Source organism: Miscanthus floridulus, chromosome 11, assembly GCF_019320115.1.
Source record: "Miscanthus floridulus cultivar M001 chromosome 11, ASM1932011v1, whole genome shotgun sequence".
NCBI lineage: Eukaryota > Viridiplantae > Streptophyta > Magnoliopsida > Poales > Poaceae > Miscanthus > Miscanthus floridulus.
This window is the reverse complement of record NC_089590.1, coordinates 67,464,337-67,606,542: the sequence shown is the minus strand read 5'-3', so window position 1 is coordinate 67,606,542 and position 142,206 is coordinate 67,464,337. Positions and strand designations below refer to the sequence as shown.

Genomic DNA, 142,206 nt, shown 5'->3' with positions numbered 1-142,206 from the left:
TATTGTTTATTAACCACTCTTTTTGTGAATTATCCTTCTTGAAGCATTATGGTAGTATTGTTAGGCTGTGCCATAGTTTTTTCTTCATTAAAAGTTTGCATGCCCCTTACAGACTTGCATGCTACAGCTCTAAATTGTTAGTGTATCTGTCAAGGACCTGCCTTCATGCAACAGAATTTCTGTCGTGGTCAAAGGTTCTTTATGTTTGTAACTTTGTATGTACACCATACATGACTGAATTGTATACCTAATTTGAGGCAGTGCATGTTAAAATCTCTAGTGTCTAATCCACAATCATTTGTACCTTTTTGGCTATGTTGTGTCCATTTCTTTTTTTTATCTATAATATATATGCACAATTATGCCCACAAAATGTTTTTGGACATAGATAGATCCATTCTCTTTGTACATTTTTATGTAGCCTTAACTGTTGGTTTTATTTTTCAGAAGAGTTTCTTTCAGTTTATGTTGGGAATCTTTCGCCATCTACTTCGGTCTTTGATCTTGAGAAAGTGTTCCAGGCTTTTGGAAGAATCAAACCCGATGGAGTTGCTATCCGAAGCCGCAAGGTTTTGCCTTTTATTAAATGCTTTGATGTTTACTTTTCTTCATTATTGCCTTCCTAATTCATCTACTGATATGCAGGAGGCTGGAGTCTTCTTTGGCTTTGTTGAGTTCGAAGACATGTCTGGCATTCAGAATGCTTTAAGTGTAAGTTTCCCTTAGCATGTAGTCGTCTGTAATCTGCAATGTTTCATAATCAATACATCTAGGTCACAGTCAGAAAACCTACTTAAAAGGAATTTAATGAATGTGGAATCGCTTAGTAATGAACTATTTGGCATAGTAGTTTTTGCCTACTCTAAGCATAATGGACGGCACACCAACCATATTCTGCCAAAGTAGAAACATACACCACTGCAGGTCTTTAATAATTTTAAAATATAAAAAGAGATATAGATTGATATTTCAATGAAATTTCTACTGCTATAGTGAGTCCCATGTGTTCACAAAATCTACCAGGTGACGTTTGAGTGACCACTGCATTGCATGTTTTTTATATACAAATGTAATTCATGCATTTCCACCCATAAGACACAGTTAGATATTCACAGGAGAGAAAAAAACAATACCGTGTACATCATGCCACAGTTTACCATAATGCTGTCTTATCTGGTCAATTTTTTGTACATCAGGCATCTCCAATAGAGTTAAATGACCGTTTTGTACATGTTGAAGAGAGGAGGGCTAACTGCGGATTCCCTCGTGGAAGTAAGTATCCACTCAGGACCATCTCCATATGATTATGCAGACTTTCTTCAACCATCCTTGTCCCAGTAGTTGGCATAGAACGTTCTGTATTGATAGTCTAAGACAGGCATCGGGTTACTTTAACTGAATTTGGGCTTGCTATTAGACTGGTTATCAACTAGAGGAGGTATGCTTGACTTATATCCAATGTGATAATCATTTCCCTACATTAGCTGCAACCAAAAGAAGAAAAAAAAAAGAGTTCACTAATTGTCTCTGGTTCCTGTGTTTATTCTTTTATTAGGGTTGGTAATAATAATTGTAATTCCTTGCTCTGCAGGAAGAGGCCGCGGAAGAACTGATTTCTCAAGGGACCAAGCTGGTGGGAGATACGACGGGGAGTATGCTACTCGATCGAAGGGAACTGGGCACCAGAAAAAATCTGGACGCCAGTATGACAGTTACTACTAGTTTCGTACCTGCTCTGCTGGTAAATGGCCGTGTACCATGGGCGTTCTCTACCTGGTACTGTTCTGGCCATAGTTTTGCTGAAAGTCACAATGATGTCGAGACTAGTATTTCTGCTTTGCTGACATTGGGCGGCGTCTTTTTTGGGGATGGGCTTCTGTTACCATTTTGTTGCGTCACAGTAGTTTTTGGTCCTCAGCTACCGTGATGCTACCATTGGAGTGAAGTTTTGGAACGTCAAACTTCTTAAGTAATTCTTAGGTTGTTCCGATGTTAATAGTTGGTCTTCTTATATTGGAACAGTCTGCATACTTCGTACTATTCACTTGGTGCGTATTTTCATACCGATGTTAATAGTTGGTCATCGTACTATACTTGTTACTGCTGGTGATGCGGGGAGTGTTGTTGCAATGTTGACCAACCAGATAAAAGCTTACAGTAATGGGGACTTGGCTTACAGAAAAGTTCAGGGTTACTCTTGCTAATCCCATGGTGTCGGTGAAGGTTGTCTAACAGAATAACAGATTGGTGGCAAAGAAGAGGTGATTTCTAGACTTTCGGTATGGTCATGCGGTCTATTTTGCCAAATCCCTCACCACGATGAAAGTGGTATAGATAATCCTCCGCTCTGATCTGCTCTGAATCCAAATTTTAAGGATATGAAGAAGTGTTTTTAATATCCGTGTGGATGCGGATAATCCGAATCCGATTGTATGCGGATGCGGTGTAGGATATGGGATTAGCAAAATGCAGTGGATATGGATTAACCTGATAATTAAACGTGAATTATTCGACGTTTATAATAGGATAATATGAATATTTGAAGGAGACCAAGCGACAAGAATATAAGTCGGCCTAGCTTATTATTATATTGTAGTCCATAAGCAAAGCTCGTCAACTATATATACTAATTTAAGTATTTTTTCACACTACATGGAATGGTAATCATGTGATGGAAGGTGAAGTTTTGCTTAATTAAGAATATTTATTTCTTTTACATGCTTGTTTTATACTATTAAATCCAAACTGAGAACTTGTTAATTTTGTGAGCTCCTAAATCGAAGTGGTGGATTGATGGTGATTATTTCGAGTTGTATTGCCGCTTTATGACTCTGGCTAATGAATTAATTGTTTCTCATCATAAAAAAAAACATGTAAGCACATATTATCTGACTTAAAAAAAAAGTCCGCTTCCGCTTCGACACCGGTCCGAATCCGTACCATTTTCGATATCCCAAAAAATCCGTATTCGCATCCGAATCCATATAATCAGCATGTTCGCTTGTTGGTTTCAGCCAGAGCTTATCAGCCAGCCAACAGTATTTTCCTCTCACAACAAACCAGCACCAGCCGGGCTTATCAGCCCAGAAACCAACCAGCGAACATACCGAATATCCGCTCCGCTCCGAATCTGATAAAAAAAGTGGATTAGAATATGAGAGCCATTATCCGCTCCGCTCCCATCCGATCCGTTTTCATCGCTACCACCGGCATATGATCCCATTAGGCCATTAGTAGCTGCTACCTCCCAACACTATCTGCGCCGGTACCTGCAGGCTACCGAGTTCATATCGTTCACTTCGCAATGCGGCTTCATTCGTGATGCCAGTTTACCTGTCATTCAAATGGACGTGCTATCGGCGCCGGTACCTGCAGGCTACTGAGTTCATTATCGTTCAAGCTTCAACCATGATGCTATATGCGCCGGCACCTGCAGGCTACCGAGTTCACTATCGTTCAAGCTTCATCCATGATGCCAGTTTACCTGGCATTCAACTGGACGTCTTGCAGAGACGCAGAAATGAGAGGCCCTGTGGATGTGATTCTCTGACCACCAGCCAAGCGGTCATCCTCCGTTGCCTAAACTCCAAACTCCAAAGGCAGCACAATATGAGAGGCCAAGACGTTGTCTTTGGACAGAAGTGTTTCTATTGTCAAAAAATAGAATGTCAACCAAATGGTACAACTGAAAGCCGCTTTTTCAGAGCTACGTTCGCGTTGTATAATTTTCACAGCACTGTGGACCCTACTTTTGATTTTTGGCTTTTAGCTTTCAGCTTTTCCAAATAGATGGAAAGAGAGACTCTACAACTGTTTCAAAGGAGATAAAAAGAGAGGGTAATTTTTATAGTTTTTAAACCGAATAGCTTATAACTTATTTAGGAATATAGCTTGTAAAAGCTTTTCCACGTCTCATTGCTCGCAAGAAGCTAAACTAAACAAACTAAACAGAGCTTGTATACAACTTTACATGGCTAGCCTGTCGCCTTCAAATGCTCCAAATGCTGTCTTTATTCATTTTGCCGACTCGTTCAAACGTTATGCATGTGACACCACATCGCTAGCATGCCTGCACTTTCCGAGTGGAAGGATCAGACGGCCGCAGACGCCAGCTCCATCGCTTGCCCTGTTCCCGCGGCGCGCTCCGGTGCCGCCGCTCCACCCGTGCCTTTGTCTCCGCAGTCGTCGTCATCGTCCTGCTCCCACAAGAAGCTCGCGTACGCAGCGAGGACATGGCTGCAAGAGTGACAAACCAACGTTAGTTACCCCTCGAGTTCAGGAACAGGAAAATCGAAATGTTCATGTATGTCCACTAGAGTCCAAACTGAGAGGCTTACCTGTTCTGTGGGGCAGCCTGCACCGACTTTTGGAAGTAGCCGAGGCATCTCTCCGGGTCGTGGTGCACCTCCCAGACCAGCTTGGCGTACTGCGACATGATCTCGCCGTCGCTGGGATCCGCGAGCATGGCGCGCGAGTAGTACTCCTCGGCCCTTCTGGTGTCGCCCTTCACCTGCAGGCAGCACCAGCAGCAGCAAAGGGTTCGTTCAATCAAGTTAAACATCTCACTGCAGAGTACAGACACAAATGACATCTTTCTTGGCAAAAATGAATATACCTCGTGGAGAAACTGCGCGTAGTTGCGCAGGAACAGCGCGTTGCCAGGCTGCTCGTCGACCATCGTCTTGTACTGCGCGTCCAGAGCGGCCACCGCCTCGTCCTGCTCCTCCACGCGCTCCATGTTGGCTCGTCCGCAGCCGGTCTTGTAGTCGGCGCCGGCGGTGAAGAACCCGGAGGCGATGCGGTCGATCCCGAGGCCCCTCGCCAGGAACAGCGGCACCTCCGGGTGCTCCGGCTGCACCACCGTCGGCTGCTGCTGACCCCCTTCCTCCTCCTGCTCCTGCTGAGCCGCCGGTCCCTGGGACGACGACGGCGACGACGACGCCAGCGGTGCTGCTACGACCTCGCCCTTGCCGAAGGTGTTGTAGATGGAGAAGGAGAGCTCCGTGTGCAGCTGCCCGCCGCGGTGGGTGCTGCTGCCGGCGTCGTTGGGGGTGGACGACGGGTGGAGGGAGGGGAGGTGGCCGTCGGAGAAGGCGCGCCGGAGGTGCAGGGAGGAGCGGCGGGACGACGGGGAAGAGGAGGAGAAGAAGGGATGGTGCAGGAATGGCGTGGTCGAGCTCCTCAGCAGCATCCTCCGATCGAGAGCCGTCTCGGCTTCTCTGTTCTCAGTTCTCACATGAGAGAGAAAGGAAAAGGCGGGGGACGGGGGAGAGGCTTCTTTCTCGAGATCTGACCTCTCGTGTCTTGATTTATATATCATCGTGACATGGAACCCGCAGCAGGCCACTTGGCTGTATGGATCGACTGGTCGGCACTCGGCAGGCTATTCGTTCTTTGACGAGCTAACGCGCTCTCGCCTGGGTGCATTGCACGTGACTCGTTGTCAATTTTGCAAGAAAAAGAAAAGTAGCTCGAGATCGTTGACCCACGATGATAAGGATAACAACCTCTTCTCTTCGAATGCAAGACGCCTGTGATTCATGCAACCACGCCCGCTGGCCGCGGCTTAAGGGTAATGGGCTAGCTACTGTTAAAACTTATGGAATCATTATGAGCATAGATCTAGCGGGGTACTTGCTGTTGAATAGAATCATGAACCTTAGAACATCTGCTTAGTACACTAACGGTAGGTAGAACGAGAGAAAGAGAGGGGCAGAAGTTGGACGTGTCAAACCTGACGTCGCAGTGGAGGAAGATCCGCTCACGTTTGCCATGGATTCGGTGTCTGCGCTAGGACAGCGACGGTCGGTGAAGACTGCGTCGGTGATGCGCGGTGGCGACCGACGGTGAAGGCAGTGGAGTCCGGTGATGCAGTCCGGTGGTGGCGCGGCTAGTGGCTTTCCGTCACTGGCTACGTCCCTCTAGATCGGATTAGGGTTTAGATGTCGGTGGGGAACTATAGCTCAGGCAAACCTCGTGACTTGAGCCACCGGCCCCCACCTCTATTTATTGCGTAGTGTGATAGGGGCCCTCCAGCCATACTGGGTTGGGCGCCCCCGATCAGGGTACTGATCAAAGGCCCAACTGGGTCGTTGGGTCCAGTTTAGGATTAGAGATCAACCTAACAATCTTCCCCTTGATCTCCTACCATCTTTCAATTTCATATCATTTACTTTTGTTCATTCCATTATAGATTAGCGCATAGAGCATGTTTCATCGTCACGGTCAATTGCCAATAGATTTAACAGCTACAACACACCACTCTGTTATGAAATAGATATTTATCTTTGGGCCTTTTTTTGTCCAGGAATTATAGGCTTTTCCTTAAACCCATGCCGGCTATATGTTCTCTGAACACGTTGGGTGGTAAGCCTTTTGTAAGCGGATCCGCGAGCATCTTTTCGGTACTTATATGCTCAAGACTTATGACATGATCCCGGACTTTATCTTTCACAATATAATACTTTATGTCAATGTGTTTGGCAGCACCACTTGACTTATTATTGTGAGCATATTGTACTGCCGGATTATTATCGCAGTATAACCTAAGTGGTCTATAGATGTCGTCAACCACCTCCAAACCAGATATGAACTTCTTTAGCCAGTTCACCTGCCCTGCTGCCTCATAACACGCTACAAACTCGGCATGCATTGTGGATGATGTAGTGACAGTTTGCTTTGAGCTTTTCCATAAAATAGCTCCCCTGCGAGAGTGAATACATATCCAGACGTGTATTTTCTATCATCTCCCGCATAATCAGAATCTAAATATCTCGCTATATGAAGTGAATCAGATCTTTTATACGTAATCATGAGGTATTTCGTTCCTTACAAATAACGCAAGAGTTTCTTTACTAATTTTTAGTGTTCTGTTCTAGGATTGCTCTGGAATCTATCAAGTAATCCGGTAACAAATACCAAGTCAGGGCGCGTACATACTTGAGCATATTGCAAGCTTCCGACAGCTGAAGCATATGGAACCGCTTTCATTTGATCTCATATTGGTTCCTGGGGCATTGAAAATCCACATATCTGTCGCCCTTGACTATAGGAGCAGGTGAGGGACTACATTTATGCATAATGAATTTCTTTAAGATTCTTTCTATGTATGCCTTTTGTGACAGTCCTAATATCCCTTTACTTCTATCTCGGTAAATCTCGATCCCTAGAAAGAACGAGACTTCACCAAAATCTTTCATATCAAATTTTGAGGACAAATTTTTTTTGTCTCCAGTAGTAGACTGACATCACTACCAAGTAAGATGTCGTCCACATACAGGACAAGGAAGATAAACTTCCCATTCTTAAACTTTGTATAGACACAATTGTCCTCAACATTCTCTTTAATCCCAAAATTTTTTATTGTCTGATCAAACTTCAAGTACCACTGTCTTGAAGCTTGTTTTAATCCATAAATGGATTTTTTAGGCGACATCACATTCGTTCTTTTCCTTCCATGATAAAACCTTTCGGTTGTGCTATGTAAACATTTTCCTCCAAGTCTCCGTTGAGAAATGTCGTCTTTACATCCATCTGATGTAATTCTAAATCGTAATGTGCCACTAATGCCATTATGGTTCTAAAGGAATCCTTTTATGAGACTGGAGAAAATGTCTCATTGTAATCAATCACTTCTCTTTACGTAAAGCCTTTTACCACAAGTCATGCTTTATATCTCTCTATATTCCCTTGAGAGTCAAATTTTGTTTTATAGACTCATTTACAGCCTACTGTTTTGGCTCCTTTAGAAATTATTTCTAAGTCCCAAACTTTATTGGCATTCATAGATTTCATTTCATCTTCCATGGCCTCAAGCCACTTTGATGAATGATCACTTCTTATGACTTCTTCAAATAAGGTGGGATCATTGAAGGGTCGAGATGGCGACTAGAGGGGGATGAATAGTCTTTTCTAAAATTAATCGTGTCGGCTAACCGATATAAATGCGGAATTAAAACAATTGGTCTAGCTAAGACTACACCCCTCTATATATGTTCACTAGCACCTTACAAAGATACTAATTATGCAACTAAGGTGCCGGACTAGCTAGAGCCCTCCTAAATAATTCTAGGAGCAAGGTCACACAAACCTATGCCACTAGTACTTTAAGCAATAAGGGAGCTCCTACATATGCTAGTAAGCAAAAGCATAAAGCTAACTAAGCTCATTAGCAAAGCTCAATAACAAGGCAACCAATGCCTAATTAGAGAGCGCAAATACTTAGCTACACAAACTAAGCAATATGACTAACAAGGTTACTAAAACTAAATTAGCCACGCAAGGGAGCTACTTCTATGCTAACAAGCAAGAAGGTAATTAGCAAGCTACATAAGCTATCTAATTACGAGAGCAACTACACAAGCTTAATATGTATAAAAGTAATTGCAAGCTTGTGTAATGGGGATGCAAACCAACGGGAAGAATAAGGTTGACACGATGATTTTTCTCCCGAGGTTTATGTGTTTGCCAACACGCTAGTCCCCGTTGTGTCGACCGCTCACTTGGTGGTTCGACGGCTAATTAGCATCACCCGCTAAGCCTGCACGTCGGGCGCCGCAAGAACCTACCCCTTGAGTGAGGATAGCTCAATGACACGCTTTACTAGAGTTGCTCTTCGTGGCTCCCACGGGGCGAGCACAATGCCCCTCACAAGCACTTCTCCAGAGCGCCGCACAAGCTTCTTGCGAGCTTCGACGGAGACCACCACCAAGCCATCTAGGAGGTGGCAACCTCCAAGAGTAACAAGCACCACTGGCTTGCAACTCAATCACCTAGTGCCACTCGATGCAATCTCATGATGTAATCGCACTAGAATCGCTCACTCACACAATCGAATGATCACTATCAAGTATGTGTGAGATCGAGGGCTCCCAAGCACTCTCAAGCATGGACACAAAGTCCTCCAAGGTGCTCAGCATCAGCCATGGCCAAAGGCCACTTCTATTTATAGCCCCAAGGGCTAAACTAGCTGTTACCCCTTCACTGGGCAAAAATCGGGCCGACCAGACGCTCCGGTCGTGTTGACCAGACGCTGGACCTCAACGTTCGGTCGCCCGAAGATGACCACGTGTCCCGATTCCAACGGTCACTTGACCGGACCGGACACAGCAGCTTCAACTGATCGGACGCTGGACCTCAGCGTCCGGTCATTTCCAGTAAGCTCCCCGAGGCGTATTTCTTCGACCGGACGCGTCCGGTCCACCTTGATCGGACACAGAACAGCGTCCGGTGCAATAACCTCGGTACTGTGCAGACCCGTCAGTTTGACCGGACGCACCCTGCCAGTGTCCGGTGCTTCCAGACCCAGCGTCCGGTCAGTTGATCGACGCCAGCGTCTTCGCGATCAACTCGTTTTCACTTCTAACTTCTTCACCCTTACTCCAATGTGCCAACCATAAGAATTTTCATCCGGCGCAATAGAAAATAGGCATTCCATTTTCCCAAAAGCGCCGAATCTCAACCCTACAAACACCACCTCCTTTGAAGATATGCCAACACCACCAAGTGTACACCACCATGTGTATGTGTGTTAGCTTTTCATAATTATTTCCCAAAGGATGTTAGCCACTCAACTTGCCACGCCACTCGATCCTAGCGATGATGCAAAGTTAGATCACTCGAGTGGCACTAGATGACCGATATGCAAACAAGTTTGCCCCTCTTGATAGTACGGCCATCTATCCTAAACCTAGTCATAAACTTCTCTACACACCTATGACTGGTGAAATAAAATGCCCTAGGTTATACCTTTGCCTTGCGTATTCCATTCCATCTCCTTCAATGTCGATGCAACACATGCACCAACACGATCAACAATGATATGATCCACTTCATATCATCACGTGATCATATTGGTTCATCGATCTTGACTTCACTTGCTCTTCACCGTTGCCATCGTCCATCGGCACCAAGTCTTGCTCAAGCTTCACCGCCACGCGGTCCATCACTCCAAAACCTTTGACTTGCCCTTCACGCTTGCAACCGGTCCATCAAGCCAAGTCTTGTCTTGATCTTCTCCACCTTGATCACATGACTCAATGTCATGTCTCATGTGCAATGAACTCCTCCATCATCACATGTGTGAGCTTTGCAACATCTCCAAGCCATTTTCACCTTCATGGCATATGTTGCTCACACATATGTACCTATGGACTAATCACCTGTGTATCTCACATAAACACAATTAATTCACCTAAGTTGTCACTCAATTACCAAAACCAAATAAGGACCTTTCAATCATCCTCTATTTGAAATTCCTCAGTATTGTATACTTTATAGTCAGCAGGAATAGCTGATCTTCTAACTCTTTGAGACCTTCGAGGGGCCTCCATATTTGGCACATCTTCTGTTTGAGGCTGTTGTTGCTCTCCCTCATATGTGGCAATAGGTTCTACAGGATCCTAAAGAACAGGTTCCTTATTGTCATTCATTGTTGCCACAGGCGAAATAACAACATGTGTTGGCACCACAGTATCTTGCATTGTTGGTGTAGCGACAGCAGGTAGTGAGAAAAATGGCTCATGAATTATTAGAGTGGGCGCATACACCCGCTTCTCTTCAAGGTTAATTTCTCGAGCTACCATGCTCCCCCTCATCATTTCATCCTCTAGAAAGACAACGCGTCTCGTTTCCATAAACTTTGTATGTCTGTCTGGACAGTAGAAACGAAAACCTTTTGACTTTTCTGGGTAGCCAATGAAATGGTAACTTACTGTTTGGGGATCTAACTTCTCAATATTTGAGTTAAATACTTTAGCCTCAGCTGGACTCCCCCACACACGTAAGTGGTTTAGTGAGGGTACTCTTCCTGTCCACAACTCATATGGTGTTTTGGGCATCGACTTACTTGGTACTCTATTTAGAATATGAATGGCGGTTTTTAACGCCTCCATCCACATGCTCAACGGTAAGGTGGAGTAACTTATCATACTGCGCACCATATCCATCAGGGTACGATTGCGTCTTTCAGCTACTCCATTCTGCTGAGGTTCGTCCGGTGTAGAATACTGGACTACTACGCCATTCTCCTGTAAGAACCTTGCAAAAGGTCTAAGAACTTAGCCATATGGGGTATGCCGACCGTAGTACTCCCCCCACGGTCGAACCTGACTATCTTAATCTTTAAATTGTGTTGGTTTTCAACTTTTGCCTTAAATATCTTAAATTTATCCTATGCTTCTGTTCTTTCTTTAATTGGATAAATATAGCCATAATGGGAGTAATCATCTGTGAATGTTATGAACGAATCATAACCATCCACACTCTTTACAGGAAACGGACCACAGATATCTATGTGAATAATCTGTAAAATTTCTACGCTTCGTTTGGCATCTTTCTTAATTTTCTTTACATATTTTCCTTTTATGCATTCTCTGCATTGTTCTAAATCTGAGAGCTCTAATGAAGGAATAATATCATTCTTAACTAGTCTTTCTATTCCCCCCTCAAAATATGGCCTAAACGACAGTGCCATAATTTCGACAACGCATCATGAGCTCTCTTTCGTTTTCTGTTTACATCCGCAGACGAGGATATATTCTCATTATCGCATGCAACGTTCTCATCATCGCATACAATATTCACATCATCGCGTAGTGATAACAAATAAAGCTCATTTTGTAAGATAGCAAGACCAACACATGCATTATTAAATGTTATCTTACATTTGCTATTTCTAAAATGGCAATCATATCCATCATTGTCCAAGCATGAAACACTAATCAAGTTTCTCTGTAGGGAGGGAACATAAAGTACATCTCTCAGTAAAAGTGTGAAACCATCAACAAGCTCTAGAGAAAGATCGCCAATGGCTTCAATATCTGCTCGGACTCCATTTGCAACTTTAACGTGTTTTTCGCTTCTTTGCGTAGTCCTCGTCGAACGGAATCCCTGTAAAGAATTAGCAATGTGAACAGTTGCACCTGAGTCAATCCACCAAGTAGATTTCGAATACTATACATATAAGGATTCATTTATGAACGTAATAATGTTCTCACCTTTCTTTGTCATGATTATCTTTAAGTAATTGGGACAATCTTTTTTATAATGTCTCGTCTTCTTGCAATAGAGACATTGGTCTTTCTCTACTGTGAACTTATTCTGCTGAGGCTGATGCAGCATGTGACCATTTCCCTTTGACTTTGAAGAGGAGTTAGCATTATTATTCTTTTTCTTATTGTCTTTAAGATAATTGATAGTGCCACCATTGGCAGCTTTCATTCTCTCCTCCTCTTGCACACATATAGCCATGAGCCTCTCCATGTCTCACTTCTCGGGCTATATGTTGTAGTTGACAACAAAAGTGTCAAACTCTTTTGATAAGGAAGCAAAAGTCAGATGGATAAGGAACTCTTCCTTGAGAGCCAGATCCATTGATTTTAGCTTGATGCCAAATTGCTCATCCTTAGTATGTGCTCTCTTATGCCATCATTACCAGAGTACCTCTCTGTCACCAGCTGCTTTATCAGCTGGGTAGCATATGTCTTTGAAGAGCCAGTGAACTGACTCTTTATTCTATCAAGGTACTCGGTGACTGTGTCATACTCTGGGATTGAGACCATAATTGCAGGCTCAATTGTGTTCTTTATCACAGCCAAATATTTCTTGTTGGTAGTGACCCACTTCCTATGCTCAAGGCCATAGGACATCTTTTGGGATGTAAAATCTCTCTCTCTGGTTGCCCAAGCGGCATCAGTCTCGTTTGTCTCCCTCACCGGTGCCACAGGCTCTGTGGGATATGGTGAGGTGACTACCCAATCCACCCCAGCCAAGATGAAGTCTAGGTCAATCTTTTTCTTCCACTCCATGTAGTTATCACCTTTGAGAGTGAAGATCTCTTTGATATAACCCATTAAGTTGTATTCGCCTGAAAACACAATTCATATTGAGTGAGAACATAAATAATAACAATAACAATTGCATGCCTTAGTTCCTACGTTGGTCAAAATTAAAACATACAATTGTCCTCTACACTAATTCTACATCACCGTTGGGCAGAAATAGAATTAATGCATGACAAAACCTCATCATAATATTGTCATTAATCAATGTTGGTCAGAATAATAACAATATTATAATAAGCTAACAACATATCCATTTTTCAAAATTAAATTATCCCGCTGATTCGAATTTAATAATGAAAATAACAACTTTAAATACGCAGCGAAAAAATAATCTCAATTTTGTGAATTTTACCCACAGGATAAAAAATACTTTTTCTATTTTCTTTTGAGCCAATTTCCATTTTTCAATTTTCCTGGAAAAAGAAAAATACGAAATCGGGCTCTTGCTCTTCCTTTCTCGGCCCAAACCGGCCAAAACCGGCTCGGCCCACTGCTTTGCGCGGCGCTCGGCCGCACCCAGGCCACAACGTGGGCCTAGGCCGGCAAAGTGTCGCGGCCGCACGTGCCCGCCTGGGCCACGAGACGGCCCGATCGATCTCGGTCGCTCGTCTGCATAGGACGGCTGCGTGCCCGCATCGGTCGAACAAAATGGCACCGCGTCGCCCTAACCCAAAAACCCTAGCCATTCTTTCTTTCTCCTTCCCTTTCTCACTCACTCAGCCGCGCGAACCCGAGCGATGAGCAAACGACGACGAGAGCGAGCAGAGAGCCCCGGCGCCGGCGCCGGCCCCCTCGCCGGCGTGCGCGCTCCCCAGCGGGTGAGCGCGCCACCGTCGAGCGGCCTGGCCGCGGTGCCCCTTTGGCCAGAGCCCAGCGAGCAGCGCCCCCCGGCTCGGCCTTCTTCTCCCCGCGTGCCGGCGAGGTAGCAGCACTACGCAGCGGCGAGGTAGGCCTCCCCTTCCCTAACATCCCCCTCTGATTTTCTTCATCTATTTTGGATTTTCTTCTCGGATTTCATCCGATTGGGGATTAGGGTTAGGGTTAAATCAAGTTAGGGTTAGGGTTTTCTGTTCTGTTCTTCTTCTTCCCGAATTGATTGCGGGTTTAGGGTTCGGTTTCGAGTAGACTTGAAACCGAGCCCACCTACTCTTCTTTCTTTTACCCAGTTAGGGTTAGAGTTAGGAAAACCCTCTTTCTTCTCAGATCTGAACTGGATCTGATCGGTTCTCTGCTTTCTTGTCTATTTCCCCGTTCTAGATCTAAAAATCCTAAAAACCATGGCTCTGGTACCATTGTTAAAACTTATAGAATCACTAGGAACATAGATCTAGCCGGGTACTTGCTGTTGAATAGAATCATGAACCCCAGAATATTTACTTAGTACAGTAACGGTAGGTAGAACGAGAGAAAGGGAGGGGTAGAAGTTGGACGTGTCAAACCTGACGCCGCAGTGGAGGAAGATCCGCTCGCGTCCGCCATGGATTCAGTGCCTGCGCTAGGGCAGCGACGGTCGGTGAAGACTACGTCGGTGATGCGCGGTGGCGACTGGCGGTAAAGGCAGTGGAGTCCGGTGACGCAGTCCGGTGGTGGCGCGGCTAGTGGCTTCCCGTCACTGGTTGCGTCCCTCTAGATCGGATTAGGGTTTAGGTGTCGGTGGAAAAATGTAGCTCAGGCAAACTTCATGACTTAAGCCGCCGGCCCTCTACCTCTTTTTATTGCGCAGTGTGACAGGGGTCTTCCAGCCATAGTGGGCTGGACACCCCCGATCAAGACGTGGATCAAAAGCCCAACTAAACCATTGAACCCAGTTTAGGATTATACATCAACCTAACAGCTACGACTAGAGGCCGGCCTCTATCATTTGTCAACGGTTAACCGCATTTGGCCTGTAAGTCTGTAACGTACGCGGTCTTTATCGACAACCGCGAGCACCTCGTGGGCTGCCATGCTAGCTCTAGATGCACGTCGGCGTCCGGGTTTAATGTACCTCACGTGCGCGCCGCTGACCCTGCTGCGGCGGCCACGACTTCTGGCGAGCCAAAAATTAAAATTAAACTGCCATGCCGTGTGACACCGAGTTCTCTAACCGCTCGTACGGTTGCCGGAATCACGTTATCACAGTAGTTGGAGTCTTTTGTGAATTGTGAACCACCTTTCCTTTTCCTACCGTCGCCGGGCAGCGACGACTCTAAAGACCCGAGACCGGGACCGGCGGCAGCAAAGCTCCAACCCGCCACCGTGTAGGTCTGTAGGCTGTAGCAGCGACGAGCGGGGCGGGCCTGCATGATGTTTCGGCCATTTCCTTAGTGCAGGTAGCTGTTCTCACGGGTCCGTTGGCTTTGTGCCCGCGCCGCCCCGAGCGTCGCCCGCGCCATCTTGGTCGTCGCTCCCACCGCCAGTCGCTTCCCAGTTCTCGCGCGCATCTCATGTGCAACCTCCGATCTATTTTTGAAATATCCGGATGCAACCTGCAAAGAAGACAGATTAAACACTTGAAATATACGTCTGAAACACATGCAAAAACACCTAAAACACTTGAAAATCATTGCAAACATTCAGATAAAACACTTGCAACAGACTTATGAAACATCTGAAACCACTTGAAAAATACGCTTACAACATGCATGTATATGCAACATCCGGATCTACTTGTGCAACATCCAGATGAAAATACTTGCAGCATACGTCCAATACATATAAAACATTTGGAACACACACTTGAAACATACATGTATAGCCATTGCAACAAGTGCAACATCCCGATCTACTTTTGCAACACCGATACGAAACACTTGCAACATATCTCTAAAACATCTAAAGCACCTGAAACATATGTTTGCAACATGTGTTTTTCGCCCTTCTTCTTCGGTGCTACGCAGAGCAGAGCGGGGAACGGTTGGGTCCGGCCAGCTGGCGGCAGAGGATGGTGGAGCGTCCTGGGTCCGGCCAGCGATAGCCTTGTCTCTTGGCTGCCTATCTTGGGCACGGCGGATGATGGGGCACGACATGGCGCGGTGGGGGACAGAGGAGCCGCAGGGGATGGGGGCGCTGTGAGGGGTGGCAACAGCGTTGCGCCAGAGTGTGGCGTGGCACGGGATGGAGGCGCCGCAAGGGATGGCGGCGGCAGCGCGACAGAGTCGGGCGGGCGGACACAACCGTGTAGCCGCGATGGTCGAAGTTAGTGGAGAATTTCTATTGTAGCGTGCTCAATAGAGAGTAGAGAGATCAATAGAGCATAGAGGGGAGCAGACCGGTTGCATCTTAGGCCAGACTGCTGCACAGGTCCAGGAAACGCGATGTCTGGACGAACGGACACCCAGTCGTGAGCATTATCGTTATTTTGTAGCTCTTGTATCAAACAGACCCTTAATCTGTGACAAGTCATAGCTTTTCAAGCAGTCCTCACTGCGGACTACTACAGCGCAGCTACGACCAACGGGGGCATCTGCAAGACAGCAAGAGACATGCCCCGCAGACATCTAAGAGGAGAAAACAAGGTGATTTCTCGATCAAAACATACCATTCAAATAATCAAATTCCACACAAAACACATGCATATCAATGAACCATCGTAAAACCGTTCTTGATGTACGGCAGACATGGGAACGGCAGGTCCAGCGCACGCTCCACCGTGTCAGATTTCGACAGAAGCTTGCCAAGGACGAAATCCCTGTGGCTCAGCCCCAGGCGTGCGCCGCTCGCTATCCCCTTGTCGCGGCAGGCAACGAGACTGATGTTGCAGAGCCACGGGACGGCGGCCGTGAAGGCCAGCCCGAAGTGCTTCTTGTAAGCCCTGCAGACCTGGGAGACGTGCCTGCCCATGGGAAGCATGCTCTGGAAATCGGCGTTGCCTTCTGCCTCGGAGGCTGGCAGCTCCGAATCAGAGTGCAAGTTCACGACCACGGTGCCGTGGATGGGATGCACTTTCTTCTCTAGGTTCTTCATAAATGCCCCGTCGACGTCCCAAAGCTTGCGAGGAAATACGTCGTCTCCGTCGTAGGCGTCGATGAAGACAATGTCATATTCGTTGCTGTCGTTGGCAATGAAATCCTCAGCGTCTGCTATGTGCAGGAAAATGCGGTCATGTATGCCTCCCCATAGTAGATCATCGGCGTCGGCAGGCAGCATGGACTCGTCGGACGATAAGCCTTTAACAGATGACATGGGGAAACCCATGGATTCAATTGAAGCCGAAACAACCACTGGATCAATTTCCACAATGTGGATGGTAGCACCTGAAAGAGCCAAATTGTGAATCAGGCATTATAATGAAGCGGAGGCCTAAAATATCTACAGGTGTATCTGCACAACACATAATACCTTAGAACAAAAGAAATCCTAAGTGATTTGACTTCAAGCAGTCTGACACAGGGGATGCACTTTTTTCAGTCAATCGTCTATTCAAGTGTAATTTAGTAGTAATTCTGAAGTTCAACGCATCAGGTATCAAGATACAAGTCAACCAACTAAGACAGGAAAAATTCACTTCATCACGATCCACAGGAAAGGAAGCATAAGCAAGTAAGAAATTGCAGTAAAACCCTAATGCTGGAAAGATTTCACTTTACTACAGTATGCAGCAAACAAAGTAGTATCAGCAAGTGGGAAGTTGCACTGCAAGTGTATCGATACTATGAATATAGCTGAAGTTTGTGATAGTGTTTACCTCTGAACTTGCTAGCCAAAAACAATGGTAAGGTGCCGCCACCATGGCCGATGCACAGAATTTGCACAGTGTTCTGTCCAGATGCTGCTTGTGCTAGATCATATGAAGAACAAGGAAGCGCTGTCAATCCTGCTGATACCATACTCTTGACATCTGAAAATATCAACTTTCAGAAGTGTATGATGGTGTTGAGGTAAAAGATACAGCGCAAACATCATAAACACCAATTGCATTGCATTTGCATCTGACAGCTCGGTGCATGCAAACTTACCAATAAAACATATGCAGATGCAGGTATGATAATAATTTTTTAACACTAGCAGTTAACAAATAATCAGGGAAACCATGCATGTTACTAGTATATTTGACTGTATGACTGGTATGTAAATGGTTATGCTTATGTGTAAGAATGGCTCTTTCAAAATTGTAGATTAGCAGACATAAAAGAACAGGGGCTCTTGTATTCTTACCCCTGTTTTGAAGTCCAATAGTGTTTTTGCTCTCATTTATTTAACTTTTTGATTTTGCTCCTGCATTTTCAAAGCGAAGGCACAGTTTACCCTTTCTGTAAAGAGGAGTTAATGGTGTCTATTCAGCTAAAAAAAGGACTAGTTTGCCTTACGAATCTGCCCCTAGTTTTTTTAGTACTCTGATTTTACCCTCTATTTTGACATTATATATTTGTGCATCATTCTGAAAGAATTTATACAGAAGAAATTCCAAATAGTTCAAATCTGAGCCAAGTTTAACAAGTTGCACGTGCTTAATCAACAATCGGCAGAACCAGGACGGTTAGGATAAGGTTAGGGGTAGAATTGTGTTTGAATATTTTGTTCTTTTTCTTTAATTCATTTGTTTGGCCTTCAGCTAACAGAGTCTACAACATGGGCAAACGGTGGCTTCGGATTCAAAAAATGAGAGTAAAATCACAAAGTTAGGAAAACGAGGATAAAATCACAATTGGCCTTCAAAGGGGCAAGAACACCAATCTCCCTAAATGAATAGATGAAGTTAACTAAACAAAATGAACATGCCATCATCATAATGAATGCAAGATGGTACAAGTGAACTCACAAGGAACAGCTAAAACATGTGGTTGCTGCATCAAGAATAATGATCTCTGACCCGAAGTCCTATAACATGTCATCACTTTTGCAGTGCTTTGCCGTGTATGGTCATTAAAACGCATCACTCGCCACTGGTAGCCTAGTACCTTAAACTGGTCAGAACTGGCAGATTCTGGGTATAGTCTTGCATTTCTTTCATGAAGCCATCTCTCCGTGGCTGACCAATGCTCACTTGCCTGACACCAGATAACAAGTTGTGTTTCAATGAGTCCAGACAATAAATCGACTAAAGAAATTGAAACTAAAAAATGGTATTAAAAAGTGCAACACCCATGGTAAGTTGCACAGGAAAGCCCTAGAAAATTAGACCATCGCATTTTTTCAACAAGCATTGTGCCCTGTAAAAGAGTAGGTGAAAACCACACATTTTTTTCCTGGAACAAACAATAATCTCAAAAATAGCCAGTCTGCTCAGAGAAGAAATCTAAGTTGCCGGGTTAATAAGTACTCTTCAGTATTATCTTTCCTCCCAAATTGCAAACCAAGTTATTCACTAGCTTTCAGAGCATCAGCATAGTATATTAAGAAGTGTAGCATAGGTGCTTGCACAGAGCCAAGGGAGCCCAAAATTTGTTTTAAAATTGTAATTAGTAGGGCCTGGTGCAAGCGTTAGAGTCTTACCGCCTGTGACCGGAAGGTCCCGGGTTCGAGTCGCGGTCTCCTCGCATTGCACAGGCGAGGGTAAGGCTTGCCACTAACACCCTTCCCCAGACCCCGCACAGAGCGGGAGCTCTCTGCACTGGGTACGCCCTTTTTAATTAGTAGTAATACTAATTAGCAGCGTGGGTAGTGGCAAGCATTCATGTTTAAATCTAGGTGTTCCTATGGACACACCCAAGCATCAGCACATTAAGCACTTCCTTTACTGTCTTATGAACTCCTAAATCTCCTTGTTAAAGGAAGCTTGTCTGTGCAAATAAACTTTCTCTCAAAAGTCCCCTAGTCAACTTATCACTCAGAAGATGTATTTAACTGTCTTCCAAAGTTATTCAGGTTATGGAAAGTACTAGCTCAAACTAAAGGGTTCACTTTGTCATTTCTGGTAAAAGAATCTCAAGCCACCTAAGAGAATCAATATGAATCTAATATTGACTATTACAAAACAAAAAGATATCAAATTACAATTTCATATATCGAATGAAAAATATTATGTCTAGTTACTACTCAATTATGATGCATACGATTTGAGAAGGTCAAACTTCATATGTTTTGATCAATAATTAGTCAAGTCATATATATACACTTAGTACATACAAGCAGTGGCGGGCGCAGACCTAGGATTTGAACTCAGGGTATGCGTAGCAAAAATATCTTGCATTTAATATGGTATAATTCGATACATAATTTGAACCCAGCGAGGGCCAAGTACAAGCAGCGAGTATCAGCCAAGCGGAAGGATGATCTGGACAGAAGTACTTAACGATGTTGGACTTTTTAGTAGACCTTCAAAATCTAACAGTACTAATAATTTGACCCAAAATCTAGGGTAGGCATGGGCCAATATGATTAATATCAACATATCTGCATTTCAAATCGTTAATGAACATGGCCTATATGTTGGTACAGTTAAGTTATGTGATATGTGGTTATGGACATGGCACTCAGTTCTTTGTAATTTCGTTGCTTCGGTAATGAAATTCAGGTTTCCCGTTGTGGAAAAAAAAAATCTGCATTTCAAATCGTTAATATCAATTGATTTTGTAGCAACCGACAATAATGAGTTGTAAGAAAAAATAAAGATCACGATCTAATTTCGAAGACCGTATTTATACTAAGATATACTGTACAGTACTCCTACAGAATAATGGATGGGAAGAGTAACATTTCTTGAGTTAGTCATTTCGTGCAGGCCCCCTAAATTTTCAGGTAGGGTACTGCTAAACCAAGCAGGAAAAGGAGGCGGTAGCTACCGGACGGGAAGCGGGGTAGGCGGAGACGGAGACGACGCCGTTGCCGCACTCGGAGTGGCGGCGGAAGACGGTCTGCGCCCCCTCGCCGGGGCCGTCCTCCTCGCCCCACCACTCCCGATAGTACGACCAGTCACCCTCGTCGAGGAGAGGCTTCCGCCGCGACCCCGCGGCGACTGGTGAAGCCTCCACCGCCGCAGACGACGACAGCCGCCGGACGGCACCGCGGGCGCACCTCGACGCCGCCGCTCGCAACATTTGCGCTACTGTGTCCCGTGACTAAGGTGGCGGCGGTCAACCGGTCACCACCCACCGAGAAAAGTCCATTTAACCTCCCCAATTTTTGTCCAAATCGATTTACCATCCCCGATTGAAAGACTGTTTTTATCTCCTCTAGATTTACGTCCCTCAATTAAAAACTGTTTTTGATCTCCCTTAGATTTTAAAACCGTTCTAATTTGTTCCTATAGGATTTTGGTTGACATAATGTATACAGTATCAGCTAGCATCACGTCAGCAGGATGAAGATCTTATAAAAAAAGGAGATATCTAAAAAAATATGCAATTAAAAATCATAGAAGCTTTTTTAACCTAAAAAAATCATAGAAACTAGTGTAATATGGATAATTCTTAGAAATTTTGTTTTAGCATGATAATATAAATTATATTTAAAGTTTTTTTTCTAAAATCATACTCTACTTATGGTAGCTATTTTTTCTAAAATCATAATCTACTTAGGGTAAGTTTTATAGAACGGCGATTAGACCTGCTACGTTGTATGGTGCAGAATGTTGGTGTCGGATACAGTGAGAAGGGGTACCCTAAGCAAGAACCAAAAAACGACTGCTTAGACTTCGTAAAAGTCGAAACCAGCTAAACACCGCTGGCCTCGGCCGATTCTCCGACTCGCCCGAGGCCCCCTCACCGCTGACCTCGAGCGATCCCCCACCAAAGGCCTTGGCCAGGCCGCCGACCCTCCGTCTCGCGCGAGGCGGGCTCGGCAGCACTCCGCTGCCTCTTCCTTCACCCGTCCCTCTGACAAAACGTCGTGTCGTGTTAACTCAGCCAACTGCTGCCCCTGACATCGGCCGCATGCTCGGCACAGTACAGCGGAATGGCCGACGGGACAGGAGGCAGGACTGGACAGGGGTTACCCGCCACTGTGCAAACCACTATGCACATGGTTGACGCCCATGCCTCACTGTGCTGCCAACTTCTGCTCCGAGAACAACGCAGCGTGGGGAGCCACGTCTGGGCTACTGTGGCCTCGGAATCAGTACCCAGGACCAATAATTCCCTCCAAAGCCTCGGCAGTTTGCTTCAGGGGCTCGGCAGCCTGAGGATCCATGTCCGCCGAGCCCCCCGCGATGGCTCGGCCTCGGCATCTGTAGAGCCACAGCTCCCCACGACGTCATCGCACGATGACTAGCACGTCGCCCGGACTGGGCAGGGGTTACCCGCCACTGTACTAACCACCATGCACATGGTTGACGCCCATGCCTCACTGTGCTGCCAACTCCTGCTCCGAGAACAACGCAGCGTGGGGAGCCACGTCTGGGATACTGTGGCCTCGGAATCAGTACCCAGGACCAATAATTCCCTCCAAGGCCTCGGCAGTTTGCTTCAGGGGCTCGGCAGCCTGAGGATCCATGTCCGCCGAGCCCCCCACGATGGCTCGGCCTCGGCATCTGTAGAGCCGCAGCTCCCTACGACGTCATCGCACGATGACCAGCACGTCGCCCGCCATGTCCTGCATCAAGCTGTACTGGAGCCCCACGACGCACAAGATCAAGTATGACCGGCGCGTCACTTCTGCACGACAAGGACGGGGCCACTCCATCGACCATACCACAATAGTGGCCGGCTACAGGGCTCGGACACGCCACCCCCATTTATAGAGCGCTATGTATGGACGTCCCTGGTTCTCCCTTAGAGTATAAAAGGGAGGGACCGGGGCCATTTCTAGGGAGGAGAAAAGACGAACACACCGATAGAACTATACACTTCTATGCTGCTTGAGAACAACGCCTCAAGCAGCCCGCACCACCCTCGCCGAGACCTGGGGCTAGCTCCCTCTCTCACCTAGCTTGTAACCCCCTACTACGAGCACTCCGGTGCAAGGAACATAAGATCGATCTTTCAGACTGGACGTAGGGCCTCGATTGCCTGAACCAGTATAAACCTTGTGTCTCTTTACATCACCATCCGGGATTAGGGGCACGCAGCATAAATTCACTCATTGGTTGAGGGACCCCCGGTTCCAAAACATCGACAGTTGGCGCGCCAGGTAGGGGTCGCTGCGTGTTAGCTTCATCGTCCCAGCAGGACCCGGATGGCAGACCCCATACGACCATTGCGTCTCGGCACCGTAGTTTGGTTCGGGAGCCTAGAGTTCATGTCTCTAGGGCATGAGTACGACATGGTGCTCCTCACCCCTCGAGCCCCACCGACCGACGATGAAGTCACGCCCCAGCAGTCCAGGCGCAGGCGGCGCCCGGGCGGCCGCTCTCGCCGCGCTCGCCAGGCACGACGCGAGGAAGGCCACCCCGACGCTACGCGAACCCGGGGCGGCACGCCACTCCCCACCGATATCCTACGACCAGCTGTTGGTATGGGGTCCCTGGCTGGGGACCTGTCTGGCCTAAGCATGGACAAAGGAAAATCGCCGGTGGCTCACGGCGATGCCCAATCGTCTAGCTCCACTCCACCACTCCCTGAAGAGTCGACCCCGGCGGGGCAGAATATGGAGACGGCACCGTCCCCATACCCCTTTGGGTTGAGGAATGCCGCTGCCTCTTATGCCTACGCCTACACTGCCGCTCACGAGCACCCCTCGGAACGCCGCCAGCACTTCGCTCTCGACCTGAGCACCCACTTCGACTCCTCGGACGAGGACAAGGCATGGCCCGGGGTGGATTTCTCTGAACTCCACAACCCTGGGGCTTTGCGCCAATTCTTGGCCGCAAGCGACTACTGCCTCGGCTATTTCGACTCCGACGACGAAGGGACTTATGATCCATCTCGTGAGTGCTTCCACGTCGGGCTCGGGATGCCAAGGGCGAGCGAAGAAGACGAGAGGACAGGCAACCATTCCCCGCCCCAGGCAAGGGCAGGCGATGCCACACCTCCGCGTCTCGTAGCCCCGGCGGCACGAAACGAGAATCCCGTCCGCGGGGGGCATCGACGCCCAGACTTGGAGCAGCTCCATGAGCTTTAAGCCAAGGTCGAACAAGACCGACTCCTTCTGTAACAGCTTCGGGACACTCTCGAGTAGGAGCAGCAAGGGCGCGGTGAGGGCAGAGGAGCCCGAGGGAGGGCCCGTGACGTCCATCACCGCATCAACGACAACGAGGGGGGAGAGCCACCCCCAATCTTTAATCGGGCTAGCCAGAATGTCGCAGCGGCTGCGATGCTGGTCTGAGCAATGCCCGAGCCCTCCACCACCGAGGGGCGACGGGTCCGTGAAGAGCTCCGCGACCTCCTCGAGACCACTGCGGTACAGCAGGCCAAAAGTTCCGCCTCCCGCCGGCGCAGAGGCACTTCGGAGCAACCCACGGCGCGACCTCGCTGGGGCCAGGCTGCCTCGGTCCGTCCCGAGCCCGCTCGTGCGCCGACGGCCAACGCGGCCCCCTCGGTGCGCGATCAACCTGGAGACCAGCACGAGGCACAAGGCGACCACGAAGTAGTTGGTAGGCGACGGCACCGCGGCGACGGAGCCGCCCGGGGCTACCACCCACACCGAGGCGGTCGCTATGACAGTGAAGAGGACTGTAGTCCTTCTCCCGAGCCACCTGGCCCTTGAGTCTTTAGTAGAGCCATTCGCAATGCTCACTTCCCAGCCCGGTTTTGGCAACCAGCCAACCTCACAAAGTATAGCGGCGAGACGAACCCCGAGCTATGGCTAGCCGATTATTGCCTGGCTTGTCAGCTAGGCGGTGCGGAAGATGACCTGCTCATCATCCGCAACCTCCCTTTGTTCTTATCAGACTCAGCGCGAGCCTGGCTCGAACACCTTCCTCCCACATAGATCCACGACTGGCGCGACTTGGTGAGGGTCTTCGTCGGGAATTTCCAGGGCACCTATGTGCGCCCTGGGAACTCCTGGGACCTCAAAGGTTGCCGCTAGAAGCCGGACGAATCTCTTCGAGATTTCATCCGGCGCTTCTCCAAGAAATGCACCGAGTTGCCCCGCGTCGGTGACTCGGAAATCGTCTAAGCATTCCTCTCTGGCACCTCCTGCCGAGACCTGGTCCGAGAATTGGGCCGGAACGTACCAACCACAGCGGCCGCACTCCTCGACATCGCCACCAACTTCGCCTCGGGCGAAGAGGCGGTTGGGGCCATCTTCCCCAACAACGATGCCAAGGGGAAGCAGAAGGACGAGGCCCCCGAGGCCTCGCCCACCCGCATCCCCAAGAGAAAGAAGAAGGGTCGCCCAGGGAAGCAGGAGGTCCTCGAGGCCGTCCATGTCGCCACGGCAGATCGCAGGAATCCCCGAGGCCCTCGGGGCCCCGGGCTATTTGACAAGATGCTGAAGAAGCCCTGTCCTTACCATCAAGGTCCGGTGAAGCATGCCCTCGAGGAGTGCACCATGCTCTGGCGTTACTACGCCAGGCTTGGCTCCCCGACGATGATGAGGCCAGGAAAAGGGGCGCCGGCGAAAGGGACGGTGATAAAGATGATGGGTTCCCTGAGGTACGCAACGCCTTCATGATCTTTGGCAGACCCTCGGCATGCCTCACGGCGCGCCAGCGAAAGAGGGAACGCCGGGAGGTCTTCTCGGTCAAGGTGGCCACCCCCGGTACCTCGATTGGTCTCAGGAGGCAATCACCTTTGATCGGGATGACCACCCCGATTATGTTCCAAACCCCGGGCAGTACCCGCTTGTCGTCGACCCGATCGTCGGCAACACCCGGCTCACCAAAGTGCTCATGGACGGAGGCAGCAGCCTCAACATCCTCTACGCCAACACTCTGGAGCTCCTGGAGCTCGACCAGTCACGGCTCCAAGGCGGTTCCGCACCCTTCCATGGCGTCGTGCCAGGAAAGTGCACATGACCCCTCGGGCGCATCGACTTACCCGTCTGCTTTGGCACTCCCTCCAACTACCGCAAGGAGGTCCTCACCTTCGAGGTGGTTGGATTCAAGGGGGCTTACCATGCCATCTTGGGGCGCCCATGCTACGCCAAGTTCATGGCGGTCCCCAACTACACCTACCTCAAGCTCAAGATGCTAGGCCCCAACGGCATCATCACTGTCGAGTCCACGTACGAACATGCATACGACTGCGACGTCGAGTGCATCGAGTACGAAAAGGCCATCATGGAGGCCGAGACCCTCATCGCCGATCTCGACCAGCTTGGTAGCGAGGTTCCCGACACCAAGCGGCGCGCCGGGACCTTTGAGCCCGCGGAGGCCGTCAAGCTCATCCCCGTCGATCCTGCCGTCCCCGACGGCCGAGGACTAAAGATCAGCGCCACCCTCGACAGCAAATAGGAGGCCGTGCTCGTCGACTTTCTCCGTGCGAACGTTGATATGTTCACGTGGAGTCCCTCGGACATGCCAGGCATACCAAGGGAGGTCGCCGAGCACGCCTTAGATATCCGGGCAGGCTCCAGGCCGGCAAAGCAGCGCCTGCACCGATTTGACGAAGAGAAGCGCAGGGCCATCGGCAAAGAAGTGCAGAATCTCATGGCAGCCAGGTTCATCAAGGAAGTATTCCATCCAGAGTGGTTAGCTAACCCTGTATTAGTCAAGAAGAAAAGTGGCAAGTGGAGGATGTGCGTGGACTACACTGGTCTAAATAAAGCGTGCCCGAAAGTCCCATTCCCACTACCACGAATTGACCAAATCGTCGACTCCACTGCAGGATGCGAAACCCTCTCCTTCCTTGATGCATATTCCGGTTACCACCAAATCAAGATGAAAGAGTCCGACCAGCTCGCGACTTCTTTCATCACTCCATTCGGCATGTACTGCTACGTAACCATGCCGTTCAGCCTCAGAAACGCAGGGGCTACTTACCAACGGTGCATGATCCAAGTCTTTGGCGAACACATCGGGCGAACCATCGAGGCCTACGTGGATGACATTGTAGTCAAGTCCAGGAAGGCCGGTGATCTCGTCGGCGACTTGGAGGTTGCCTTCACATGTCTCAGAGAGAAGGGCATCAAGCTCAACCCCGGGAAGTGTGTCTTCGGGGTTCCCCGAGGCATGCTCTTGGGATTCATAGTCTCAGAACGTGGAATCGAGGCCAACCCGGAGAAGGTCTCGGTCGTGACCAACATGGGCCCGATCCGAGACCTCAAAGGGGTGCAGAGGGTCATGGGATGCCTTGCGGCCCTAAGTCGCTTCATCTCGCGCCTCGGCGAAAAAGGCCTGCCCCTGTACCGCCTCTTAAGAAAGTCAGAGCGCTTTTCTTGGACCACCGGGGCCGAGGAAGCCCTCGCCAGGCTCAAAGCACTGCTTACCAACCCCCCCATCCTGGTTCTGCCCACCGAGGGCGAGCACCTCTTACTCTACGTCACCACGACGACCCAAGTGGTCAGCGCGGCCGTAGTAGTCGAGAGGCAGGAGAAGGGACATGCTCTACCCGTCCAATGACCTATTTACTTCATCAGCGAAGTGCTCTCCGAGACTAAGACGCGTTACCCCCACATCCAGAAGCTGGTTTACACCGTAGTCTTGGCTCGACGCAAGCTGCGTCACTACTTCGAGTCCCACCCGGTGACTGTGGTGTCGTCTTTTCCTCTGGGAGAGATAATCCAAAACCAGGAGGCCTCGGGTAGAATAGCCAAGTGGGTTGTCGAACTCATGGGGGAAACCTTGTCTTTCGCGCCTCGGAAAGTGATCAAATCACAGGTCCTGTCTGACTTTGTAGCCGAATGGACCGACACACAGCTGCCACCCGTTCAGATCCAATTAGAATGCTAGACCATGTACTTCGATGGGTCTCTGATGAAGACTGGGGCTAGCACAGGCCTGCTCCTGGTCTCGCCCCTCGGAGTACACATGCGCTACATGATCCGGCTTCACTTCGCCGCCTCCAACAATATCACCGAATACGAGGCCCTCGTCAATGGCCTGCAAATCGCCATCGAACTTGGAGTATGACGTCTCGACGTACGGGGTGATTCCTAGCTCGTCGTCGATCAGGTGATGAAAGAGTCAAGCTGCCATGACCCCAAAATGAAGGCGTACTGCGCGATAGTACGTCGCCTGGAGAACAAGTTCGACGGTCTCGAACTCAACCACGTTGCGCAAAAGTTCAACGAGGCCGCGGACGAACTAGCAAAGATGGCGTCGGCACGGGCCCCGGTCCCCCCGAACGTCTTCGCTAGAGACCTCCACAAGCCATCCGTCGACTACGCCTCGGTGATGGAAGAGGGCATATCGGCCGAGCCCAACGCAGGGCCCGAGGCCCCCTCTGCCACCGAGACCCCGCCAGCCGAGCCTGAGGCCATGGCGATTGACGCAGAACCTCCCAAGGCCGACCAAGGAATGGATTGGCGAGTCCCTTTCCTTGATCGCCTCGTTCGAGGAGAGCTTCCTGCGGACAGAACCGAGGCCCGGCGGCTTGCACGACGAGCCAAGACTTACGTCCTCTGCAACGGTGAGTTGTATAGGCGTAGCCCATCGGGTATTCTCCAACGATGCATCACCACCGAGGCTGGCCACTCCCTACTTTGGGACTTGCACGCGGGAGTCTGCGGGCACCACACGGCGCCTTGGGCGCTCGTGGGTAACGCCTTCCGACAAGGTTTCTATTGGCCAACGACGGTGGCCGACGCCACGAAGCTAGTACGCTCCTGCGAGGGATGCCAGTACTACGCTCGACAGACGCACCTCCCGGCCTAAGCCCTCCAAACCATCCCCATCACATGGCCATTCGCTGTGTGGGGGCTGGACATGGTTGGGCCTCTGCAGAAGGCACCCGGGGGCTATACCCATCTGCTGGTAGCCATCGACAAATTCTCCAAATAGATCAAGGCTCGTCCGATCACTCAGATCAAATCCGAGCAAGCGGTGCTGTTCTTTACGGACATCATCCACAGGTTCGGGGTTCCTAACACCATCATCACTGATAATGGGACACAATTCACCGGTCGCAAGTTCCTAACGTTCTGCGACGACCACCACATCCGGGTGGCCTGGTCGGCCGTAGGACACCCAAGGACGAATGGCCAAGTAGAACGTGCCAACGGCATGATCCTACAAGGCCTTAAGCCAAGAATATTCAACCGGTTGAAGAAGTTTGGCAAGAAATGGCTTGATGAACTCCCGTCAGTCATCTGGAGCCTACGAAACACCCCGAGCCGAGCCACGGGATTCACACCGTTCTTCCTGGTCTATGGAGCCGAGGCCATCCTCCCCACTGACTTAGAATACGGTTCCCTGAGGCTACAGGTGTACAACGAGCAAAGCAACCGCACCGCCCGTGAAGACGCCCTCGACCAACTAGAGGAAGCCCGAGACGTCGTGCTGCTACACTCAGCCAGGTACCAGCAGGCCCTACGACGCTACCAAGCCCAGCGCGTCCAAAGCCGAGACCTGAAGGTGGGTGACCTGGTGCTGAGACTGAGGCAGAGCAACAAGGGCCGCCATAAGCTGACCCCACCCTGGGAAGGGCCGTACATCGTCGCCCAAGTGCTGAAGCCTGGGACCTACAAGTTAGCCAACGAGAAGGGCGAAGTCCTCACCAACGCTTGGAACATAGAACAACTACGTCGTTTCTACCCTTAAATTTCCAAGCATTGTATATTTTGTTTCTCGAAATACATTAAAGAAGCGTCTTTAGTTGTTCTAATTTTTTGAGAAACCCCCATCAAGGGGAACCTGTCCCGTACTAGGACAAGTCGATTACAAAAAAACCTAAGGACACGTCGTTTACATTGTTTCTCGAAATACAATAAAGAAGCGTTCTTAGTTGTTATAATCTTTCGAGGAACCCCCTTATAGACAAGTCGATTGTATAGAACCTAAGGACAGTACGATCGTCTCAAAGGCGAAAAGGCCGGCCGAGCCGTGAGAACGGCCTACGCCTCCGGGCTATGGCAGCTCCCTCACCACCTTTTCACCCAAAGGACAACGTAGGCTCCGAGGAAGTTCTGTACAGAGAGCTTGTCTATCAATAGGGGCTCGACGTCACAATAGCGCTATAAGGGAGACTTGGCTCTGCCTCTGCAAAGCTGAGCCTCCCTTGGGGGCTAAAAAGGGGGAACCCCCTAAGTCCCGAACACCGTTTGTTAATGGTCTTTCAAAAAATTTCTACGCCAAACTCTCTCGCGCTCCGACAGGACCTTCACAAGAAACCCAAAGACCAAAAGCTTGTCTTGAGGCCAAAGGGCCGGTCGAGTCGTGAGAACGGCCTACGCCTCTGGGCTACGGCAGCTCTCTCACCACCCTTCGTCGAAGGACGGCTTAGGTTTCGAGGGATTTCTTTGCGGGTTCCCAAGATCGAGACAGAGGGCACAGGCTCGGAAGTAGAACAGAAAACGGTTAAAAGACCCACGTACGCAAATACTTTAAAGGCCTCGACGGCCACAAAAACGTCACGATATGGCAACTAACTCAATCCGGTTACATGGCCCCTTTTGGCCTAGGTCAAAGCTCAAGGATCGGCGGCCGGCGCGGGAGGGACCACCTCTTCTTCAAATAGACCAGCCAGCGCTGTGCCAGGTGCCTCGGCCGCCTCCAACAGCTTCACGACCTCTGCATCAGCTTCCTCGTCATCTTCTGGCAACACATAGCCATCGCTGACAGCCTCGAGGTTGATAGCGTAGTGCGAGGAGACGACGGCCAGGGCGCGCTTGACACCCATGTGCAACGCCCCCCGGAGCCTCTCGTGGACGCGGCCGCTCAACGCAATCAGGCAGCTCCCAAGGGAGCTGGCTGATTGGACTCCCTCGACGTCCAGGGCCTCACAGGCAGTACGGACTACGCTGCGCAGCGCCTCGTGCTCCCGGACCTCAACATCCAGCGCCGCTTGCGCTGCGACGGAGGCCTCAGCCGCCTGGGAGGCCTCTTTCTCCAGATCTACGTCGCAACAAGGGGTCAGGAGTCAAACGCGAACCAGAACAAAAAGAACAAGGAGCACGGTTCGGCGGAACTTACCCTCGGCCTTGCTCTTCTAGTCTAAGGCCTCGACCCGAGAGGCCTCGGCCGCCTTGGTAGCCTCGGCCAAGGCGACTTTCATCAGCTGATGCTCGCTCTGCTTCGCACCAAGCTGCTCGGCTATGGCCTTGGCAGAGGCCGTCGCTTCTTGGGCCCGAGACCTGGAGGCATCTCGCTCCTCCTCCAGTTCCTTGATCTTCGCTACCAAAGGGGCAGACTGCTCTTTAGCCGTGGCCAACTCGGCCTGAATGTCAGCACAACGAAGGCGGAGGTCCTCCACTTCCGCACTCCGTGCCGACAAAAGCCCCTGAGCATCGGCAAGTAGGCCCTTCTGCCGCCGGAGCTGGTCCTAGATATCCCTCTCCCTTCGTAGGAATACCGATTTCCCAAGGGATCAGGTCTTGAGCTCCTAAAGAGGCAAAGCAAAAAACGCACGTCAAACATTGCGAGGGGGCTCGGAGAGAACACAACGTGGCATGGGAGAGGAAAGTACTTACCTGGGTGACACCAGGCAAGTCCCCTCCCATAATAGTCATCGCTGTCTGCAGCGACCGCACTACCAGTTGGCAGTACTGCTCGAGGGTATCCCACCGCCCCCCCCCTCTGCGATATCTTCAAGGGCGAACACAGGCTCCCCCTCGGGATCAGCCCGGTTCCGCCAGAAAACACGCGGGAAGTTCCACCCACGGGGCTCGGGCCATAGCCGAGCAAGGGCCAAACTCCCCTCGGTGGGATCTAGGACTGGCTGCTCCGTGGTACTGGCCGCCTCGACGTCCGCCGCCTCCTTCCCTTGGGAGGAATCATCAGACGAGATTGTCTGAACCAGGGGCGGCGCCAAAACTTGCTCTGTCTCCACCTCCATCGCCTCGGCCTCGACGGATCCAGGGGCTCTGGCCTCTGCCATCTCTACCTCGGTGGCCCCGACGTCCACCGCCCTAACTTCGGAGGTCTTGGGGGCTCTGGCCTCACCCTCAATGGCCTCGGCAATGGTGGACGCCCCAGCCTCCTTCGCCCCAAGACTCACGACATCACGAGGCGTGGGCTCCTCCTCCTCCACTCGCTCCATGGCCGCCTCGGCACCCTTTTTCTGGGCAGCCGCCTCCTCCGAAACAGCCCCGCCCAACGCCGCGCCACGCTGCACGCCAGCCTGCGCCTCCGCTGCCTGATGGGCAGAGGAGCTAACGTTCACCTTGAGCGCCTTATGGGGCGCCAAGGCAGGATCTTCCATCAGATGCTTCTGGCTAGAAGCAAAGACACTCCCAAGGTCAGCATGCGACCAAGGGGCAAACAAGAAATACTACAGACTCCACCAAAAAAGACGCTTACCGCGAACGGGGATGCAGCCGCTTCAACACCGCCAGCCTCCTCTGCAACGGAGGCGGTGGTGGCAGCAGCGCGGCCTCGGTGTCCACCGGTGCCAGCTGGCCTCCGCCGGACCCCGGCAGCTCCTTGACCCTTCACGAAGACAATGGGGTCGCCCCCACCGTCGCTCGCTCCACCTCCACCGTCGAACCCATCGGGCTGACGGCACGCTCCTCCGACACCCGCGCCTTGGGCGTGTCGGCCTCAGCCCCGGGACGGGCCGCCACCGGCCCTGGGACACCTCCTCCTCCTAGGAGCGTCAGGCTCCTTGCCGGCGCCCCGGGCACCATCTCCCTAATGTCGGGGAGGTGTTCCAGGCAGGCCGTCCCCACCTCGCCCTCGCCGCTGTCGCCCGAAGAATCCGACACCGACGACGAGGGAGACGGCTCCAACAGGAGACCGTCGAGCTTCTGACGCCGGCGACGGGCGTCCAGCTTTTCGCACGCGAGGAGCTTCTTCGTGCGCTTCGCCTCCTTGGCATCTTTCTTCTTCTTCTCCTCCTCGGCGCGCGCCCTGTTCACGACTCACAGCCGGGCGTCCTCGGGAACGGGCGGCGGGGAGTCTCGCACGTCTCTTATCCTCTGCAGGAACGACGAAGTAAGACAACAGACAAAAAAGGTGGAAAACAAGAAGGCCACAAAAGCATCGGCAACATCCAACTCACCAGTGAAACGTACCCCCGCGACGGGCGCATCGGGAACGGCATCAAATCGTCGATCTTCGGCTTCCCGTCTACTGCCTCTCTCACCCGACGCAGGGTCTCGTCGTCGGTAAGGGCGAAGGCGGACATCTTGATACCGGCAATCGGGTCGCTCGGGGTCATCTCGAACAGCCGTCGCCGCCGGGCCATCAGCGGCAACACCCTCCGGCGGTGAAAGGCCGCCACGACCACGGCCGCCGAAAGGCCGCGGTCACGCAGCTTCCCCAAGGCCCACAAGAGCGGCTCCAGCCTAGGCTGATCAACCTTGATAACGTCGTATCCCCATTTCTCTGGTTGACTCTCTACAACCCGCCCGGTATAAGGAGGAAGTCCTCCGTCGTCATTGCGGAGGTAGAACCAGCCGTCGTACCAACGATGGTTGGACGATGATAGCTGGGTCGGGATGTAGAGGGACTGCCGGTCTTGGCGCACGTGAAGGGTGCAGTCGCCGGCCCTCTGCACCTTCCGAGCCCCCCTCGTTCCCCCCGGCTTGGTGGTGAACGTCGCTTGGAACAAGTGGAGCCACAACTCCCAGTGGGGAGCGATCCCCAAGTACCCCTCACAGACGGCGACAAAGATGGCCGCCTACGCGATGGAGTTGGGGCTGAAATTGTGAAGCTCCACACCATAGTAGTGCGGGAGCGCCCGCATGAACTTATCCACCGGCGACCCGAGGCCTCGCTCATGGAAGACAATGAAGCTCACCATGTAGCCGTCGCGCGGCCTCGGCTCCGACTCGTTCCCCGGAGCAATCCACTCCGGCTCGTTAGGGTCGGTGATCGGGCGAAGAAGACCGGCCTCCACGAGCGACTGCAGCTTCTCCTCGGTGACGTCAGACCGCTCCCAGGGATCCGCCGGGAGGATGATGGGACCACCAGCCATTGCGCGGTGGAGGTCGCTGCTACGGCGGTAATCTCTCTCTCTCTTTCTTTCAGTCTCTCGCTCTCGCCCTTCTCCTCCCCGGCGCTCTATGCTCTCAGCAACGGCACAGAGGCAGCGAAAGCGAATGCGGAAAAGGTAAGAAGGAGGAGGGCGAGGCTCTTTGCGTATTTATGTAGGGACGAGACGAAACCACCAGGCGACGAAATCGGGGAAGTTTCCCCCAAAAAATCCAGCGTGGTTATCCAGATCCGGTCTTACCACCCACGCGCCCACTCCCTCCTCATTAATCGCGCGTGCAGATACGTCCCGTCGGCTGACGCCATGTCGTGTCCAACCACAGCAGCAGCAGGCGCCGTTTCGCCTCCCCGAAAAAGCCGCCTCAAAAGACGCGCCTGCCGTTATTTGCCGTAGGGAGAGAAATACCCCCCCCCTGATTCCTTTCAGGCAAAGGAACTGGGCACCGAGCCCGCTATGGTCCAAGGGTTCGAAGGCTGGGCCCTTAGGGGTTTCGACAGCCGCCCCAGGGCAACAGAGTTAGGGACGACTACGGGTGAGCCTATACGAGGACGAGGCCCAAGCAAGCGAAACGCTTGGGACGCCTTGTGTCGTGTCCGAGACCGGTAGGGAGGTCTCCGAATGGGATCCCACCGTAGGGAGGCACCGAGCCACCGAGGCCCAGCGAACGGCCTCGGCACCCACTAGAGAAACCCTCCGGTACTCTTGGAGCGCGTCTCCGGACCGCTAGCTGACCCCCAGCGAACAGGGTACGGGCCTCCACTCGGACTTACCCGATAACAGCTCATCGGAAATGCCATCGCTCGCGCCCACCGAGGGTAGCGCGGCATGTTCCACCCCTCCTTCCGAGCGAAAAGGAAGCGCGAGGGTCGAATAAAAAGTCAGGAGAATCCCCGACGGCCCTCTTGCTCCACGCAGAGGCTAAGGGACTCTTTCTGCAAACCATTGCCGAGGCCCAGCGACTTAGGCTCGCACACGAGGGGGCTCGGCAAAACAAACCCTCCTTCCGAGCGAAAAGGAAGCGCGAGGGTCGTTCAAAAAGCCAGAAGATCTCCTGACGGCCCTCTTGCTCCGTGCAGAGGCTAGGGAGCTCCTTCTGCAAAAGACGCCGAGACCCCACGACCTAGGCTCGCACCCGAGGGGGGCTCGGCAGACAGACCCTCACGCGCGAGGGGTGAACCAAAAGCTAGGGGGACCTCTGACCGCTCTCTCGCTCCATGCGAGAGACTCGGGGGCTCCTCCTACAACTTTGCCAAGACCCAGCGGCTCAGGCTCGCACACGAGTGGGCTCGGCAAATAGCCCCCCGTCTGAGCGAAAAGGACATGCGGGAGACGGACAAAAAAGTCAGGAGGACCCCCGACCGCCCTCTCGCTCCGTGCGGAGGCTCGGGGGCTCTTCCTGCACCCAAGATAAAGACAAGTGACCCGAGCCCGTTACGGTCCAGGGGTTCGAAGGCTGGGCCCCCAGGGGTTTCGATAGCCGCCCCAGGGCAAAAGAGTCAGGGACGACTACGGGCGAGCCTGTACGAGCGTGCCCTGTGTCGTGTCCGAGACCGGCAGGGAGGTCTCCAAATGGGATCCCACCATAGGGAGGCACCGAGCCACCGAGGCCCAGCGAACGGCCTCAGCACCCACTGGAGAAACCCGCCGGTACTCTTGGAGCGCGTCTCCAGACCGCTAGCCGACCCCCAGCGAACGGGGTACGAGCCTCCACTCGGACTTACCCGATAACAGCTCACCGGAAATGCCATCGCTCGCGCCCACCGAGGGTAGCATGGCATCTTCCACCCCTCCTTCCGAGCGAAAAGGAAGCACGAGGGTCGTACAAAAAGCCGGGGGAACCCCTGACGGCCCTCTCGCTCCAGGCGGAGGCTAAGGGGCTCTTTCTGCAGCATCATCGAGGCCCTGCGATCCGAACTCGCACCCACGGGCCCAGCAAACGCAATGAAAACCCTCACTCGAAAGAGAAAAAAGCCCCTGAAGAAGTGAAATCACTCCTCCAAGGCCTCGGGGGCTACACCCGGCGGGTGCGCTCGCGCGCACCCACCAAAACCTCAAGTACAAAACACCATCCCAACAGGAACTATCAAGAGCCAATTCTCGTCAGAACCTCAGGGGGAGTGCCTCCACTCCCCCCAAGGCTCGGGGGCTACTGTCAGATACAGTGAGAAGGGGTACCCTAAGCAAGAACCAAAAAACGACTGCTTAGACTTCGTAAAAGTCGAAACCAGCTAAACACCGCTGGCCTCGGCCGATTCTTCGACTCGCCCGAGGCCCCCTCACCGCTGACCTCGAGCGATCCCCCACCAAAGGCCTCGGCCGGGCCGCCGACCCTCCGTCTCGCGCGAGGCAGGCTCGGCAGCACTCCGCTGCCTCTTTCTTCACCCGTCCCTCTGACAAAATGTCGTGTCGCGTTAACTCAGCCAATTGCTGCCCCTGACATCAGCCGCATGCTCGGCACAGTACAGTGGAATGGCCGACGGGACAGGAGGCAGGACTGGGCAGGGGTTACCCGCCACTGTGCTAACCACTATGCACATGGTTGACGCCCATGCCTCACTGTGCTGCCAACTCCTGCTCCGAGAACAACGCAGCGTGGGGAGCCACGTCTGGGCTACTGTGGCCTCGGAATCAGTACCCAGGACCAATAATTCCCTCCAAAGCCTCGACAGTTTGCTTCAGGGGCTCGGCAGCCTGAGGATCCATGTCCGCCGAGCCCCCCGCGATGGCTCGGCCTCGGCATCTGCAGAGCCACAGCTCCCCACGACGTCATCGCACGATGACCAGCACGTCGCCCGGACTAGGCAGGGGTTACCCGCCACTGTACTAACCACCATGCATATGGTTGACGCCCATGCCTCACTGTGCTGCCAACTCCTGCTCCGAGAACAACGCAGTGTGGGGAGCCACATCTGGGATACTGTGGCCTCAGAATCAGTACCTAGGACCAATAATTCCCTCCAAGACCTCGGCAGTTTGCTTCAGGGGCTCGGCAGCCTGAGGATCCATGTCCGCCGAGCCCCCCACGATGGCTCGGCCTCGGCATCTACAGAGCCGCAGCTCCCTACGACGTCATCGCACGATGACCAGCACGTCGCCCGCCATGTCCTGCATCAAGCTGTACTGGAGCCCCACGACGCACAAGATCAAGTATGACCGGCGCGTCACTTCTGCACGACAAGGACAGGGCCACTCCATCGACCATACCACAACAGTGGCCGGCTACAGGGCTCGGACACGCCACCCCCATTTATAGAGCGCTATGTATGGACGTCCTTGGTTCTCCCTTAGAGTATAAAAGGGAGGGACCGGGGCCATTTCTAGGGAGGAGAAAAGACGAACACACCGATAGAACTACATACTTCTACGCTGCTTGAGAACAACGCCTCAAGCAGCCCGCACCACCCTCGCCGAGACCTGGGGCTAGCTCCCTCTCTCACCTAGCTTGTAACCCCCTACTACGAGCACTCCGGTGCAAGGAACATAAGATCGATCTTTCAGACTGGACGTAGGGCCTCGATTGCCTGAACCAGTATAAACCTTGTGTCTCTTTGCATCACCATCCGGGATTAGGGACACGCAGCACAAATTCACTCGTTGGTTGAGGGACCCCCGGTTCCAAAACACCGATAGTTGGTCTACGAAAAGACGACATGTTCAACAGATAAGTGTCGCGAAAATGCGTATGTTACGTTGGATTTACAGTCATACAAGAAGGAATCGAGTTCGGAACGATGATATACGTGATAGATTAGGGGTAGCACCAATTGAAGAAAAGCTTGTTCAACACCGATTGAGATGGTTTAGACATGTCCAACGGAGACCACCAGAGGCACCGGTGCGTAGTGGAATCATATACCAGGATAGTAACGTGAAGAGAGACATAGAAAGACCGAAGTTGACTTAGGTAGAGGCAATAAAAGAATATTTGAAAAAATGGAATATACTTAAAGACTTAGCCTTAGATAGGAATGCTTGAAAAATAGTTATTCACGTGTCTGAAGCTTGATTGCTTCTGCTGGGTTTCAACTCTAGCCTACCCTAATTTGTTTGGGACTTAAAGGCTTTGTTATTGTTGTTGATACTCTACTTATGGTAGCTAGTTTTGAATTATTTGAATTTTGAGTTAAATACCATTATAAATCCACTGTTTTTAGGTGAGCCATTGAAACTAAAGAAACTGAGATAGTGCCATTACAATTGTACCGGACTTTAAAATATGTTACTATCCACGTCCAAAGGTGACAAAGCATAGAAAGATGTATTTAGAAACCAACTCTGTCAGACTAGGCCCTTGTTTAGTTCCTCAAACTTCTAACTTTGGCACTATGCAAAAAGAAGATTCTCCATCACATCAAACTTGCGGTATATATATAGAGTACTAAATGTAGATGAAATCAAAAACTAATTGCACAGTTTGGTTGAACTTTGCGAGACGAATCTTTTGAGCCTAATTAGTCAATGTTTGGACAAAAATTCACAAATACAAACGAAGTTGCTACAGTGTTTGGCGTCACATCAAATACTGTGCAAATGACGATTCCGTCCGAAACTAAACGCGGCCTAGATTTCCTCGTAACCATCTAGGAAGCCAATTAATAAATCGATCATGACTCTATCTATAATCATAAACCCCTATAATTATATACGGAGGGGGTAAAAAAAGCCCTCATCCCCACGCATCCCGCATAGATCGAGCTCTTCCTCCATATAGCTCCACCCATATACAACACGTTCGGCTGGGGCCGGCTGACCAGCCCCCTCACATAGACATTATTCACATGAACCAGCCAGCAGTACTTTTTTCTCACATAAACGAACCAACAACAATACGATCCAACCAACCGAACAGGACGATAATTGTTGCGAACTCCGAGCACATGACACATAAGCAGTAAAGATCATCATCTACAGCAGACATAGGTACCACATATGCTAGTCGTAGGTCAAAAAAACAACAAGATGGATACGGGTGCAACCTAACAAGATCTTAAACTAGCAATAGACATGATGGGCTAAAATGGTCCTAATACATGTTTTCTACTACCTCGGTCCCAAAATAAATCAGTTCCTAAAGTCAAACTATCTTAATTTTGACAAACTTTGTATAAAAGAGTAACAACGCCTATGGCACCTAATACACTATGAAAATATATGTTATGATACATATAGAGATATTGTTTTGGTGTCATAAATATTGGTACTTTTTCTAAAGTTGGTTAAATTTAAAATAGTTTGACTTAGGACTACTCTAAAACTTGATTTGTTTTAGATTTATTATGAGCCTTCATGCTAATAGCCAGTAGTACTCATAGATCACCTTAAGGAGGATTGTTATTAGTTAGCATGTTAAAATTACACCATCCGAACATTATCCGCAAGAATAAGGGATTAAAAAACTATCAAATCTTTTCCCCGTAATATAATATATATACTAGCAAGCATTACAATGTGCAATGTTTTTATTATAAAATACAATTATGTTTGTTTCAGTCGAAAAGTAAAACCTCTTGAGTTGTTGCTTGTGGTTTGCCAATTTGTGATATATATAGGCATGTAGAAGAATCCAGCATCTCAAACCGAAGCTGTACGGGGTAGGAAGCTTGGTATGAAAATCCATATTCATGCTACATGGATCAGGCTAGGAAACTTGTTATGAAAATCCATAGTCATGCTACATGGATCAGGGTCTTTTCCTTGGAAATTTTGGAGTTGAGTGTTGAACTGTTGGATGCACAGTTTCAGATTATAATGCACATACACCAATTTGTGCAGCCTGTCATAGCCTGAACCATTTCTTCTTTTTGTATGGAGCAAAGCAAATGTGCTCCATCTTTCTTTGACAGACACCTAATGATATGCATTGCGAGGCAATATGTAATTCAGGACACTGCCCTCCATAAGAACATCACCAGTCAGCTGCAAATAATTTTAAAAAGTTAACCTGTAGCATCTTACAGAGGACGATCACCATCAGCAGATGAATACCTGCGATGTTTGTGACATCTATTGCTGATCACCGAGGTTCTGCATCTCCAAATAACCCTCTCAGAGCTAGGCAGCGGACAGCATGTAACTGTGGAATGTTAACACATTCATTAATTTTCCTTATAAGTAGTGTTAAAAAGTTCATCCTGACATAAAAATAAGAGCATCAGCAAAGATTGTGACACGAAGAAAAAAGAGACCAGCAGCGAAGCAGCGAGGGAAAAGAGCACGTCATTGTTGTTTAAAAAATGTTTGCACTCTAATATTACATCATGTGCAAATGGCATCATAAGCAGCAATGAGACATCAGAAATGAAAATCAGCAATAACCCATAATATTGCTTTGGAAACTCCAATTGTAAAGGTGAAGTATAGGTGTGGAAATCATGTATACTGGATTAATCACATGGTAGGATCTAAAATTTGCATCAGCCAAATCACTGACCGCACCAAACTTTGATACTAATATTTTTCAGAGTTCTTGGAAATGCACACCTTTTTTTTCATGATTGCACAAAGTTAAATTCAGTAGCTGAATCTCAGTTCAGCTGTTCAAACCAAAGGTCTATCGGTAGTACAGATAGCATGGAACTGAATTAACTTGCAAAACATGGCATCCTAGCCCTGAGCAACAATTGTGCATCTGTATACACGGTATACCGTGAAGAGGGCCTGCACAATTCATGCCATCTTCAAAAAGGTCTTGCATCGATTACGTTAAAAAAAAAGGTAAGGTCTTGCTATGCCGGATATGATACGATTGGATATCGACATCATAAATATACGATTTGAGTATTCGGATATGGATACGGTATCGGATGTTGCATATCCGGACTCGGATACGGACAGATCTCAACCCCTCTAAACGGATTCGGTTTCGAATACGGTCGGAAAATATCCATGTACACAGGCACTGGCACAACAGCTTAACAAGCCGGATAGCTAGCCAGCCTTTTTGAAGACAGCCATCGGCTATCCACTCACCCGTCTTAACTCTAGCTCTGCATGTGCGAGCGGGAAATGGAGGGCGCCACCAAGCCTCACTTCGTGCTCTTCCCATGGACAGGAACAATCACGTGATCCCCATGACAGACCTCGGCTGCCTCCTCGCGTCCCACGGAGCCGAGGTCACCATCATCACCACGCCCGTCAACGCAGCGATAGCACAGAGCCGTGTCGACCGCGCCCCGGCGTCACGCTCACACATCACGGTCACCGCGGTCCCGTTCCCGGCCACGGACGCCGGCCTGCCCGAGGGCTGCGAGAGGATGGACCTGCTCCGGTCTCAGGATGAGGTGCCTCGCTTCTTCGTGGCCAACAGAGCGTTCGGCGAGGCAGTGGCGCGGTACTGCCTCGGCGAGGCGCCACGCCGCCGTCCGAGCTGCGTCATCTCTGGGATGTGCCAGACGTGGGTGCTAGGCCTGGCGCGCGAACTCGGCGTGCCCTACTACGTCTTCCACGGCTTCGGCGCCTTCGCTTTGCTCTGCATCGAGTACCTGTACAAGCACAGGCCCGCACGAGGCTGTCGCGTCGGACGACGAGCTGTTCGACGTCCCGGCGCTGCCGCCCTTCCAGCTCAGGCTGTCGCCCAGGCAGCTCCCGCCGCATTTCATGCCGGTCACTTCCGTCGGTGGGAAGGCGCTGCAGGGGATCCGGGATTTCGACGTGGCCGCGGACGGCATCGTGGTGAACTCCTTCGACGAGCTGGAAAGCGGCTCGACGGTGCTTCTCGCGGAGGCGACGGGCAAAAAGGTGGTCGCCGTCGGGTCCGTCTCGCTGTGCCGCGCACCAAGTCTCGACCCTCAGTCCATGTCGAGTGACGCGAGGCGATGCATGGCGTGGCTGGACGCCAAGGAGCCCAAGTCCGTGGTGTACGTGAGCTTTGGCAGTGCCGGGGCATGCCGCCCGCTCAGCTCATGCAGCTCGGCATGGCGCTTGTCTCGAGCCCCTCGCCTGTGCTCTGGCTCATCAAGGGCGCCGACTCCCTGCCTGACGACGTCAAGGACTGGCTGCGCGAGAACACCGATGCAGACGGCGTCGCGGGCAGCAAGTGCCTGGTGGTGCGCGGGTGGGCGCCATAGGTGGCCATCCTGGCCCATCCAGCCATTGGCGGCTTCATGACGCACTGTGGATGGGGCTCCACTCTGGAGGCCGTTGCAGCCGGTGTGCCCATGGCGACCTGGCCCTTTTTCGCCGAGCAATTTATCAACGAGCAGCTCGTCGTCGACGTGCTTGGCATTGGGGTGTCCGTCGGTGTGACGAAGCCAACAGAAAATGTTTTGACTGCTAGTAACGCCGGTGGCAGCGAAGCGGAGGCCCAGGCCGAGGTGGGGATGGAACAGGTGAAGAAAGCGTTGGATGTGCTGATGGATCAAGGGCCTAAAGGGAAGGAGAGGAGGAACAGGGCTCATGAGCTGAAACTGAAGGCAAAGGGTGCTTTGGAGAAGGGGGGGATCATCCTACATTAGTTTGGAGAATTTGATCAAAAAAAAAAAAATTGATCCAGTCTTTTCTGTGAAGGTCAACTGTCTCACTTATGGATCCCAGCATACGTGTCTGTTACCCTCTGAGTGTCATACTATGGATATTTAGTTATTTATTTATTACTACTAGCGTCGTTTGTTTTTGTCAAATAAAGTTATTGTATTCTTAAATCAACCGGTGCTCCTCCATGAGCTTGTAATTTGAAATGACAGTAGCAAACATACCCGTGCGTTGTGAAAAGGAAAAAAGAAAATTATCACGTATGGAAAACAGCTATGTATCTAATGTTTAAGAGCTATAATTTATTAATTAATGTTTTATATACATTATTTTATGATTATGACATTCATAATTTAAGCTAACGTTGGCAACCTCTTGTTCGTAATGCATTTCTTTCTCCTAGTGCAAAGCACACGGACATATTTGTCGTAAATATTATAAATTTAGTTTTCATGCATTAGTACAATTAAATTAAGTCATATGACTTCTTTAAATTCTACTCCCTCCGTCCAAAAAAAAATTGTAATTCTGGCTTTTCGTGAAGTCAAACCGTTTGAACTTTAACTAAATTAATATAAAAAAGTACAAACATTCATGATATAAAATAAGTATCATTAGATTAGTATATAATATATTTTTCATAATAAATCTATTTGGAGATATAAATGCTAATACTATTTATTAAAAACTTGGTCAAACTTGAATTTATTTGATCGACACGGATTCTATAATTACGTTCTTTTGTGGATAGAGGTAGTAATAAAAATATGTAATTTTAATCTCTCATCGAGTTGGCAAGTACTTACCTGTTGACAAGTCAAGGGCTGATCTTTCTGCTAATGATTATAATGCAAAAGCTCTCTCAATTCATGAGTAGATCATAACCATGCACCATTAAAGCTAAATGACTGAAAAGTGTAAAGCTAATAGGACAGGAAGACAAGGAACGAAATTATATAGTGTCTCGCCAGTTGGGCGTGGATACATTTATTACGGTGGCACATGTTTACCTAGGTTTAAGTTTCGATTTCACACAGGTGGTTTAACGACACTATTTTTTTTTAGTAATAGGCAACATGGCCGTCCACGGCGAAGCGACATGGTGACTTAATCGATATCAAGATTTACGCTCAGAGTAGAGTGTACGTGGGTTAACAGAGATGAGTACACACTTGTGTATACTGTGTCTATATCTCCTACAACTAGAAAAAACAAAGCGTGGACACTTTTTGGTGTGATATTTGTTTTAGGTCTGTCTCTCCCGGTGCGATACGATACCGCAGCGACGTGGAAGGAAGGCGCCCCTTGCGATACGATACCGCGGCGAAGGAAGGAAGGCGTCGTACATTGGGCGACGTCGAAGGAAGGCACCCCTCTTCTCCCCGTGCGATCCCGCGAGCACAGATGGAAGGCGTCGGCGGGTGGGACCGTGATGCTCGCTCGCCCCAATCCCGCGATCCATCCACGCTCCATCCGCTCCTGCGAGCCCACTCCAATCACGCTCGCGCACGCGCATCGCCGACGCCGCCTCTCCCTCCCTGCCCTCGGCCCTCGTGCACCGCGCCACCTTCTGCTCATCTTCTAGGACAGCGAGACGCAGCGATACGTGGAGGTCGCCGCCACCTCTCCACCATCCTCCATGCCTACACCGGCACCTCGCCAAGTCGGACGCCGCAGGAGACCTTCGATGCGCCATGACTGCCCCGCCCTCGATCACCGAACCGCTGCCGCAACTGACGTCCACACCCGTTGTGGACGACGACTATGATGCATCCATTGTCTGGCCCCAATCCACCTCCTCTGCGCTCCATGGATCTCGATCTACATTGAGACCTTGACTGCTAAGGTCAGCACTTCTCGATACCTGTTTCTCTTCCATATTGTTCTTCTGATACCCCGATCCCCTCCCCAGAGAGATGGAATACCAGAAGGATGGATGTGAGGGTAGGTACGTCGGTGGTTGTGGTTATGCATGTTATGGAGAGATCTTTGATACGCGTCAGGTTGCTCAAGTTGGTCATTGAGATGGGTTTTGGGTGAAAAAGAACATCTGCAACGTCTCATGTGAGGGCTGCTTTGGGTTCTGCATGTCAGATTGATGAGGAGTTGGGTGTTAGATTGATGAGGAGACATCTAACAAGCACAAACTCTCTATGGTGCAATTATTAATTTGCTGTTGCTTCGTTTCTCAATCTCTGTGATACGCGCCTTCTCTGCAGGTAACATGTTCGATGAAATTCCACTTAGGTTTGTTTTGCTTTTTTTGGTGTTTACTAAACCAACTTGCAGCCTCATGTATCCTGCACATTGAAATCTATTTTCCATGCATGCAAAATTTCCCCATCAGAGCTCAACCCTCCATGTGTTTTGTTCTGCGTATTAAAAATCTACAAACCTGTGTTCTTGCCTTTGATTCTAGATTTAGTTGGTCCAGGAGTAAGTAGAATATGTGATTAGCCTTTTTCTAATGTCATTTGCATGTTGGTTGATTGGTGTCATTTGCATGTTGGTTGATTGGATGATGCATTTTTTCTGTAGAAGAGAACCATTTAAGTAGTTTTTTCTGCCACAAATCTATTGTTTTGTCCCTTTTGTTTACCTTTAACGTCGATCATTTTTCTCTTCTGTAAACAAAGGTGATTTGTCTCTTTTGCGCTGGAAAGTTGTTTTTTTCATACGTAGCTTATTTCCTTGTAATGCAATCAAAGTATTCTGATGGTGTTTTAGATATTTTATTTAAATGTGGAGATTTGGTGTATGCTCTGTACATAGTAATCTGAGGTTACCATTAGTCATGGTAATTGTCGATGTTTTACCACCGATAGCCTGCCACGGGGGTACCCGGGGCAGTATGTTCGGGCTTCGGCGTATGCCGAACTCGATGGTTAACGCAAGACACAGTCGATTTATCCTGGTTCAGGCCCTCGATCGTAGATCGAGTAATAACCTTACGTCCAGTCGGCGTTTAGCCTTTGCGTTGGATTGATTGTCAAGTGTTGTGTTGTACCATTGTTCTCTCGTCTTCAGGAGTCCTGCCCTCCTTTATATAGTCAGGAGGCCAGAGTCCTAGTCCGTTTACAATGAGATTTCCTAGTAGGATTACTTAATAGCTATACTACTAAGATTACATGGGGAGAATCCTAGTTGGACTAGATATTCTCTCTCCCTTGCGGGGTATCTTGTGGGTCCCGCATCGACAAGCCCCCGAGCACTTCATGGTTGAGCTCCGAAAGTCTCGCTTTGCTTCTTCAAGTCTTGTTGAGTAGGAACAAAATGTCATCCGAGTACTTTCTGGAGTGAAACCTTGTAGCGCTTCTTGGGATCTTCGAGTGGTGAGTGCTTTTTGAAGAAAAAGTACATCCACCTGGTTGTAGCCCCCGAGCCTCTCGCTATTTAGAACAAGGAGCTGGAGGATCTTGTCTTGAAGTTGCTCTGATTGTTCGTTGAAGTTTTATGAAAAAGAACTCGAATATGGCTCGTTCTGGGTTCTTTTTGTCGTAGTGTCTTGAAGTGATCTGCGTTGAGGAAGTCTTTTGGTGACGTGCGCTTTTTCGAAGAAAAAGTGCACTCACTGAGTGTAGCCCCCGAGCCTCTTGCTATTTGGAACAAAAAGTTGGAGGGTCTTGATTCTTGTCTTCAAAAAATTCTGTGGCTATGTATCCTGCTTTCTTCGAGTTCTTCTCTTTTAGAAAAGAAGTCGGATGAAGAGTCTTGATGTGTTGTCGTCGTTGTAGTCTTGAGCTTCTTGTATTCTTGGTCCTTTGTCTTTGGTTCCGAGCCTCCGGGGGGTAGTTGAAATGAAAGGCCGAGCTCCCTAGCTTAGTGTTGATTAAGCTATGATGTTGGCCGAGGCCCCGAGCGTATATCCGTGTTGTTTTGTTCGGGGAGAACTCGGATGCGAGGTCTTGGCGTATTCTTTGATAGTCTGCTGTTGTCAGATGTAGTTGTATGGTGGTGGTTGAGTGTAAATGCCTTTTGTTCACGGGTTGTACTGTGCTGGTATATTCTTCCGAATATGCCCGTCTTCGAGTACTGCCTCTTCTCGCCTGAGTCGTCCATTATTGTGTCCTGTCTTTTCACTGTGTCCTTTGTTAGGCTTATTTCGTTGGTACTCCTAGTCCATGTGCGCCGATCCTTTGGTCTATAAATACTATTCCGGAGTGCTTGTTTTCATTCATTGGATACTCTGTTGAAGCCTTGGTGGTCATGAACATGGTAGTTTGTGAAGTAGAGTAGCCCCCGGGCATGTTTTGTAGTTTCTGTGTGTCTTGTCGTAGCTGGAGAAAGTCTTGTGATAGGGATTAGAGGTAGGCTAATCCCGCGACAGCATTGTGCCAGGATGTACGTGGTGGTAGTTGGAGGAAGTCTTATGATGTGGGCTTCGTTCCTTCATCCGGCAGTTCTGGGTTGATCCTCGTCGCCTGTCTTGAGACCGTCCGGTGCAGATCAACACCATATCTAGCATCACATCGGTCTTGGGTAGACAGATGCCCGCCGGCCTTCTCTGCTCCATGTTGCCCTGCCGTGCTGCCGATTTCTGCCTTGGATGCACTGCGTTCGTCCTTTGAAGAAAACAGTGTAGCTGATGGCGGTCTGTCCTTCCGAGTAGCAATTTGGGACACGTAGTCGTTCCAGAGCCTAGTCGTGTCCGTGTTCCTCTTTGCTACTTTGCTTTTCGTGGTGCCGAGTTCGTTGGGTCTTGTAAGATTTGTAATCTTCTATTTTTGAAGTCACTTGTAATGTAACAAATCTTGTCTTCTGAGTTGTCTTTGACTTTTCTATTGTGATCCCTGTCGTTCATGAGACTACCGAGTTCTTTCTTACATAACCGGGTTCTTTTGTTCCTCGTGAGGTAGCCCTTTTTTTCTTCTTGGTTCAACGAGTTGTTCTTGTGGCTATCTGATAACCCTGTTGTGGTGCTGCGCGGATAAGTCTGAAATCTGCCCGTTGGTTTGTACCGTTGTGTGGATTCGTGCCCTCCGTCGTTTTAGCTGCGTCGGTAAATGGACCATTGCGTTCCCACGCTGTGCTTTAACGGGCCTTATGGGCCGTTTGTATCACTGAGAAATCTATTTAAAGACCTTTTATCTTCCTTTCCCTTATCGCCCAGCTCTTGCCTTTAAACCCTAGTTCTCAGGAACCCGCCACCGTCATTGTCGTCATCGCCCGAGCACCATCATTCTAGCTTCATCCTCCTTAGCGCCTTTGTTGCTTCCGCCAGTTCATGGGAAAGAAGAAGACCGCAAGCAAGTCTCAGGCGACCTTCGTGGACGAGGAGTCATCCCTGTCTTTGATTGAAAACCAGGAGTTCGTGGCCATGAGGGCAGCTCAGAAGGTTTGGCCGGCTCCAACAACCAGCGAAGACCAGCTGCGCGAGCTCGTTAGTGATGGCTTGATCCAAAGCAAAGTCATCGCTGAATGGAGAGTTTCGGGCGAGCATCGGGTTCCGGCCCTGGGTCCTGGTGAGATTGTCCTTTTTGTTTCTTTTGTCCGCGCTGGACTTTGTCTTCCTGCTTCCGTCTTCCTTCATTAGTTTCTTGGGTATTTCGGGGTTAGTCTGAACCATCTAACCCCCAATGCCGTTCTCCATCTTTCTGTTTTTGTTCACCTTTGTGAAGCCTTCCTTGGGATCCCTCCTTCTCTATCTCTTTTTCGCTTTTTCTTTCACCTGAAACCTCAACCCCACCGCGAGGAAACCAGTGCCCTCGGCGGTTGCGGGATTCAGTTTCGCCAGGGTCTCAAAATCAAGTTTTTTGATTATGACCTGGTCGATTCTGTCAAAGATTGGCGTGCCGAGTGGTTTTACGCTGCCAATTTGATCCCTTCTCTTGTCGTTCACTCCGGATCCAGTCCTGTGGTGAATGACCGATGGGACAAGAAGCTTGAGTCACCTGCTGAGATTCAAGCGATCCAGCCACTCCTTGATAGGATTAGCATGCTGAAACAGCAGGGTTTGACCGGCTTTGGTATTGTTTCAAGTTTCCTTCGTCGCCGGGTTCAGCCCTTGAAAGAGCGGGAACATCTCGGCTTTGAGTATTCTGGGGCCGAGGATCCTTCACGCATGGTCCCAGCTCTTGAGCTGACCGGTGAGGAGGTACTCGAGCGCCTTCAGAAGATGCTGAAAGGAGTGAGCGTCATTCCTCCTACCATCTCTGAGTTCTCGGCCATCAACCCGCCCCCAGCTGTGAGTTGTCTATCTTTTTTTATTTGAGTTCTTTATGTACTCTTGCTGCGTCCGTTCTTGCTTAGCTTTTCCTTGTCTTGGTGTTTTGTCTTTTTTCGCAGGAGCTTGGGCGGAACTTTGTTGATCTGATCCCCCTTGATGTTCTCCCTGCTGTGGCGGAGACTGGGGATCGTCTAGCTGGTACTTCTGCAATTAGTAAGTCTCAAACTTTTACAGCCCTTCCTGGGGTTTCTTTCAGATTTGTTGATGTATATGAAGAGTATGTTCCTCGTCTAGTCCCTCGCGGTCCTCGCAGTGTCCCGAAGAGGGGGCGAATGGACGGGTCTTCATCTGGCTTGCCTGTCTCCAAGAAGCCTCGCAAACCAAGTACTCCCTCAGGTACTCCAGTTGTTGCTAGCATGCTCTTAGGTGAGCACATTTAGTACTCTTTGTTCTTTTATTTTCATGTTTCTCTTTTGAACCGAGTACTTTTCATCTCTTTTTCAGCAGGTGCTCTGGTTTCGTTGGCTGAGGAAGAAGAGGATGATGAAGTCCCCCTCATCATGCGGCGGTGAGTTGTTTTTCATATTCTTGTCGCATTGAATTTTTCCTCTTTGTTTTTAATTTTAGTCTTGAACTTTTTTGAAGTAATCGGAGGTCGGGTGTGAGTTCTTCCGAGGCTCTCGCGCCGACTTCTTCCGAAGCTCCGGGGTCGAGTTCTTTGGTTGCCTCTGCCCCGAGCTGTACTGCTCCTCCGGTGCAGAGTTCTTCCACGGCTCCAGCTCCGCCTTCTTCTGCGGCTCCGTTGTCGGCTGTCCCGCTCCCGTCGCTTGGTGGCGGGGACGTCTTCGCCATCGTGGTTCCCCCTGTGAGGCCTTCTCTTGGCATCGCAAAGAAAAAAGTAGTCGGGGTGAGTAGATTCTTGCTTTATCTTTTTGGCTTTTATCTTCCTTCCTCTGGTTCTTATTATTGCTTCCTTTTATCACTTTTCAGTGTTTCGTCTTCTCTAATTTCTTCATCGACTTCTTCTCTGCCTCCCGCCATGCCAACGAGTTCTGAGCCTCGAGACTCACAACATTCTATTGATGAAGTCGCGGCGGGGGCTTCAGAGCTACCTGGCGGAGTCGTGGACTTGGTCGCTCCGGAGGTAACTGTGGCCATCGTGCCGGGTCCTTCTGGGGGTTTGGCTCCGGCTTCCCTGGAGGTTGCTCTGGTCGCTCCTCCTTCGCCCCAGCTGGCTTCTCTTTCCCCTTCTTTTGCCTCTGGCGGCCCCTCCCTGTCCGATGACGTGGTGCAACAGTTCGATGCCACTCATCGGTTATTGGAGCTGACCGCAGCCTGGGGGAGCTTGTCGACCCTCGCGACTTCTTTTGGTGAAAAGCTCTAGGTAAGTTTTACTGCCACTTCTCTTTTGCATGCTTGTTTTTCTTCTATCCTTACGCCTTGTTTCTCTTTGCCTCTTTCTGCTCAGTCTTTTTCTCGTGATCATTCTGGCTTCTTTTTCTCATCTGAAAATGAGAGGAAGTTGTCTTCGGAGGTGGACGCTCTGAAAGCCGATCTTGACCTCCTCCGGGCTGAGTTGGAGACGGAGCGTCAAATGCACCAAAAGGAGGAGAAAGCCCTTCGCGCCCGGGTTGTGAAGACGGAGAAACAGAGAGATGCCGCGGTGGAGTCTGCGAAGAATGAAAGCAAAGGTGCCGCGGGTTCTGCCTGTTTCTTCTTGTATTTTGACTTCTTTTTCTGCTGCTTGTTCTTGGGTGTACTGTCTAGCTCTCCGAGTTGAGAAGCAGAAGCTCTCGGAGAGTATTGATGAAATGAGGGCCCTTGTCCGTTCTAGTCATAATAGAGCTGAGGAGGTAATTACTCATGCTGAGGAAGAACTCGCCCTTGCTAAGCTGATTAGGCGCGGAGCTGACAGAGATCTTGTGCAGGCCCAAAAAACTATTGAAAACTTGTCCGGGAAGCTGGCGACGGCTACTGAGAATTGGAATGCTTTGTGGAAATCTTTTCGTTCAGTGGCCGATGTCCTCCGGACCTCGGCGGATGACGGGCAATCTTGGGCGCAGTTCATTCCCCGGATTCCGACTCGTTTCCAAGAGTTCGCGAAGAGGTGTGCCCAAGTATGTACCAAGAATGTGCTGGCCCAGGTCCAGGTCCTTGCTCCAGAGGTGCCTCTCTCCAAGATAGCAGAAGAAGCTGAAAGCCAAGAATATCTTGACGCCGTTGAAAAGATGGAGCCTGAGGTCGAAGATCTAGCCAGTAGGGTTGTAGATGGTCTAAATATTGACATTTCCCTTTCTGATGACAATGCTTGACTCGACTGAGCTTCCCCTTGTAATATTACACTCCTTTTTAAATGAAGATTCTTTATTTTTGTTGATGTATTCTTCGCTTGGGTGTGGTTGAAGTTATTTGGCTTGCTGAGTACTTTGTCTTGTTCCCGTCTCTGCTCCGTAAAACAATTCTGTGCGTTATTCTGATGAGGCCCCTTGATTTGTTGGGTGCTTTCCTTTTCTTCCTCCCTTGTGATTCGTCGAGTGCTTTGTCCGTGCTATGGCTTGTTAGATGTAGATCTTTGTGTTAACAACCTTTCGCCTGCGCTATGTAAAATGACTCGGTATAGAATGTTGCCTCAACAAACTTCGGTGTCCGAGTGCTTTCTTGAGTGGCGCTTGTGCTTTTGTGAGGAAAAAGTATTCCTATCTGGATGTAGCCCCCGAGCCTCTTACTTTTCGGAACGAAGTGCTGGAGGATCTTTTGAAGTTAAATTTCGGTCGACTCAGCCAATTTGCTTTTTGTTAGCTTTTAGCTACCCTCATCAGCAAGTTATAGCGTTTTTCAGCTATTTTGCTCTTGGCCGGGATGCTTAGGCAAGTTTTCAGCCATTTTGCTTTTTTGTTTCGGGTGTTAGCTTTTAGCTACCCTCATCGGCGGGCTCAAGCGTTTTTTTCAGCTATTTTGCTCCCGGCCGGGATGCTCAGGCATGTTTTCAGCCATTTTGCTTTTTTGTTTCGGGTGTTAGCTTTTAGCTACCCTCATCGGCGGGCTCAAGCGTTTTTTCAGCTATTTTGCTCTCGGTCGGGATGCTCAGGCATGTTTTCAGCCATTTTGCTTTTTTGTTTCGGGTGTTAGCTTTTAGCTACCCTCATCGGCGGGCTCAAGCATCTTTTCAGCTATTTTGCTCTCGGTCGGGATGCTCAGGCATGTTTTCAGCCATTTTGCTTTTTGTTTTGGGTGTTAGCTTTTAGCTACCCTCATCGGCGGGCTCAAGCGTCTTTTCAGCTATTTTGCTCTCGGCCGGAATGCTCAAGCATGTTTTCAGCCATTTTGCTTTTTCATGAAAACAACTCGTTGGAGTTCATGACAAGACATGCTGTGGATGAATATCATCTTTATTGATCATGAGTATAAACTAATACATATGTTGTTGAAGAGTATTGTCTTTCGTTGATTGTAGGTCCCTTGTGGCTTGCATATCTGTTTTTTCTTGAGTTGTTTTTACGCGTAGAATCTTCTTAGCTGGCTGATGTGCCATGTATTGCTGACTTCTTTTTCATCTTCGGTCATCAACTTGTATGTGCCTGGTCCGGTGACTTTTGTGACAATGAACGGGCCTTCCCATGGACTGAGTAGCTTATGTCGTCCATCAGTCTTTTGTATCCTTCTTAGTACTAAGTCTCCAACTTGTAGTGATCGCGGTTGGGTACTCTTGTTGTAGTGCCGTCTTAAGCCTTGTAGGTATCTGGCTGATTGGAGGGTAGCGTTTATTCTGACTTCTTCTGAGCTGTCGAGTTCTAATCTTCTTGTGTGTTCTGCTTCTCCTTCATCATATTGTTCTATTTTTGGGGAAGTCCAGATCAAGTCGGCGGGTAGTACGGCCTCTGACCCATAAACTAGGAAGAAGGGTGAGTGGCCTGTTGCTCTGCTTATTTGAGTTCGTAGCCCCCATACTACTTTCGGTAATTCTTCAATCCATTTGGACCCATAGTCCACTAGTTCTTCGTATAACCTTGGTTTTAATCCGGCTAGTATGAGTCCGTTAGCCCTTTCTACTTGTCCGTTGGCTTCTGGATGTGCAACGGACGCATAGTCTATACTGAAACCACAGTCTTGTGCCTAGCTCTTGAATTCCGTAGCTGTGAATGGGGAGCCTAGATCTGTGATGATTCGATTGGGCATGCCGAAGCGGTGCATAATGTCTTGGATGAACTCGACTGCTTTGGTTGCGCTGTACTTCGTGAGTGGTTTGTATTCAATCCACTTGGTGAATTTGTCGATTGCTACGAAGATGTACTCGAAGCCGCCTTTTGCTTTTTTCAGGGGTCCTACTTGATCTAGCCCCCAGCAGGAAAAAGGCCAAGCGGGTGGGATGCAGATAAGATTGTGAGCTGGTATATGGGCTTGTCTTGCAAACATTTGGCAACCTTTGCATTTTCTGACAAGCTCTTCGGCGTCTTTCAAAGCGGTTGGCCAGTAGAATCCGGTGCGAAATGCTTTGCCAACCAGTGTCCTTGAGGCGGCATGATTTCCACAGCAACCTGAGTGTATTTCATTTAGGATTTCTTTGTCTTCTTCAAATGAGACACATTTTAGTAATACTCCTGATGATGCTGCTCTTCTGTAGAGTTTATTCCCTACTAAAACGTAGTTTTTGCTTCTGCGAACAACTTGTGTGGCCTCTGCTTTATCTGCTGGCAGTTTATTTTCTTTGATATAGTCAATGAAATCTTGGGTCCATGAAGTGTTGATTATCAAGATCTGAACGCCTTTAGCCTGAATTTCATGTGTTGTTTCACCGGGTTGTTTGATAGAGGAAACTGATAGCTCTTCTATGAATACGCCAGGTGGAACCTTTGCTCTGTCTGATCCGAGCTTGGCAAGGACATCTGCTGCAATGTTAGAATCGCGTAGGACGTGTAAAATTTCTAATCCTTGGAAGTGTTTTTCAAGTTTCCGTATTTCAGCACAATAAGCACCCATGTTTTCCTTGGTGCAGTCCCAATCTTTGTTGACTTGGTTGATGACCACTGCTGAATCGCCGTATACGAGTAATCTTTTTATTCCGAGGGTAATCGCGACTCGTAGCCCGTGGATGAGGGCTTCGTATTCTGCTTCGTTATTTGTAGCTTGCCATAATATCTGAAGGACGTACTTGAGTTGTTTTCCTTCTGGAGAAATGAGGAGAACGCCTGCACCGGCCCCGCCTAGTTTGAGTGATTCGTCAAAGTACATTTTCCAGTGGTCGAGGATTGTATCTGATAAGGACTGTTGAATTTCTGTCCATTCGGCCACGAAATCGGCGAGGGCTTGAGATTTGATTGCTTTCCGTGGGGTGAAATTGATATCAAGAGCTCCAATTTCAACTGCCCATTTGGATATGCGCCCTGTGGCGTCTTTATTGTGTAGGATGTCTCCGAGTGGGAAATCTGTCACTACGGTAATCTTGTGGCTTTCGAAATAGTGGCGAAGCTTCTGTGAGGTAATGAGTAGAGCGTAGAGTAGTTTTTGTACGTGTGGGTACCGGATTTTGGATTCTGACAGTACTTCGCTGATGTAGTATACTGGACGTTGCACTTTATACACGCGCCCTTGTTCTTCTCTTTCTATGACTATTGCTGTACTGATTACGGTGGGAGTTGCCGCGATATATAGCATCATATCTTCATCTTTCTTTGGAGGTGTCAGGATAGGCGATGAAGTGAGGTATTCTTTAAGTTTTTTGAAAGCTTCGTCGGCTTCTATTGTCCACTCGAACTTGTCTATCTTCTTTAGTAGTTTAAAGAAAGGTAACCCCTTTTCGCCGAGTCTTAATATGAAATGGTTGAGGGCCGCCATGCATCCTGTTAGTTTCTGCACATCTTTGACACTTCTAGGTGGGCCCATTTCTATTATAGCTCAAATTTGCTTGGTGCTGGCTTCGATCCCGCGCTGACTAACCAAAAATCCGAGTAGTTGTCCTGAGGGAACTCCAAATACACATTTATTTGGGTTCAATTTCCATCTCCATTTCTTCAAGTTTTCGAAGGTTTGCTTTAAATCTTCAATTAGAGTGTCTGGGTTCTTTGTTTTCACCACCACATCGTCCACGTATGCTTCCACATTTTCACCTATTTGATTCCCAAGGCAAGTCTGGATAGCTCTTTGGTACGTGGTGCCGGCGTTCTTTAGTCCAAACGACATGGTCTTGTAGCAGTAGGCACCAAACGGGGTGATGAAAGATGTCTTGCTCTGGTCTTCTTCTTTTAGTGTGATCTGGTGATACCCTGAATAGCAATCGAGAAAAGATAATAACGCAGATCCTGCTGTCGAGTCAATTATCTGGTCAATGCGTGGTAGCCCGAACGGATCTTTTGGGCAATGTTTGTTGAGATCTGTGTAATCGACGCACATACGCCACTCGTCCGTGTTTTTCTTCTGTACAAGGACCGGGTTGGCTAGCCAATTTGGATGAAGGATTTCCTTGATGAATCCGGCTGCCATCAGTTTTGTTATTTCCTTTTTAATTGCTACCTTCTTGTCGGGTGAGAATCATCGTAACTGTTGTTTTACAGGTTTGGAGCTTTCGTTAACATCAATTCTGTGCTCAGCCAACTCCCTTGGGACTCCTGGCATGTCGGCTGGCTTCCAAGCGAAGATATCTTTGTTGTCCCAAAGAAAGTTGGTGAGCGCGAGTTCCTATTTTGCCGAGAGGTGAGCACTGATAGTTGCTGTCTTGGAGGTGTCGCCTGTGCCTAAGTCGATTTGCTTGACGTTGGCTTCTTTTGGTGGTGCGATGATACTGGGTTTTTTAGCCGGTATTTCTAATTCTTCTTGGCTTGTTTCTGCAGTGATTGCGGCTATTTCTTTTCTTCCATTGTCAGCTTGTGCTTTAGCTGCAATTTGGATCGCCTGAACGTCGCAGTCAAAAGCGCGCTTTAAATCGCTTCGAAGAGAAAGTATACCGTGGGGTCCTAGCATCTTAAGCAGTAAGTACAGATAATGTGGTATTGCCATGAATTTGGCCAGTGCTGGACATCCTAGGATTGCATGATATGATGAATCGAAGTCGGCGACTTCGAATTTGATAAACTCTGTTCGGTAGTTTGAAGGAGTTCCAAAGGTAACAGGTAAAGTAATTTGTCCGAGTGGCATGGCTGCTTTGCCAGGTACTATTCTGTAAAAAGGTGTGCTTGTTGGTGTAATCATCCCGGCGAGTTGTAGTCCCATTTTCCTTAGAGTTTCTGAAAAGATGATGTTAAGCCCAGCTCCTCCATCGATTAGTACTTTGGTGACGGTCATACTAGCTATAGTCGGATCCAGAACCAATGGATAATGGCCCGCGTTTCCCACGCTAGTCCATTGGTCTTCTCTGGTGAATTGGATAGGATACTGTGACCAATTGAGGTATCTTAGTGTAGCCGGTTCTGCTGTCATAATGGTCCGCAGTGCTAGTTTTTCTTGATGTTTGCTTCTGCAATCCGGAGCCCCTAAGAAAATCACTGCTACCGTTCCCCTAGGTTTTTGGAATCCTTTGTCCTCGTGGTTGTCTTCTTCTCTTTTCTGATTGTCCTCTTTGGTGTCTTCCTTACTATCTTTTCTTGTGTATCGATCTTTGAAAGTATAGCAATTTCCGATGGTGTGCCTCCCACTAGGGTGCAATGGGCAACGTATGTTTTCAATGTCATCATATCTTCTGGGTTTGGTAAACTTCTTTGATTTGTCGGCCATTGCCACAGTATTGTCTGGTCTACGTTTTCTTTCTTGATGTCTGCTATTTCAGTGATTTTGCTTGTCCGAGTTGTCCTAGTTGTTTCTATCCGGGAACCTTTTTCGTGTTTTTTCTTCTGCAGTAATCATCTTTTCTACTGTTCGTCTGAATTCTTCATTGTTTCTCGGATTTTCTTTGCAGAAGTCTTGAAATTGCCACCTAGCCATGATTCCGTGAGAGAAAGCTTCAATTACTTCTCGTTCGGTTATGTCATGCACTTGAGCTCGTAGTTCGCCGAATCGTTGATAGTAATTTCTGAGACTTTCACCTCCCTTTTGCTTGAGTCCTTTTAATTCTGCATGAGTGATTGGATGTGTAATGATTCCTGCAAAATTCTCACAAAAAGCTCTTTGCAAATCCTCCCAATTTCTGATAGATCCTGGGTTCAGTTTGTCGAACCATTGGAGAGGCATGGCTTCTAGTGCCACGGGAAAGAACAGGGTTTTGATATCGTCGTCTCCTCCGGCTAGTTCAATTGATTGTGAATATATTCTGAGGCATTGCCTTGGTTCAGTTTTGCCATCATACTTGGAGTGGTTAGACGGTTTGAATTTATGAGGTAATCGTACCAATGCAAGCTTGTTCACGAAACAGGGGAATCTATCGTGTGTCTTGGTTTCTTTGAATTCGGATTCGGCACCTTCTTCTGGCCAACTTTCGTTCTGACGGGAATAATCTTGCGAGATTGTCTGGGTAGGTACCCTACTCCTAGTCTTCCTTGGTTGTTCAAATCAGTGGCCTTGATTATGTTCCTTCCTACTTCCTCCGTCATGGCTTCCACCCAGCCCAAGTCTTTCGAAAGCGGATTTCCTTTGATTTTGATCTTCTTGCCTGTGGGTTGTTGATCTGGCGGGTAGTCTTGATCGAGCTCTCTCTTCATGCGTTTTCGGGATCGTCGATCGGAGCAAGTCCTGGAGCTGTTCATACTTCTCACTGGGATGTGAAGTTTTTCTGAGTTCTTCTAATGCTTCTCGAATCTTATCGTAAGGTGTATTCGCCATGCGTCTCCCCTCGACTTCTCGTTGCGATTTTCTTTTGTCGTACTCAGCCAATTCTGACTCGTATCTGATCCAAGCTTCCCTGCGCTGCCTAGCACGGTGTTGACGCCCTTTCTTCAACTTGTTTTTTCTTTCTCTAGCTTGTTTCTGACTATCTGTTTCTCCATCGTAGCCTTGGGCAAAAGGTGATATGTTGGATTCTGATTCATCTGATGATCTGACATCGGGTGCTTCTGGGGGATTTAATGGTGACCGCGGTCGTCGAACCATGAGCACTTCTCGCGCATGAGTCGTTCTGTTATTGGCGTTAGTTTTCATGCTGTCGGAGTTGCTAATAACTTTAGTGGATGCCTCGGTGTCGTAGATCGAGTCTCCTTCTTGGTAGGGTAGAATTGCTGTCGTCGTCGTGCCGACTAGTTGGGTACCGCTGTCCTCAGGAACAGAACCTGGCCAGTGGATGATGCAATCTTGGGATGTTATTGTTAGCACGAGACCCTCCTGAGCTCCTGTCAGTGGTATCCCGCATCTTGGATTGAAAGATCTTTCGAACTGTCCCTGATAGGATTTTGCCATGTTGTCGAGCCCAAATGGAAAAGAACTCAACTTCTTGGAAGAACTCTGAGGGTAATCCGAGTTGTTTTGGGTTGTGCTCTAGAATCTTGCCAAAAAAGAACTCGGTTTCTTGAAAGCACTCGGATAAAACTTCGCCTTGATGTTTGAATTCGAATCGGATACGAGTGGCCGTGAAATCTGATTTGAATCGGATACTGTGAGCTGTGCGAATCTTCTGGTGAGCTGATCTGTTGTAGTTGGTGAAATATGAAATTCTTTATGATGATCTGGATCTTTGAGGAGATGGCCCTGAAGCTTGCCGTTGTTGTCTGCCTCGCAGATCCATGAGCCGAAGATGAAAGTTGATCCCATCGGGAAGATTATGTTGTCGAGGTCCATCGAGTTCTCGGATGCAAAGTCGCCGAAATCCCCTACCTGGCGCGCCAGCTGTCGATGTTTTACCACCGATAGCCTGCCACGGGGGTACCCGGGGCAGTATGTTCGGGCTTCGGCGTATGCCGAACTCGATGGTTAACGCAAGACACAGTCGATTTATCCTGGTTCAGGCCCTCGATCGTAGATCGAGTAATAACCTTACGTCCAGTCGGCGTTTAGCCTTTGCGTTGGATTGATTGTCAAGTGTTGTGTTGTACCATTGTTCTCTCGTCTTCAGGAGTCCTGCCCTCCTTTATATAGTCAGGAGGCCAGAGTCCTAGTCCGTTTACAATGAGATTTCCTAGTAGGATTACTTAATAGCTATACTACTAAGATTACATGGGGAGAATCCTAGTTGGACTAGATATTCTCTCTCCCTTGCGGGGTATCCTGTGGGTCCCGCATCAACAGTAATAGCTTAAAGATTGAATGTGTGTTAGTAGCCATGATGCAATCTCTACATTATCTCGTAGCAAGGTTCTTTTTAATGCTTATATTACAGCCTCCTCTTGATGTGATCCTAGGTGTTGGTGGACAACAGGGAAACTACCCCTACGTGTCCAAATTTATGCATAGTGGTTGCAAATTAAACTAACCACATTGCTTAAAAATATTCAGCTAATTATAACATATGTTTCCAGCGCCCTAGCTTCCTAATAAATACTAATTATGGCACATGACTACTTTACTTGTTGGGAAGAAAATTTATGACCTAAAGTGAATAGCTAAATGTGAATTTTGTGAAGGTCCTATAATGTAGTCTTTTCCTGTTGCTAATACTGGAAATGGTGGATTCTTTGTTTTTTAATTGAAATACGACTTATTTTTTATCTTGATTGGGCAACTGTGCTCTGTTAGCTGACTCTACTCTGTGTGTTCAATGCATCGTAGGTTATTCATAATTTTTGCACCGTAGGGGACAAGAATTGCGAGCTTGGATTGCACCATTGTGTGTCAACTGTTGGTGGAGGCTCTATTTTCAAACACCTACTACAATATATGGTATAAAATGGTTTCTTATAGAATATGTTTTCCATATAACTATTAATTTAAAATAGATCTTGCTTGCACGCTTGAATTATATTGAAAAAATAGTTCATCAATTGTACAGTTCCACTCCTTTCTGCATGCTAGAAAAAATGTTCAGCACTCTAATTGAAGATGTGTTGTTTTTTTCTTCATGTGATATGTTGTTTTCCATCTCTCTTATACATTTGGAAATCCTTCTTTTATTGTTTTGCTCATATACTGACCATAGCTTTGTAGTTTTGAATTAGTTGGGAGCGATGCACTGATGTAGCTTTGTAAACCTGCAGGTGCTATCTGTTGCAGTTTACAACCACTATAAATAGATATACTATGAGTCTTTACAAAAAGGGGTCAGTTTCACTTCTTTGTGTCAATTTGTCTTTTCTACAAATAATGAAATAACGAATGATATTCATTCCTGCACTTGTAGAAACGGGTATTCATAAATAAATGTCTACAATACTGGATCTACTAGACGTCGCTCCCATTGATCGGTGCCGCCGCCATTGCCACCCATTGGTGAGATCACTGCCCGATTCAACACGTCTTGCTACAAATCGCCAATCTGCGCTCTTGGTTCAGCACTGGCGCACTGCTCTACCAATGGTGTTGTTCAACTCCTCTAAACAACTCCCCACGCCCGCAAGAACGACAGGCAGCCAGTCAAGCTCCTCACACTGGTAAGTTGCTTGGCATTGGAGTTCCGATCCATTGAAGGTTTGTTTGCAAGGTCATTGCTGTGAACCCAAATATGGTTAAAGTGATTGCCAGTTTTGTGTCTTAATAAGTCAATTTTGTGTCCTAATAAGTCCTCTTTTCATTTAACGATTCACTTGCACTATTCAATGCTTTATTCCTGTATAATCGACCACTGCAGTTTTCAATGTAGTGCACAACAAACCAAACATCTTCATTGGCTGTGTGCACAAGTGCCATCAGAGTCAATGCTTAATTAGCTACTTTGGTTTTTCTCTTATGATCATATTTTCTAGCTGCCGACATGGAACCTTACTAAAGTGCAAAAAAGAAGAATAAGTTTTATCTTGAATTCTTGCATCTCATACATGCTGAATCCCTAAATTGGATAAGTTCAGACACGCTCAGAGTTTGCCTATGGTTGTATGCGCTGGCAGGTCATGCTTACTAGGTGTTGTTGTTAGCATAACTGCACTGTTTCCATGCAGACCATGTTGGAGCTAGGGACCTTGCAGATCTATTTTTTTATTAGTTGCACTGGTTTGCCTGCAAAGTGAAAGAAAACCTGTTTCTAAAGCCTGTATATACATGTGTCTTAAACTATTTTTTGCCAGTTTTAACAGAGAGATTTTGTGTTTCCCCCCTTAATGCATATTTGTTAGTTTTGAAGGTTAACTTTCTTTGACATAATACCATTTGCAGGGCCTTGGAGTAGTAGCTATCAAACTCATACTGCTGGTTTATTAAATTCAATCAAGATAGTCACTGCTGGTTATTAAATTCAGTCAAGATAGTCACTGCTGGTTTAATACAACACCGAGAAGATGTTCTATGATTACTACAGCGCCGAGAAGAATGTACTAATATTATGATTCTTATATGTTCTACTGATTCAATATCTAGCTTTTCACATGCCCTTATCCCTACTCTACGCCCTATTCGTTTGGGCTTGTTTGGCTTATAAGCCGTACTTTTTCAGCCAACAGACATTATTTTTCTCTCACACCAAATCAACCAACAGCACTTTCAGCCATGGCTTATCAGTCAAACAAGCCTAAATGAACATGACGCTATTATGTGCAAATGGCTAACATTAATGTGTCTCAATTGCAGTTAAGCTAGCTGACATATCAAATTTTGATACAAGGCTTTGGAAATTAATCAAGGATCTAAATCACACCGATTTGTAAGTACCAATAAATTGGATATCTAATTAAGTACATCGTTCATACTTCTATATGATTTATTTTTTCCATATATATTTTGCAAGAGTGATGGTTATATGTTAACAGATCTTGAACTCTCCAGGGTTTGTGACATCGTGGTATCATTACTCATTAAAAGACAGATATTAGAAACCTGCTCCCGTAGCTGTAGGTATATACTTAGATTTGGTGCAAACTAATTTATCTATAAGTTATATTTTGGAACTTGGTTTAAAGTTTGCTTTTGACAAACAAGCCTTCTCTCTGCTTTGTTTAAGGAGAAAATTAGATTTTTGCTAGCCAAAACAATGGCTTCGTGAAATTGTCATCCCAATTGTTGGTTTTACAAAACTGAGGTATGTCACTTGTTAGTGAGTCTAAAGAATCAGTACATTTCTTAATTGGAATTTATGCCCTTGTAGGATTTGATGGAATCATGGAAATATGAAATATTGAAATTGTTTCTTGTGCTAGACTACTGTCTTCATCAGAAAGATGTGTTCTTTCTGATATGTGCATATCAGTCTCGTTGATACGTTCTCCTTTTTCCAGGTTGAGCAACATGTCATCTTGAGTAGCATTCTAGCGACACAGCAGGGGATTGACGCTGAGGAGCTTCAGGAAGATGGAGTACCTCTCACTAGTAACATATACAACACTGAAAGTTTGAAACTGTCCTTGGTACTAGCAACACAGGAAGTTGAGAAGACAGGCTCAAAATTTATTTGGTTACTTGGCATGTTTACCTGATGGTTGTATGTAATTCATCCTCTATTTATTTTTGTAAGTAGTTGGGATAATAGCAGAAGCTAAACTAAGCTTTGAAGGGCATGTGTTCCCTAACCTTATTGAATATGATGGTTATATGGTAATGCTATGCTACAAAAATGGCTCCGTGTCCAGAGAAATTTGCATTTCCTTTCTCTTGTCCTACAAGCATCAAGTATGCATTCCATTATCGATACATGGCTGATGATACTCATCATGATTTCAGATGTGAGAAATCGGTTGATGCAGCCCCTTATATGCTTGGCAAAACATAGGCCATTGAAGATGCTTGGTGCATAATACAATGAATGGGTACTAATATCAATTTGTGTTGGTGTAATTAAGTTTTGGTTAGATGGATTATAAATTCATGACTGTGCCAAGTATTGCAAAGATGAGGTAAGAATGGGGTTTTTAAAAGTATGATTACGGAGGAGGATGGTTTATTTTTAGAAATATGTACTTCATACATTTTCTTAGGTAGACCTTATTACTTAAACGTTAGGCGCTACATTAGTTGAAGCATCGCTCCCAAGTCACAGCGCCACCATCGTTCGATGCTGTGACGCCATGCCGCTCGACTCCAGCTCCACCACCGCCGTCATTCGACGTGGGGAGGCATGCCGCCGCCATACGGCACTAATATTTACATATATACTCGAACTCTGGTATGGAGATTTTGTAAGAGATTTTTCAAGACACGTAGTACTATCCATGTGATAGGCACTAATATTTATATTTATACTTGAACCTGTATACAGGATGGTATGGAGATGCGGTGGAACTTATTCATGGATTTATTAGCACATGAAAGAAATGGATATCAGAGATTTCTTTCTGCCGATATAAAACATTATCTTAGCCGCATCATGAAAAGCTCTATACAATAGAATTTGTAAGCTTGCGACGTCACGCTCTCCGTGACTGTTAATTTCATGAACTTTGCCTTTTGAATTAAATGTCACTTATCGTGTGATCCATGTGTTTCTATTATCAAAGTTTAGCTATCCCGTAGCAACGCACTGGCACGCTACCTAATCTAGATTAAAAAAGAATGCTGACCTCGTGTATAGAGTGTATGTGGGATAACAGGGCACACTCGTGTATACGAGTGTCTGTGTCTATAGAGTGTTCGAAAAGACTTTTCTATTACCTATTTTTAGTAATCAATGCAGAATGCAGACCTCAAGTCGAAGTAAATATACTCTCTCGGTCCTAGCTAATATTTAGAGCGTAACTATCTTTTGTTCAAGTCCTAAATGTAGACGCACCTACATCTATACAGTAGTAATAGTGTGAAAGAATTAAATATGTTCATCAGTCTTTTGAACCAGGGCAGTTTACATATTTGAAAGCTCTAGTTTAGTTTTGGTAAATTGATATAACCGTATGTGCTAACCTAGTTTATCAAAGTGATTATAAGATAGGTGGCACATTCCAAGTGGTGAAGCAAATGAAGATCATGATGTGATCATGGTGTCGACATGATGATCAAGTGCTTGAACTTGAAAAAAAGAAAGAGAAAAACAAAAAGCTTAAGGCAAAGGTGATTCTTGATAGGAGTTTTTTTTCAGTTTAGTGATCGAGACACTTAGCGAGTGTGATCACATTTAGGATCGATAGCTATACTATTAAGAGGGGTGAAACCCTTATCGAAATGCGGTTATTAAAGTGCCACTAGATGATCTAACTCATTGCATATGCATTTAGGATCTAGTGGAGTGCTAACACCCTTGAAAATATTTGTGAAAATATGCTAACACATATGCACAAGGTGATACACTTGGTGGTTGGCATATTTGAGCAAGGGTGAAGAGTTGGTGAAGTGGAGGAGTTGATTTTCACTGAAAATCAGTGACCAAATGCAGGTGGTGAACTGACTGGACTTGGGGTCCTCAGCTTTCGGTCATTCATAAAAAAATGAGGTGGCGATCTTGGTCTCTGTCTGCCATGTGACCGGATGTGGGATCATATTGTGACCTGACGCATGGAGTGTGAGTCCGGTCATCGATGACGTAAGCGACTGAGTGAGCGCGGTGAAGACATGACGCGGTGGCTCATCCGGTCGCGTGCACCTGACGCGTCCGGTCATGGTTTTAGCGCTCAGGGAGCTCTCTGGAAATGACCTGACGCACGGGCGCTGTGGTTGATCGGTGCGTCCGATCATGTGTTGCAGCACACATGGTTTTGTGGATCTGATGTGGGGCAGGCGCGTCCGATCTCTAGATCGGTGTGTCCTATCATAGAACCGTCCAATTTATAAAAGCACAAGTACAATAGCAATCACCGAAGTCGATCAAACTGTCATACTTGAGCCCATATAAACCCGGTAGTCCAACGAAATCATGAAGGATCTCAAACAACCAACATACAAACCAAGATCGTAGAGATTCAACACAACCCATCACATGTTACATCACAGTTCACAAATATTTCTCATACATCAGAGTTCGAATAATTATTACAAACCAAGTTTAAAAGTAGCGGAAGCAAAGTAGTTTAACATCAACATCATAAGTAGTTTAGTACAAAGCCAGTATCATAGTCATCTCCAACCAAAAGCACAAAGGATGAGATGATATATAGAATGACCATTGCCCATGGTCCTAGTCCTCATCTACTATAGGAGCAAGGCAGTTCTTGCAATAGCCGTGATACATAATGTTATCTGCAACAATAGGAATAAAACCCTAAGTACAAGAAGGTACTCAGCTAGACTTACCCGTCCAACTAATCTACTAAGACACCAAGGAGTATGCAAGGCTATATAAGTAGAGCTGGTAGACATTATTTGCAGAAAAGCACAAGTTATCCAACATATCTTTAATTGTAAATCACCAGTTATTAATCCTATCTCATACTAGATTAGCAACTATCCTATTCCAAACATGTTGGTACCATTAAGTCATCACAATAATAACCTTATCCAGTTGAGTTCTTGCATAATCTCATAACCAACATTTCCATCATTTACTATGATGAAGTGTATTCCTGTCAGTTTTCACTATCTGGGAGAGACGGCGATTCGAATCGATTCCTATCCAGCTGGGGAATTATTCCTAACACACACCCAGACATACCTATACCAAGGTAGTCTTAGGTCACCTTTGGTACAACTCAAGTACAATTGCGGGTACGACCAGCGCCGCGCCCTCAGAGATACAACCAATCTGCCAAGGGGGCTCGGGGCTCTAACCCGCCCTTGGGCTTACGCCATTGGCTCTTCGCACATTCTTTACTGTCTCCACGGTGCGCACTTTTACCGCTCGTGGTCCCGGCCTGAGTTGAGCTACTCGACTTTGTGGTCGGAACGACTTATCTAGCCAACGATGTGAGAGGCATGCGTTCAACATGACAAGATGAACCTCCAACGGCCGGTCCTTAAATGACACAGATGGAGTCACTACGATACCACAACATAAGACTCCACCCGGTCTCCATTTATTCAATAATATCAGGTTATGTTCCACGATAGCACAATATAGCCATCCATGATCAAGTTATCACCTATAGCTCGCAGGTGACAGGAAATCACCCGACTTCTACCGGTCTAAGCATAGCTAAGCATGATAAGCGTTTCTGGACTTAAATAGGATTCATGGTAGATAATTCTGGTCAAGGAAAGGTAATATGCAGCAAGTGTTTCCAAACAACTCCTATGACGTAATGCATCAATACGAATAACTTTATGTGACATTAATAAAGTAGGGAGGCTTATAATGCTCCGGGGCTTGCCTTTCACGGACGTTGAAGGCTGGTAATCCGGGCACTCGGGAAGGTGATCAACCTTAGGCTCACCTTCTCTGGGAACCTCTTGGTGCTGCAGTTCCTGATGCTCCTCCTCCGGATCGACGTCGAGCTCCACTAGCGTGATCTCTTCGGTGGCACCTATTGCATGCATATGCATAAGTAAGTCCCATGAATGCATAAGAAGGATCACGAAGGATGTGATAGAGGAATATACATGCTGCAACAATGATGTTAAGTAGCAAAATGATAACAATGCTAACTCCTTACTAACTGAGTAGGTGCATATCTCTTCTCTATCTACTTACAAATTTCACACAATGCAATATCTAAGCTACACATGACAGTTACAAGTTTATATCATAACTGAAGTTATACTTATCCACATGCTGTAATCCTAAACTTTCTGGAAAGCCTATAAAATTTCCTACAACTCTTATTTAATCACCAAAAACTAATTCATACTCTATCCTAACCAAAACAGACAATCTATCCAGTGCTGTCCAAAAATTTCAGAGAACAAGCATTTCGGGAGACTAACTTTAAACAGCTATAACTCCTAAAACCTTTGGCCTATTGCCCTAAAATTTTAGCACAAGATAGATGAATAAGTTCCCTACAACTTTGTTATTAACCATTTCTACAGCAAACATTATGTTCACTATGCAACATAACAAACCACAGAATCTGTCCGGAAACCCTTCTTACTCGAATTATAAAGCAATAATATTTCTACTGCCTATAAGCATTCCACATTTGACATCACCAACTATACCAACAGTTCAAGAACATCAAATACACTCAATAAAACATAATGGCCAAGTCCAAACTATTTATTTAAATGCCTTTATTAATTTATTTAGATAATTAGGTTAAATAATAAACCTATAACAAATGTGCATAATAAATTCTCAGAAAATTACAGTAGCCTCCAAGTGCTACCAAAAGACTATTGTAAACGTTTCATACCATTTGACCATGTATAACATCCTTTACAAAAACGACAAGCTAGAAATGTCTATTTTAGTGAGAATAGTAAACCCTATAGAAAAGTGTCAATCAACATATTATATATATTTCCTAGCATCATATTAGTGCCATACTATTGTACAAAAATTTGCATATCAATATGTTACATATTTTTGTCCCTACAAATTTTCCTTAGAAAATACCATTTATTACTAGATAAATAGAAATACCTTACTCCAAACAAGTTTACAGCAAGTTTAATATTTTTCCTAGCTAGATCATGTCAACACAAGACCAACAAAATTAGAATCGTAATTTTATCACTTTTCTAGCTCAAGATATCTATTTTACAAGTTTACTAACATTCAAAAATCATTGATTTAAATACATTTTAATCACCATGAAAAATACCAGAAAATGTACATTTCATATTTTTATAAAAAAAACTATACTTCATGAGGAACACAACAAAATTTGGTTCACCAAAATTGGACCTCTAGAACTCCACTTATGATTTTCCAAAGTTGCATGTAAATCTGGAAATAAATGAACTATCTTTCCATTCAATGCCGCTAATAGCCAGGACCCATCGGTCAGACGGACCCGCATGTCAGTGAAAGACATTGCGCACCGACACAACAGTGACCACCAAGACATTGCGCACACGTTGAGATACCTAGTGGGACCTATTGCCGGAGCTAAGAACGGTGCGGCTCAACGACGAGGCGCCGGAGCTGGCCGTGAGGGCTCAATCTAGGGTTACGCCGAGCATCTACGGTCTACGGCGAAGCTAGTGCACCGACTATTACGGTGAATGATGGACAGAGGCGGTGCGGCCATGGTGACGGAACACGGCGGTGGAAGAACGGTGAGGTCCGCGTGCGGCACAATGGTTCACCATGCAATTTTAGCGAGCAATGCGGGTGCGGTGATACGATAGGATCACAGAGGAGTTGTTGTGGTGGCGATAGAGTGACGAGGCGTGAGCCGGGGGCAGCAATGGCACCGGCGATGTGCTCGCGCTGCTGTGGCTGCTGCGGTTAGGCGAAGAGGAGGCAGGGAAATGGAAATGTGAGCGCTGAGGGGTCACGGGTGGACGCTAGGGAGTGAAGTGCCGCACTGTAGCTCGACGTGGCCTAGCCAGGTAGCACAATGGCGATGCGCGGCAATCCACACGGTGCTTGAACCCTGAACATGGCCGGGCACTGTAGCTACCATCAGAGTGAGTGAACCGGCCTAACAGCGCAAGTTGACAGCGTCCAAACTCCTAATACAAAGCTTAATAGCGCAAACAATCTAAACCATGGTTGTAGCCCTATATACCATCTTCAACTTCCATTAAAGGATCCAGTTCTAATTCTCAAAGAATGAGGAGTAAAATCAACACCAATGTCGAGCCAGCGAAATGGTAAATTAGTTTTGGACTTAGAAAATTCTAAGTGCTGAAAACAGTGAAATATCGATTTTTGTGAGCTCAAAATAACCAAGCTATGCACAGAATTAGCTCATGACCCAAAAATAAAAGTTGCTGCTCTACTCAAATACTACAACTTTGCTTAAAGGTTCACTACCATGCAAAGACTCCATGACATAGTTCAAATTAGGTCAAACATATAACTTAAAATTGATGACCTACATCATAACTATGACTTAGGGACCACTCTAGCCTTAGTCATGAATACCAAAGTTGTTCCTCTTGCTATTCTAAACATGTCTAAGGCATTCCCAAGGTTCTACACACATTTCATACATAGGTTACATGAAAACCCTAGCATAACTGATGCAATTAAGGAATCACACATGCAATATAAACCAACTTAGATGGAATACATGATATGCTTATGCTCAATGAAGCTTGTGATTATGCAATGTCAAGGTTAAATGCATGCTTAACACCCAGGGTGTTACATGTCCAGTCTCTCTTTAACATGAGCACAGGAGCGAACTAGCCATTGATAATCGATAGGCGTTGTTTAAAGTAGAGACACGTGGCAGTGGATCAGCAACCGGACGTTGAAGGTGGTGCGTCCGGTCACATTGTTCAGTGTGTCCGGTGTGGCAGAACTGCTTGAAATAACATACTTTTAGAGGCGCTCATCTTTCACTAGACACTAAGCATCTCAAAAGTGAGCTACATCAGACAGTTCCGTCGAGCACACCCTAAGGAAGAACTCAAAATAATCCATGTTTTACATATAGAATCCAATAATAAGTACGAGCTTACAATACTTAGCCCATTTCATACAACAAGAGTTCTTGAAAATTATTTATTACAATACTAGAGTTCAGAGTGCCTAATTAAACATCGAAATAAAAATAAACATCTAGCGGAAATGATACAAGGATTCATCTGTGCCCACCTGAAGAATCCTCCACACAAGAGCTTAATATTATTAAGCATCCTCAAATGATTTAATAGCTCAACACATATAAGTATGAACTAAATACACCAACAGATAGACCATAATTTTAGGAACCTAACAAAATTTGTTTCATAATTTTTGGACATCTACAAGCTTTTATATGATTTACCAAAGATCAGTTAAAAAATTAAATTAGAAAACCATTGCTAATTCCTTATGAAAAAGAAAACTAAATCTCCCGCGTGGCCCATGTGACACCGCGTGCGCGTAGTGGCCCGCTAGCGTGGCCCACGCGAGGCCGGCCTGCTCGTGAGGCGGCCCGCGATGGGGGAGTCCCCGCGCGCGTTAGCAATTTTGCAAAAGATACCTCGAACTCCTCCCAATTTACAACTAAGTACTAACACTATTTTCTCCTCTCTCGGACCTTTTCACTTAACCCCCTAGTTTTCCTGGAATTCCCCCGCACGCACCCCCGGCTAACCCATGCCCGGCGGTGCGGTGAGCGGTGGCATGGGGTGGCCATGCCAACCACCAGAGACCTACACTAGCTCGTCGGCTAGGCCAACACTCAACTATGGTCCAACCGCCTACACCGAGCAGCAACACGGGGCGGTAGGACACACTGGAGTGAGCTATGGTGGCGCGCAACTATCCGTGATGGTGACACGACTGCTCCGGTGAACCAAGGCACCTAAGGACCTAATCGGCTAGCGAGTGAGCATCAGTAGACTACCATGGACCTAGCCGAGGTGACAGTTGGAGAAGAGGGTGGCCTTGCAAATTAATGGCACGGCGGCGGGAAAAACTCCAAATTAGAGCCTGGCCTTGCACGGTTCAAGGCTGGGTAGGGCAGGCAGTGAGAGGACGTGATATTGAAACCGTGGATGCACTGAATTGAATGGAAGTGATCATTCGCTAGGTAATTTGATGGCACGACTCGATGGCGGTAGTAGAGGGAGAAAGAGAGAAAGCGAGAGATGGAGCGCGGCAGGTGGGCTCAGCTCAGCCTTGCCTTGGCAGGATGCGGTCGGCGTGATCGTGGAGGCCCATGCGCATGCGCTAAGGATGAGTGCACGCGTCCACGATCGGCATGGCCCGCATGACCGTAGCGCCATAAATGGCAAGGCGACGGTGAGCTCGACCATGTGTGTGTGGCATCTAACCGGGCCAGCTACGGTGTAAGGGTACAACAGGTAGGCACGGAAACAACGGCGAAGCAACAGCAGCGGTAGTGGCTGCAACACAACACGAGGTGGGTCGATAGTGTGCGGATGCGAAGACGAGGTGATGGCGCCGGCAGTGGCTTCGTCGTGGCGTGGGGCGGGGTGGGGCAGGCGGCAGCAACAGCGGCTCCGCGTGGCGGGGCTAGTGGTAGCTGGGCCATAGCCAGGTCAGAGGTAGCCATGGCTGGCCATGTGTGGTAGCACACGCACACGCAACCAGGTGGCAACACCGAGCGCTCGAGCTGGGTGACCACGTCCACCCAGCGAGTTAGGCCAAGAACATGTCGTGCACGCATTTTAAAGCACCTATAACAACTAAACGGTTGCTTCTGGACCTAAACCATCTTCACCATGCTCAAGATGGCATATGAGGCTACCAACCCAAGCTAAAACACGACACCACCTTCGAACTCAATTTCACAAAATAAATCACCAAACATTGCACTGTCTTGCTGCTTATATATACTTAAATTCTTCTAAGTCCTTAAGCTGAATTTGATTTCAAGTTCTATTTTTAGGCTATTAGAAATGTTGGCTAGCAATGTTATTTTTTCACAACAAGTATTTTATTGTCATCTACAAAGTTCATATTCCAAATTCTATTTAAGTGCCACATGGATGTTCTATAGTATTTTTGTTCAATAAAAATTGGTTTTAAACCCTACTTGATATACATGAGCTGTGTAATACCTTCTCATTTAACATTTTTATTGATCATTTTAGGTTGTAATACTTCATCTATTCATTCCTTCACATGCATTATCATGTAAACATGGTGCTCATGACATGGTTTAGTAATTTGTTTAGAGCGTAACACCGAGGGTGTTACAGCTCTACCCCCCTTAAACAAAATCTTGTCCCGAGATTTCATGTGTGCCTAGTGTGGGAAAAAGATAAGAAATAAATTTCAATTTACATAATTACCTTGGTGAACTAGAACGGAGATGGGGATAATGCTCTAGAATATAACACTCCTATTCCCAAGTTGCTTCATCCTCCGAATGATTTTGCCATTGGACCTTATAGAATTTTACCACTTTGTTTCTAGTGACTCTCTCTTTTTCATCCAAGATTTTGATGGGACGCTCAATATAAGAAAGATCAGGTTGGAGAGGGAGTCCTTTAATTTCCACCACTTCATCGGGAACTCGCAAACACTTTTTCGGCTAGGAGACATGGAAAACATTATGGACTGCCGATAAAATATCCGGGAGTTGGAGACGATAAGCAACAGAACCACACCGCTCCAAAAATTTATAAGGTCCAACATAACTAGGAGTTAACTTTCCACAGACTCCAAACCGATGCACACCTCTCATCGGGGATACCTTTAGGTACACATGGTCACCAACTTCAAACTACAAGGGCCTTCTCCTCTTGTCCGCATATGCTTTATGATGGTGCTGAGCCACTTTCAAATGACTCTAAATAACACTGACCTGTTCTCTTGCTTCTTTGATAAAATTAGGTCCAAAGTAACCACGGTCACCCACTTCAACCCAGCTAAGAGGTGTTCTACATTTCTTACCATATAGGGCCTCGAACGGCACCATTCGAATGCTCTCTTGATAGCTATTGTTATAGGAAAACTCAGCTAAAGTCAAGCATTCATCCCATTTTTCTAGATAAGAAATGGCACAAGCTCTCAACATGTCTTCAAGTACTTGATTGACCATTTCTGTCTGACCATCAGTTTGCGAGTGATAAGCTAAACTTCTAAGGAGACGAGTACCAAGACATTTCTAAAGTTGCTCCTAGAAGTGAGAGACAAAGACTTACCCTCTATCAGAAACAATGGTAAGAGGAACTCCTTGTAAGGTCACAACTTGATCAAAATACAACTTGGCATACTTCTTGGTTAAATACCTTGTATCTACCGAAAAGAAATGAGTGGACTTGGTAAGGCGATCCACAATGACCCAAATAGAGTCATACCCCTTTGCCATGCAGGGCAACCCCACAACAAAGTCCATGGAAATATCCTCCCATTTCCAAACATGGATATGCAAGGGCTGTAGAAATCCAGGCGTACACATATGGTCTGCCTTAACCCTTCCACAAATGTCACATTCTAAGATGTATTTGGTAATATCCTATTTCATATTTGGCCACCAATACAAGTGACGTAAATCATGATATATCTTGTTACTTCCCGGATGAATGGATAATTTGGAGTTGCGGGCTTCATCCAAAAATTTTCTTCTAAGCTCATCACTCGATGGAACCACCAACCGGTTCTTAAACTTCACCACACCTTGATCATCAATACTGAAATGAGGACCACGCCCTTTGGCAATTAACTTCTTGATATACAGAATTTCTGAAGCATCTCGCCTTTGCTCTATGATAACTTTCTCAAGTAATTCCAAGACTAGAGCAATATGGGCTAACACCTCAGAATGGTTGAGAGACAAAGATTCTTCTTCAACTTGATGCGACTTCTGACTTAAGGCATCAACCACCACATTAGCTTTTCTAGGGTGATAATGAACTTCTAAATTATAATCTTTGATTAACTCAAGCCACCTCCATTGCCTCATATTTAACTCAGATTGAGTGAAAATATATTTGAGGCTCTTGTGATCCATAAAAATGTGTACTTTATTTCCCAATAGGATATGTCTCTAAATTTTTAGAGTGTGCACAACTGTGCCCAGCTCTAAATCATGGGTGGGATAATTCACTCGTGCTTTTTCAGCTGATGTGAAGCATAAGCGATCACACGTCCGCCTTACATAAACATGCATCCTAGTCTCATCCTAAAGACATCACAATACACATCAAACGGCCTATCAATATCTGGTTGGGCAAGAATAGGAGCAGAGGTAAGAAACTTCTTTAGGGCTTGGAAAGCTTCTTCATAAGCCAGACTCCATACAAATCTGACATCCTTTTAGAGCAACTTAGTCATTGGTTGAGCTATTTTGGAAAAATCAGGGATGAAGCGCTGATAATACCCAGCAAGACCAATGAACTGATGAATCTGATGCACTGACTTTGGAGATTTCTAATTTAACACGTCCTACACCTTGCCCGGATCCACAGAGATACCTTTAGGTGTCAGGACATGTCCCAAAACTGTAGTCGATCCAACCAAAACTCACACTTGATGAATTTGGCATACATCTTGTGTTCCCTTAACCGAGTCAGTACTATCTAAAGATGTTGTGCATGCTCTTCATTATTCTTAGAGTATATCAAAATATCATCAATGAACACCACTATAAACTTGTCCAACTCTGGCATAAAGATTGAGTTCATGAGGTACATAAAGAATGCAAGAGTATTGGTTTAGCCAAAAGACATGACTAGGTATTCATAAAGCCCATACCTAATAGAGAAAGTTGTCTTTGGTATATCTTGTGGCCGGATCTTAATTTGGTGATACCCAGAATGAAGATCAATCTTTGAAAACACTTATGCACTAGCTAACTGATCAAACAAAGTATCAATACAAGGTAAAGGATACTTATTCTTAATGGTTACCGCATTGAGAGGGTGATAATCCACACACATCCAAAGAGTGTCGACCTTCTTCTCCCTAAAAATAGCTGGACTACCTCATGGTGAAGAACTAGGATGGATGAATCCCTTCTCCAATAATTCCTCTAGCTGCTTCTTAAGGCTAGACAAAAAACTCAAAGCTCATTAGCTCACTTGGCTCGAGGCTGACTTGACTTGGCTCAGCTCGGTTTGTTATGATAACGAGCCAAGCCGAGCCGAGCCAAGATTTTAGCTCGTTAGCTATAATGAGCCAGCTCGCAAGCCGCTCATGAGCTAAACGAGCCAAGCTTTCAGGAAAAAAAGTATCAAAACTTATATTAGTTTTTTGTATTACTTCATGTCTTGTACTTTACAATTGACTGGTAACTGGTCTGAACCCTATAAATTGACTGGTAACTGGTCTAGATGCATTTCTTTTATATTATTATTATTCTCAAACTTTAGATAAATACAAATATTATATTTTGTGTATTTTTTATACCTGGCTCGCGAGCTTAACGAGCCAGCTCAAGCTTTTAACGAGCCGAGCCGAGCTGGCTTTCTGGCTCATTAGGATAACGAGCCGAGCTGAGCTAGCTCGTTATCTTAATGAGCCAGAATGAGCTGAGCTGAGCCAAGCTAAGCTAGCTCGTTATCCAGCCTTACTGCTTCTTCATTTCTGCCAGTTTCTTTGGAGCCATGCGGTTGGGATGCCATGAGATAGGAGCAGTACCAGGTTCTAACTCAATTGTAAACTCAACCTCCTGATCTGATGGTAACCCAGGTAGATCCTCGAGGAAGACATCTGGAAACTCACAAACCACAGGAATAGAAGCAAGATTAGGAGAAGCTTCAGTATGAGCAATAACTGGTAGGGTGGAAACTAAAGACATAAGGAGAGATATTCTATCCTCAGAAGAAGAAAGCTTCAACTCAACAACTCTCTGTCTAAGGTTCTAGACTACCCCATAATTTCTCAACCAATTCATTCCCAAAATTGCATCTATGCCTTGACCAAGCAACAACATGAACTGGAGACAATAAGAGTGAGTTGCTAGCACTAGTCTCACTGTGTCCGTTCGAGTGTTAATGCACAACTGTGCACCTAGAGTTCTGATTCTATAGGCAATAGGAATATCCATAGTAGATATATTGTGCCTTTGTGCAAATCCCATACTCATGAATGAATATGATACACCAGAATCAAATAATACATATGATAGGTGGGAATCAATGGTGAACATACCAGCCATCATGGGCTCTCCCTATGGAATCTCCTTAGCCTTGGTCAAGTTAACCTATCTCAAGCAGCTCATGGGCACCTTTTTCCCGATGATAGTCCTTTTAACCAAACAAGAGTTGGCTAAAGGCTATGAAGACTGAGCAGGCTGGTTCTAGGGGCACTCACGAGCATAATGTCCTTCCTTTTCACACTTGAAACAAGCACCCAGCTTGTTCTCCTATCCCTGATGAGGCAGAACCTGTTGTCTCTGAGGCTGTTGCACCTGCTGAGTAGGTGCACGGTACTGAGTGGAAGGTGCCTGGTGAGTCTATTGAGCCTGACGAGACGACTATCCACCTAGAGAGTGATAGGACACCCTCCTCACAACCTATACCTTCTGAGACTCTAGGTGACTAGAAGACCAAGTGATTACCCTCTTGCGCTTCCACTTAGCCTAAGAGTCACGCTAAAGTCCCTCCATAGCAATGACAATATTCATCAAAGCACCAAAGGTCTGATAGCCCCCTGTATACAGCTTCTCTTGCAAGATGCAAGAGAGACCATGATTGAAACGATCCATCTTCTTCTCATCAATATCCACATGAGTTCTAGCATACTGTGCAAGATGGTTGAACTTATTCACATACTCCATCACAGTCATGTTTCCTTGCTTCAGCTCTAGAAACTTAGACAACTTCCTATTCAGCAAACCAGTAGGAATATAGTACTGATGGAAAGCAGTGGTAAACTTCGGCCAAGTCACACAGTGGTCCACATGCTACATGGCATTGAAAGTGTCCCACCAAGCACTGGTAGATCCTAGAAGTTGTTGTGTGGTAAAGCGCACCTTTTGCTCGTTAGTCACGTTGAGCAGCTGAAACTTCTGCTCCAGAATACGAAGCTAATACTCTGTGTTCGGAGGCTCAACAGTCAGCGTGAATGTGGGTGGGTGTGTCCCCAAAAAGTCCTAATAGGAATAGGGCCTCTCGGGACCACGGGCACCACCCCCGTTCCCGCCATTGCCACCGGGGCCTCCACAGGTGAAGCCACCAATAGCTTGTGCCAGCATCTCTAGGGCACGTGCTGACTCATGACGAGCAACCAACATCTCAGCCATCATCTTAGCATAGGTCATCAGAGGTGGTGGTGGTGGCGGAGGAGGAGGACCAAGGAGTGGGGCCTCGTGGCTCTCCCCATTGGTATTACCGTTATCATCGCTAGGACCGTTTTCGCCTTGGTCTTCACCAAGACCACAGCTTGTCCCAGCACTGGTGCTTCCGCGACCAGACCTCAGGTTCATCTGTAAATAGATAGGAACCCACCGTTAGGGACAAAGCCTCCATATTTAGAAACAAAAGGCAAGAGAGATGATAAGGCCCAATAAATGGTTACAAGCGAGAACTTTTCCTTAAGAGTTAAATCATTTCTCTTTATTTATTATCCTATCAATTTACTATCCAAATATTATATGTGTGGGGGAGTTTAGTTTAAGCAAGATTCTCTTTTCATGATGCATGAATCGACCTATTAGTTCGCTTAGGCCAGAATATAGCGGCATTCGTATATAATTTTTGGCACATCGTACACTCACTTTCCATAAGCTAACGATTCTTACGTAGCATAAGTTAGTGTACCTATAGAAGATTGATTAGATAAACCAATGCCACTATCCTAGATAGACCATATTACTAGGGCTTATACTTATTTACGTAATTTATCGCATCCTACTTTTTGCAAAGCTTTTGTTGGTCAAATTTTAGGTTTTGAAAAGATTTTTTAAACTCGTAGACTCATTATTGGCTCTGATACCACCTATGGTAAAACCACCTAAAATAACACGCTTTCGGAGGCGCTCATCTTCCACTAGACACTAAGCACCTTGAAAGTGAGCTACATCGGATAGTTTCATCGAGCACACCCAAGGGAGAACTCAAAACAATTCACGTTTTACATACAGAATCTAATAATGAGTATGAGCTTACAATACTTAGTCCATTTCATATAGGAGTTCTTGGAAATTATTTATTACAATACTAAAGTTCAAAGTGCGATAATTAAACAACGGAATAAAAAATAAACATCTAGCGGAAACGATACAAGGATCCGTCTGTGCCCACCAGAAGAATCGTCCACATAAGAGCTACTCCTCAAGTTGCACTTGCAACATGGGTAAAATAAACCCTGAGTACATAATGTACTCGCAAGACTTACCCGACTAGTGGGAATAGTTTCCTAACTCTAAAGGATATGATAGGCAATATGGGTTTGCTATTTTCTTTTTGTTTGCAGAAAGCATTACTAATAGTTCATCCTTATAATCAAGTTTTATTAGCAGTCATGATTACTTCATTAGCTAACCATTCTAGGTAAGCACCTATTCTACTTTCAAGCAAGGCTTAAGCAATCAGAACCAATTCACCATCTTTCATCTTCTAGTTTTTACTATGGTGCTAGACCATAGCCAAGTCATATCGTCTCATAGAAATGGCGATTCGTGAACCAATGTATCCTAGCTAGGTACCCTGACACACACGCCCCATTTGTACCCCAGGCACAAACAAGACCAACCCATTCCACTCCTACCATGACAAGAGGGTAACGAGCCTTCCCGCTCCCATAAGCAAGTATGTGCTTAGGATAATAAGTCTGTGACCTGACTACCATCCACAACAACGAACGGTCCTTAATCGACACAAATAGAGAAAACAGTGTAACCAAGCTAAGCCCCGTTGATCGTGGGACACAACCTATTACACCCACCAATACCCATACAATATCCCTACCCTGTCTCCATTTTTTCTTTCATCATTTTATTATGAGAGTAATAATAATCCCCTATTGTGAGCAACGACAGGTTACTCACGCTACCGATGACCTAAGCATAGCATCTACTCGAACCTACACTAGTAAGACTCCTAGGACATGTATATTTATGCATGTGGTTTCCATAAAATTTCTATAACGTAAATGCACAACACACACACACACACACACACACACACACACATATATACGATGAATTATAAAATAGAGGTTATACACCGGGGCTTGCCTTGGACAAACACAGTGTCAGCTGAGTTAGTCAATGGCGGCTCTGAGACCTCCTCCTGCACGAGAATCTCCTCCTTGTACTCCTCAATGATCTCCTCGAACTCATGATCGTCGGTGGTCACAATCTCCGCCAACTCGTTCTCTACATGCATGCGATGATGATGCAACACTTAGCATTTAGGCAACAGCAACACTTAAACTAAGAATACACATACTAGGCTACTAAGCTAGCTCTAATGACTAAAATACTAAGCTAACTATCATTTTCATCAAACAAGGTGTTGGGTTCAACTAACAACATTTAGCTTAGCAAACCAATGATATATCTTTATGTATATTGAAACAAAGAGCATTTAACTACCCTAATGCTTAGTCTATTCTAAAGCTACAAGAATTACAGTGAGCACATAATAATACAATGAAGCTACTATAAAAATTTCAGGACTAAAGCTATCACCAATTTACCATAAAAATTCCTACAATAATTAACTTAATATTATTAAGCATCGTCAAATGATTTAATAGCACCTAATGTCAACACATATAAGTATGAACTAAATACACCAACAGATAGACCATAATTTTAGAAACCTAACCAAATTTATTTCACAATTTTTGGACACCTACATGCTTTTATATGATTTACCAAAGATTAGCTCAAAATTTAAATTAGAAAACCATTGCTAATTCCTTATGAAAAAGAAAACTAAATCTCCCGCGCGCACGCAGCGGCCCGCTGGCACGGCCCACGCAACGTCAGCCCGCGCGCGTTGGCGATTTTGCAAAAGAGACCTTCAACTCCTCCCAATTTACAACTAAGTACTAACACTATTTTCTCCTCTATCAGACCTTCTCAGTTAACCACCTAGTTTCCCTAGAATTCCCCTGCGCGCACTCCTGGCTAACCCATGCTCGGCGGCGCGACAAGCGGTGGCATGGGGTGGCCACGCCGGCCACCAGAGACCTGCATTGGCTCATCGATCAGGGCGACACTCAACTATGGTCCCACCACCTACACCGAGCAGCAACGCGGGGCGACGGGATGCACTGGAGCGAGCTGCGGCGGCGCACGACCATCCGCGATGGTGACATGACTGCTCCGACGAACCAGGGCACCTAAGGACCTAATTGGCTAGCGAGTGAGCATTAGTAGACTACCATAGACCTAGCCGAGGTGACGGTTGGAGAAGAGGGTGACAGAGAAGGGCTGGCCACGTGCGGCCAAGCCGTGCGGTGACACATCGTGGTGACACAGTCGCGTCAGCGATGATAGGAAGGCGATAGTGGTTTGGCTAAGGCACGCTGGGTGAAGAGGGAGTCAAGGCGATGCTAGTAGTGCAAGTGAATTAGTTCAGGATGGACGGTAGGAGGGCTGCCCTCGACCATGGCCGAGCGCGGCCTTAATGGCACGGTGGCAGGAAAAACTCCAAATTGGAGCTTGGCCTTGCACGGTTCAAGGTTGGGTGGGGTCAGATAGCGAGAGGGCGTGATGTTGAAACCGTGGATGCACTGAATTGAATGGAGGTGATCGTTCGCTAGGTAATTTGTTGGCGCGGCTCGATGACGGCAGCAGAGGGAGAAAGAGAGAGAGAGAGAGAGAGAGAGAGAGAGAGAGAGAGATGAGGCGCGGTAGGTGGGCTCAGCTCGACCTTGCCTTGGCGGGATGCGATCAGCATGATCGTGGAGGCCCACGTGTAGGCGCTGAGGACAAGCGCGCATGTCCATGAGCGGCATGGCACGTGCGATCGCAGTGCCATAAATGTCAAGGCGAATATGAGCTCGACCACGTGCGCATGGCATCTAACCAGGCCAGCTGTGGGGTAAGGGTACAACGGGCAGGCGTGGACACAACGACGAAGCGACGATAGTGGTAGTGGCTGGATCACGGCATGAGGCGAGTTAGGCCGAGAACCTATCGTGCACGCGTTTTAAAGCACCTATAACAACTAAACGGTTGCTTCTAGACCTAAATCATCTTCACCATGCTCAAGATGGCATATGAGGCTATCAACCTGAGCTAAAACACGATACCACCTTCTAACTCGATTTCACAAAATAAATCTCCAAATATTGCACTATCTTGTTGCTTATATATACTTAAATTCTTATAAGTCCTTGAGCTGCCTTTAATTTCAAGTTCTATTTTTAGGCTATTAGAAATGTTGGCTAGTAGTATTATTTTTTCACAAGTATTTTATTGTCATCTAGAAAGTTCAAATTCCAAATTCTATTTAAGTGCCACATATATGTTCTATAGTATTTTTGTTCAATAAAAATTGATTTTAAACCCTACTTGATATGCATGAGTTGTGTAATACCTTCTCATTTAACATTTTTATTGATCATTTTAGGTTGCAATACCTCATCTATTCATTCCATCACATGCATTATCACGTAAACATGATGCTCATGACATGATTTAGTAATTTGTTTAGAGCGTAACACCGAGGGTGTTACATCTGGTCGTCCCGAGAAGTGTGCAATGAGGAGCCCAACAGCTCTATTCGTAGGAGCTCTCTATTTAAGCTCTAAGGCCGGCTCAAGCTCACTCTCTTGGCCATTTGCATTGACATAGCAACCTTGTGAGCTTAGTCAGAGGCCTCCCACTTATCTCCATCATTAATTTATCATCTTTGTGAGATTGGGAGAGAATCCAAGTGCATTGCTTGAGTGATTCCATCTAGAGGCACTTGGTGTTCATGTTTTGTTGTGGGATTTGCTTGTTACTCTTAATGGTTGCTGCCACCTAGATGGCTTGGTGCAGCGAGGATTATCGAGTGGAGGAAGGTGCTTGTCTCCGGCTCTGATCATGGTGATTGTGAGGAGTTCTTGACCTTTCTCTAGCGGAGAGCCAAAAGGTACTCTAGTGGATTGCTCGTGGCTTGTGTAATCCTCATCTGGTGTTGGTTGTGCGGCACCCTATTGAGGGTTTGGCGTGTGATGCCATTTAGCGCGTGAACCCCCAAGTGAGTGAATCGCCACAACGAGGACTAGCTTGCCGGCAAGTAAGTGAACTTCGGTAAAAAATCTTGTGTCATCATTGTCTTAGGATTTCTTGATTGATTGTGATTGATTGGCTCCATCATATTGTGATTGGCCTTATCCTCAACATGACGGTATAACTATCACATCCCCTCTCTTGTATTACATTTTTAGTGTAGCTAAGCTCTTTAGTGTAATTAGTTTTGAGAGCTAGCTTGTGTCGAGTCTAGGGGTTAGTGAAGCTCTTTAGTTAGCCTTTGAGAGCTCACTAACTTAGTATAGTGACTTAGCAAATTATGTGCTCAGTGATCATAGCCACTAGAATTGTGGTAGGTGGCTTGCTCTTTTAGTAGGCTAGCGCAGCACTCGCATCACCGTTTAATTATCTAACATATTTACTAAGTGTTGTTGTAGTAATTTTTAATAGGCTATTTACCCCTCTATTCGTTAGGACCTTTCAATATTAGACTAGTCTCAGTGGAAAGATCACGGTGGTTACACCTTAGGCTAGGAGTTTTATATAAGTTTCAGCTATACTTAATAGACTGTCATATATATTTTCTTTAATATATGATAAATTTTTAAGAAGAAAAACTAGATTTAATAGATGTCACGTAGATATTTTGTTAATGATATGATAATGTTTTAAAGATGAGAGAAGAGTGAGTTTGATATACGAAACTCTCTCGGCACGATTATCTCTATAAGTAATAAAATTAAATGTTTATAAATTTATATAATGAAACTTTCTTAATAAATATTTACAAATCTATAGAATGAAACTTTCTATTAAAAATAAGTCATGAAATTAAGTTTATAAATTAAAAAAAAATGAAACTTTCTTAATAAATATTTATAACTCTATAGAGGAGTGTTTCATTCATATTTCGTTCGTTTCTATATTAAATAGAAGTCTTGAAAATAAAACTATGCAACTCCTCACGCCTTATATACTAGAACTAATTACAAAATTAAAAAGAAAGAAAAAGGTGTTAAGAAGACCCCGAGAATTTTAAAAGGATGCAGAGCAGACCTCATGTGACAGTAATATAATATATGATAAAAACAAAATGGAGACAAGTATCTTAAGATGAGCTGGAGTTTCTTTTTTTATATATATAAAATTTAAAAATAAAAAAAATGGCCCATGCAGGTCTCGAACCTGCGACCTTCGCGTTATTAGCACGACGCTCTAACCAACTGAGCTAATAGGCCAATCTGATGTGCTCACGAGTATTTATTTGTAATATATGAAGTCCGGTAGACCCCCGCGCCACCAGACAACCACCACTAAGCACACATCCATACACAGCTCGCGATCCAATAACGAATCATCACAATTCGCATCTGGGGAACCGGAAGGTGAACATAATCCGCGCACAAAGCAAGGTTGAGGCAGCTAAGAGAGCGATGCGGTCGTCCGGCGACAAAACAATGTCGAAGCAACAAAGAGAGCGAGGTCCCGGTCCGGCGAACTCTGCACTAATTATTGATTGATGTGAGGCGTACACGGCTGCTTTGTTTTCTGACACCCCTCTCCATTATCTTACATCCAGGGACGCCACACGTACAGACGGACCCGAGACTTCAGCTACTAGACGGACAGGTTCACTCCGCTTCCATTTCATTCACGCACCAGCCATCATCTTCGTCTAGGACATCTTGGCGTGCTGCGCGCGCTGCCTCTCGACGTACTCGAAGAGGCTGCCGTCGTACACGCGCCGCATGGCCTCCCGCGACAGGTACCCCTCGTCGTCCCGCGCCAGCACGTACAGGATCGTCCACTCCAGCTTCGCCGCAACCCTGTGACAGAGAGAGGAGATCGCATAGGCATAGTAAGCCAGGGCCAGGCAGCCTGGATGGATCAGCGGAGGAGATTTGCAATCTGCATGCACTGGGGATGGACGTTGTTGGGTCGGTCAGTGTGCTCACCAGCCGAAGAGATCGAAGGCGTCGCGGAACCCCTCGGTCATCGACCACAGCTCCCTGTAGGTGAGCCTGTCCGGGGACGTGCGCGCGTACTTGCTGAACATGTTCTCGAAGTTCACCGGCATGAACCTGAACCAGAGGACGAATTCAGAATTTGGATCGGAACTCTAGATTGCGCTAGCTAGGACAGAGAGACATAATCAGCAGATCACTACCTGCCCTCGTTGTCATAGGTCCCAGAGTCACTGCCATGCTTGCTCTTGTGGATGTTGTGGACGTAGATCGGGAACAGAGGGGACGGCAGCCACCCCTGCAACCACAAATACAGAGATGGAAAAACGTAACGTGTTCTCATTAACAGAACATGCATTTTACGGCCCTAAAACCATCGATTGCAAATTAAAGACGGCATGGGTCGGAGCTGTACTCACAGGCAGTGTGGCATAGCTCATGGCCCCGTTCACGACAACAGCGATGAAGAACGACATGATCATGTTGAACCCAAGCGCACGGCATCCTGCATTGTTTGCATGCAGTGTATCTCGTCTCAGTGCAGAGATCCAATACATGAAATCCGCACGAGCCAGCAGTACCTACTGCATGCTACTGGAACTAACTAGAGCAGCCGGACGGAGGAGGAGATTGATGCAGCAATATAATTCGTAGGCATATATGCATACCGGAGTAAGTCTCCCAAGGGTAGATGATGCCGTTGTCGTCGCGGTCGAAGAAGGCGACGTGCTGCTGCAACACGCTCATGTGGTGGTGCCTGTGCTCGTCGCCCGTGGTGCCGTCGGGGTGGTAGATGTCCGGCGCCGCCAGAGCTCGCGCCAGATCTGCTCATCAGCAACACGCGTCAGTGGCAAATCGTGCGTACTTTGATAAGCCTCAGCGACGAAGCAAAAGTGCGCAAGACTCACATGGCTTGGGGACGTGCTCCTCGAGGTCGCCGCGGACGGGGCGCATGACGGTCACCGGCGCCTGCAGCGCGACGATGGTCTGGGAGTCCTTCGCCTCCACGGACGACAAGCCGTGATGATGCATGGCCCCGCCGGCCTTGTTGCCCGCGTCACCCTTCCCTACGTCCCCAGCCTTGGCGCCGGCGGCGGCGTCGCCCTTCGCCACGTCGGCGCCGACCTTGGCGCCGGCGGCGTCGGCCTTCCCATCCGTCGTCGTCTTCGCCGCGCCGCGGTCACCGTTGCGCGCCTGCTTGGCCGTCGTCGCTCCCTGCATCTCCGCTCCGCTACCGCGCGCCGTTCGAGTCTGTTGCCTGGCTAGCCTAACAGGATTGGAGAGATCTGTGGAGTTCGTCAAATTAAAGTGAGAAATCAAAGGCTAGCCGAGCTAGTTTCTGGTGTAGGCCGTGGCGCTGGCCTGCTGCGGTGGACAGTGGACACATATATAAAGCGGCTCGGCGGTCGCGCGGGACGTGGCGCGGCAGCGGACGCGACGTGGGAGCGTGCATGGCGGCCGTCCCTGCTAGGCCGTAACGTGTCGCGGGACGCAGCAGGTAAATGTTTTCTTTGGCTTCCAGATGCTTGTTTTGGTGCCGAGGCACGGCGTCGGAGGCACTCAGACCTTTGACTTCATATATTTAATAAAATATTAATATTTGTAGTGCATAATTAGTATTTCTAGCAAAATTATCCGTACGTTACAACGGGACGTACGTCTTGCATGGTCATAGATAATTTATTGCTTAGAGATTTAACTATTACATCATCCATTTTAATTAGTCATGTAATTTTACTCTATATCATAGTTGAACACGTGCTACTCTTGTGTTTTGTTTTATAATAGCGACCTTGTGACCATAGCATGCCTACATAGGCTAGTGATATTGGCTTGAAGCAAATAAATAAATTCTTGTAGACGTCTTTTAAATTAATAGGTATTGCTTATAATTAAATAAATTAAAACATTTAAAAAAACAAATAAATAATTGTACGAAAGTAGGGCAGTGAATTTGAATAGTTTAGCACAAATATATAGTTTTTTTTTGCTTAACCTGATGAAGCGGCTTCACTTATAGAGTTGAAATTATTTTAGACAAGGGTTTAATAAAATAGCTTCTCTTGATTGTTGAAAATGGTTAAAATGACTATAATATCCTCATTTTTATTTTTTTTCCTCTCTTTATTTCCTCAATTATTTTCCTGTTTGCCTTTTCTCTTTCATCCTTATCTCCTTCACCGTACGCATCTCCTTCTTATCTCCTTCACAGCCCGAATGTAGTAGTTTCCGTCTCCCTTCCGCAGCCCGCAGTCGTCAGGACTTCCTCCACCCATGGCCGGCCGAGCTCCGCCGGTTCCTCCCTCCTCCCTAGCCGCGCTAGGCTACCAGCCCGGCGCGGCCCTGCTCCTCAGCTCGTGCCCCAACCCGGCGAGCCGCGAGTGTGCCAGCGCTGGGGCACCGTCGGCCATAGGGAGTCGGGGACGCCGGCTTCTGTAGCCTCGGGGGCGAGCGCGCCAGCACCGAGGATGCCAGCCTAGGGGGCTAAGCGTGCCGGATGCGGGGACACCGTCCAGGGGCGAGCACGCCGGCTGTGAGGCCATCGTTCCATGGGAAGCGCAACCTCTCCTCTCCCCGCCCGACGTTGCTGCCCTGCTTCATCGTCTCTGAAAGCTCTAGTTTGGTTTTGGTGAATTGATGAAACCCTAAGTGCTAACCTAGTTTATCAAGTGATCATGAGATAGGTAGCATATTCCAAGTAGTGAAGCAAATGAATATCATGACATGATGATGGCGATGCCATGGTGATGATCAAGTGCTTGGACTTGAGAAGAAGAAAGAGAAAAACAAAAGGCTCAAGATAAAGGTATAAGTGGTAGGAGCCATTTTTGTTTTGGTGATCGAGACACTTAGTAAGTGTGATCACATTTAGGATCGATAGTCGTACTATTAAGAGGGGCAAAACTCGTATCGAAATGCAGTTATCAAAGTGCCACTAGATGCTCTAACTCATTGCATATGCATTTAGGATCTAGTGGAGTGCTAACACTCTTGTAAATATTTGTAAAAATATGCTAACACACATGTGCACAAGGTGATACACTTGGTGGTTGGCACATTTGAGCAAGGGTAATAAACTTCACCGGCGGAGCGTCCGCTCGTAGAGTGCGGACAGTCCGACGGTGCCACCGACGCCCTAAACAGAAAAGACATGGTTTCACAAGGTGTAACGGACGTGCCCGGTGGCTAAACCCAGGTGAACATGGTCACTGTAAGTGACCGGACGCTGGTATCAGAAGGACCGGTGCATCCGGTCAGTGGCAGCAGTGAGTGCGCGGTTTTGGTCTCATGACTGGACGCTGGCGTGAAAAATGACCGGACGCTCAGGGCCTGAGTCCGGTCAGTATGACATATGATGAGATTCAGTGACCGGACGCTGGGTGAGTCCGGTCGTGCATGACCGGACGCATTCGATCGTGATTTTTCGCTTCTGGTACCTTACTGGAAACGACCGGACGCTGGTGTTGGTGCGTCCGGTCACTACTTAAATGTACTGATGACCGTTGAGATCAAACGATCAGCGTTTGAAGCCGATGACACATGGCAAGCATCGGGTGACCGGACGCTGGGGTCCTGCGTTCGGTCGATATGACCGGAGCGTCCGGTCACCCCGAGCAGTGCCCAGTGAAGAGGTACAACGGCTCTATTTTGTGGGGGCTTCTATTTAAGCCATATGGCCGGCTCAAGCTCATCCGCTTGGCCATTTGCATTGACATAGCAACCTTGTGAGCTTAGCCAAAGCCCTCCCACTCATCTCCATCATAAATTCAATATCTTTGTGAGATTGGGAGAGAATCCAAGTGCATTGCTTGACTGTTTGTATCTAGAGGCACTTGTTGTTCGTGTTTCGCTGCGGGATTCGCTTGGTACTCTTGGTGATTGCCGCCACCTAGATGCCTTGGAACAGTGAGGATCGTCGAGCGAAGGTTGGTGATTGTCTCCGGCTGCGATCGTGGTGATTGTGAGGGGTTCTTGACCTTTTCCCGGTGGAGAGCCAAAAGGTACTCTAGTGAATTGCTCGTGGCTTGTGTGATCATCATCTTGTGTTGGTTGTGCGGCACCCTATTGAGGGTTTGGCGTGTGATGCCAATTAGCGCGTAAACCTCCAAGTGAGTGAATCGCCACAACGAGGACTAGCTTATCGGCAAGCAAGTGAACCTCGGTAAAAATCATTGTGTCATCGTTTGATTCCGAGGTGATTGGTATTCATTGGTATTCATTCTTGTGATTGATTGGTTCACTCATCTACTCGGCGGTATAACCATCTTGTTTACTCTCTTTATATTATCGCAAACTAGTTATCAAGCTCTTTAGTGTAGCTAGTTGTGAGAGCTTGTTAGTTTGGTTAGTGTGGCTCTTTAGTTAGCTTTTGAGAGCACACTAACTTAGTATAAGTGACATAGCCATTGTGTGGTTAGAAACTATAGAAGCTAGAATTATGGTAGGTGGCTTGCATTTTTAGTAGGCTAGCACAATACTTGCTTCGCCTTATAATTCTCTAACCGGTTTGCTAAGTGTTGTTGTAGAACTTTTAATAGGCTATTCACCCCTCCTCCCCCTCCCCCTCCCCCTCCCCCTCTAGCTATTAGGACCTTTCAGTCTCCCCACACCTCTCGACCTCAGGAACAACCACATCTAGCACACTGACGACCTCAAGCCGCTCGCCGATCTTGTTCGCCTTGTTTCGTTCGATCGACCTTACACCGCTTGCTGATCTTGTTCCAATTTATGTTCATGATCTTATATATCTTATATGTTTGTTATATCTTATATGTTTGTTGGTTTTCTACTTCTATTCGAATCTTTTTTCTATGTTCGTTGCCGTCCTACTTCTATTCGATTTTTTTTTCTATGTCCGTTCATACTCGTCGGTCCGTTCACCTTGTTGAATAGCGGGCGTAGGAGGCCAAGGCTGTCTTGGAGTTGGAGGAGGATCACCGGACAAAAAAAATAGAATCCGAATAGAGATTAGAGTTGGACGAAAAAAACCGAGGCATAAATTTTGCCTCTTTATTATTAGGTATAGATTAGAAATATAAATGTTGCAGATTCAAAAAATATATATAAATATTACACATATTTTATACAAATATAGACAAAGTTGAGAAAGATTGACCAATACCATTCTCATAGTGACTCTTTTTAGGGACGGAAGGGGTACTTGCTTTGGTGCTAGCCTACCAGGTTAGTTAGCCTCGTCATGGCGCTGAAGTGGATTGTTGCCTCTCTCCAGACTCCAGGTACTACTTACTTTGGACACAAATGACATCTACCTTTTTTTTAGAGTAAAGCTAAGGTCTTCTCTACGAATGTTTCTGTTCAATCTAAGGATATCATCTGGTTTTCTTCGTCAACCCTGGCAAGGTTAAGATTAGGACTAAGAATTTGGGGTTACCTGAATCAGATAGGTTTAGAAAGATTGCCAGGGGAGAAGACCGGCTTGACAGCAGTGACAGCTAGAGGGCGGGGGCGGTGTCGCCAGTCAGACCGAGGGAAGGCGCTTAGACGGGGCATGATGGTGATAGCCCAGCGGCCTCCACCGGGTTAATTAGCGTGACGACGACGGTTAGATGTGGTGGGTGGTGGCAGGAGAGCTCGGACGAAGATAAATAAAATGTTGAGGAGGCACATCTAATGGAATTTAGAGCCATGCCATGGTGGGCGTGGGCAATGCCAACAAGGGCAAGTGCGAGCAGAGAATGAAAGATAATGTGGAGAGAAATGTTTAATCCGGACCCTTTATTTTATATCTAAGGGCTAAAACAATTGAGGTTGTTGTTAAACTACTTAGTCATTGGCTAGATGGACTCTTTTTTAAGGGACGAGGAATTAAATTAAAACTGCACAATATATCTTCGAATTATATGTGAAAAAATATAATTAGAATTACATATGCCGACGAGCCTCTATTCTCCAAGAAGTAAGGAGGTGTTTGCGCTGAAACTGCATGTTGCAAGCACTTGTTTCAAGTGTTTAACAGCCTGTTCGTTTTGCTGTGGCTTGTCGTAAACGATCGTAAATTTTCAGCCGGAACAGTATTTTTCTCTCACACAAACCAGTCAGCAGTACTTCTTCACGAACCAGCAACGATACGAACCAGCTAAACGAACAGGCGGTAAAACGTTTTAGAGTTATGTTGCAAGTGTTTCATACGGATATTGTAAAAGTAGATCGGGCTGTTGCAATGGTTGTACACGTGTGTTGTAAGCTCCTGTTCTCAATGTTTCATCTATTTTTTTTACGTAGGTTACAAGTGTGTTTATCTGGATGTTGCCTATGTTTTCACACATATGATGCAAGTATTTTATCTGGATGTTGCGTATGTTTATAATGGTTTCAAGTGTTTTTCAATTGTTTTTGCAAGTGTTTCAGACGCATGTTTCAAATATTTCATTTCATTTGTTTTCAGACGTATATTACAATTTATTGCATCTGGATGTTTTAAAACTAAATCGAATGTTGTATCTCCCTCCTCACCCTTTTGTTTGTCTCGCCTCGGTGTCAGGCGCGGGAAAGCGGAGATGGTCCCCACTAGCGGGGGCGGGCCCCACATGCTTGGGGGCAGGCGCAGCAGGCGAGACGTGAGCGGGCACGCGAGGGGGGGGGGGGGGGGGCAGCAGCGCGGGCATCTGGATGTGGATGTGAGGCTAGCGTCCGGACATCCGGGCACTAGCCACACCCATGTTTTATTCAAGTCTTTCTCATCATCGGCATCTTAGTAAAGTCCTGTTAAACATCTAAACCAGAGTACAGTTTTCGGCGGATACAATTTTACTTGGAGTGACATCTGGATTAGAGCTGGAATGCGTGCGCCGGTTCTCAGGTCAGATGGTATCTATCTCCCAGGTCCCCTGAGATACCCCCTCCTCTTCGTTTTCTTTTGTTTCCCTCCACTTTCTTTGACGAGATCTCTCTTCTTTGACCTGCAGGCTACAGCTCCGGCGTTTTCTTTATCCATCCATGCCCTCTTGCAGTCTTGTCTCTCCGCGTCGTCGCCCGCTAATCCATTGCTGTCGTACTCGCGGTCGCTTCATCGATGTCACAATCCGATCCTTGTTTGCTTGCGTTTGTTTTAGGCGAAACCAAGAGGGTACCGGCGTAGAAAATACAGCTGCTGCTCCGTGTGTGTCCCTCCCTATTTGCATCCATTCACTCGTACCCTGAATCGGTGAATCCAAGGAAAAAGTTGCGGCTTTCTCACCAATCCTTTTGCTTGCTGTGCAAAGGTCAGATTCTCTTAACAGATTTTGCCCATGAAGTTTCAGCTAGGTTTCTCTTGTACAATCTTTTGTACATGATCATTTTATGACTGTCCGTCTCCTTTCTTTTTTGTGCATGCGATCTAAAGACCCCTCGTCTCTCTCTCTCTTTTTTCATCCCACCCCATTCTCATATAGGAGTATGCACAAGCACAATTCGAACTCTGCTAGCTTGCCGTGTTCATTATTTAGAGCATGGTTGTCATAGCCTTCTGATCAGCCTATGCAGTCCTAGCAAATTAGCCGATCTTTTTTTCCCCTTTTTCTGAATATATGGTACCGACAGTTATTGATTATCGTAGTCATCTACTATCCTCAATTTTGGTTGATGGATTTATAACAGCCACACAGGAATCAAAAGCTTTTTTCTTCACAAAATTCCTATGAAAGAATTATCTCTACAAATGTTTCTTCCCCTGTAACTTGAAGTTCTGAACATGTGAATTGCTCTTGCGTTACAGGTCCTCGTATCTCATCTCATGATATGAAGTTGCAGTCTTTGCCTGTTGTTTCTGGAGCGCCTTGTTCAGCATCTATGGCACCACGCATTCTTCCCTTTCTGGAATCCTGCCCTCCTACATGGTATCATATTCTGGACTACCAGAACAACCTTCAGGTGGTAGTTTCTCTGGACTATCTCCTGAAGCAAGCAATTGTGCAGACCCACTTGGTGATGGTGTGCAGAATAACATTGGCATTTGCAATGTTGAGAGTCAGCAAATTGCTGGTTTTGTCAGAACCGTCAACGAATCTGACGATAGAGATGAATGGTTAACAAGCTTTGTGAATGCGGATTTGGATGATATTATTACCACTGATATAACTTCGAACTGTCACCAAATGGTAATTTACCTCAAAATCAGTAATGCTATATGTTTTCCTTGATCATGGAAACTAAAACTTGTATTAGACATAGCCACATGGGATTTGCATGGTTATATGAGGCAGCAAACCATATATTTCTAGACCTCTCCATGTTATGTTCATCGCTCTGTTCGTTTGGGCTGGTTTGTCTTATAAGCCATGGCTGAAAGTACTGTTGGCTGGTTTGGTGTGAGAGAAAAATACTGTTCGTTGGCTGATAAGCCATGGCTTATAAGCCAAATACGACCAAGCGAACAGGCTGAAGTTGATAGGTTTCTTTTTTCACAGGCTGAATCTGCACCTGTCCCCTCATATCCAAACTCTCAGTCATGGCAACATGATGAGCACATGGTACATCAATCGGTCTCAGTTCCTTCTGAACCTCAACAATTGTATCCAACTGTTTCTCCTGTGGCAACTACAAATGCTCATTGCCCCAAAAAGGCCAAGGCACGCATGCGATGGACTATGGAAATGCATGATCGCTTCGTAGATGCTGTCAATCAGCTTCGTGGCAGTGAAAGTAAAATTTCAATATTGTGATCACTATCATCGTATAAAGTACTATTGGCTTTGTATTGTAATTATTATTGTCTTATTATTTTTGACCGAATGCAGGTGCTAAACCTAAAGCAATTCTTGATATAATGAATGTTGAAGGTCTGACTCGTGATCAGGTCAAAAGCCACTTGCAGGTATACTTTCCATTTTCCTTTTCCAGTAAAACTTTTGGTGACACAGACTTCAGTTATATGGTTTCCTAATTAAACGTAACACTCCAAACAGAAGTACAAAATGGCTCAAGTTAAGCATCACCCATCTGAAGGTTAGCAATGGTGGCTGGAAGTTGGAACCATTACTTCCACTTGTTTGAATACACCATTCATTGTTTCACCTCATTATTAGCACCGCATATTGGTTTTTGTATATGGTGCAAAATTCTTTTGTTTTCAAAGAAATGCATTTCCCGTATTCAAGTCACTTAATTTATCAAATTGTTGATTGCATTACAGTTCCAGGTACATCAGTGGAGACGACCACGTGTAACGAAGCAATACCTTCAGACATACAGAAGTGAGTCATTACGCATTAGTATTCCCATTTCCATGTGCAGACCTGTTTTGTTAAGTAATCTGCTGCTCCCTGTGTGCATGCGCGGCAAGGGACACGCGTCAAAAGGGCCCCCTGCTGCTGCACTATAGGCGCTGCAGGGGTAGGCGTCGAATGGCTCCCCTGCCGCACTGTAGCCACAGCAGGGGCAGGTGTCAAAGTCAGCCCTGCTGTCACATCTAGCAACTGTAGCAGCATGGTAGTCTGTACTAGGATTAGATGGGTAGAGTTGTATATATAGTTTCCCACTGCAACTCAATAAAGAGAGCGAGTTCAGTTTTGTCATCTCCTCTGCAGAGCTCCGGCCAACGCTGGTGCTTGTGCTGAGTGTGTGCTCTGTTCTCCCTCCCTTCTTCTATCTCTAGCCATAGTCTGTGGTCGGCGCAGCCGGTGAGTGGTTAGCTCACCCGTTCCGAAGATCGAAGGGCTAACATGTTTTAGCTTTACTGTTTCTTGCGTAAATAGGTTTTTAAATGTCAATGACGAAAACTAAAATTTTGCAAACTATCATTTGGCATGCTACTATGCTTCTACTCTTACCAATGGAATGACTGAACTCCACTGATTGTTCTGAACTTCTTCTGGCTGGTGTTTTCAGTAGCTGGATAGTCTCGTTCTTTCAGTATGCATAAACTTTTCATAATGTGTTCGAGATGAAAACACTTACTGTAATGTTACTTGCTTTACCCTGGAAGATTTCACTGCTCTCTATGTGACAATTTATAATTACATGGATAGTTAGTTCCATAAATAAAGAAAAACATGTATATGCAATTGACTACATTTCAATCTAAACTCTCATGCCTCTAGAAGACCAAATAATGTTCGAAACTTTGCCTCTGTATGATAATTCAAAGTTTATTTGGCAGACACATCCAAGAATATGCATTACAGGTGCAGGTAGAATTTCAGAAGAAGCTTCATGATATGGTAGAGAGGACACTACTGGAGGTACACTGCTTACCTTGAGTTTGCTTTGAATGTTAATCTCCCGTTACATTTTGGTATCTACATAATACAACTTGACCCTACTGGCTCCATAACAAAACCTGATGTTTTTTACTCTGAAAAGCAGCATGATCTTCTTTTTTTTTGAAAGGAGATTTACTCTGCTTTTAAGAAAGCAATAAGAGTTTTACATACTGGTGTACCCAGTTTGCAAGAACGAAAAGAAAGATACAGACTGCCTCCTTGCAGGGAAATAACAGAACCTGAACACAAAACGCAGCATGATCTCATAATCAACGCATAAAATTTGATCCTGCGCTTGCTGTGCCATAGATTCATAGAAGCCTACTCGAGAACCATGTGCTGAGTCTCCACGAGCTTGAACGGCGGCAGACGGACCGTCGCACGTTGCATCCTCTTCCCGGCCCAGCAGCGGCATGGTCAGCTGCTGCTCTGTCGGCGGGGGGTTCCAGAGGGGTGCGCGGCGAGCCAAGCAACACTGCAGCTCCGGATGATGAGGGCGGTCTGGCTAATCAGGCAACAGAGGCTGGCTCGCCTGGCAATGAGGCAGGAGCATGACTGTATGACCGACCGTCTGCTGATCAAGGCTTCAATGCCTGTTTCTAGATGGTGTTGCCTTTTTTTCGCGTGTAAATTACAGTAGGATGAGTGAAAACAGTGAGGACAGAAACGGCAAAGCTACGTGCCATCAGTTGGTAGTATATCTCCAGAACCCTGTGATAAAATATGTGTGTGGTGCTCTGCAGAATCACCTTTTGCAGTGCTGGAATTCCACTCCACATGTAAACTCTAGTCTACAAACTGTACCTTGAATGGCAATGTTGATGTTACTGTGTTCTGATGCTGAATACTCTGACTAGCCAATTGAGACAAAAAAAGGTCATAGTTTCAACTTGGAGCAAAATTCACCGTCGGTCCCTAGACTTGGTCGGCGGTGTCATTCAGGTCCCTGAACTTCTAAAATAATATATGTGAGTCCCTAAACTTTGCCAAACGGTGTTATTCAGGTCCCTGAACTTTCAATATGATCACCGCAGGTCCCTAAACTTAGCTGACGATGTCATCCCGGTACCTAAACTTTCAAAGTGATCACCGCAGGTCCCTAAACTTGGCAGGCGGTATCATCCATGTCCAAATATGCTCTAACCTACTCTATAAGCTGGCGTAGCACGCTGACTGTATATTAGACGTGGATCCAACATGTGTCAATTAATCAATCATTATTTATATTATATTTATCATGTGCAAAAAATAAATTAAAGTATTAAAATAATTTACAACAACAAATATATTAGGTTTAAACTAAAATAGGAAAATACTAAAATTAATTTAATATTTATGTATAATTAATAGTATTAAAATTTCTATAGTATTAAAAGTTTTCTCTATTAAAAGTTACTTCTAATTTTAGTATTATTTTAAAAAATTTAATAGTAGTATTATAGAAGTATTTTTTCTCTATTATTAATACTATAATACTATACTACTTTTAATAGTTGTATTATAGTATTAGAACCTTTAATAATAGTATTATAGTATTAAAAGTTTTAATAATAATTGTTATAGTATTAATAAAAGAGAAAAGTTACTTTTATAATACTACTATTAAAATTTTTAAAATAATACTAAAATTAGAAGTAACTTTTATTAGAGAAAACTTTTAATACTATAGGTAACTTTTAATTTTATTACATTTGGACACGGATGGCATCACTTGTCAAGTTTAGGGGCATGCGGTGATCACTTTGAAAGTTCAGGGACCGGGATCACACCGCAAGCCAAGTTTAAGGACCTATGGTGATCACCTCAGTGTTTTTCTCTCACAACAAATCAGCATAAGTCAAATTTCAACGAAACGAACAGGGCCGGAATTTTGCTGTTTCAACTTGTGTAAAGTAGGATGCCAATCGGGAAAAGGCTACCAAGAGAGGTCACCGAAAGTTGCAATGAAGCCTAAGGGGGTGTTTGGTTCCACATACTAAAGTTTAGTCCCTGTCACATCGGGCGTTCAGATGCTAATTAGGAGAACTAAATATGTGTTAATTATAAAACTAATTATACTGACGGAGACTAATTTATGAGATGAATCTATTAAGCCTAATTAATCAATCATTAGTATATATTTACTGTAGGACCACATTGTCAAATCATAGACTAATTAGGCTTAATAGATTCGTCTCGCAAATTAGTCTCAATATGTGCAGTTAATTTTATAATTAGTCTATATTTAATACTCCAAATTAATGTCTAAACATTTAATGTGACAGGGACTAAAATTTAGTTCGTGAAACCAAACACCCCGCAGCTAGATTGGTTTCACTCCTATGCTACACGCACGCAGCAAGCTACACTTGTCTGTTTCAAGCAGAGTAGCAGACGATGACAGGACAACTGCATAGCATAGGAGTATGACCTACTTCGGTCTTCACTCTTCAGCTATGAACTTGACAGCAATTTGGGAGTTGGGACAACTAATTTTTTGGGCAATAAATCCAGGGAGGGGTATCAATACAGTTTTTGGCTAGTGTCCCGAGAGGCCGAGACCATACTTCACACAAAACTGTACATATCTTTCCAAGTTCATCTCCTGTTAGCTTATTCGAGCAAAGGAAACACAGGATGTCTGTGCCCTATATGCATAAGCTGCAATTATCAGGATGTGAAATTTGCATCTCCTGTTCATTTGCCAATGGTTTGTGGTTCAGTGCTTTTGTACCTAGAAGTTTTAGGGCCTGTTTGGAACAGATGAATGAAAAACATAGAAACAAGATAAAACAAAGGAATATGAAAAGAATGGAGGTGTAAAGCGAATACAGGAATTTTGTAGAAATGTGTGTTTGAACATAGGAATGCTAATATCATAGAATCTATTGGTTTGTGGTAAACTCAATTGTTTAGACTAAACATGGGCTAAATACTCTTTTACAAAGCTGATATATATGAGTCAGTAAAATTTACGTGTCTTGGATGAGCCCGTATGGATGGATGCGCATGCAGGTACGAACTAGTAAACTTTACTTCAACAGTAGTGACTAATGATTGTTCATTACTCGAGCTTCAGAAAAGAAAAAACATAGAACACACCTTGAATTAGCACGTGAGTGTGCGCGCCAGAGTCACAGGAAAAATTCCCATGAGCTCAGAGCTCATTTTTCCATTCCTCCAAAAAAACGCAGATTTTATCACCTTTCCTTTGGAACGGTTTCTATCCCTTCCTTTGTTCCAAACGCAAGCCTATAGGAACTTGGTTCCTTTGTTCTTCCTGTGTTTTTTCTGTGATCCAAGCATGGTCTTATTTTATCTTAATTAATGTAGTGAAGTGCATAATGTATCTTCATCACCAAATCTCCTTACAACTAAAAAAACAAAGTGTTGACATTTTTTGGTGCGACATTTGTTTTGGTTCGTCCGTCTACCCACACCTGCGTTCCCACACCCATCGCTCCCTCGGTCTGCCTTCCCCCCGCCGCCAGCGCCATTATAGCCGGGCACCCCCGCCTTCAGTCCTCTCTCCCGGGACAAAGCGTCGGATCCCCGCACCGCCCCAGGACTCACGGCTGCTAAATTGTCCTGGGATTTTTGCCCCCTGAGTCCTAACTCCTAACCTTCAGAAGTTTGGTGCCCTACAACCTTGTTTTGATTTGATTTGTGGTTGTCACTTGTCACCTCTATGCAAGTTGCAACCTTTTGTTACCGTGTTCTATTTCTAGCTCCAATTTCCTTTGTTGAGCAGATTGTCAATGAATTGATTGTCTGGGTGGAGGATGCATAATTGATGGTGGCCCAATCAACCTCTCTTCTATAGTTATGTGAATTCCACAGTAGCACAAGTAGAGCAATTCTGGCATCGGGGTTGGCAGTGCCACTAACTCATATTGCACTTTGCACAACATGGAGCGCACTGAAGCAAAGTTTTGTGATGCATATGAAATATTAGCGAAGTAAACAGAATATGCTAATAAGAATATGTTGGCTGTGAGTGGAGACATGATTGAAGAAGATAAGTTATACAGTTTATGGTCGTATGCTTTCAAGGGAATTTTATTGTGAATATGTCACCTTCCTTGTTAACGTATACAACGCTTGGTTCCAATATTGACACTCTAAGAGACTATGTAAAGTGAAAAAAGAGAGAGATTATTTAATGTTTAAAGCTTTCTGTTTTCAGATGTTGTTCTCATATACTTATTGCATCTGGCATTCGGGTATTGATCTCACACACTTGATTGCATTTGCAGTGCCAAAACGGGCATACGTTGTGTTCCACATGCAAGGCTAGAGTGCACAACCATTGTCCTACGTGTAGACAAGAGCTTGGAGATATCAGGTGTTTGGCACTGAAGAAAGTAGCGGAGTCGCTTGAGCTTCCCTGCAAGTACTACTCTTTGGGGTGCCCAGAAATCTTCCCATACTACAGCAAGATAAAACACGAAGCGCAATGCAGCTTAAGACCATACAATTGCCCCTATGCTAGTTCTGAATGTGCCGTAGCTGGTGACATCCCTTATCTTGTTTCCCATTTGAGGGATGGTCACAAAGTTGATATACATAGCGGCTACACATTCAACCATAGATATGTCAAATCGAACCCACGAGAAGTTGAAAACGCCACTTGAATGCTAACAGTAGGTACCTATAGTAGGCTTGTTCTCTCATGGTAAATAAATATTCTCATCATAGGATTAACAAAGAATAAAATAATAAACTGTGAATTTGATTTGGTAAATATTCTGAGCAGGTGTTTCACTGCTTCGGGCAGTACTTCTGCCTGCACTTTGAGGCGTTCCAGCTTGGGATGGCACCTGTATACATGGCCTTCCTCCATTTCATGGGGGACGAGAACGAGGCGAATAACTACAGCTACAGCCTCGAGGTCGGCGCCAACGGGAGGAAGATGGACTAGAAGGGCACCCCTAGGAGCGTCCGCGACAGCCACCGGAAGGTGCAGGACAGCCACGATGTCCTCATCATCTAGAGGAACATGGCGCTATTCTTCTCCGATGGTGTCGGGGACCTAATACCAGGGTACCCAATGAGGTGGGACTAATGGCCATTGAATGTTGACGCTTTCAGTCAGATAAAGAGTACTACTACGCTTCTTGCCTGAATGACGAAAGACTGGTTCCACCTCGCTCGACGGCTAAGGGCTAGCTCCGCCTTGCCCGACCTCCGAGAGCAGGTTCCGCCTCGCTCGACCCCCGAGGGACGGCTCCTCCTCGCCCGACGTCCAAAGGCGGGCTCCGCCTCTGAAAGCTCTAGTTTGGTTTTGGTGAATTGATGAAACCCTAAGTGCTAACCTAGTTTATCAAGTGATCATGACATAGGTAGCACACTTCAAGTAGAGAAGCTAATGAAGATCATAGCATGACAATGGTGATGGCATGGCGATGATCAAGGGCTTAAACTTGAAATGAAGAAAGAGAAAAACAAAAAGCTCAAGGCAAAGGTATAAACCATAGGAGCTATTTTGTTTTGGTGATCAAGACACTTAGAGAGTGTGATCACATTTAGGTTTGATAGCCGTACTGTCGGTGTTTCGGACCGGGGGGGGTCCTCAACCGACTAGTGAATTTGTTCTACGTGCTCCCGATCTCGGATGATGATGTAAAGAGACACAAGATTTATACTGGTTCGGGCAATCGGTGCCCTATGTCCAGTCTGAGAGATCGAACTTGTATTCCTTGCACCGAAGTGCTCGTAGTAGGGGGTTACAAGCTAAGGGAGAGAAGGAACCAGTCCCAGGTCTCAGCAGGGTGTCGTGTGGGCCGTCTGAGACGTTGCTCTCAAGCGGCTAGAATATGTGCACGTGTGTTACCCTGTCTCCCCTTCTAAGTGGCCCAAGTCCTCTCCTTTTATAGTTGAAGGGAGGACAAGGACCGTACATGTATTACTATGCAGCATCGTGCCAATAGGGGTGGCACGTTCGAGCCCTGTGGCCTGTTCCTGTGGCGGCATGGTCGTAGGAGTGGTCCGTCCTTGGAGTACTGGGGCGGCGTGGTTGTCCCATCAGATCCTGTGCGTCGCGGGAGCCCCGGGAATGCCTCGGAGTGGACGCGGCGGCGAGCGTGCAAGCCACTGTGGACGGACTGTGCGTGAGACCGGGACTTAGTTGGTGCCGAGGCTTGCACTGCGGGGGGGAGGTCTCGGTAGGCACGAACCCCAAGATCGCCGAGGCCCTGGTGTACAGTGCCGAGGCCTTGAGCGGGCGACTGATCGTGGGTATAGCATTAGGACACAGTGGCCGGTAATCCCCATTGTACCCTGTCCTAGCCGGTATGGCACGGATCGTGGACACAGTGGCCGGTAATCCCCACCGTGCCCTGTCCCAACCGGTATGGCGCTGATGCGACCTCAGGTCGCGTCGGCCATTCTGTGGCGTTGAGCCACCGTCCGGCTGAGATTGCGGGAGTAGTTGAAGTATTAATGAGACGTGACGTGCTGTCGGGAGGTTGACCGAGGTGGGGGGCGACGGGCTGCGGACGAGCCGGCCTCGAACGACACAGAGAATGAGGCCTCGCGCGAGACGGAGATCAGGCTCCTTACCGAGGCCTCACGCGAGAGGCCTCGCACGATATGGAGAATGCACCTCCTGTCGAGGCCTTCTGTGGAGGGCCTCGGGCGAGGCGGAGGCAGCATTTCCTGCCGAGGCCTTCCCTGGGGAGCTTCGCACAAAGCGGAGTTTGTGTGAGGATGTTGAGACCTCCTGCTCAAGGCTCGAGGCGAGGAGGTGGAGGACCCAGTGGGCTCGGTCGAGATGGATGAGGGACCCACGACTTACCTTCTAGTTTTTTATTTTATTTTTTAGATGGGACTTTAGCGACCCTTTCGATGTTTGCTTGGGGTACCCCGTTCTAAGGTACCCGATAGTAGCCCCCGGGCCTCGGGGGGAGTGCGTGCACTCCCCCTGAGGGTTTGCCGAGGCTTGTTTTATACCTGCCCTGTAGGAATTGGGGTTTGTTTTTTAGGGTTCCGGTGGGTGCGCGCGAGCGCACCCACCGGGTGTAGCCCCCGAGCCCCTGGAGGAGTGGAGTTACTCCTCCAGGGGCTTTCTTCATTTTTGCATCTGAACGAGTAGTTCTTGTTGCATTTGCCGAGCCCCCAAGCACAAGTTCGGGTTGCGGGGGTCTCGGCGAGGCTGCAGGAAAAAGCCCTCTAGCCTCCGCACAGAGCGAGAGGTTTGTCAGGGGTCCCCTGATTTTGGGTATGATCCTCACGCTTCCTTTCGCTCGAAAGGAGGGGTGGAATGTGGCAGGCTACCCTCGATGGGCACGAGCGTGGACACTTCCGGTGAGCTGTTAGTGGGTAGTCCGAGTGGAGGCCCGAGCCCCGTTCGCTGGGGGACAGCTAGTGGTCCAGAGACGCACTCCAAGAGTACCAGGGGGTTTCTCTAGTGGGTGCCGAGGCCGTTCACGGGCCTCGGTGGCTTGGTGCCTCCCTATGGTGGGATCCCATTCAGATACTTCCCCGCCAGTCTCGGACACGACTTAGGACGCTCCAAGCGACCGTTCGCTCAGGCCTAGGCCATTCATAGGCTCGCCCCGATGTCATCCCTGACTCTGTTGCCCTAGGGCGGCTGTCGAAACCTTTTGGAGGCCCAGCCTTCGAACCCCCTAGACCATAACGGGCTCGATGCCCTTTATCGTGTTTGTAGCGAAACCTCTAGCGCGGTTTTGGACTGTTTGTCTTTGTCTTGGGTGTTCTGGCCCTTTCATCTGATCTTCACATGTCCTTTTCGTTCGGACGGAGGGTTAGTTTGCCGAGCCCATTCTGGTCTCGGCAAGGTTGCAGGAAGAGCCCCTAGCCTCTGCGTGAGAGGGCCATTGGGAGTTCTCTTCACTTTTTATACGCCCCTCGCGCGTGAGGGTTTGTTTGTCGAGGCCCTTTTGGGCACGAGCCCGGGTCATGGGGTCTCGGCATATTTGCAGGAGGAGCCCCCTAGCCTCTGCATAGGGCGAGAAGGCCATCGGGGGTTCCCCTGACTTTTTATGTGACCCTCGCACTTCCTTTTCGCTCGGAAGGAGGGGTGGAATGTGCCTCGCTACCCTCGATGGGTATTAGCGGTGGCACTTCCGGTGAGCTGTTATCGGGTAGTCCGAGTGGAGGCTTGAACCCCGTTCGTTAGGGGACGGCTAGCGGTCCAGAGACGCACTCCAAGAGTACCAGAGGACTTCTCTAGTGGGTGCCGAGGCCATTTGTTGGGCCTCGGTGGCTCGGTGCCTCCCTACGGTGGGATCCTATTCGGATACTTTCCTACCGGTCTCGGACACGACTTTGGGCGTCCCAAGCGTTTCGCTCACTTAGGCCTCGGCCCTGTATAGGCTCGCCTACAGTCGCCCCTGACTCTGTTATCCTGGGGCAGCTATCGAAACCCTTTGGGGTCCAGCCTTCGAACCCCTAGATCGTAATAGGCTCAGCGCCCGGTTCCTTCCTATGAAAGGAACAGGCCGCGGGGAATATCTTCCCTATTGGCTCGGCAACGGGTGGCGCGCCTTTTGAGGTGGTTTCATGGGGAGGCGAAATGACGCCTGCTGCCGTAGTGGCCGAGTGTGACGTGATGGACGGGATGTAACTGTCCTCGCATTTAATGCGGGAGACGTGGGCGTGTGGGCCGCCGAAATCGGCTCGTGGTTAACTGCGCCGGATGGGGAAAACCTCCCCGATTTCATCGCCCGTTCGTTTCGCCTCCCCCCTACATAAATACCCGAGGAATCTCACCCCTCCTCGTCTTACCTTGCCCGTATTAGCACCGCCTCTATCGAGCCATCGCCAGAGCAGCGGGCGCCGGGGAGAAGAGGAGAGAAGAGCGAGCCTAGGGAGAAAACGAGAAAAAAGCGAGAGCGTAGGAGGGAGAGAGAAAAAACTCACCGCCGCACCCGATTCCTCCATCGTACCCATGGTCGGCAACGTCGTCGTTGTCGAGGCAGACCCTTGGGATCCGTCGGACGTTACCGAGGAGATGCTCCAGTCGCTTGTCGATGGTAGACTCCTCCGCCCGGTGATAGACCCTAGTAGGCCAGAGTGGATTGCTCCGTACGGCGAGCTGGAGCTGAGGCCCCGCAATGGCTACGTCGTGAGCTTCGTCTCCTTCCACGAGTGTGGCCTCGGTGTCCCAGTGGACCAGTTCATGCGGGCGCTCCCGCACTACTATGGCATGGAGCTCCACAATTTTAATCCCAACTCCATCGCTCAGGCGGCTATCTTCGTTGCCATCTGCGAGGGGTATTTGGGGATCGCTCCCCATTGGGAGTTATGGCTCCACCTGTTCCGGGCGGGGCATACTACCAAGCCGACGGGCACGTCGAGTAAGAGGAAGGCATCGAGGGCCAGAGGCTACACTCTCCAAGTGCGTCAGGACCACCTGCACCTCTACATCCCAGCCCAACTCGCGTCCTCCAACCGCCGGTGGTACACGAGTTGGTTTTACCTCCGCAACGACGACGGAGGACTTCCCCCTTATACCGGGCGGATTGTGGGGAGTTGCCTAGAGAAATGGAAGTGGGGTGTCCCGAAGGTCGACTAGCCCAAGCTGGAGCCGCTCCTGGAGGGGCTGGCGAGGCTGTGGGGCCATGGCCTCACCGTCGCTGTGGTCGTGGCCACCTTCCACCATCGGAGGGTGCTGCCGCTGATGGCTCGGCGGTGGCGGCTGTTCGAGATGAGGCCGGGTGAGCCCATTGAAGGCACCCAGATGTCTTCCTTCGCCCTCTCTGACGAGGAAATTCTCCGTCGGGTGGGGGAGATGGTAGATGCGAAGTTGAGGGGCAGCAACCTGACCCCCTTCGTGATGCGACCGTCACGGGGGTTCCTTTCACTGCTAAGTCGAGTGCCGCTGTAGCCTCTGAGCCTCCTCAATCTCCCCTTATCCCTTGTTTCCTTATGCGTGTTTGTCGTTCCTTCAGGGGATGAGGGACGTGCGCTCCTCCCCGCCGCCCGTTCCCGAGGACGCGGGGCGGCGGGCGGTCAACCGCGCTCACGCCGACGTGCAGAAGAAGCGAAAGGATGCTAAGGCGGCGAAGTGCACGAAGCACATCCTTGCATGCGAGGCATTGGATAAGCGCCGCTGTCAGCAACGGAAGGATGGTCTCCCGCTGGAGGAATCCCCGTCGACGTCGTTGTCGACGGAGGCCTCGGATGGGAACGACAAGGGTGAGGGAGGGCGAGGTCCCCTAGACCACCTTCCTGACGTCGTGGAGGTGGCACCCAGGGTGTCGGTAAGCCGCCCGGCACCCCCGGGAAGGGGAGGAGAAGCGGACCCGGGGCCGGCGGTTGCCCGCTCTGGGGCCGAGGCCGACACGCCCGAGGTGCGGGTGTTAGGTAAACGCATCGTCAGCTCGATACGCTCAGCGGCCGTGGTGGAGCAAGTGGCGGTGGAGGCGACGCCCCCACCCCCGTAGAGGACCGAAGGGGCGCTGGGGTCTGCTGAGGACCGACCGGCGCCGATGGATACGGATGCGACACCACTGCCGCCGCCTCTGCCATTGCAGATGAGGTTTGCTGTGGCGAAGCGGGGGCCGCCCCGTTCTAAGTAAGTGTATTTTTGGCAGGGTCGTAGTGTCTTTCGTTTGCTTTTTTGGTCTCGCGCTGACCCTATAGGTTAATTTTCTTTAGTCAGAAGCGACCTGCGGACGACCTCCCCTTGGCACCCCTCAAGGCACTTAAGGCGAGCCCCAGCTCTTCCGCCCACTGGGTGGCGGAGGCACAAGCTGCTATCCAACGCGGCGCGGCGTCGGCGAGGGTCGACCCAAAGGGACCAGCCGCCCAAGAAGGGGTTGCCGAGGCGGCCCCTACAAAGTCAGATGGGGCTGTCATGCCCTTTGTTGCCGAGGCTCCCAGGGCCTCTGAGGGTGGGGTGATGGAGGCCACGGCGCCCTCAACCGCCGAGACCATAGTGGCCACGGTTGGCGTCTCTACGTCTACCGAGGCCACGATGGCGGAGGTTGGGGCCCCCGAGACCGCCGAGGCCGTGATTGCAGAGGCCGGAGCTTCCAAGGTCACCAAGGCCATCGTGATGGCGGTGAGGCCGTCTGTGCATGAGGCAAGGATGCAGGCGGCGGAGGCCTCGGTCGTGCCCTTGGTTCAGGGCCCGCCGTTGTTGCGGGAGGGCGCCTGGGAGACGGAGGTCTATCCGATTTCCTCCGATGATACTTCCCGGGCACGAGAGGTGGTCGATGTCGAGGAGACCGATGCCGTGGAGCGGCCGACGCCGCTCTTGGATGAGGGAAGCTCGGCCCTCATGCGGGTGCAACCCGAGCCCCGCGGGTGGGATCACCCGAGGGTACTGTGGCAGAGCTGGGATGACCCTGAGGGGGAGCCTTTGTTCGCCCTCGAGGACGCGGTCGAGGGCGGGTGCTGGAGCACCTTCGAGCAGTACCGCGAGCTGGCGGAGCGGTCGCTACGGACGGCGCTGTCCGTGGTGGCCGATGAACTGCCCGGAGTCGCCCAAGTTCGTGTTTTCCTTTCTCTCGTGATGTTGTTCTTTTCTCGGTTTTTGTCGCAATCGACGACCTTTGTTCTGCCTCCTCAGGAGCTCGAGACCCGGTCCCTCGGGAAGTCGGTCTTCCTCCGGCGGGAGAGGGGAATCTAGGACCAGCTTCAGCGGCAGAGGGGCCTTCTTGCCGATGCTAACGAGCTTCTGTCAGCATGAAGCGTGGAGGTGGAGGACCTCCGCCTTCGCTGTGCCGACGCAAAGGTCGAGGCGGCCACAGCCCAGACGCAGCTCGCCCCCTTGGTGGCGCAGATCAAGGAGCTGGAGGAGGAGCTTACCCACGCCGTCAGTGATCGGGATGCCTTCAGATCTCAGGCTGAAGAAGCGATGGCCTTGGGCAAGGCCCTCACCGGGTAGCTGGGGGCAGAGGAGAGTGCGCACCGGCTGACCAAAGGCACTCTAAACGAGGCCCTTGCTTCGGTTGAGGCCTCGCAAATCGAGGCTATGGTTTTGAGGGGGACGATCGAGGGTGAGTTCTAGTCCCCTTGTTTCGTTTCCTTCTCCTTATGTTCGCTCCCTAACTTCTTTGTATGACGCAGAGCTGGGGAGTGAAGCTTCCAGGGCGGCCGAGGCCTCTCGGGTCGAGGCCCAGCGGTTGAAGGAGAAAGCCGAGGCCTATCAGGTCGAGACCCGATGCTAGGAGCAGAAGGCCAAGGGTGAGTTCCGTGGGCTTCTGTCCCTAACTTGAGTTGTTTTTTCTCTGGCTCGACCTCATTCCATTTTCCGCAGTGCAGAGTCAGAGGCAGAGTTCGCTTAGGCCACCGAGGCTTCCAGCGCGGTGCAGACAGTGCTCGACGCCGAGATCAAGGAGCATGAGGCACTAAAACGTGCCGCTCTTTCCGCTTGTGAGGCCTTGGAGGTCGAGGGGGTTCAGTCAGGCAGCTCCCTTGGGAGTCGCTTGATTGCGCTGAGCAGCCAGATGCGTAAGCGACTCCGAGGGGCGCTGCACACGGGTGTCAAGCGGGCGATGGCCGTCATCTCCTCTCACTACCTTGGCGTCGACCTCCTGGCCATCAGTGATGGCTATGTTCTGCCTGATGATGACAAGGAGGCCAACGCGGCGGTCGCGAAGTTGATGGAGGCGGTGGAAGGCCCTGGCACGGCGCTGGCGACGCTCTTCGAAGAGGAGGTGGTTCCTCCCCTACCATCTGCCGGTGCTGAAGGCCCCGAGCCTTAATCTGGGCCCTAGGGGCTATGTAAAGATAGAACAAGGGTTATTTTTGTATTATAACGTTTGTAGCCGTTGAGGCCCCTGTGTCTGAAGTATTTGTGTTTCTTAGTTGTTTTTCTCATGCTTCCGAGCCTTTGTCCTCTGTTGCTTCTGATCGGATTTCATTTGCAAAACACCCCTTTGGGGCCTAAGTTGTCCCTTGAGCGAGAGGTAGTGAGGGAGTGCCATAGCCCGGGGGCATAGGCCGTCTCGTGACTCTGCCTGCCTCTTGCTTAGGAAACAGACCTTGGTCCGAGGAGTCTTTACAAATGATTTGTCAGAGCCTGCTAGAGTCTTGGTGTAGGAATTTTTGCGAAAAACAACTAAAGAATAGTGTGTGGGACCTAGGGGGAGTCCCCCATCTGGCCCCTGAGGGAGGCTTGGTTCTACCGAGGCAGAGCCGAGTCTCCCTTGTCGTGTTTATTGTACTGCCGAGACCTACGATGGGCTCGGGGGGTTTCTCGAAAAATAAGACCAACTAAAGAATGCTTTTTAATTGTATTTTGGGAAACGACATATACAATGCTTGGAAATTTAGGGATAAAAGCGACGTAGTTGTTCTATGTTCCAAGCGTTGGTGAAGATTTCGCCCTTCTCGTTGGCCAGCTTGTAGGTCCTGGGCTTCAGTACTTGGGCGATGATGTACGGTCCTTCCCATGGTGGGGTTAGCTTGTGGCGACCCTTGTTGCTTTGTGCTAGCCTCAACACCAGGTCGCCTACCTTCAAGTCTCGGCCTCGGACGTGTCAGGCCTGATAGCGCCGCAGGCTCTGCTGGTATTTGGCCGAGTGTAGTAGCGTGACGTCTCAGGCTTCCTCCAGTTGATCAAGGGCGTCCTCTCGGGTGGTGCGGTTACTTTGTTCGTTATAGGCTTGCAGCCTCGGCGAACCATATTCTAGGTCGGTGGGGAGGATGGCCTCGGCCCCATAGACTAGGAAGAAAGGCGTGAATCTTGTGGCTCGGCTTGGAGTGTTCCTCAGGCTCCAGATGACCGACAGGAGTTCGGCGAGCCATTTCTTGCCAAACTTTTTCAACCGGTTGTGAATCCTTGGCTTGAGGCCTTGTAGGATCATGCCGTTGGCATGCTCCACTTGGCCGTTGGTCCTTGGGTGTTCTACGGCCGACCAGGCCACTCGAATGTGGTGGTCGTCGCAAAATGTTAGGAACTTTTTGTCGGTGAACTGCGTCCCGTTGTTGGTGATGATCGTGTTGGGGACCCCAAACCTGTGGATAATGTCAGTGAAGAACAGCACCGCCTGCTTAGATTTCATTCGATTGATCGGACGAGCCTCGATCCATTTGGAGAACTTGTCGATTGATACCAGTAGATGGGTGTAGCCCTCGGGGGCCTTTTGTAGAGGCCCGACCATGTCAAGCCCCCACACGGCGAACGGCCATGTGATGGGGATGGTTTGCAGGGCCAGGGCCGGGAGATGTGTCTGCCGAGCGTAATACTGGCATCCTTCGTAGGAGCGTACTAGCTTGGTAGCGTCGGCGATCGCCGTCGGCCAGTAGAACCCTTGGCGGAAAGCGTTCCCTACGAGCGTCCAAGGCGCCACATGGTGTTCGCAGGCGCCTGCGTGTAAGTCCCAAAGCAGGGCTTGGCCTGCCTCGGCACTGATACAACGTTGGAGGACACCTGAGGGACTTCGCCTGTACAATTCGCCATTGTAGAGGGCGTAGGTCTTGGCTCAGCGCGCGAGCCGTCGCGCTTCAGTTCTGTCGTTAGGAAGCTCCCCCGATCAAGCCAATCGAGGAATGGGACTCGCCAATCCATGTCCTGATCAGTCTGCGGAGGCTCGGCGTTGACTTTCATGACCTCGGGCTCGGTCGAGGGGGTTTCGGCAGCAGAGGGGGCGTCGGGCTTTGCCATGGGTTCCACAGGTGGGCCCTCCTCTGTTGTCAAGATGCAGCCGATGGAAGGTTTGTGGAGGTCTCTAGCGAAGACGTTTGAGGGGACCGGGGCTCATGCCGAGGCCATCTTTGCCAGCTCATCGGCGGCCTCGTTGTACTTTCGCGTGATGTGATTTAGTTCGAGACCGTCGAACTTGTCTTCTAGGCGTCATACCATCTTGCAGTAAGCCTCCATTTTGGGGTCGAGGCAGTTTGACTCCTTCATCACTTGATCTATGACGAGCCACGAGTCACCTCGAACGTCGAGGCGCCGTGCCCCCAGCTCAATGGCGACTTGCAAGCCATTGATGAGGGCCTCGTATTCAGCCATGTTGTTGGAGGCGATGAAGTGGAGCTGCACCATGTAGCGCATGTGTACTCCGAGGGGTGAAATGAAGAGCAGGCCCACGCCTACCCCGGTCTTCATCAAGGATCCGTCGAAGTATAGGGTCCAGCACTCCGTCTGAATTTGAGCAGGTGGCAGTTGGGTATCTGTCTATTTAGCCACGAAATCGGCCAAGACATGAGACTTGATTGCTTTTTGAGGCGCAAAGGTCAAGGTTTCCCCCATAAGCTTGATAGCCCACTTGGCTATCCTACCCGAGGCCTCCCGGTTATGAACTATCTCACCCAGGGGGAAGGATGATACCACAGTCACTAGGTGCGACTCGAAGTAGTGGCGTAGTTTGCGCCGGGCCAGGACCACGGCGTAGACCAACTTCTAGATGTGGGGGTAGTGTGCTTTGGTCTCAGAGAGCACCTCGCTAATCAAAATAAACAGGTCGTTGGGTGGGCAGAGTATGCCCTTCTTCCTGCCTCTCTACCACTACGGCAGCGCTGACCACTTGGGTTGTTGCGGCGACGTAGAGTAAGAGGGCCTCATCCATGGCCGGGGGTATCAGGATGGGAGGATTGGTGAGCAGCCTCTTGAGTCTATCGAGGGCTTCCTCGACCTCGGGGGTCCAAGAAAAACGCTCGGACTTTCTCAAGAGTCGGTACAGAGGCAACCCTTTTTCGCCGAGGCGCGAGATGAAGCGGCTCAGGGCCGCAAGGCATCCCATGACCCTCTACACTCCCTTGAGGTCTCTGATTGGTCCCATGCTGGTTATGGCTGAGACCTTCTCTAGGTTGGCTTCAATGCCGCATTCCGAGACTATGAATCCCAAGAGCATGCCTCGGGGGACCCCGAACACACACTTCTCGGGATTGAGCTTGATGCCCTTCTCTCTAAGGCATTTGAAGGTTACCCTTAAGTCGTTGACAAGACCCTCAGCTTTTCTGGTCTTGACCATGATGTCATCTACGTAGGCCTCGATGGTCCGCCCAATGTTGTTGCCAAAGACCTGGGTCATGCATCGTTGGTACGTGGCACCTGTGTTTCTGAGGCCGAAGGGCATTGTCACGTAGCGGTACATGCTGAATGGTGTGATGAAAGAAGTCGCGAGCTGGTCAGACTCTTTCATCTTGATCTGATGGTAACCATAATACGCATCGAGGAAAGACAAGGTCTCGCACCCTACGGTGGAATCAACGATTTGATCGATTCGAGGTAATGGGAAGGGGACCTTTGGACAGGCTTTGTTCAAACCGGTGTAGTCTATGCACATCCTCCATTTCCCATTTTTCTTCTTGACCAACACAGGGTTAGCCAACCACTCTGGGTGGGACACTTCCTTGATGAATCCGGCCACCAAGAGTTTCTGTATCTCCTCACCAATGGCCCTACGCTTTTCCTCGTCGAAGCGGCGCAGGCGTTGCCTCGCCGGTCTAGATCTAGCCCGGATGTCTAGGGCGTGCTCAGTGACCTCCCTTGGTATGCCCAGCATGTCCGAGGGACTCCATGCGAATATGTCGGCGTTCGCACGGAGAAAGTCGAAGAGCATGGCTTCCTATTTGATGTCGAGGGTGGCGCTGACCCTCAGCGCTCGGTCGTCGGGGCAGGTGGGGTCGACTGGGATGAGTTTAATGGTTTCAGCGGGCTCGAACGCCCCCGTGCGACGCTTGGAGTCAGGCACCTCGCCACTAAGTTGGTCAAGGTGGGCGATGAGGGTCTCGGCCTCTGCAAGAGCCTCAGCGTACTCGATGCATTCGACGTCGCAGTCGTATGCATGTTTATACATGGACTCAATCGTGATGACACCGCTAGGGCCTGGCATCTTGAGCTTGAGGTAGGTATAGTTGGGCACTGCCATGAACTTGGCGTAGCACAGCCACCCTAGAATGGCGTGGTAGGCTCCCCCAAACCCAACTACCTCGAAGGTGAGGACTTCCTTGCGGTAGTTGGAGGGGGTGCCGAAGCAGACAGGAAGGTCGATGCGCCCGAGGGGTCGCGTGCGCTTCCCTAGCACGATGCCGTGGAAGGGTGCGACGTCACCTCGGAGCCTCGACCGGTCGATCTCCAAGAGCTCCAGGGTGTTGGCATAGAGGATGTTGAGGCCGCTGCCTCCGTCCATCAACACCTTGGAGAGTCAGGTGTTGCCGATGATCGGGTCGACGACCAATGGGTACTGCCCGGGATTCAGAATATGGTCAGGGTGGTCATCTCGATCGAAGGTGATCGCCTCTCGAGACCAGTCGAGGTACTGGGGGGTGGCCACCTTGACCGAGAAGACCTCTCGGCGTTCCCTCTTGTGCTGTCGCGCCATAAGGCATGCCGAGGGCCCGCCGAAGATCATGAAGGCATTGCGTACCTCAGGGAACCCGTCGTCCTTGCCTTCGTCCTGGTCGCCGGCGCCCTTCTGCTTGGCGTCGTCGTCGGGGAGCCCGAGCCTGGCGTAGTAACGCCACATCATGGAGCAATCCTCGAGGGCGTGCTTGACCGGGCTTTGGTGGTAAGGGCAGGGTTTCTTGAGCATGTCGTCGAAGGGCCTAGGGCCTTTGAAGCCTCGGGGGTTCTAGCGTTCCATGGCTGTGACCAGGTCAGCCTCTAGGACCTCCTACTTCCCCAAGCACCCCTTTTTCTTTCTCTTAGGGAGGTGGGAGGCTGAGGCCTCGGGGGCCTCATCCCTCCGCTTACCCGTGGTGTCTGTGTCGGGAAAGATGGCTCCGACAGCCTCTTCACCCGAGGCGAAGCTGGTGGCGATGTCGAGAAGCGCGGCAACAGAGCGCAGCATGTTCCAACCTAACTCTCGGACCAAGTCCCGACAAGTGGTGCCGGAGAGGAAAGCTTGGATGATCTCCAAATCGCCGACGCTGGGCAACTCGGTGCACTGTTTGGAGAAGCACCGGATGAAGTCTCGAAGAGACTCGTCCGGCTTCTGGCGACAACTCTTAAGATCCCAGGAGTTCCCAGGGTGCACGTATGTGCCCTGGAAGTTCCCGACGAAGATCCTAACCAAGTCACGCCAGTCGTGGATTTGCGAGGGAGGAAGGTGCTCGAGCCAGGCTCATGCCGAGTCCGATAGGAGCAAGGGGAGATTGTGGATGATGAGCAGGTCATCGTCTGCACCACCTAGCTGGCAGGCCAGGCGGTAATCGGCAAGCTAGAGCTCCAGGTTGGTCTCACCGCTGTACTTCACGAGATTGGCCGGCTGCTAGAATCGGGCGGGGAAAGGAGCAGCGCGGATGGCCCTACTGAAGACCCGAGGGCCTAGTAGTTTAGGGGAAGGACTGCGGTCCTCCCCGCTGTTGTAGCGACCGCCTCGGTGTGGATGGTAGCCCCGAGCAGGCCCCTCGTTGTCGTGGCGTCGTCGCCTGCTGACCACCTCATGGTCTCCCTGCACCTCGCGTCGATTAATGATGCGGTCTAGAAGCATGGGGACCCTATGGGCTATTGGTGCTCGGTCAGGCTCGGGACGAGCCGGGGCTTCCCTGTCCTGCCGAGGTGGTGCCGTGGGAAGGTTCGAGGCGCCCCCGTGCCGTCGGGAGGCGGAACTCTCGGCCTGCTGAACCACAGCGGTCTCTAGGAGATCGCAGAGCTCGCCGCGGACCCGCCACCCCTCCGTGGTAGAAGGCTCAGGCATTGCGCGGACCAGCATTGCCGTAGCCGTGATGTTCTGGCTGGCGCGATTGAAGACTGGGGGTTGCTCACTCCCTTCGTCGTCATGGATGCGGTGATGCACATCGTGGGCCCTCCGTCGGGCTCCCCCACCTTCGCCGCGGCCTCGATGTTCTTGTTCGAGAGAGTCTCGAAGCTGCTGCAGAAGGAGTTGGTCTTGTTTGACCTTGGCCTGGAGCTCATGGAGCTGCTCTAGGTCTGGGTGCTGAGGTCATGCAAGAGCGACGTCCTCATTTCGTGCGGCCGGTAGGACATTGTGTGGGGGCGTGGCGGTGCCCGCCCCTAGACGAAGCGGAGAGCGGCTACCTAGCCCCTCATCCTCTTCGCCGGCCCTCGGCATCCCGAGCCCGACGTGAAAACACTCGCAAGTGGGGTCGTAAGTGCCTTTGTTGTCAGAGTCGGAGTAGCCGAGGCAGTAGTCGCTTGCGGCCAAGAACTAGCACAAAGCCCCAGGTTCGTGGAGTCCGGAGAAATCCACTCCGAGCCATGCCTTGTCCTCATCTGAGGGGTCAACGTGGGTGCTCAGGTCGAGAGCAAAGCGCTAGCAACATTCCGAGGGATCCTCGTGAGCGGCAGTGTAAGCATAGGCGTAAGAGGTGGCGGCATTTCTCAACCCAAAGGGGTATGGGGATGGTGCCATCGCCAGATTCTGCTTCGCCGAGGTCGGTTCTTCAGGGAGTGGTGGAGCAGAGCTTGATGACTGGGCATCACCGCGTGTCACCGACGATTTTCCTTTGTCCAAGCTTAGGCTAGACAGGTCCCTAGCCAGGGACTCTGTGCCAACAGCTGGTCGTAGGATATCGGCAGGGAGTGGCGCGCCGCCCCAGGCTCGCGTAGCGCCGGGGTGGCCTTGCTCACGTCGTGCCTAGCGAGCGTGGCAAGAGCGGCCGCCCGGGCGCCGCCTGCGCATGTGCTGTTGGTGCGTAACTTCATCGTCGGACGGTGGGGCTCGAGGTGCGAGGCGTACCATGTCGTACTCATGCCCTAGAGACATGAACTTTAGGCTCCCGAACCAAACTACGGTGCCGAGATGTAATGGTCGTACGGGGTCTGCCATCTGGAACCTGCTGGGATGACAAAACTGACAAGCAGACGCCCCCTACCTGGCGCGCCAACTGTCGGTGTTTCGGACCGGGGGGTCCTCAACCGACTAGTGAATTTGTTCTGCGTGCTCCCGATCCCGGATGGTGATGCAAAGACACAAGATTTATACTGGTTCGGGCAATCGGTGCCCTACGTCCAGTCTGAGAGATCAAACTTGTATTCCTTGCACCGAAGTGCTCATAGTAGGGGTTATAAGCTAAGGGAGAGAAGGAACCAGTCCCAGGTCTCAGCAGGGTGTCGTGTGGGCCATCTGAGACGTTGCTCTCAAGCGGCTGGAATATGTGCGCGTGTGTTACCCCATCTCCCCCTTCTAAGTGGCCCAAGTCCTCTCCTTTTATAGTTGAAGGGAGGACAAGGACCGTACATGTATTACTATACGGCGTCGTGCCAATAGGGGTGGCACGTCCGAGCCCTGTGGCCTGTTCCTATGGCGGTGTGGTCGTAGGAGTGGTCCATCCTTGGAGTACTGGGGCGGCGTGGTTGTCCCATCAGATCCTGTGCATCACGGGAGCCCCAGGAATGCCTCGGAGTGGACGTGGTGGCGAGCGTGCAAGCCACTATGGATGGACTGTGCATGAGACCGAGACTTAGTTGGTGCCGAGGCTTGCACTGTGGGGGGGAGGTCTCGGTAGGCACAAACCCCAAGATCGCCAAGGCCCTGGTGTACAGTGCCGAGGCCTTGAGCGGGCGGCTGATCGTGGGTACAGTGTTAGGACACAATGGCCGGTAATCCCCATCGTACCCTGTCCCAGCCGGTATGGCGCGGATCGTGGACATAGTGTTAGGACACAATGGCCGGTAATCCCCGCCGTGCCCTGTCCCGGCCAGTATGGCGCTGATGCGACCTCGGGTCGCGTCGGCCATTCTGTGGCGTTGAGCCATCGTCCGGCTGAGATTGCGGGAGTAGTTGAAGTATTAATGAGACATGACGTGCTGTCGGGAGGTTGACCGAGGCGGGGGGCGACGGGCTGTGGATGAGCCGGCCTCGAACGACACGGAGAATGAGGCCTCGCGCGAGACGGAGATCAGGCTCCTTACCGAGGCCTCGCGCGAGAGGCCTCGCGCGATACGGAGAATGCACCTCCTGCCGAGGCCTTCTGTGGAGGGCCTCGGGCGAGGCGGAGGTGGCGTTTCCTGCCGAGGCCTTCCCTGGGGAGCTTCGCACGAAGCGGAGTTTGTGTGAGGATGTTGAGACCTCCTGCTCGAGGCTCGAGGCGAGGAGGTGGAGGACCCAGTGGGCTCGGTCGTGGCGGATGAGGGACCCACGACTTACCTTCTAGTTTTTTATTTGATTTTTTAGATGGGACTTTAGCGACCCTTTCGATGTTTGCTTGGGGTACCCTGTTCTGAGGTACCCGACACGTACTATTAAGAGGGGTGAAACTCGTATCGGAATACAGTTATCAAAGTGCCACTAGATGCTCTAACTCATTGCATATGCATTTAGGATCTAGTGGAGTGCTAACACCCTTGATATTATTTGTGAAAATATGCTATCACATGTGCATTCGGTGCTTTCGGGAAAATGAAATGCCTATTTTCTATTGCACTGGATGTAAATTCTTGGTGGTTGGCACATTAGAGCAAGGGTGGAGAAGATAGAAGTGAGAACAGAGCTGATGCCAGCGTCGGTCCAGTGACCGGACGCTAGATCTAGAAGCACCGACGCTGACTGCCTGCGTCCGGTCACGTTGACTGTCGGGACAGTGGCTAGGGTTTACCACCGGACACTGGCTGTGTCCGGTCAAGGTGGACCGGACACGTTCGGTCGAGGAAAACCAGGTTTCGACCCTTACTGTACTCGACCGGACGCTAAGGTTCCAGTGTCCGGTCAGTTTTAATCGGAGCGTCTGGTCAGCGTCATAGCCGTTGAAATCTGACGAACAGATTTGAAGCTGGTGACACGTGGAGTCCATCGAGCGACCGGACGCTGAAGGCCAGCGTCCGATCAGTATGACCAGAGCGTCCGGTCAGAGCGCGTTTTGCCCAATGAAGCGGTATAACGGCTCTATTTGATTGGGGCTCTATTTATAGCCCCATGGCTGGCTCAAGGGAGCTCTCTTGCACATTTTCATTGACATAGCAACCTTGTGAGCTTAGCCAAAGTACTCCCACTCATCTACATCATTGATTCATCATCATAGTGAGATTGGGAGTGATCCAAGTGCATTGCTTGAGTGATTGCATCTAGAGGCACTTAGTGATCGTGTTTTGCTGTGGATTTCGCTTATTACTCTTGATGGTTGCCGCCACCTAGACGGCTTGGAGCAGCGAGGATCATCAAGCGGAGGTGGTGATTGTCTTCGGCTCCGATCATGGTGATTGTGAGGAGTTCTTGACCTTTCCCCGGCGGAGCGCCAAAAGGTACTCTAGTGGATTGCTCATGGCTTGTATGATCCTCATCTTGTGTTGGTTGTGCAGCACCCTATTGAGGGTTTGGCGTATGAAGCCAATTAGCGCATGAACCTCCAAGTGAGTGAATCGCCACAACGAGGACTAGCTTGCCGGCAAGCAAGTAAACCTCGGTAAAAATCATTGTGTTCATCATTGATTCCGAGGTGATTGGTCATCATTGTTATTCATCTTTGTGATTGATTGGTTCATTCATCTACACGGCGGTATAACCCTCTTGATCACTCTCTTTACTTTACCGCAAACTAGTTGACAAGCTCTTTAGTGTAGCTAGTTGTGAGAGCTTGCATGCTTGGTTGGTGTGGCTCTTTAGTTAGCCTTTGAGAGCACACTAACATAGGGTAGTGTCATTGCTCTTGTGTGAATTGACACTATCTAAACTAGAATTGTGGTAGGTGGCTTGCATTTTGAGTAGGCTAGCGCAACACTCGCTTTGCCTCATAATTGTCTAACCATTTGGTTAAGTGTTGTTGTAGAAATTTTTATTAGGCTATTCACCCCCCCCCCTCTAGCCATTAGGACCTTTCAGCCTCGCTCGACCCCCGAGGGCTAGACTCTGCCTCGCCCGACGGCTAAGGGCTGGCTCCGCCTCGCCCGACGATCGCACCCTACTCCTTCACGAGGACGAGCACAGGATACGATAGGACATTCTAGTCAACCATGATATCGAGGGCCATGCCCTGTGCGCCTGCGGGAAGGTACCGTCAGGATACGATGGGACGGGCGCTTTAGGTCCTTTCCGACGTAGTAGTGCCCGAATAGTGTTGTAGGCGCCGACTTTTGTCCACATACATACGACAGCCATTACGGTCCAAGATAGAAATCACATCATCTATAGTGACGGACATATGGTCACTTCCCCTGTTACTCCCCAAGGGGTCACGGCGTGGCTCTCCGGCACACCGCACCGTCCGCCGGCGTAGGATGGGACGCACCCACTTGCTAAATAAAGGCCAGGGCGTGGCCTACGAAGATCAGTGAACACGCCACCTCTGACACGGTCTGTCGTGTTAAGCAGGGCAAGCACAGGGAAAAAGGAAGACCCAGCTCCCTCAAATGACCTTCGACACCTTTGGTATTTTCCTCTTTCTCTGATCTGTAACCCCTGCTCCCCCCTTGGTCTATAAAAGGGAGGGCAGGGCTCCCCACCAAAGGGACCGACTCTGGATGGATAAGTTCAACACACACGATACTTCATACACGGCTGAGCAGCGACCAAGCTCTCGGCGACCTTTTCGATCATTCCATCAGAGACTTGGGACTCGTCCCTCTCTCGACCGTTTGTACCCCCTACTACGAACCATTTTTGGTACTAATAACACGAGCAGCAGCAAACTGGACATAGGGACATTCAGTCCGAACCAGTATAAATCTTATGTCCTTTAGTGCACCATCTGGGCCTAACGCGCAACAATCATAAATTTACTAGCCGGTGTTTGTTCGAAACACCGACAAGTGGTGACTGGAAGGAGCTGAAGCTCAGGATCACTGGCCAGATCTAGAAAGAGCAGCAGACCCTAGACGGTGCCTGTATTCCCAATCTGTGTAGCTAAGTGATTGCAATCTTCAAAGGAAATGGTGCTGGTTTTGGTTGGATATGGTGCATACAATCCTGCTGCCATACCTCGCTGTTTTTCTGATCGTGATCGGGGCAAATCTCTCATGTTGTGTCTTGGCTAAAAAGGATATTAGGAGGATAGGAAAGCCATCAAGACTGCATTCTTCATAGGAAAGTGTTTGTAAGGTGACTCATTGTGAACCAAGTTCTACCACCAAAACTCCATAAGAGGGTTCAAACCAACTTCACCAACGTCTCATCCATGGAATGGTAAGCAATTAATTTTCATTTAATTATCGGTAATCATGTCATGTTTAATTTGGTTTGACAACATCTAATCTAGGTAAGTATATTTCCTCTGCAATGTTGTTCTAGGGACCTTTGTTCCTTATGCACATCTAATACAGAAAGCTAGGGCTCATGAAGTCATGAGCGCCACGCCTGCACCAAGCAATGGCCTCCAAGCAGCCCTCATATACCACGTGAACAATAGGTTTTTTGTTTAACTAGCTTTTGTTTCTTGATATTGCAATCAATTAGGTAATTACTTTTCTCTTGATTACTAGCAAGACCATTATCAAACCAAAACATAACTCACTCCTTGGAAAATGACTAGCAAGCACCCCTAAGTGATTTTTTTATTGCCAGAAGTTGGAAATTTGGCCAAATGCAGGAACCAAATGAGCATGGCCATCAACAATCTTCTTCACTATACACTGTAATTAGTATTAGTTAGTTATGAGGTCAGTAAGTCATATTAGCTTATGGCCCTTCCATCTTTGTGAAAGTGCTCCATTTAATCCGTCCCTGTTTTTAATCTTAGTTCTTTTCTACAGGTAAGGAAGATCAAAGAGTAGAGCAGAGAGGGCTAGCTCTTAGATGTATCATGGAATCCTTGTGCATTGCAATGTACATCACTGAATTGAGTAACATGATGCAGAGGTGAGAAACCCTCTTAGGAAATCCTGTAATTCATCTTAGTCATACGAGCATCGCAATAAAGTGTGGATGACTCTGTTAAACTGTCTACACACCATGTAACATATAACTAATTCAGATTCAATGAAAGACAATGAGTTCAATGTCTGTTGTTTCACATATCTTCATTTGCCTCTTTGTTACACTTTATAGTTTGTTATGTTGGGTAATCTGTCTAGGCTTGGTATTTTGTTCAAGAATACCGTATGATATCATATCTGTTGTTATTGTTGCTCAAGACGAGACACGCCCCACAGCTATTTGGTTTCAACTTTGAAGCGCAACAGCTATTTGGTTTCAGTCACATTGGTGATAGAGATGGTGACTGGGGAGGCGTGTCGAGAGTGCTGGTGCTGCCCCAACGATCGAAGCATGATAGAAAACTGGTTTTTGAGGCCTCCTCTTAGGGAAAGGCTCCAATGATTAGATCATTCTCAAAAGGCCTAGCGAACAGTCAGCTTAGGTGTTGAATCACGGAGCACTTTGTTATGTTTCAGTATTTTGTAATTGTAATCACGAAGCACCTTGCAATAAAAAATTAATTTAAAAAAGAAAATTTTGATTGTGTTAGTCTTGTTCAATCTTAAGAGTTCACTAAAACATTGCATGGGAAACATATAGATATGAACCATCATCTTGATTGTGTTAGTTTTGTGGTTCCCGTTGCAACACGCGGGCATGAAACCAAAACCAATCGTGCTCAATCACAGGCCTGTCATCGTGTGAAAAAATCCCTCTGGTCATCGATCTGCCGAACCCTGCCATTCCTCCTCTCCACGATCGCTCGGATTTGAGTCTCGAATTGCTCGTAGTTTTCCTTCTGGTCTCGCGCCTCGTTGCGCTGTCCCTCCCTCTGATTTTTCTTTCCAAAAACAAATCTCTAAAAACCAAAAATAATCATATTACGTATTGGTTGTGGCGATTATCTCCTTTTCTATCCTGCGTGATTCCTTTTTTCCCCTGTAGCGAACAACTCTACAAAAGCGAGGTAGATGAGGAAGCATTCAGAAACCCACAAAGATAGTATGGAGATGCAATAGAACTTATTTATAGATTTATTGACGCACGAAAAAACAGATATAGAAGATTTCTTTCCGCCGATATAAAACATTATCTTAGCCGTATAATGAAAAGGTCTATACAGTAGAGTTTATGAGCATGTGACGCCGCGCTCTACGTGACTGTGTTAATTTCATGAACTTTGTTTTTGTATATTAAATATCACTTTAACGTCGGTATTTAATTTCATAGTATTGTTATCTTATCGTGCGATCCGTGTGTTTTTAGTACAAAAGTTTAGTTGTCCCGTAGCAACGCACGGACACGCTACCTAATGGTAAAAAGTAAAAAGTAAAAAACAATTTTGAATGTTGTAGAACAAAGATTAAATGCTCTAGAACAAGATTAAATATAACAAGCCACTCCAGTGCTAAAATCAAGATTAAATGCTCTAGAACAAAGAAAATCAGCTATCAAATGTCAATTTTTCATAACTGAATGACAATGACTAATGCCTCCTTTTTACTTCTTCGAAATCTAGAGGGGGATCAGCAGACGACCTATTATAAACTACCACTACGAATTATTGCTACTCGAATCTAGATAACAGAGCCTATGCGAATTTCATGGCGTGGTGAGGCCAATCTCACTGTTTTTTGCCGGCTCGATGCCACCATGGTACCTCTTCCAGGGCTTGTAGTCGTTCCTTTCCAGCATGCGCTCCACTTCCTCGAACTGCAGGCCCTTAGTCTCCGGCACGGTGAGGAAGACGATGATGAGAGCCAGGAAGGAGACACAGCAGAAGAGGAAGAAGGTGGCCGATGTCCCGAGTGCCTTGGTCAGGGACAGGAACGTCTGCGTCACGATGAGATTGGAGACCCAGTTGGCAACGGCCGCGATGCCGCCGCAGATGCCCCTGAACCGCAGCGGGTAGATCTCCGAGTTGACGATCCACGGCACCGTGCCCATGCCGGGCGAGTAGGAGACGATGTACGCGCCCAGGCCGATCAGCGCCAGCCACCCGAAGTTGTTCGGGCACCCCTCTGTGTAGAACTCCCGGTGGTCCGCGCGGCACGCATGCCGAGACTCGTCGTTCAGCGCCAAGCACGCCCCCGGAAGAAGCTGCAACTCCGACGAGATCGTAAGCGATTCCGTTAAGATGAACGTGCAGCAGCAACCCTGCAGACGAGAACGAGAAATGGTGCACTTGCCTTGTCTCCCTGGTGAGCACAGAAGCCGCACGTGGACGCAGCCTTGAGGCAGTTCATGCAGCTCCAGCGGACGTTCGGGTTGAACTCGGGACACGTCTGGGTCTGGTTCGCCAGCAGTCGGGTCTCCACGTCGCTGACTGGTGGGGCGTGGTGCGCGGCGCCCAGGAACGTGCCGCCGAGCACGGCGAGCCACACGACGATGCCAACCAGGCTGATCAGCATCAGGCGCCTCCGGCCTGCCCTGTCCACGAAGAACATGCTGACGATCGAGCCGATGGCGTTCAGGCCAGAGGTGATGAGGGATAGTGCCATGGCTGTGTTGTTGGACGCATAGCCGGCCAGCTGCACGATCGTCGGGCTGTAGTACATGACGGTATTGATGCCCACGAACTGCTGCGCGACTTGGACAATGACGCCGGCCAATAGCCCACGGCGAACGACCTTGCTGCCCAGCGCCTTCCTCAGCTTGCCAATGAGGCCATGCTCGATGGAGCCCTCGAGGAGCACCTCTTCTTCCACAGACCGGCGCATTGCGTCAATCTCTTGCTCGACCTCATTCGCAGGGTAAATCTTCTGCAAGATTGCTGCAGCTTCCTCTTTCCTGCCCTGTTCGTTTCACAAAGAAAGTGCAAATTGTCAGTATGTTCCTTCCCTTTCGCAGCATAATCCTTTCCTCGTGTTGGCATGCAACAAAGATTCACTAGATTATTATGTAACTATCTGTAAGGTGCAGACAAAAGGGTGGTATTTGAATCCTAAGTAATTCTTGCATAAGAACTACTTTTTGTACAAAAATACTAATATCAACCTTCCTGTAGAGCCATCTTGGTGATTCTGGAAGCATCAGCATCAGTACGAACTGGACCAGGGCAGGAACCCCTGCAATGCCAAGCATCCACCGCCAGGTCCCCGGCACCTGACACAGGTATCGGAGGTAACGTCAATTATTTCTTGCAAAACAATGTTTTCCCACTTTTTTCAAAAAAAAAAAAGTTTCCCAAACTTGTAGAAGATGACAAGAGTTGGTCTAGTTGAGTGATGAGTACCCTAGTGAAGGCTAGATTAATGAGGTATGCCAAGAACTGGCCACCAGTGATGAGAAGCCCATTGGTGCTCACTAGAGCACCTCTGATCCTAGCAGGGGAGGCTTCAGAGATGTACAGAGGAGCTGTCATGGAAGCCATCCCAACACCAAGACCAACAAATACCCTACCAACAATGATAATATTAGGTGTTGGGGAAAAGGCCATGATTACGGCGCCTGCAAAGAACAAGGCATCGGCAATTATGATGGAAGGCCTCCTTCCAAACTTGTCATTCATCCAGCCACCAAATGCAGCTCCAACTATAGCTCCAGCAACAGCCATACTGACTATTGTCTCCTGTTATTTGGAATAAACCGTGAGTCCGTGACATCACATATCAGCGTAGCTAGAATGTTAATGTCTGAAGAAAAGGTCAGATGAACTGAAGTTAAACTTGAACCACAGTGCATGAAAAGGGAAACATTGACACATACCCTTAACACAGTGCTCTTTTTCACTGCAGCAAAATCATCTCTAATGTAGAGAAGGGCTCCAGATATGACACCTGGCAAATAAAATGTCAACAGGGTAATAAATCAAACACCTAAACTCCACTCCTGGAGTAGTATGTAAATGAGATGGACATGGAAGATGGGAAGTAAGGATGTCAAAACGTTTTATAAGAACAAGCACAGCATGCAAGGTGTACCACAGGATTAATATCATCATGAGTTCATGACAGTTGCAACTTGCAAATAAAGAAGAAAATTTTCTGGACTTTTTTCTTCAAAATTTCAAGGTGTTGGATAAAAGTTAAAAGCAGTTCCTCTTGATTTCTTCACTAATGTCAAGAAAGAGATATCGAGCAATTGGTTATTCATAGTTGAAAACTTGAAACTAGAACATTTTGTCCTTCAATATATATGCATGTTGTTTGTCAGGTTTATTCTATTTCAATACAGTACTAAAATCTGAATTGTGAGAAAATAAATCACAGGAGTGGATTGAAACATCTATAAATCAGCTTTGGTTACCAGTTACCACCAAATAAATAAATGTCTTGAAAAAATGTCCAGCATCGATGTTATAACTTGTCATGTTCAGATACCTGTATCATATCCAAAAAGAAGACCACCGATGCCAGCAGACAGCACAAGCTGAAGGATGTAAGGCTGTGTCCAGGACAGCCGCAGGCACTCCTTGAATTCCGCCTTATCTGCTACGGTCACACCGCCCTCCATTGATATCCAACTTGGTGTGTAGGTGCTCGGGAACGCACTTCACTGTATCGGTGAAAAAGGAATTCACTAGAGTTGACACCAACAACGCAGGCTCTAGTAAATTGTGCTGGAAGTGCAGATTACGACAGTTCAGTAAATCAAACATCAGGATTCTTTTTTTATGGACATAATAACATGCGAAATTCTGAGCATCACGCTCAATCAGAATAGGGCGAAACAGAATGTGGAAACAGTGGCTGAAAATCTCTATCGAGATGAAAAAAGGGGAATCTTATAAAGATGCTTTTACATAAAAAGCCAAATGTATTTTGGCTCCGTTCGCTTCGCTGAAAAGATAAGTCAAAATACTGTTCCGGCTGATTTGTTGTGAGAGAAAAACATTGTTTCGGCTGAAAAAGCAAGCTGAAAATGACGGATTACAGGAGAAGCGAACAGGGCCAGCATGTTACATGTAGCCAATAGCCATAATCCTATCTTTTGGATGGCAAAAGCAGCATCCTGCATTGCAGAGAACTAGCATCTTGTAGCCATAAACCATAATCCCTGAAATAGTTCAGACTTCAGAGTCGCGTGAACTTACCCAACCGTGGCGAAAGGTATAAACGAAATCTCAGGCAATAAGATTCAGACAGACGGGTAAGAAAATAAGACAAAAATCAGACGAAAATCTCGTATAACGATACGATCTTCGTTCGCAAAACAACAGACCGATTCTTATGGAAAGTTAGGATCTGCGGAAGGAACCGACACACACTGACCCCAGAACAACCTCCCATACCCGTACTTCCCGTGAAACCCCTCCACGCTTTTGATGAGGAGAGAACGAGTAAAAGGAAACCCGCAGAATCCCCAACCTCTCCGCACGGAGGACCGCGGCGGAGGATGCGAACGAGAACGGAATGCGTGCAGCGGCGCAAGCCAGAGGCCTCACCGAGAGAGAGAGAGACGAAGGAAGCGATCAAAACCCCTTCTCCGTCAGCGCCGCACAGAAGAGAGCCGAGACTCCCTCCCCCCGAGAGGCCGAGAGAACCAAGACAAGACGAGAACGATGAGGCAAGCGGAAGCGTGGCCGTGGACGTTCGATTTATTGCGGACGCCGCGCGGCGCGACGCCTCCTCGCACGCGCGGTGTTCAGTGCGGCCCGGGGGCGGGCGGGCTTGGCTTGGCCGTCTCGTGCTCTCCTCGGCGGATGATGCGATCCCGGCCGTCCGAGACGATGGACGCGTGCGATCCGCGGAGCGGGTCCCATATTCTGGCTTGTACCGGGCGCCCGTTCAGCGCTTGGGTGTTCGCTGCTGCTGAACTGCGCCTGCGCGCGATCCTTTTGACCCGCCCGGATCTCTGCCCGTGCGGTGCGGCGGGTCGGGCAGGAACTGGGCTGCTGCTGCTGCCTGATGGGAAGAGCACACCCGCGTGGTCTTCGCACGCGCTGCCGCGGGTGTTGAGTGAGTGGTGCGGGGATCGCAGGTGTTGGAGCACGCAACAACTTCCCGGATCGGCTGCCCAAATTAGGATACGGGAGCCGACCAGCCCAAATTAGGATACGGGCGCCGACCTACTAAAGATAGTGTGAGCAGCATCAGAAAATCGGAACCGCAAAAGTTGCGAGGCTAATCCACACATATCCAAAACTGAGCAGTAAATGTTTGGCATTTCGAAGTACATCCTACGGGAACTGTATCATCAATGGCGTGTGTTCGCTATACTTCTCAAGTATTTCAGCGCAATACATTGTTTGCTTTAGGAATGAAAAAAAAAACTATTTTCAAGCGCAATACATTGTTTGCTTTAGGAATGAAAAAAAAACTATTTTCGAGAGCAATACATTGTTTGCGTTTGGAATGGAAAAAAACAGTTTTCATTTATAATCTACGACAGGTTGCACCAGCCGGGAATCGAACCCGGGTATGTACCGTGGCAGGGTACTATTCTACCAATAGACCACTGCTGCTGGCATGCTTTCTATGTCTCTGTCTTCATTTTTAATTGTAATTTATGACTGCTGCGTGCGTAACCAATGCTTAACGTTCCCACTTCCCAACGGGCAAACGCAAACCTGATGAGTTTGTCTGCCATATATTAACACCCGACCAACCTGATGGGTAAACTAATTTGTCTGCCATATATTAAAGTATCACTCCACACAACGTAATTAGCTTTGGGACGAATCCATGATGCACAGACACGTTCGTTACGTGGTGCAAGAACGTAAAATAATGCCTGCACATTTATAGAGGCCAGGTCCATGACATGGGGACGAGCCTCACCTTCGCCTTTTTTTCATAGAAGAAATATATGCAACGACATATATGATTAATAAGATGCTGGTTAACCATTTCATGCCCATTGGTGGATCATGACAACAAAAAACTCAAGAAAAGCGTGCATACAAAATGATGCCCGAAAGCACTGATCACAGCAATAAATTATTTTTATCTTGGACAAAACATTCTCTGCAGGGAAGCATCCAGTATGAGAAATTGCAGCCTCAGTCGCTACCGCTACCAATCAGAACTCCGACTGGAAACTTCAATTAATCCCAAACTTGCAGACTGGGCACAGCTTCTTTCTTCTAAGCCGCTCGTCAATACACTGCACCGTGCAAACAGTTTGACATCAGAAACACGATAAAATTCAGCGAAAGTGATTGAAACATAACAATCAGGAGGGATACCTCTTCATGGAACTTGTGAAAGCATGGCATATGGCGGATAGTATCTCCCACAGAAGGATTTTCAAGGCAAACAGAACATGGATCTTCAATGCTATTGGACTGTCGGAAACAGGAAATCACGGGAAAGTAGTTAGGATTTTTCAGTCAAGAAGGAAAGGAAAAAAAACTTATACCAGTTTGGAAGGTACCTGAACTACTGACCGGCGGCTAATTATTGATCTGGCTTTCTGAAGCACCAGCGTGCTGGTGGTTATTTTCATCCAGTGCAAGCAGTGCGTCATAGTCATTTCTGCAACAAACCAACAAGTGCTCTTTTAGGACGTTCAAAATTTCATAGTCCTTTTTTAGAGGTGGGGGTGTCCAAGAGAGAATTGCTATAGTAGCATAAATGCAGATAAAATAAACCACCCAGTACAAGATTTTAAACAGATGAATAGGCGGAAGATAAAATCATTTTTTTTAATATCTTTCCTTGAGAAAAAGATGATATATGCACACGAAGAATGACATATAGATGATAGATACATAAAGCTTTCATTTCAAGCAATATAATGAATTGAACATGTAGACTGTGTTGAATTCTCAAGTCAATCAAGCAACTTGAAGGCGAGTGGAACTCTAACAGATGAATAGTAGAATGATCACTTACAAGTCAATGTTTGGTTGAATGTGCAAAGTACCAGGATATCTTGCTAAAGCAGCTCCCTGAAAGTAGCAAAATAGAAGCTGTTAATAATCTTCTATCTAAGGTAGCAAAAAAAAATGCTAACTCAATGAAGACTATCATCACAACTGAGTACAGAGAGCAGCTGAGAACACCCCTGTGGTAAAGTTAGGAGTCCAAAGCATCTACCAGAAAACTACAAACAGAAGCCAAGGCATGATAGTGCTTGTCCATAGACAAACATATAACTGATCCAGTATTTAACCAATCAAATTCCAATGTATATTAATAATGTAGTAATACGGCCTTTCAAAAAATAATCTAGTAATACAACTGGAAGCCTAAAAAAGTTGTATAATGTTGCCATATGATTTGAATGCATTGAAGCTGAATAACATGTTGGTTGGTCTAAAGAAACCCAGAAAAAGTTCTTTTACTGATATTCAATTATTCATAGTAAAAACAAAAAAGGGCAAGGGAGAATTAATACCAATCCCAGTGTTATTGGAGCAGTATTCTGCAGACGGGAAATCATATCGTTTGCTGTCGCCAATCAAGCCCTAAGAGCATTTCGATAAGAACTCAAACGAGAAGCCCGGGCATCTCTCTATAATAAAAAAAGGATTAAACATGTCAATTTCAATAGAGACAGCACAGCAAAGGAATTTTTTCATAAAGAATACTTTCTTTCTGCAAGATTTAGTTAGCGTATTTCTTGTTTTTAATATTAAAAAATATTAACTTCTATTCAGATCTTGTATTGCAAGAAAAGCTATAAGAGCTACTGGTCAGTAGCTCACACATATGCAAAACATAAAATGAGTTCAGTGCTCTCACAGTATTGTTTTGGAACCTCCTTACAGGCCTAGATGTCTGATGTGTATCTTCTTCATGTTGAAGTGACATTGCTACGATTGCATTAATCTGTTTTTGTCATGTACGGGCGCCAGTACGTGAGGCGCCATAGGGCTCGCGACGTCCGTCGCGCAGCAGAGCGCGCTGCCCGCGCGGGAGTCGGGCCGGGCGACGCTGGTGCCCAGGCTACGGCCTCTGGCTGAGCAGAGGAGTCTGCAAGGACGACGCGTGACTAAGAATAGAAAGATTTAGTCGGTTATGGTTAAAATAGGAAGAGTCCAAGTTGGTTAGGAATTGTAGCTCTAGTCGGTTAGCATCCAAGGTTATTTAAGCATGTACGTGAACTCAGGAAAGGATAAGCAATATCAGATTTCTCAAATATACCTCTCTCCTAAAATCTCTCAAGCCTGCGACAGGGAACTCACCCTCGCTGGAGAAGACGGCCGACGGCTACGAACTCCGTAGCCGAGGTCCTGCTACCCTAGGGCCCGACGCCCTTGACAACCTGGTATCACGGTCACGATCCTCCTCTTCCCGCTCCGCTGATCCACCTCCAGCCGCACCAGCCCTAGCCGTTGCGCCTGCGCCATCTGCACCAACAACCTCATCTCCAGCCGCTGCGCCGCCAACCCTCATGGCGGAACCATCCAACGCCGACCTCGCCAAGCTGATCGCGGGCCTCTCCAGCACGATCACCTCCCTGCAGGATGACGTCGCGACGCTGAAGAAGGACAGGGAGAAGTCCGCCTCGTCGTCGGGTACGGGACCGGGCGGTGATGGACAGCACCACAACGACCGGCCGCCGCGATTTCAAAAGCTGGATTTTCCACGCTACGATGGCAAGACCGATCCGCTGATCTTCGTCAATCGATGCGAGTCGTACTTCCATCAGCAACGCATCATGGAGGAGGAGAAAGTCTGGATGGCTTCATATAATCTGGAGGACGTCGCCCAATTGTGGTACATCCAAGTCCAGGAGGACGAGGGCACTCCCCGGTGGAGCCGCTTCAAGGACCTCCTCCACCTGCGCTTTGGGCCGCCCCTGCGCTCAGCGCCGCTGTTCGAGCTCTCTGAGTGCAGGCGCACGGGCTCCGTTGAAGAGTACCAGAATCGCTTCCAGGCCCTTCTTCCACGCGCCGGGCCACTGGAGGAAGTCCAGCGAGTACAGCTCTTCACGGGAGGACTCCTACCGCCGCTGAGCCACGCGGTGCGGATTCATAACCCGCAGTCGCTCGCGGCCGCCATGAGCCTGGCACGCCAAGTGGAGTTGATGGAGCTCGACCGGCCGGCACCGGCCCCTGCCCGGGCTGCTCCGCGCGGCCTGCTGCCAGCACCAGCCCCACGACCGGCCCTGCCCGCCCCTGCTGACAAGACTGCGCAACCACCGGGCCGTACAGAAGGGGCCCCAGTGAAACAACTCTCGGTGGCGGAACAGGATGAACGACCCCGCCTTGGGCTGTGTTTCAACTGCGACGAGAAGTACTTCCGGGGTCACAACCGCGTCTGCCGGCGCCTCTTCTTCATCGGGGGAGTCGAGTTATCCGACGCCGGCAAGGAGGACGCCGATTCAGCACTGGAGGCCCCAGTTTTCTCCCTACATGCGGTGGCAGGTTTACCGGGTTGCGACACGATGCAAGTCCATGCCGCGGTAGGCGCCACTACTCTCGTCGCGCTGCTCGACACAGGCTCTACCCACAACTTCATCGGCGAAGATGCAGCACGCCGCTCCGGGCTGTCCGTTCGGTCTCAGCCCCGGCTCACGGCTCGGGTGGCTAACGGCGAGCGGATCGCCTGCCCAGGGGTCCTCCGCGACGCCTCCATCACCATCGACGGCGTGACGTTCCACGTCGACCTTTACGTCATGCCGTTGGCGGGCTTCGACCTCGTCCTCGGGACACAGTGGCTCGCCACCTTGGGCCCCGTCGTTTGGGACGTCGCGGCACGCACCCTGCAGTTCCAGCACCAGGGGCGTTCCGTCTGCTGGTCTGGCGTCCCGGCAACCGCGTCTCCGTCCTTAGGCGCCACGACGGCGAGTCCCACGATCACCAACGACGCCACGGCCGCTGGGGAGCCCCTGCTGGACGCGCTCCTAGGGGCTTTTGGGGTAGCCTTCGCCGAGCCCCAGGGCCTCCCTCCGAAGCGCGCCCACGACCACCGCATCACCCTCAAGCCGGGCGCGACACCAGTGGCGGTCCGGCCCTATCGGTACCCTGCGGCGCACAAAGACGAGTTGGAGCGTCAATGTGCGTCGATGCTGGAGCAGGGCATCGTCCGCCGCAGCGATTCGGCGTTCTCACCGGTCCTCCTCGTCAAGAAGCCGGATGGATCATGGCGCTTCTGCGTCGACTACCGTGCCTTGAACGCGCTCACCGTCAAGGACGCGTTCCCGATCCCCGTCGTCGATGAGCTCCTCGACGAGCTACACGGCGCCCACTTCTTCTCCAAACTCGACTTGCGGTCGGGGTACCATCAGGTGCGGATGCGGGCTGAAGACGTGCACATGACGGCGTTCCGCACCCATGATGGCCTGTACGAGTTTCTGGTGATGCCATTTGGGCTTTGCAACGCCCCGGCAACGTTTCAGGCATTGATGAATGACGTCCTGCGGCCGTTTCTTCGCCGTTTCGTCCTTGTGTTTTTTGACGATATTTTGATATACAGTGCGACATGGGCAGACCACCTGCGGCACCTCCGCGCCGTTCTCTCTGAGCTTCGTCGCCACCAGCTCTTTCTCAACCGCAAAAAGTGTGTGTTCGGCGCGGCGTCGGTCTCCTACCTCGGCCACACCATCTCCAAGGACGGCGTCGCCATGGATCCGGCCAAGGTGCAGGCCATCCGCGACTGGCCCACTCCGCGCTCGGTGCGTGCGGTGCGTGGGTTCCTCGGCTTGGCGGGTTATTACCGCAAGTTCGTCCACAACTACGGCACTGTGGCCGCCCCGCTCACCGCCCTCCTCAAAAAGGACGGTTTCGCCTGGACCGACGCAGCGACCGCGGCGTTCGAAGCTCTCAAAGACGCGGTCACCTCGGCTCCTGTTCTCGCAATGCCGGACTTCTCCAAGCTGTTCGTCGTCGAGTGCGACGCCTCGTCCCATGGTTTTGGGGCGGTGCTGGTCCAGGCCGGACACCCAATCGCATTCTTCAGCCGAGCCATCGCTCCTCGCCACCGTGCACTGGCCGCCTACGAGCGTGAGCTCATCGGCCTTGTCCATGCGGTCCGGCACTGGCGACCGTACCTGTGGGGGAGCTCCTTCATCGTCAAGACGGATCATTACAGCCTCAAGTATCTGCTTGATCAGCGGTTGGCGACGATTCCGCAACATCATTGGGTGGGCAAGCTCTTGGGCTTCGACTTTACCGTCGAATATAAGCCCGGGACGACGAACGTGGTGGCAGACGCTCTCTCCCGCCGCGACACTCCGGAAGAGAGCGCTATTCTGGCTCTCTCAGCGCCCCGGTTCGACTTCGTCGACCGTCTTCGCCACGCCCAGCTCGCGGAACCGGCCATCGTCGCCATCCGGGATGACGTGCTGGCAGGCATACGCACAGCCCCTTGGGCTATCGTCGACGGCATGCTGCAGTACGCGGGACGCTTGTACATTCCGCCGGCCTCCCCGTTGCTACATGAGATCTTGGAGGCCGTCCATGCTGAGGGCCATGAGGGAGTACAGCGCACGCTGCATCGACTACGCCGGGATTTCCATTTTCCTAATATGAAACAAGTTGTGCAGGAGTTTGTCAGGAGGTGCGCCACTTGTCAGCGCTATAAGTCTGAGCATTTGCATCCGGCGGGGCTGCTGCTTCCTCTGCCTGTGCCGCAGGGGGTCTGGACAGATGTGTCGCTTGATTTCATTGAAGCACTTCCTCGAGTTCGCGGCAAGTCGGTCATCCTGACAGTGGTGGATCGATTCAGCAAGTACGGCCATTTCATCGCGTTGTCCCACCCCTACTCGGCTGAGTCCGTGGCACAGGCCTTCTTCGCCGACATCGTTCGTCTACATGGAGTGCCGCAGTCCTTGGTGTCTGACCGCGACCCAGTCTTCACCTCCAAGTTCTGGCGCGAGCTGATGCGGTTGATGGGCACCAAGCTGCACATGACATCGGCGTTCCACCCACAGTCCGACGGGCAGTCCGAAGCGGCCAACCGCATCATCACCATGTACCTGCGCTGCCTCACGGGCGATCGGCCGCGCCAATGGCTTCAGTTGCTTCCGTGGGCGGAGTACGTCTTCAACACCGCCTACCAAAGCTCTCTCCAGGACACACCGTTCCGGGTTGTGTACGGGCGTGACCCTCCGTCGATCCGGTCCTATGAGCCGGGGGACACCAGGGTGGCGGCTGTTGCCCGCACCATCACTGACCGTGATGAGTTCTTGGCGGATGTGCGTCATCGCCTCGAACAGGCGCAGCAGGTCCAGAAGCACCACTACGACCGGACGCACCGCGACGTCACATACGCGGTGGGCGATTGGGTCCTTCTTCGCCTCAGACACCGGCCGGTCGCCTCCCTGCCCAACTCTAGCACCGGCAAGCTGAAGCCCAGATACTACGGACCGTATTGCATCACCGAGATCATCAACAACGTCGCCGTTCGCCTCGACTTGCCGGCCGGCGCTCGCATTCACGATGTGTTCCATGTCGGTGTCCTCAAGAAGTTTCACGGACCTCCTCCAACGGCTCCTCCACCACTACCAGTCCTCCACCATGGTGCCGTGACCCCAGAGCCTGCGCGTGCTGTCCGGACCCGCTTGGACCGTGGTGTACGCCAAGTCTTGATCCAGTGGAAAGGCGAGACGGCTGCCTCCGCGACTTGGGAAGATGTTGATGCGTTCCTCGCCAAGTTTCCAACATTCCAGCTCGAGGACGAGCTGCATCTCGAGGGGGGGAGAGATGTCATGTACGGGCGCCAGTACGTGAGGCACCATAGGGCTCGCGACGTCCGTCGCGCAGCAGAGCGCGCTGCCCGCGCGGGAGTCGGGCCGGGCGACGCTGGTGCCCAGGCTACGGCCTCTGGCTGAGCAGAGGAGTCTGCAAGGACGACGCGTGACTAAGAATAGAAAGATTGAGTCGGTTATGGTTAAAATAGGAAGAGTCCAAGTTGGTTAGGAATTGTAGCTCTAGTCGGTTAGCATCCAAGGTTATTTAAGCATGTACGTGAACTCAGGAAAGGATAAGCAATATCAGATTTCTCAAATATACCTCTCTCCTAAAATCTCTCAAGCCTGCGGCAGGGAACTCACCCTCGCTGGAGAAGACGGCCGACGGCTACGAACTCCGTAGCCGAGGTCCTGCTACCCTAGGGCCCGACGCCCTTGACAGTTTTATGGAAAACTGAGAATCTGACTGTTTTCTAATCATCAAGATGTTGAATGGAGTACTTAAGAGAGAGATGATGAGAAATTACCTCTTCTGTTGGGGCAAAACGAGGAGATTCATTGTAAAGCTGCTCCTGGAGTTGGCGAGCCAATAACTCATCCGACTCCAATTGTGCTTCTATGTTCGGATCAACAGAGGTTCCATTAGTGAATCCACTCGAACTAGGTCTAGCTTCAGGGGATATGTCATCTATGGTTATTATAGGAATATTATGCTGATGACTGGTATGATTTCTGCCAGCTGATATTTTTGACGATTGAAGAGAACCTCTAGGTTCGTCAACAGCACTAGAGCTTTCACCAGTATGAGAAGTTGAGGTTTCTTTTCTCCATCCTTTACGAATCATTATTGTTTTATTCCCTAACCTATCAGGAACCATCAGGGTTGCGCCACTAACTGAGCTATGATTGCCTCCAGCAGATCCATGGTTTTGATTAGATCGCATGGAAGATCCAGATTCTCGTCTGGAACTACTAGTTGCGTTACCCATAGACGAAATGGGTAATTTACTTGTGTGGTTGTGTGTTTTTCTCCAACCTTGCTCCACGTTTATATCAGAACTGTTTTTGTTTACATAAGTTCCAGCAGTACTAAGATCAACCCTGCAACAACAGAGGTAGAAGTAAGACATAACACATGTTGCTTCTCCAACAGTATAGTGACCAGAAAAAACAAAGTATTCATTTCATATGAAATATAAGGTATCTTGCTAAACAAAGTAGAGTGGGCAAAAAAAATGCCTTCTAAAGCAATCAGTTGGGTTTCAACGTAATCCATGTCCATCAAGCTAACTGTACTGTAATTATATCAGTTCATTCAACTACCATTTCTTACATAAGCCATATTGCCATGTTTTAATCTTTTAGAAGAGAAGACCATACTCAAATGAATTAGTATAGCATGAAATGAACTAGTTATTCCAGTCATAAAAGAGATGAAGACAGCTTTTATGAGAACAGATAGAACATACCCCCTCAAATTAGCTTCTCCAATTTGATCACTATCCAAGATATCACTGCTAATTCCTTTTCCTTTGTTGTTGCGGCCTGATAAATTAGCTTCAGAACAATTGCTGCTGTTTGCATGAAATTTGGACAGTGGAACCGAAGTCCTGCCAGTTGTGTCTGTTCTCAGTTTTTTTGTGGCCCTTGTGTCCATATTGTGTCCAGGGATCAATTTATTGTTCACTTTAGATCTCTGCCTTGTCATTATTGGTGAATTATCAGTGAGGTCAATCACATTGCTTCTGTCAAATGCATCAAGCTGAGGATGTGGATGGTGCAAATGTTCACTTGAAGAGCACATTTCCCGTTTTTCATCAACTTTTACATTTCTCTTGGCTATGTTAGAGGGAGAAATACATCCATTGCGGACCAGCCTTTTTTGGCCAACATGCCTTCGAGGAACAACACACAGAGGGCTTGTAGGTCCTGCAATGACCTTGTTAGTGATCACTTCCCTTTTGATCTCCCCAGAACTTGATCCTGGACAAACATCAGCACCTGTTACACCTTTCAGCTTATCAGTAGTGCTAGTGCATGTTCTGTTTCCTGGTATTCCCACTGGGATAGTAGGAAGACCTGATCCTATGCCTAGAAAGTTTGCATTCTGATGACCTGCATCTTGCTGAACAACCTCTCCATCTTTAGCTTGGAAGGTAGGTTTCCTTCCTCCAGTCACACTACAACTTATGTTGTTCGAAATGCTTCTGCTCTGATCCAAGCCATGTTTTTCAGCCCTCTTTTCATTGTCAACAGATATCCCTGTCCTGACAGATTTCTTTAGGGCACGTTCGTTTTGCAGGGAATGGAGTGCCGGAACCGATCCGGGCCAGAACGTAGCTGTATTTTATACGGCCAACCATGACCGGGAAGCTTTCCGGCCGAAAATCAGACTAAACGAACGGGCCCTTAGGGAAATTTTTGCATTATAGTCTTTTGACAGTTCCAGAATCTGTGCTGTTTCAGCTTGTTTGAAAATATGATCAGTATCTGAAGCTGCAGGTCCTGCAATGATCTTGTTAGTGATCACTTCCCCTTTGATCTCCCCAGAACTTGATCCTGGACAAACATCAGCACCTGTTACACCTTTCGGCTTATCAGTAGTGCTAGTGCATGTTCTGTTTCCTGGTTTTCCCACTGGGATAGTAGGAAGACCTGATCCTATGCCTAGAAAGTTTGCATTCTGATGACCTGCATCTTGCTGAACAACCTCTCCATCTTTAGCTTGGAAGGTAGGTTTCCTTCCCCCAGTCACACTACAACTTATGTTGTTTGAAATGCTTCTGCTCTGATCCAAGCCATGTTTTTCAGCCGTCTTTTCATTGTCAACAGATATCCCTGTCCTGACAGATTTCTTTAGGGAAATTTTTGCATTATAGTCTTTTGACAGTTCCAGAATCTGTGCTGCTTCAGCTTGTTTGAAAATATGATCAGTATCTGAAGCAGGCCTGGTGCAGTGGTGAGAGCTGTCTCACTGAGTCACCAGGTCGTGGGTTCGAAGCAGCCTCTCCGCAAATTTTGCGGGGGGAAGGCTTGCCTCGGTTTTTCCCTTCCCCAGACCCCACTCATGTGGGAGCCTCCGGCACTGGGTCTGCCCTTTTTTTTTATCAGTATCTGAAGCTGCAGGCAATACACTACAAGCATTATTTTGACTTGAACCATGCAGGGAATTGTTCTTGAATCTAATTCTAAGTTTACGCACTGGTGATGGATTAGCAGTTGCCACTGTATCATCCCTCCCAACAATAGAGCTGGAAACATGGTATTTTGACTGCTGTTGGTCAGGAGTGTCAGGAACCTCAAGAATCGCATCAAAATTCATGTCAGCCATATTCACTCTAGTTATTTAAGTTGCAGAAACTTGCCCCTTCACCTGTGCATGGAAACTTAAGATTCAACATTTTTTCCAATGGTCACTTTACAAAACAAGCATTAACACTATAATGAGAACATTACCTATATAAACAAGAAAGTAAAACCAATAAGCAATAAGAACATGCAAAAGCTTGATTGGGATTTGGGAAGCATGACCGTTACACATCAAAAGAACTTGAAAACTGGCATGGCTCTAACAATGGGGACACGGGACTTTGACGATGATAGCATGGTAGTGACACCGGGGATAGTGAGGCAGCTCATGGCAATATAGTAATGAATAGAATAGCAGGTGAAAGCAGAGAAAAAAAAGGAAGGTTGGGACTTGGAAGCAGGTAGACTAGGGGATGGTGTGATTAGAAGTATGGGTGTAAGGCAAGATCGCAACAGTTGGACTGGATACAGCTAGTCAGATACCAAACACAACAGAAGCGGGACATTCAACTGAACTAGGTGAATGCTTTCTTTAAAAATAATGCTTTTCAGAAAAAGTTAATCCTAACCAGATAGGATTGAGGACTAATTCAAGACAAAAACAGTTAGCATTGAGCATATCAAGCATGTAGCAGCTTGCCTAATTTTGAAGTGCAATATACTATCTAGTTGTTACAAATGCCTTATGTACTTTACTTAAAACAATTCAAAACAACATAACCTATCTTTCAAATTTTCCCAAATCAGCCACTATGTTGTATCGGTAACATCAAGCAATGCAATTGATTTACTCAGAACACATTTCAAACACATCCCCGAATTACAGGTAAATACCTGCATGGTGCTATAACATCAAATTATTAATCTCATCAACTCTTAAGCTGAGGTTTACTCTCAGTGACAACTCCAGGGCTGGCCAGAAGGCCCTATTACCCCTACTGGTCCACAATAACTTGCCACTACCTGGCCACCAGCATACCTGCGGCGTACAAAAGTACGATTGTCATATGTAAAATTTGGCGGCTTTGCCTCACCTGCTTATCCCCTCTAGAGAGAGCTCAACGAGACGGTGCTACCAGGCCGGTGCAGACCGGCCTTCAGCGCACTAGGGTTGAGATTCGTCTACGCCACGAGTAGAAGGCGGCGCGACAGAGTGGAGAAGAACAACGGCGGCCCGATCGCCCCGTATCGGATGGAGATGGAAAGGAGCGCAAAAGCCGCGGAGGAGGGCCGCGGCGTGGAGGTAGAGGAAACGCTGTGACGGGGACGCGATTGGGAGAGGACGCGAAATGCGGCCACACAACCCAAAACTCATGGAAATCACAGTTGGGAACCCATCGGCGTGTCTAGAACCAGCGAAGAACCCTAGCACGCAATAATGTGACGACATCGACGGAGATTACCTTGATTTTTTTCTCCCAGTCTGATGGCGAAACGCTGCAAACGCACGATCCCCAAATCCTGCGAATCTGGAGCGATCCGGGGAGGGGCCCCGAATCAGGAAGACGGCGGCCGCAATAGCCGCCTGCTCCCCAACGCCCTTCCTCCCCGATTTCTCTCTCCCCCCCTTCCCTCTCTCTCTTCGGTGCTCAGTTTCATTTTGAAACAGAGCCCAAATATCATCGCCGCTCCTCTCTTTGCCTTTCCGCTGCCGCCACGGCCCTCGGGAATCAGGTAATGGGGTGGGAAGGTCTGCAGCTGCACGTGACAGGGAGGACGTCTGGCGCACGTAGACACTCCCAACCAGGCCCTGTTGTCATCGCTTTTGGCGCGTGGGCCTGTGGAACAGCAGCTTCTCGGAGGCGACTCTAGTGCATTTGGGAATTTTCCTTTCAAGTTTTTTTTTCCACCAGACCTCGCCACTGGGAATTTTCCCTGCAACTGCCAGTTCTTTTTTACCGAGACCTAATAAACGCGCGTATACACAAACACAAACTCACCAAGTTACCAAACGCACCGTACTCCTACCAGCATCTCCGATAAAATAACCCCACCCATATGGACACTTGCAAAGAACTGAGTTAAGGAATGAAGTCACCGTATACACATCCTCCACTTGAGCATCTTCCAAATTAGACCAACCTTACTATACTAAAAAAAAAAATAGGGTCGTTAAATTCTGAAATAAAATCCAAAAAAAATATGAGCACTCATGTCCAATCGAGAACTTGAATCCGAGTGACGGATTCCACCACAATAAAACACATCCAGCTGAGCTATACTGAGTTCACTTCCCTACAAATTCATTTGTAACAGTACCTCTTGGAGAAAAAAACGTTTTCTTGGAATAATAACACATCAGCACGGACTTGTTAACTTTCTAAGAAAATCCAATGAAATGGCTTGTCGTGATGACATTTGGAGAATTTAGAATATGAGTTCAACCCCCATGAAAAAAAATCTGAAGTGATTCCTTTGTTTCTCTTCTGTTGTCTATCAGAATCCATCCAACCGGTGGCCATGCAGGTTTTTTTATATTCCAAAGGATTCAAGTTGCATACTTGAATTCTATGATCAAGAATGTCCCAAAGTGACTTTTAACATTGTCACGAGGTTTCTGCAACTCTAAGAATTTGTTTGGATCCATTAGCATTAGCCGGGAACGTTTGAATCCACCTACTAATAGATGATCGGATAGTGAGTTAAAAATGTGTATATATAAACTATTAGCACCTATTATCAACTCCAAACTAGATAATAGAACTAATAGTTCCAGGATCGGTGCTTAGCCCTGAGGGGAAAGCAAGAGGGGCGGTTGTCCCAGGGCCCCAAATCCCAAGGGACCCCACCACAGATATGTGTTCCATAGGTGTATGGCTTGGTCAACGCCCAACAACAAACCGAGAAGGCCTGAAACAGTTGGCGTCCACGACGTACTTGCTTGACGTGATCCACTCGACGATTCCTCGTTTTCTTGAGGCCCACTCTCCCCGAGCAATGGAAGCCAGACAAAACTATAGCGACTCCTCTAACTAATCGACATAATACATATACTTTTTGTCATTATGGGTGTGTTTGGTTAGGTGGCCGACCCTTGGCCTGGTTTCCTAGAGCCAAGATGGGCTTGTTTGGTTGGCTATGGGTGGGTTGTGGCCTGGCTTTGGGAGACCATCCGTACACCCCTGGCCTGGCTATGAAAGAACGCAGGTGGAGGTCATTTTTCTGGGGCCCAAGCTTCACCTCACCTCCCGCGATCGTACGACGCCACGCCTCCTTCACATCCTCTACGGCGTACATCGCCGCAAATCCTCCTCGTCCGTGCGCCGGCCATCTCCTTCCTGTACAGCGGCCATCTCCTCCCTGTGCATTGGCCATCTCCTCCTTGTATGGCGGCAAGCCGCTGGCACCGGCGCTGGCACCATCTCGCACCCCCATCTGCTCCCGCCTCCTGCTGTGCAGAGGTGCTTCTCTCATCTTCTCCTGTATGCAGAGGTGATGCGTCGCCGACCATGGCGAGGGGCGGAGGAGAAGCACTTTCTCCTATACGTAGAGGTGTTGCGTCGTCGGCCCTAGTGCTGCTGCCATGCATGCCCTAGTGTAGAAGATGGGTGTCAATGGCGTCCACCAGGTGCTCGACCAGGTGCTCGTCGACGTGCTTGCCAAGGTGCTCACCGGCAAGGTCTCGCTAGTGCCTCCTCCTAAGCACCCACCACTTGTCCGATGAAATCCCTCAAAGGGGGTAAACTAACCAAGTGGAAGAAGGGGTGACTTTATGTAAGTGCATCTAGCCCTTTAGTGGGTTTTGGTGAATTGAATAACAACACCATTAAAAGGTATAACAAGTTTGCTAAGTGTTGAATAGGAAATTGAATTTATTGCATACACTTGTAGATTGTGGAATGAGAAGTGTATATAGGTTCAACAAGAAGACAAACTTGATGATATTCCACATGATGTTCAAATCAAGGCCAAAATTATGTATTGTTGTGTTGGAAGATCACGAAAACAATATAGTTCAAGAGAAAGACAACAATGCAAATAGAGTTGATGAAATGGCTTCTATGTTAAGGAATATCATAGTATCATGAGAAAGCAAGCATATTTGGCAAATGTTAAAAGAGACATGAGTTAATTATTTTAGATTGGTCTCAATAATGGCTTGCTTTGCATGAACAAGAAGAGTTTGATAGTGGATTAGCTTTGATCAAGGATTGAAGAATGAGTCAAGAATGCATAAGTGAAGAAATACCAAGCAAATTTTTAAATGACAAAGGACACAACTCATATTGGATATAAGTCGGTCTCTATGTTGGTTTGCTTGTATGGATAAAGATTTGGAAAATCACTTTGCATTGCTTTGATCAAGCTAGAAGTATGCAGATAGATATTAAAGTGAGTGTTAGGAGTGTTAAGCCAAGATGAAGAGGATATAAGGAATCGTGAATTGGCTTGACCATATTGATGTTGATTCATATATGTCTTTATGTGAATCAAACTAAAGCTTGATTGATCTCAACATTCATATCTAGAAGATATTCAAGCAAGGATTATACTATTAAAGAAATGGTTTTTCAATAGATACTTAATATGATATGACTTGAGTATGGCTTGATAAGGTGAAGATAGCAAGGAAAGGGCTTCGAGGGACTAAGTAAAGGTGAAGGGCAAGCGATGGCTTGAGGACCGAGGTACCATGGCTAAGATGAAGAAGAGAGTACTTGCATTGAGTCGAAAAACTAATCAAGCTATGAGGAGTTATATTGTGTTGAGGATCAAATCATTAGTAAAAGTGACTTGAATCCATTGAGGTGAACTCATATGTATGGAAATGGTTCAAGTCACATGCTCAAGGTGTGTTTGCTCGAATAGATGAGATAAAGTTGATTGCAACCCCTTATGAAGTGATATTGAGAAGAAATGACATATGAAAACATTGAAGACTCAAGTTATTAAAATAGTTATATTCTCTTGATCTTGAGTATAGGTATGTCATACTATCAAGGGGGATGCAATACGAATCATAGACAAGTCTCAAGTGCTCAAACTAACCAAACCCAAGTTCTAACATGAGAGAAACACATTAGCACAACACTTGCACTTATTGATCTTGGGGCTTGTTCTTTACTAGGTTGGATAGCCCTCGAAACAAGATTTCCAAAAAGTCCAAGATCATTGAAAACAGAGTTCGGAGTAAAAAGTTATGGCGTTTTCTGTGAGGTGACATATGCTGTTTCTGGGAGCTGCTTTTGTGCCGCACCTGTATAGGTCATAACAGCTAGTTTCTGAATTGCAATGGCTAGCTTGTGTGGGGTGGATATAAATACCCATCCCACACCTCCTAGTCTTGCTGCTGATGCTCCAACCATTCCAAACCCTTCCCAAGCCATTTGTGAGCTCTCTCTAACCCCTCTATTTGTGAGAGTGATTGATTAAGTGTTAGAGAGCAATTAAGAGCAAGCCAATCCTTGAGCACTTGTCGGGCTTCATCAATCTTCATTGCGCATTTGTTACTTTTGGAGGTGAAGCATCCTAGATGGCTAGGCGTCACCCGACGAGCTCCCGTACTTGTGGTGAGCCATGGGATAGTTTGTTAATCACCCCATTGATCTAATGGAAACCCCTCATCTCAAGAGTTCACTCTCTTGACTTGAGAACGAGGATACGGGTTGCAAAGCCTAAGTCTTAGTGGCTTCCTCAATAATGTGGACATAGACAAGCCTTGGTGAAGAGCTGAACCATGGGATAAATATTGTGTCTTGTCTCCTTTATGTTTTGAATTGCATTATCCGTGTTTCACTCGATCTACTTGGTTGTGTATGTTTATGAGTGCAGGTACCTAGTGGGCTTGCCACTGGACATCTCCATGCACATCTCCAAGTTTGGGTTCTAGGCGTAGCTATTGTTGAAGCTCTCTGCGTAGGTGCGACAGTACCGCATTCTCAGCGAGGCAGTGCTGCAGTACGGCAGTGCCGTGAGACAAAGCAGTAGTGTCGCACACTCTACTAATCCACTACAAGTTTTATTTGTTGTTAATTTTCAGAAGCCCCTATTCACCCCCCCCCCCTCTAGGCGACATCAAGGTCCTTTCACTTTATACAAAGCAAACCAGGCAACCAAACACATCAATTACTAGCCAGTGAAAGCCCTAATTTGGTTTTAGATAATTGATGAAACTTAGAGACTAATCCTTGTACTAAGTGTGTAGACATGAAAGGATGGTCCCATGCCAAGTGGTGGAGCAAGAGGATGATCATGGTGGATGATGATGACCAAAAGTTGATCAAGTGCTTCACATTTGGAAAAGAAAAAAGAGAAAAACAAAAACCAAGGAGATCAAGGCAAAGGTATAAGATAGGTTTTTGTTTTATCACTTAAGACACCATAGAGGATGTAAGTGCACTTAGGATCGATAGCTGTACTATAAAGAGGGAAAATCTTTGGCTAAGCGGTTATCAAGTGCCACTAGGTGACATGATTCTTGCATATGTATTTAGGAACATAGTGTGCTAACTTTGACCCTTGTAAAATGCTTTGAAAAATGCTAACTCATGTGCACACAAGTTCTACACTCTATGGTTAGCAATGTGGAAGCAAGGGTGAAGTGGTTGTGGACTTAGAAAATGAAAAGGAGGTGAAGGTGCATGACCGAACGCTGGCATCAGGGTGACCGGACTCACCCTAGGCGCGTCAGGTCAATTATAGCGGTGGCACGCTGATTGGCCAAGAGGGCTGAGGAAGGACCAGACGCTGGACCTGACTTTAGCGTCATGTCTAGTCACCTTTTGGAGGAGGCGAGTTGGCATGATCAGATGTGCAGGGGCCGTGTCAGGTCGTTGATGATGTACGCTGGTGTCAACATCTTGGGAGCGCGCAACAAAGCGGAGTAAGGATCAGACGCCGAGGCACATTAGGTCGACGTTGATCGGATGCTTTAGGTTAGTCAATTTGTGCTCTAGAACCTCTCTGTTCCTGATCGGACTCTGCATGGCTGGCGTCCGGCGAATTCGTTCAGCGCGTCCGGTCATGACTTAACCCTCAAGTGTGTTGTCTACTAGCCATTGGAGATGAGCAGCACACGTTCAAAACAAGGACACGTGGTGATGGATTAACGACTGGACACTGGCACGAGCACGTCTAATCAACCCAACCGGTGTGTCCTGTCAGCACGCAGAAAGCTCCCCTTTGTCCCTAACGGCTCTATTCATTTGGGGAGCTCTATAAAAGGGGTTTGGCCGGCTTGGGGCTCACTCTCTTGGCACTTTGACATACTTGACATCCTTGTGAGCCTAGGCAAACACATCCCACTTATCTCCATCATTGATTCGTCATCATAGTGAGATTGGAAGTGATTCCAAGTGCATTTGCTTGAGTGATTGCATCTAGTGGCACTTGAGGATCGTTGTGGCTATGGATTTCTTATTTCTCTTGGTGGTTGCCACCACCTAGATGGCTTGAAGCAGCGAAGGAGCTTTGGCACATGTTGTTGATTGTTCATGGTCAGCTCTAGTGATTGTGAGGAGTCTTATACCTTCCCCGGCAAAAAGCCACAAGGTAGCTCTAGTAAATTGCTCGTGTCATTAAGTTACCTCACTTGTGGATAGGTTCTTGTGGTGTCCAATTGTTGGACAAGGTTCATGCAACACCTCTTAGCCGCTGAACCACCAAGTGTTGGTCGACACAATGTGGACTAGCATGCCGACAAGCACATGAACCTGGGGAGAAAAATCTTATGTCTCTTGTGTGATTGGATTTCTCCCAGTGATTGGTTGTCATTATATTGTGATTGGTTCATTCCTCGACACGGTGGTGTGACCACCCTACTCACTCTATTACTTTCTTGCAAACTAGTTGTAGCAAGCTCTTTAGTGTAGCTAGTTTTGAGAGCTTGCTTTGTAGCTTAGTTTCATCTAGTGGAGCTC

The 142,206-nt window shown here is 48.3% G+C and overlaps 6 protein-coding genes, 1 non-coding gene and 3 pseudogenes across 11 annotated transcripts in view; 4 read left to right on the top strand and 6 right to left on the bottom strand.

The window, feature by feature from the left end:
* The window catches only part of LOC136493308 (nuclear transport factor 2-like), a 5,474-nt gene extending 3,418 nt beyond the window's left edge, over positions 1–2,056 (top strand). Inside the window, exons 6-9 of one of the 3 annotated variants that reach the window (XM_066489381.1) lie at positions 448–569; positions 646–711; positions 1,197–1,272; positions 1,592–1,870. In XM_066489381.1, coding sequence (XP_066345478.1) covers positions 448–569; positions 646–711; positions 1,197–1,272; positions 1,592–1,722 — 395 coding nt within the window. In that variant the 3' untranslated portion in view covers positions 1,723–1,870. Of the gene's footprint in view, positions 1–447; positions 570–645; positions 712–1,196; positions 1,273–1,591 lie in introns of all 3 variants that reach the window. The other 2 variants (XM_066489380.1, XM_066489379.1) reach the window with 2 other exon arrangements.
* A 1,937-nt stretch (positions 2,057–3,993) lies between these two features.
* LOC136494218 (uncharacterized) lies at positions 3,994–5,320 on the bottom strand. The gene is made up of 3 exons (XM_066490386.1): positions 4,616–5,320; positions 4,338–4,510; positions 3,994–4,236 (listed from the first exon to the last, which is right to left on the bottom strand). Exons 1-3 carry the CDS (start codon positions 5,318–5,320, stop codon positions 4,092–4,094), a joined length of 1,023 nt encoding a protein of 340 aa, XP_066346483.1. The 3' UTR covers positions 3,994–4,091.
* A 10,666-nt stretch (positions 5,321–15,986) lies between these two features.
* Positions 15,987–20,833, bottom strand: LOC136493428 (uncharacterized). The gene is made up of 4 exons (XM_066489516.1): positions 20,546–20,833; positions 18,583–18,811; positions 17,509–17,661; positions 15,987–17,077 (listed from the first exon to the last, which is right to left on the bottom strand). The coding sequence occupies exons 1-4, from the start codon at positions 20,798–20,800 to the stop codon at positions 16,401–16,403; spliced, it is 1,314 nt and encodes a 437-aa protein (XP_066345613.1). The 5' UTR covers positions 20,801–20,833; the 3' UTR covers positions 15,987–16,400.
* A 19,785-nt stretch (positions 20,834–40,618) lies between these two features.
* LOC136492113 (UDP-glycosyltransferase 73C6-like) lies at positions 40,619–42,193 on the top strand (annotated as a pseudogene).
* A 39,666-nt stretch (positions 42,194–81,859) lies between these two features.
* On the bottom strand, positions 81,860–81,933 carry TRNAI-AAU (transfer RNA isoleucine (anticodon AAU)). The gene has a single exon. It is a non-coding gene; the product is annotated as a tRNA-Ile (tRNA).
* A 344-nt stretch (positions 81,934–82,277) lies between these two features.
* On the bottom strand, positions 82,278–83,897 carry LOC136491108 (peroxygenase-like). The gene is made up of 6 exons (XM_066487338.1): positions 83,568–83,897; positions 83,328–83,483; positions 83,079–83,164; positions 82,863–82,957; positions 82,651–82,776; positions 82,278–82,521 (listed from the first exon to the last, which is right to left on the bottom strand). The coding sequence occupies exons 1-6, from the start codon at positions 83,878–83,880 to the stop codon at positions 82,371–82,373; spliced, it is 927 nt and encodes a 308-aa protein (XP_066343435.1). The 5' UTR covers positions 83,881–83,897; the 3' UTR covers positions 82,278–82,370.
* A 6,551-nt stretch (positions 83,898–90,448) lies between these two features.
* LOC136491110 (protein PHOSPHATE STARVATION RESPONSE 1-like) lies at positions 90,449–93,547 on the top strand. The gene is made up of 8 exons (XM_066487341.1): positions 90,449–90,500; positions 90,580–90,761; positions 91,071–91,305; positions 91,401–91,477; positions 91,569–91,608; positions 91,796–91,856; positions 92,762–92,843; positions 93,174–93,547. Exons 2-8 carry the CDS (start codon positions 90,759–90,761, stop codon positions 93,417–93,419), a joined length of 744 nt encoding a protein of 247 aa, XP_066343438.1. The 5' UTR covers positions 90,449–90,500; positions 90,580–90,758; the 3' UTR covers positions 93,420–93,547.
* A 3,546-nt stretch (positions 93,548–97,093) lies between these two features.
* On the top strand, positions 97,094–116,510 carry LOC136492112 (E3 ubiquitin-protein ligase SINAT3-like; annotated as a pseudogene).
* Positions 116,511–118,960: 2,450 nt separating this feature from the next.
* LOC136491103 (probable inositol transporter 2) lies at positions 118,961–123,071 on the bottom strand. Of its 3 annotated transcripts, none has more exons than XM_066487329.1 (7): positions 122,901–123,071; positions 121,837–122,011; positions 121,223–121,293; positions 120,750–121,085; positions 120,512–120,619; positions 119,704–120,309; positions 118,961–119,614 (listed from the first exon to the last, which is right to left on the bottom strand). In XM_066487329.1, exons 2-7 carry the CDS (start codon positions 121,967–121,969, stop codon positions 119,117–119,119), a joined length of 1,752 nt encoding a protein of 583 aa, XP_066343426.1. In that variant the 5' UTR covers positions 121,970–122,011; positions 122,901–123,071; the 3' UTR covers positions 118,961–119,116. The 3 variants fall into 3 exon arrangements, with proteins under 3 accessions (XP_066343426.1, XP_066343424.1, XP_066343425.1); XM_066487327.1 differs by having other exon boundaries at positions 121,837–122,075; positions 122,901–123,069; XM_066487328.1 differs by lacking the exon at positions 122,901–123,071 and having other exon boundaries at positions 121,837–122,311.
* A 1,252-nt stretch (positions 123,072–124,323) lies between these two features.
* Positions 124,324–136,032, bottom strand: LOC136491113 (uncharacterized; annotated as a pseudogene).
* Between the last annotated feature and the right edge of the window lie 6,174 nt (positions 136,033–142,206).

Bases quoted from the DNA above. Each gene is read 5' to 3' on its own strand.
- LOC136491108 (XM_066487338.1), bottom strand. From the start codon at position 83,880: ATGCAGGGAGCGACGACGGCCAAGCAGGCGCGCAACGGTGACCGCGGC. The intron at 83,165-83,327 runs GTATGCATATAT...CAAACAATGCAG, and splicing joins CCCTTGGGAGACTTACTCCG to GATGCCGTGCGCTTGGGTTC. The intron at 82,777-82,862 runs GTAGTGATCTGC...CCTCTGGTTCAG, and splicing joins ACCTATGACAACGAGGGCAG to GTTCATGCCGGTGAACTTCG.
- LOC136493428 (XM_066489516.1), bottom strand. From the start codon at position 20,800: ATGTTGCGAGCGGCGGCGTCGAGGTGCGCCCGCGGTGCCGTCCGGCGG. The intron at 18,812-20,545 runs GTAGCTACCGCC...ATCTGGTGTCAG, and splicing joins CCTACCCCGCTTCCCGTCCG to GCAAGTGAGCATTGGTCAGC. The intron at 17,078-17,508 runs GTAAACACTATC...TGGCTCTTTCAG, and splicing joins TTTGGCTAGCAAGTTCAGAG to GTGCTACCATCCACATTGTG.
- LOC136491103 (XM_066487329.1), bottom strand. From the start codon at position 121,969: ATGGAGGGCGGTGTGACCGTAGCAGATAAGGCGGAATTCAAGGAGTGC. The intron at 121,086-121,222 runs GTATGTGTCAAT...TCCAAATAACAG, and splicing joins AAAAGAGCACTGTGTTAAGG to GAGACAATAGTCAGTATGGC. The intron at 120,620-120,749 runs GTACTCATCACT...TACCTGTGTCAG, and splicing joins TTAATCTAGCCTTCACTAGG to GTGCCGGGGACCTGGCGGTG.
- LOC136494218 (XM_066490386.1), bottom strand. From the start codon at position 5,320: ATGATATATAAATCAAGACACGAGAGGTCAGATCTCGAGAAAGAAGCC. The intron at 4,511-4,615 runs GTATATTCATTT...TGCTGCCTGCAG, and splicing joins ACGCGCAGTTTCTCCACGAG to GTGAAGGGCGACACCAGAAG. The intron at 4,237-4,337 runs GTAAGCCTCTCA...TCACTCTTGCAG, and splicing joins CAGGCTGCCCCACAGAACAG to CCATGTCCTCGCTGCGTACG.
- LOC136491110 (XM_066487341.1), top strand. The intron at 91,478-91,568 runs GTATACTTTCCA...CACTCCAAACAG, and splicing joins AGGTCAAAAGCCACTTGCAG to AAGTACAAAATGGCTCAAGT. The intron at 91,609-91,795 runs GTTAGCAATGGT...ATTGCATTACAG, and splicing joins TAAGCATCACCCATCTGAAG to TTCCAGGTACATCAGTGGAG.